The 121,896-nt window shown below is 37.5% G+C and overlaps 1 protein-coding gene across 5 annotated transcripts; it reads right to left on the reverse strand.

The window, feature by feature from the left end:
- Positions 1–25,496: 25,496 nt before the first annotated feature.
- KTN1 (kinectin 1) lies at positions 25,497–121,640 on the reverse strand. Of its 5 annotated transcripts, XM_087820269.1 has the most exons (44): positions 121,564–121,640; positions 98,892–99,444; positions 97,083–97,220; positions 95,563–95,733; positions 94,263–94,393; positions 88,819–88,935; positions 86,401–86,541; positions 82,723–82,829; positions 81,562–81,694; positions 80,110–80,197; positions 75,418–75,584; positions 74,922–74,990; positions 73,551–73,588; positions 72,784–72,874; positions 72,355–72,423; positions 71,541–71,578; positions 71,309–71,390; positions 70,442–70,510; positions 65,501–65,535; positions 64,990–65,080; positions 64,250–64,318; positions 63,587–63,624; positions 62,598–62,688; positions 62,383–62,451; positions 61,239–61,276; positions 60,513–60,603; positions 60,358–60,426; positions 59,474–59,511; positions 56,585–56,675; positions 54,751–54,819; positions 52,629–52,666; positions 50,162–50,252; positions 47,724–47,810; positions 43,937–44,026; positions 40,950–41,030; positions 39,844–39,933; positions 39,623–39,715; positions 38,269–38,340; positions 37,932–38,015; positions 37,683–37,766; positions 35,225–35,308; positions 33,586–33,678; positions 31,896–32,016; positions 25,497–25,977 (listed from the first exon to the last, which is right to left on the reverse strand). In XM_087820269.1, exons 2-44 carry the CDS (start codon positions 99,415–99,417, stop codon positions 25,973–25,975), a joined length of 4,077 nt encoding a protein of 1,358 aa, XP_087676395.1. In that variant the 5' UTR covers positions 99,418–99,444; positions 121,564–121,640; the 3' UTR covers positions 25,497–25,972. The 5 variants fall into 5 exon arrangements, with proteins under 5 accessions (XP_087676395.1, XP_087676401.1, XP_087676407.1 ...); XM_087820275.1 differs by lacking the exon at positions 47,724–47,810; XM_087820281.1 differs by lacking the exon at positions 39,844–39,933.
- Between the last annotated feature and the right edge of the window lie 256 nt (positions 121,641–121,896).

Genomic DNA, 121,896 nt, shown 5'->3' on the forward strand with positions numbered 1-121,896 from the left:
GGAGCCTGTAAGGTAGCTATGCGACCCTTCACCTCTCTGCCATCTCATGCACCTCACTCACCATCTGTAGAATAAAGCGGTTGATCACCTTGGGACTGTTTCCCAAAGTGTGTCCTTTGCGAATAGGTATTACAACCAAGAAGGTTTCCATGGCCTTATTGTAAAAAATATTGAGTTTAACAGAGTTAGTGATATTTTACTGTGAACCTTCTCAACATTTTAACGTGCCCATAATCATTGTGATCTCTATATGGTGCCTCACCCTGGAAATCCCTTCAAGGAACTGGGGACTGGTGTTCTGAGGAACACACTTTGGGAAACACTGCCTTAAGCTGAAGCCTAAAATCCTTTATTAGTCTGCATTCTGTGATTCTGTACTTGTCTTCTTACCCTTCCCTGCTTAGATCTCCTTTATCCTTAAAGAGACAGCCCAAATGCTCCCTCCTCTTTGTAAGCCTCCCCTTCTGAACCCCTCCCCCCACCCCCTCCCCCCACTCCCGCCTGCTGACCCCTATTAGCCCCACTCAACACACACACACACACACCACAGAGCAGGGACAATACCTGTCTGCCTCACTTCTGCATCTCAGCACCTAGCACTAGCCCTGGCCCACATAATGAGTTATGTCAATCAATCTATTTTTAGTGAAACAACACACACTACTGACAGAGTTATCCCATCCCCTACTTTCTCATAGCACTTTTTTGTTGTGGTATAATTATTTCTTTAATAGCTACTTTCTATTTATTTTGAGAACATCAAAGAAATAGTATTTGGTTTTCCATCCCTAATAAGTCAGTGCAGTCTCCACATACAATTTGTTCTTAATAAACAATGATAAATAACAATACTGACTGTATCAGGCACTCACATGAATTATTGTTTATTTAATCTTCAGAACAATTTCATGAAGGATGTTGGGATAAATACAGTAGATTGGTTTGCACAACTTCTCTCTGTCTCTTCCCCTATGCCCCCCTCTAAAATCAATAAATTTTTTTTAATTACCAAAAGTAAATATCATGTGAGGACTGAGCTTCCTGGAAGCCAAGGCAGAAAACGAAATACAGCATGTTCCATACCTCTCACCACTTCCTAAACAGCACTGTCAGCTCCTCAAAACAAAGCTCTCCCTGGCATTAAATTCACACACACACACACGCATGCACACACAAGCACACACACGTGTGCACGCACACAAGCATCGCACATCCAGATGCTCCTTCAGAACCATCCTTGCAGAACTAACTTTCAAAACAAAATTATTTGATAAAAATTCCCCAACAGAAATAAAAGACTCTGCCCATAAATTTAAGTCCTTTTATTGGAAGATACCCCCTTGGGGAGGAGGGTACTGGCATAGTGCAAAGGCAAAATCAGGAGGAAGATTAAAAAAAATTAGCTGAGCTTGGTCACAAATGTGAAAGTGGGCTTGATTAGTTCATACGTGATAAACACTCTCGAGTCTGAAAAATGGCTCTCCACCGAGTATTCTTCATTATTATTATTAATCAGTGTCAATGTGTGGCTTGTTTTCAATTCTTCTATATTGAAGCCAGTGAGACATGATGGTAAGGTTTCAAGACAACGTGAAATTACTGGTGCTCTTATTAGAAAGCGGCATCTTTCTTTTCAGGGTTGTGCACCACCATTTTTCTTACTCATTACTGATGCAACATCAAGCTGTGAACTTCTGCAGGGCTGAAAATAATTCATGCAACCAATCTTCTTTAACAAACTAATCATCTCTCCCCTTCAGGAAGTACAAGCTATGGAACACTGGGGATGATTATGAAAAATAACAGTATTTATATAAACCTACTGGGCTCCACAATACCTTCAGTACAGTTAAGGAAACTTGAACTGTAGTTAAAGATCTTTCCACTGAAATCCTCATGGAGACAGAAAGGGCCTGTCACATCATTTGGACAGGAGCGTCCAAACATTGTTCTCAGAATCCCTTTACACCCTTACCAAAATGATTAAGTGCCCCAAAGAGCTATAGTTTACATATAATGCAACCATCAATATTTGCTATATTGGAAAGTAAAGCTGAAAAAAGTTTTAATGAATTTGTTAATCTTATTTTTAAAAACCTATTAACATTTTTGTAGAACACAACTATATTTTCCAAAACAAAAACATCAGTGAGGAGACTGCTATTGATTCACATTTTTGCAAATCTCTTTAATGGCTGGCTTCACAGAAGACAGCTGGGTTCTCGTATCTGCTTCTGTATGCAGTCTATTCCAGTATCACACGTCATGTAGCATCTATACCCTCATGAGAGAATGACAGTGAAAAAGGAGATAACAGTTTAGTTTTATTACTAAAATAGTGTAGACCTCTTAGGAGAAGTTGCCAGCTTCTCCTAAGTGGGCCCTCCCAACAGGGACTCTCCCTAAGGGACGAGTATACTCTTACCACCCTATTGTGTTCATGTCTGGCCATCTGGTTCACTTTGGCCAATGAAATGGGAGTGGAAGTGACATGTGCTACTTCTGTGCACAAGCTTGAAGGGTCATTGCATGATTTCCTCATCTCTCATCTCCTCTCCCATGACACTCACAAGACTCACAAGGCAGCATGAAGCAGAGTAGCAGTCAATCCATGAAATCCATGTAGCAAAGTAGTTCATCCATTGAGATTCTTGGAGTCCTTTGCTACTGCAGCATCGCTTAGCCTATGGTGACTGATAAAGGTGGGATAAAATGAATACAGAGAAACTTACCTAGTAAATAAAGTATCATAGTCATTATCCCCACATACTAAAAAATATAAAGCGCCCGGCCAGGGGTGGCTCAGCGGTTGAGCGTCGACCTAGGATCCAGGCAATTGGGGTTCGATTCCTGGTCAGGGCACATGCTCGGGTCGTGGGCTTGATCAATGACTCTCTCATCATTGATGTTTCTGTCTCTCTCTCTCCCCCTCCTTTCCTCTCTCTGAAATCAATAAAGGTATATTTTTTAAAAAATAAATAAAAATTAAAAATATAAAGCCAGGGGTAATCTATGTCAGCATCCTCAATTTTTTCAGCAAATGTTTAATGAAATGTGACAAGCACTATGGAGTCAGGCCCTATGCTAGACGTTGACTATTTAGGGATGAGTAAGACATGCTCTTAGCATGGAAGGTGGTGGTAGGAAGCATGGCTCTGACATCAGACCTAGATTGGAAGCCTCATTCTGCTACTCACAACTGTATGACCTTAGCAAGTTTCTCTGAATTTTATTATTCTCATCTGTAAAATGGGATTAATAATAGCTACTTTAGATGATTGTGAGAATTAAATATGATTATTTCAAGTATATAGCAGATAGCCTAGCATAGTGTGTATTTTCACCTTCAGTCCCCCATCTCCCACCCCCCACTCCCAGATGAGGTCTTGGATTTCTAAACTTAGTTCTATCTACTGGGTTTGTCAGTTACTTTCCTAAATTCTAGTCTTTCCAAAACTAAAAAATTTTATATGTACAACATACATATACACACGCACACAAATATATTCATTTAGTCTGTCATTCAACTAATAGTTATCAAATACTATACTCATTTTATAAATGAGAAACCTTAAGCAGTGAGAGGTTGAATAACTTCCCCATGGTCATATGTCAGCATATAGATATTTACCTCATTTTTTAAATGGCTGATAATATTCAACATATTGATAGATTATAGTTTCTTTAAACATTCCCTTTTTTAAAAATATGTTTTTATTGATTTTAGAGAGAGAGGAAGGGAGAGGGAGAGAGAGAGAGAAACATCAATGCATCAACATTGATCAGCTGCCTCCTGCACGCCCCCTGCTGGGGATCAAGCTCACAAGCCAGGTGGGCATGTGCCCTGACCAGGAATTGAACAGGCGACCTCTTGGTGCATTGTTCAATGCTCAACCACTGAGCAATACCAGCCAGGCAAATATTCCCTTTTTGATGGACATTTTCAAGTTGTGTTATGTGTTTATCATCACAACAAAGGAACATCCTTATATAAACATCTTTTTGTACATATGTAACATTTGTAGGATACATTCTTAGAACTTGATCTTTAGGTCAAAGAGTATAGAAATTTAAATTCCAATAGATACCTGAAATTGCCTTTCAGAAAGTCTTTGCCAATTTATACTCCTGCTCATAGGGTAAGAATCTGCCTTTTCCCTGGAGTCTCATCAGTGCTATCCCCTTAACCTTCAGTGGCTTATGCCTCTGGATCAGTGTTTACTAAACCATGTTCCCAATACTCTCACTGGGCATTGCTTAGGAAAGGCTGCTGCACAGAGAGCACCCCTCTTTCTTGTCCTTGGTAGGGTGCTGACTTCTTTCTCTGCTTTCACCCACAATGCATTTGGGGAGTCTGGCTGCAAGTGGACTTTGTTCTGCTCTGAACTACACAAGAATAATTCATCTATCTGAAAGGTAGCTTGTATATTGATCCAGAAACATTGGAAGAGTGTGGCTTTTTCATTGATTATTTGATAATGGGTCATTTCATTCCTATCTACTTCTGACTTCTCTATCTAACTCAGATAAAAAACTAGGTAATCCTGAGCACATAATTCATCTCAGTGAAAAGCATTTTGCCTGCTCATTCACATTAGCTCAAAAAGTGACCCTGCAAACCTCCAAATCATTCAGAACAATATGAAGATGGCTCTTCCAACCTGCCTTATTCTTGTTTAATATTTGGGCAAGAAACTAAAGGAGCATTTAGTTTGAAGCAAATTACATCTCATATTTTCTTGGAACAAGGCAAAAGCAAACCTGAAATATCTTTCAATGGAGTGAGCCCACATTGACAAGAGCACTTGTAATCGCTTCCATTGTGTGCTCTTAGCCAATTTACAACTACATTCATTGAATTAATAATGATTGGCTAGGACTCATAGAAGCCTAATACCCAGGGCTCTATTCGAAGGCTGCTGCCCTGACATTTAAATATTTATTGATGATAATTGGATGACAGATAGGAATGGGCTCAGCCAGAAATAAATTCAATCTGCTGGCACAAGCAAGCATCCTAGCCAAGAGTCCTCCTCAGGCCATGTAGATTCAGTACCAAGAAAAATGGGGGTGAACAAAACTTTGAACATATGTGAAAGCTAAAAAATTGAGTCTTAAAATTGCTTTGTTTAGTTCAGTGAAAACTTCTTAAACACCATTTTTTAACCAAATTGTCAACAAAAGAGGAGAGAATTTGGAATTCAACACTTTGCTTTCCTGGATTCTGAATTTTCCCTCCTATTTTAAAAAATATTTGAGTGCTCCTGGGCATTAAAGTTTTCAATCTGTATAGAGACTAAAGGAGGCACAGGGTAAGGAATGGAAGAGGTGGATGGTAGAGCGGGGAAAAGGCAAGAGAGGGAAAAGAAATTGATCAGAAAGAAAACACTGAAAAAAATTATAATAAAAGATCCTTTACAACCCATGACATACCTTTTTAGCACTTAGAAACATTTACTAATTTTTTCCCCCAAGATGATTCAGCCTGCTGCTTTACCTGACAAACAGGAAAATCACAGAGCTAATTTAGCTAGCAGTGTTAAACACCTTACTGGAGCATTTATTAGTCAAGGTATGCCAGGTTATGCTGCAGTAATAAGGAACCCCAAAATCTAAATGACCAAAAACCTCCTTCATGCTCACACCACATGTCCATCTCAGGCAGCAAGGGCATTCTGTTCATCACAGTTACCCAAGGACTCAGGCTAACAGAACAGCCAATCACCCCCTAAGGTGAATCTTGCATCTGTAAGGAAATGTTCTGTCCTGGAAGTAAACAGCACTAACGACTACCATGGAGGCCATGTTTAAGACAGGCCTGGCTTTGAGTCCCTTCTCTGCTTCTCACTAATCATGTGAACTTGAAAATGTTACTTATATATGTGGAGGCTCAGATTCCTTATCTGAAAACCAGGAATAATACAATTGTAGAACTTAGCACATACCTGGGGCTCAATAAAGGGTAGGCTTTTGTTTTTTACCACATGAAGACTTCCAAAGAGCCCAGTGGGTTCACACAGATGTGTGCTTTTGCTCATTTGTACCACATTAAACACAAAATTCCTTAAAGTATATATTAAACCGCAATGCTTGCATGTCACAAGGCTCTCACTGCCACCTACTGTGGTTTCTAACAGTTCGACAGCTCAATTTTGTACTTGGTAAAAGGTGACCTAAAGGTGCTTGCAGAATCGAGCCAATATGTAACATCCAACTTTATATGTCCTGATTTGCACTATGATCCTCCATCTCATTGCTGTGCCTATCTTTTGTGCCCAGGGAGGGGAAGGGAAAATAATTTTCTGCACCCCAGGATAGCATCTTTGGCAGCAAACTTTCAGACAAGGATCAGATAAGTCCAAAGGTTATTGTCACTATTCATACGCAATTATTACCCTTCATAAATATATTTCCTGTAATAACTAAGAAAAATTAAAGAGACCCAAAAACGATTACTACTATAATGAAGCAGGAAAACAGATTATGGACCAGTGTGTTTTAGGGAAGTGTCATAGGATGGAGGCGGGAGAGGGAACCCATGCCTGTCTCCAGGGAGAAAGGGGAGACCTCACGGATGGAGCAGGCGCTCCATCAGGCCTGACGGGTACTGTTTCAGTGTGATGGGGCCAATACATTGGAAAGAGAATTTAGTACCTATTATTTTAATACTCACAGAATTTTTTAAAAAAATATCTTTATTGATTTCAGAGAGAGGAAGGGAGGGGGGAGAGAGAGACATCAATGATGAGAGAGTCATTGATCGGCTGCCTCCTGCACGCCCCCCACTGGGGATCGAGCCCGCAACCCGGGCATGTGCCCTGACCGGGAATCGAACCCCAGTCGCCTGGATCCTAGGCCAACGCTCAACCACTGAGCCACACCCGGCCGGGCCTCACAGAATTTTTTAAATTCCGTATCTATGAATTTTCCAGGAGGACCAAGTGGTTTATGCTCACCCTCACAAAACAAATCACTTCCCAGACAAGGACAACAACATTAAATGTAACTTTGGGCATGTTTTTAGATGAATAACCAATTAGCAATCACTCAGTCACGAACTAATGGCATTTACTAGGTGCTCCTTCCCGATTCCTCAGAAATATTAGGAAATTAACAAGATGTGATTAATCAGACTAAGCCCACAAGCTATTTCCAAATCCCTGTTCCTTTTCGCTTTCACATGAAAAAGTGGGCTGCCACTAACAATTTCTGCCATCACAGTGGATGATCACTGTGGCGAAGTGGAAGCTGCAGGGGTAACAGCAGTTGGCCAGGGCAGGTACCACATGCAAGGCCTTGTCAATCAACGACCCTCAGGTCACACATTTCCACCTGCCATCCACCTCTCCTTAGCTGTGCTTCTTGAGAAAGACTCACTCCAGTAAGTTGGTGAATGGCCATGGTATGCTCTAGCAATGGGGATCAGAGGCATATGGGTATTGAAAACCCATAGGGGAGGTAGAGAGAGGCCAATCCTAACACATAAGCCCTGAAATAATTACATAACAGTTACCAAAGTTATTAATTTGTTATCAGTAACCCTCAGGTCAAATAGAAGAGAACAGCGTCACTGTACCATCAGAGGGTCAAGGTGACCCTTTGGCTTTTTGACTCTCAATGAGCCTTATTCAGAAACTATGGAAGAAACTCTTCTGCTTGAGTCCTGAGCGGACTTGTACCTCTCAAGAGTACAAGTGTCCTCCCTCCCAGCGTTGTGTTTTTCTGGGCTAGGTCACGGTGGCCGCTTTGGAAACGGGCACTCAGCACTACCACCATACACACACCTATGTACCTCTCATAGGAATTAAGTTGTTACTTCCCTCTAAGCAGGAACTAACCATCAAATGGCCACAGCACCTGTTCCATTAATGCCCTAAAACGCTTTTGTCAAACTGATGATATACATAGTCCTTACTGGTGTCATGGCCTTGCCAATAAGTACCGAAATATATCAACTCACACTTTCTGCGAGCACAGTGGTTTTTCACTGTTCCACGGAGTGCCAGGGGCTCGTGAACTGCTGCCAAGGGAGGAAGGGGGAGCATCTATCCCACCTCCACAATCAAGGCTTCTGCTTTATCTGTTTAACACATTAGGGCTATGGTTTTTCACTTTAAGTGGAGTCTAGTTCTTTAAAAAGTTTGAAAACCAGGACGATGCCCAGATTATCAGAAAAATAAAATCAATAGTTGGTGTGCCCCATTTAGAGAAGAAGCTATGTGTATAGCAGTGTCCTGAGTTTCCAAGGGAAGGTATTTTTCTTTCTCGACAGTGAACATTAGTTACCTCTCAGCACTACAAGAAAAAACAGCAACCCTGAGTGCCTCAACAGCCTAATAGGGCTCCTACTCGATTAACCTTAAAAAAAAAGTTATGGCCTGGCCGGTGTGGCTCAGAGGTTGAGTGTCAACACAAGAACCAGGACGTCACTGTTCGATTCCCAGTCAGGGCCTGTGCCCGGGTTGTGGGCTCGATCGCCAATAGGGAGCGTGCAGGAGGCAGCCGGTCAATGACTCTCTCTCATCATTGATGTTTCCATCTCTCTCTCCCTCTCCTTTCCTCTCTCTGAAATCAATACAAACATATTTTTTTAAAAAAGATATGAAAGGAAGGAGAAGAGATATGAACAAAGCAAGGAGAAAACCAGCAGCACTATGCCACCTTGGAAACGCTATCCTGTTCCCTTGCCTCATGGGAATTTACCCGGCAGTCTTTATAGGAACAGTCAGAACCAGCTATTGAAAGTTTCACACAGACAGAAGGACATTCAGAGACAAAAGAAGCTGAGTGGAGTCTGCAGTCAGAAGACCCGAGGTGGCCTATCCACTGACAGTCTTGCTGAGTCTCTGGACAGAGGGAAACTAGACCCCAGGCTGAATCATCTGTAGTCAATTCCTGAGGCACCTCCAGACAAAACAGCAGCCAGACACTCTGGCACCAAAGATATAGCCAAGAAAACACTGGCAAAAGATCTCTTTTTACAGGTCTGTGATCCCAAAAGATCCTGTAGCAAAAATTCTTTGACTGCAAATGCATCGGACTGTTTTCATCCTGGCTGACCCTGCAACATGCACAGCCTGAAGTGAAATGAGCTGAACTGTTTTAATGTTCATCCATCAAGCAATAAATTGAATCCAAGGTGGTAGAGCAGGAAGATCTTCCTGGAAGAACCAGGACTCCAAGATCTGAAGGGTTCATGTTAATCCTAGAAGCCCCTGTGTGGGGGCCCTCCTGTCTATGAAGCCCCCTAACCTCTTCAGTCTCCTGGGGAGCAGATAAGTAGGGGGGTGTCTCACTAGCTGGTTAGAAGAATGGGAGACAGAGTTGATGGTGGATGGAGAAACAGACCTAAGGCTTAGGCAATGGGGTCTCAGAACTCTCAGCCTCCTTCCGGCTCCTGGACCACAGCAGCTTTTCCATGCACAAACTCTGATGCTTCCTCCCTCTTCGGATATCCTGGGACATCTCCCCGCCTTGCCTTTACTGAAGTTCCCTGCCTTTCATCACCCCTAATACTTTTCCTCTGATGAGCTCCTTTCAGAGCAGGCCCAGGTGACTACTGCTTCTAAGGCCACAGCCGCAGGACACCAAATGGAGCTTCTTCGAAGAGTTCAGGGAGAGTCAGTGTAAATGACTCGTCAACCAAACAGTAACTCCAGGAGAAGCTTTGGTCTCAGTTTGAGGGCTATATTTCCCACAATGCACCCCTGCCTCAGAGCTCCCATCTGAGGACTTGGAGGTGGAAAAAGACAGAGCTATGTGGCTGGTGCACAGTGTTGCTTCTCTGACACTCAAAAAACTTCCTCTATCTCATCTCCAGTCTGAGCCAACTAATCCTTTCTGTCCTTAGATAAGGTGGCTTCTTTCACCCACGTCCCCAAAGCAGTCCCTGACCATTAGCATGGAATGAGGCTCAGCAGCTTTGCTGTGGGGTAGCTGTGCTCTGGTATTTTTATCATATCTATAGAAAAATTGGGGGACATTTTATAAACCCTAAAGAGTTCAAATAGATTTTTAGAGATTCATTAGCTCATGAAATCTTAAGTTATGTCATTGTTGAACAAAAGCCAATAGAAAAGGATCAGAAATATGTGTCTCTGGTGACCACATGGTGTTTCATAGTGAGACTTCTCCACAGCCAGGGGCCGACAGATGACCAAGTGGGGGGAAAAGTTCCAGTTCTTATTTCTCTGTTTGCCAACAAGATGCTCAGCTGTCCAGAATTCATCTGGGAAAAGTCCCACAGGAATCTGGCAGTCACATCAGAGCAGATGAGTTTGTTCAGAGTGATTAGAATGGAAAGTTATAGCAGTAACTTTCTAACATCACTAATTCACAACAGAGATCTGCACTCCTTAGGGGCTTGCTAGGAAGGGACGACATAAGGCTCAGTTTGAGGAATTTGGATCATCTCAGTACAATAGGATTTGAAGGCTGAAGGCATATATATCTACCAGTGCAGAGACAAAGGAGAGAAGATGGAACCATCAAGGCAGGAGCAGGTAAACAGCAAGGCGGCTGTCATTGTCCTCTGGCTCTGAATTCCCCATCCCAATCACACTTGCCATGGAGATACTTGAAGCAGACTCCCTCTGCAGAACCACATCTCCCTCGGCCACTGATTCTTGAACAGTATGGTCCATGGACAGAGTCATCTTCCCTTAAAATTGAATGGTACAGGACAGAGGCCTAGAGGGAAAGCTCAGAGGGAACTTCACTTTGAACTCCAAAGCTCATGTTAGATTACTCTCAGCCTACATTCCTTAGGCAAGTACTAAAGGCTAATGCTATAGTTTGAAAGTGCAGAATGAAGGAGGGTGAGTCAGGGAAGGATGGGAAGGAAATGCGGGTTAATGTCTTACTGCGCTGTCCGCTGCTTCCCAGCAAGTCTTAACAAGATGCGGCCATTGCCCAATGCGTGTACCTTCTTGGCCACACAGGACATCTCTGGTCAAGCTATAAAGAGAAAAAAGCGTACTTCAGAACTGTCCATCAGAGGGAAAAAGGGAGACGGAATTTATCTATCCACCTCATCTCATTGGCCAAACTGTGGCCCATGGGCTTGGCTTCTCTGCATTTCTGAGTTGCATGAATGGCCCCTGCCCCTGAGAAAGCCGGAGCCCCTGCCTGTGGAATGATGCTCATGCACATCCAGAAATGCTGGGAGGATGCAGACTCTGGGCAGCAGAACCACCCAGGGCCTCGCCAGTCGGTCCCCACGACCACAGCTGAGATGGAATAAGCAGCTGCGTCTGGGAGGCAGGTGAGGCCGAGGGAAGGGACGCCTGAAATGTGTCAGGTAAAATGGCATGATATTTGGTTAAAGGAAATCGTTACCCCTTCCTCCTAATTTTTAACATAGCCATCGACGGTTCTGAATCCATCACTGGAACTGGCAGAAGCTGAAGGTTAGGAAGCCTCATGAGAAGCGAGGGGCTCCCTGCCTCTCTTCCCCTCTAAGTGACCTTCAGGGATGGAAGACACCCAATGTCTCGTTGCACCTGCTCCGGGACAGGCTTTCAACTCCCCTTCCGCAAACATATTTTTGACGAGGTGGAATGAGGTTTGGGCCATTGGGCACCTGTGGGACTCCTCTCTGGTTCTTGGTGTGATGATGCAGCTCGAGAAGCCCAAAAGAACTATGCATCCCCTTTGCCATAGATTGAAAGAGCACAGCATCAGGCCGAGGGGTTTCGGTGGGGCTGTGGCGTCTGGCTGCCTAATGTCACTGGGGCCACCCCTTCCCGGTTAGGTAACCCCTCTCTCTGTTCTCGCCCATGTAAAACTGGGCATAAAGTTAGAACCTCCTCAGAGCGCTGTTGTGGGGATGGAAGACATTCCCCGGCAAGTGCGGGAACAGTGCCTGGCACCTAGAAGTCATGAACTATTAGCTATTATTATTAGTGAGTAGAAATTCTCTTGCCCGTTTTATACTAAATTTGTTGTCCTAGCTGCCGGAAAGTCGGGAGGTGAATTGCGATGGCATCGTTTGCAGACTTGTTTTTTTCGCCCGATTTCCTACTTTGCCCTACTCGCATTGTCATGTGCATGTGCTCTGTAAAAAGCTGCATCTTTGCCTACTTCTCCATCAGGCTTTACTCCTTTAACCAGCCCCACCGCATCCCCAGGTTTCCAGGTAAAGAAGCTGGCAGCTGGCTTGTGTCCTGCACCTGTCACCCTTTCCAGGTTAGGTGCTTGGCTGAGCAGGACCCTTCGATGTTTTGGTCTGGAAAGGGCTTCTCTCTCGGTGAAAAGGTGAGTGCAGCCAGGCAGGATCCAGCTGTCACCATCTGGAGTGTCAGGGACAGAGGAGTGCTGAGGAGGAGGAACTGTAATAAGAGTCCTTAAAAATACACAAATTGTACATCAGACCGCTGTAGCCTCCAAAGCCCATGACCACCCCTGAGCTAGTTAGTACCAGCCAACACTCTGGGGGTGCAGGAGGCACCCACCCCATCTTGTGCTCCTCAAATGTTGCATTCTGTTTCCTTGAACAGCAAGTCTCTCAGGTAATGGACAGTTTATAATTCAAGGTTTCAAACTCAAAGTCAAACAATTGTGGTTTCCTCCAGGCTCCTAAAAGTACAGATTTCTGTGTAACTTCCTTGGGTCCCCCAAGGTCACACTCCTGCCTGATCCCTCTGTGACTATCAAAAGGCCCCCATCTTTTGGGGGGTGATTTCCCCAAGCTGGCAGTCTCCTAGCATGGCCTTTCCCACTGTGGAGAGGGATCATACAAGGTGCTGGGAGAAAAGGAGGGAGCTCGCAGCTGCAGGGGATGCCTCTTACCCTGGGTGCTGCAAGCTCCCTGAAACTGATCCCAGCTGCCTGCAAGTATGACCACAGCGTCATAAGGAGTTATGTGAGCGGCTGAAAGAAAACAGCATAGCAAGTGCTCCTGCCTTGTGGAGCAGGAGAGAACCTCCTAGGAACTGCCGATGGGCTTCTCCTGTGGGCGCCCATGTCCCCAGGCCTTTACAGTCCTCTCCATCATCTCGGCCACCAGGTGCAGACTGAGCTGGGAGGTGAGCTGGGGAAAGGTGGAGGGAGATTCACTGCAGACCACCCAGAGCCCGCTGGGTCAGGAATCCCAGATGGACCAGGAGAGCTGGGCTAAAACAAAGGCCCTGGCCTCGCAGTCCTGGGAAACCATTTATCCCAAACAAGCTAAGCCAAGAAAATTCCAATACCGCCCACTCTCAGTAACACCAGACCAAGGCCTGCTCATTTGTTCAGGCCCCAGCTAAGCCCAACAAAATAGGTACAGCATCCAAATTTTACCACCTCTGACTCAGACTGCCAGGATATAATGTTAATTTTATATAAATCAATTTAATTTCTGTTTCTGAGCCCCCATTTTGTGGATGGTAGCGAACTTAACCTTGTTGAATTTAAAAAAATGTCCATGCGCACCACATATTCCCCAGCCCCATGCTGGGCCTCTCTTGGCCCCTCCTTGCCCTTCTAGGGGGCTCAGACCTTTGGGGATTCTTTTTGTACCAAAACGGGTGCTGGGACTCCAGCAAGCTACCTCAGAGGCCCCTGATGTCATCTGTGACTTCTCCACCTCTGTGGACACCAAATATAGGGAATACAATCAGGGGCCACCCACACTTATCTGAGGTTTCTATCTACATCCCCCCAACCTGGTGCTTGGCTCTGATGGTTTGATCCTTTCTCTGAAATACTCCTGACATCAAATTTAATTTATCTCCTTTTCTAGCTCACAAAAACAAAAACAAAGACACTCTCCAAAGCCAAGAAAAAGTTTGTATTTGGCAGGAAAGACAGCTCTTGTTTAATTATTCATTCTTTCCAAATTCTATTATTTACGAAGTCAACCTTGTGCTCCTTCAGATTTTTTGACTTTGAGAACTCAAATAACAATAACAGCAATAATAACAATAATGAAGATGATGATCATTTTTAAGTAGCAACAGATTTCCTCCTCTTGGCAAAAAACTGTGGATGCTTCGGGCCCCTTATTTAGCCTGAGGAGCAGCACAACCTGCTGGCCCACTGCTGAGCCGCCCTTGCTCCAGGCCTCTGCCCTGGGTGCTGAGCTAGAAAGAGCGAAGAAAGGAAGCACTGTGTTTTTCAAGCAAGCAACCTTTTCAGACCCAGAGGGAGTACAAATGTCTTACCCCAAACCAGTGTTTTACACACACCATCCAACGAAAACAAACGGTCCCTGCTGTCCAGGGCTGTGGCTGTCCCACCACTGTCCCAAAGGGAAACACCAGCTAATCACGGTGCCCTTTAGCTGCGATCGCTTGACTATTTTCCCTCTTCTCCGTGAGATCCCACTCCTGAAAAATAAAGGAAAGGAAAGTGAGAGAGAGGATCAGAAAAGGAGCAACTCAGGATCCTAGGACTATTTACTAGCCCATAAAATTGGGCAACTTTCAGAAAAACAGAGAGATTATTTTTGTGAGACACTCATGCATACAAAATAAATGCTATTTTATTTCTAATGTCATTTTACTTTTCCCTTTATTACACAAACTATGATTTCTAATATTGATGTAATACTATTACCCTAAATATTAAAATTTCCTCAATCGTCCTCATGCTGTCCCTTAGAATCTGATTTCTCCCAATATCCAGGATCCAGTCAAGGAACACATATTGCATTTAATTGAAATGTCTTCAATCTGGGATAGTTCCCAGACATTTTGTCTTTCATGACATTGAATTTTTTGAAGAATCCAGGTGAGTTGTTTGGCAGAACATTCCCAGATTTGGATGTTTGATTGTCCCCTCTTGATTAGCTGCCGGCTCAACATTTCTGGCAAGAACCCCATGAAGGTGGTGCTATGTCCTCATGTGTCTCACCGAGGCCACTATGCAAATTTGTCCATTCTTGGTGATGTTGTCTGATCACTTAGTTAAGGTTGTGGCTGCCAGAGTTCTCCATCACCAAAGTACCTTTTCCCCTTTTTAATTTGTAAATAATCAGGGCATGATACTTTGAGACTGTATGAATATTCTCTCCCCCCAGAACCCTTCACCCAGTGGTTTCAGCATCCATTAATAATTCTTATCGGAATTAATTCTTACTATGGTGGCTGAAAAATGATGGTTTTGTATCATTCCTCTGTGTTTATTAATTGGCATTCTTCTTCAAACAACAACCAAAAAAAGCTTTTCCCCAGCTGGGTGTGGCTCAGCGGTTGAGCGTCAACTTAGGATCCAGATGATTGGGGTTCGATTCCCGGTCAGGACACATGCCCGGGGTGTGGCCTCGATCCCCAGTCGGGGGCGTGCAGGAGGCAGCCGATCAATGACTCTCTCATCATTGATGTTTCTGTCTCTCTCTCTCCCTCTCCTTTCCTCTCTTTGAAGTCAATAAAGATTTTTTTTTTTTAAAAAAAAGCTTTTTCTTCTCCCCTCCCACTTTTATTTAGTATAAATGTAGACTGGTAGATTCCTTTTTAATACAATGCGTTACTATCCATTACTGTTATTATTCATTTTGATGCTCAAGTTGTCCCAAATTTGGTGAGGGGAGCCCCTTTAAGCAAAGCCTGTGTCCTTTTTGGCATGTCCCCTTCAGTTTTGAACACATTATAATGGTCTTTAAAATGAAAGAAGGAGATGAAGAGAAATGTAGGAGGAGGAGGAACCATGAAGGACTGGACAAGAGGGTAGTCATGGTGACAATGGCAATTTTTTTTTCAACTAAAACAGAGATCTCATTTTCAGCCAGAGCTTCCCGTTGTCCACCACTGATGCTCAGGCATGTTCAGAAGCCGTACGGACAGGCCTGGCAACAGTCCGTGTGCAAGGAAAGTCTTTGGGGTAAAACTCAAGATTTGCCCCCTAATATGTTCAGAACTTTTGTTATTTAAAACAAGTTTTAAATAACCTGTTTTCAGAAGGGTGGAGAAAGGTAGACCTCATCCTAAAGGAAGGGGTGGCCAGCACAATTCACTGGGCCTTGGTAGTTAACGGAGAATGGGGTTTCTTAAGACGAAAGTGTGGGGGCTAGTATATGAATTCACTTCCAGGCAGTCCTGAACTGAGAGAGGCAGCTGAGATTATTGTAAAACTGTCATGAGTGGAAGCTCAAACAACACTGCCTTGGGACCCTTCCAGCAGGTGGTAACATAAAGGCAAGTGCGCTGCTCTTCCCTTTGGCAACAGAGTGCCCCCCCCCCGCCCCCCATGTAGCAGTGGTCTGCTCTGGCCTGGGGATCATGGGCACCTGGCGTAACAGAGCAGACGCTGCAGGTGGAGGCTTCTTCAGTGCCTGGAGACCGACACCAGAAATACTTCAGGGGTAGAGAGGATGGACTATCTGGCTAATTCTGCACGCACAGAAGAGGTGGAAGCCAGATTAATATACAAAATAGAGCTGCCTGGATAGTTAAACATGGAAATTGTAATTACCCCTGAAAACAAAGGCCCAGTGGGGTTCTGCTATGTCCCAAGGTCAACCAGCTAGTTAGTGGTATTCATAGGGCTTGACTTCCTACTCCAACATTCTTAGCAGCTAGCAGAAGGAAAATGAAGAATTCTAGAAAAATGGGAAGAGAAGAAAATAAACCACCATAGAGAAAAAAGCGGGGATGAAAATGACCTAGAAATAGCCATAGAATGATATGCATACAATAGCCAAGCAGGCCAGCTCAGGAGAACACCATGAACATTCCTGAAGGGTCAGGAACATGCCTTCCTAGCTCTGCCTCAGGTGAACAATGAACACGGTCTGAAAAGAAATGAAGTGGGAAGAATAAAGGAGAAACTGAACCTCAACAAACACAGAAATGATCCCGCAGCCAGCAGAAGGCAAGAACAACAGCGAGAGAGTCCGTGCTTGGCCCTGGGTATCTTCCGCTCATGTGTTGGGCATCATGACAGACTCGGATGCCTTCATGGAAACGCTTCAGCCAAAGCCCGGCTTCAAACCTTGCTGAGAACGGCAGCCAGTCCCTAAAACAAACCTTTGCTCTTCTATTTTAAATCCCTGAGCATCATTTAGGAAAAAAAACACAAAAACACACTTTCTTTCCAAGACCAAGTTTGCTCCCATGCATTGTCTCCTGCCTCCCCCTAGCGACTGCACATGTGATGTACACTCAGAACCCTCGGGCGGCTGGGGACCGAGGTGAATGAAAATGACGACGTCTCCTTGTCCTTGCGCGGCGTTGACACGGGCGGCCGCTGTGTCCTGCCCACAGCCCTGCGCAACGCCGACGGCACTTTGGAGCCCGTTCATCAGGAATGGAGAAAGAGGACGGCCTGGAGGTTGGAGTCAGACCTGCGTTGAAGCCTGGCGCCGCGTGCATCCCTGTGTGACTTCCAGCCGATGGCCTAACCCTGTCCCTCCTCTTCCATGGGTGTGAAATGGGGCTGAGCTGCAAGAAGAGCCCGGCGAGTCCGAGCCCCGGCTGGGCGCCCGGAGAAGCGCGAGGGACGCTGCTGCCCCCGCTCCTGCCGTCTGCGCAGCTTGGACGGGGCCCTGCGCTTCCTCGGCAGCCGCTTATGGCTTCTGGCCCTGCCGGGAGGCATTTCTTTCTCGCATCTAACTGAAAAACAGGTCGCTATCGCTCCTTCATCCTACTTCCTTCGGTTCAATTGTCCTCATCTTCCAGCTCGCTCTCCCGTTCGGCCTGGCTTGTGACCCGTTGTCCAGGCCGCTTCTAAAGCAGACAATGGCATTGCAGGAGTCCTGTCCCACTGTCCCTCAGCTTTGGCTTCAAGGCCAGGGCCATGTGCAAGCCCACAGGACGCCCTCCCTGGGGTCCCTCCGTTCTATGAAGGTCTCTGTCCACCCTGGAAACCCAGGGAGCTGAGCGGGACCAGAAGAGGGCGTTCAGGCCCGGCTTGCTCAGAAGGGATGCTCTTCCTCAGAGACGTTATCCCCTGTGGGTAAAGAGGAAGCAGCGGTTATGAGAAAGGGCAGAAAACCCACAGGGAGTTCCTTAAGACTCTAAATCAGGCCTATTATCACTCAGCAAGCTTATAAAGCACGCGAGCGTGTACGCGAGCACACACACACACAGACACAGGTTCAGAGCTATTACAGGCTCATGGCATCTGCTCGGGGGAGGTGGGAAGGAACTCCTGTAGTCAGCCACCAAAATTAGCCACAGCACCTGGACCCAGCAGATGTCAGGATGAAGAACAAGCAGTTTGTTCCTCAGCAAACACCTTCGACACAACAGGAGTCACCGGGCCGCCCTCATAACAGGCACTGGCCTCTGTTTCCACTTCATGGAGGAGTCAAGAATCAAAGACTCTTCCAGGTGCCTTTGGAGATCTTACAAGAAAACAAATGGGAGGCCCTGGCCCATGTGGCTCAGTGGCTAGAGTGTTGGCCCACATACCAAAAGGTCTCAGGTTCAGTTCAAGGCCACATACCTGGTTTGCAGGTTCATTCCCAGCCCAGGTTGGGGCATGTGCAGAAGGCAATCAATCGATTCTCTCTCATCATTGATGTTTCTATCTCTCTCTCCCTCTCCCTTCCTCTCTCTGAAATCAATAAAAACATTTAAAAAAAAAAAAAATTTAAAAAAATAACCATCACATGCAGGGTAAGGCCTTTCCTCTCTGAGCTGTAGCTCTCTCCCCCTGACTCCTCCACGTCATGCCCAAGATTTAGCCATAATAAAGGGTTTGTACTCTGCTCTTTCTGGTGGTGAGTAAACTTCCAGACGGAGTATGAGTGGAAAAGCATCCCCAGCATCTAATACTCCCCAAATAAAGTTTTCTGAGCGGCAGTGTCGTGAGATACAGCAACACAGTGAAAAGGAAACAGCCAAATCTTAGTGGCCAGACCTGGTTTGAATTCTGGTTCTGTCTCTTGGAAATGCTACTTCATCTCTTCAACACTGTTTTCGCATCCTTAAAATGGTCATAATAATACCCCACTCTTGGCATAATATCTCATCTTTAAAATGGGCATCCTATCCCACTCTTGGCATAATAATATCTCATCCTTAAAATGGGCAATATTTCATAATAAATCAAGGAGGTAAAAGTAACATGTGTGAAAGACTTGACCCTGAGAGGCATGCAGCAAATGGGGCTTCTGTCATTCCCATGTGACCTCATAAAAGGTCCCGGATGCAGCAGCCAGAATATGATTTCTGCCCTGGCATTTCACCCTGCCTGACCACGTGGCACCCTCACAGCCTCTCGGCTAATGGTCCCCACACAGTGCCTCTTTCGCTATTCTTGCTGTTGGGCTTCATTGTCTCAGAACTTGCTAAGGTACAACCCTCCTGAGACTCCTGCTGTGTCCCAGAAGAGCTTACAATCCTGCCCATTAACAAATGAGCATCCTCGAGTCTTCATTTCTTACCCCAAGCCCCCTGGGACATGTTTAAAACAATAATCAAAGCAGCATAGCCAGTGGACTGTCTTGAATAAAACAGGCTGTCCCCAATTCCTCCTGAGCTCCGAGTGAGTTTCCGTCCCCTGTAAATAAAGTCTTTCTTTCCAGGGCACGAGACCAAGAGCATGCTCAGCACCCTAAAGACACTGCCGCCTGGCTCTTCCTCCCTGTGCCTCTTTCACTCCCCTCCCGCTCCGTTCCTTCTCACCCTCTTCTCTCATCAGCCTCCCGAGTTTCTTGCTTTCCTGCACCAACATTGATACGATACGATGGTGACAAATGATAACATGCATGGGACACTAGGTATGTGCCAGGTCTTGTTATAAGCAATTTACACGTGCGAAGTTACTTACTTTCCACTCCACACCTAAGAACTTTATCCCTACTTTTCATGAGGTGACTAAGGCACCGGTGTGCCTGAGTAACTAACTCAAGAAAATAGAACTAGAGGACACCTACTGCTGCTTCTATGGCTGCTGTGGTCTCTGCTTACAAATGGAACACTCGAAATGTCCCTGTGAGGCTCAGGGACCACCGTGGGAGAGGTGAGCATGGGAGTTTGTAAGACTAGATAAGAGGAGCTCGGGGAGCACCGTGTGCAGACAAATCTGACTCCCTCTTACAGGCAGTCCTCCCTCTTGATTGAACCTGGACCCAACTGCCCTATTTCCCTCAAGGCTGAGGGATGAACAGAAAAGGGGGGACTTTGACCGAGGGAAAGGCTTCCTCTCCGATGGTCTTCAGGCTAATGGCTCCAGCTATAGACATGCTAATTAACTAGAGGAATTCTGCTTTAGGCTTGAGCAGCCACTTTGTCATGGAGGAGGTAGAGCTCGGATCAGCAGGGGTCAACCAGGAACAAAGGGGCTTAGAAATGTGCTTCACATTGGACCCTTTTTGGTACCTGGCTGTCTACAGTCCCCACTCACCCTCCCTTCCCTTGACATATAAAATGCCTGAATTTTGAGCTTTCTTAAGATGGATTTGAGAATTAGTTCTCCCACCTTCTCCAGCTAGGCCTTCCCCATCAATAAACCTTCCCTTACTCCAAAACTAATGTATTGAATAATGGCCTTTCTTTTGAAGCACGGGGCACATGAAGTTTGTACCAGTGACAATTTTAGTAATCAAAGTAATTTTAAAATTTTGTATGCATCAAATCCAGAAATGCTCTAATTTGAAAATGAAATAAAACTCAGAAGGGTATATTAAGCTATTGTTGATAAGTTAGCTTCTTTATATCTGGGAAAGTTAAAAGATAATTGTTTTGACTGTAAATAAAATACTGGCCTTAAAATAATGCTGATTTTTTAAAAAAAATTAAATTTACAGAAAAGAAGTTGGCAAAATGTAACAAAATAAATCCAAAAAAAGTAAAAAGAATAAAAATGACAAAAACATAAGCAAATTAAACATGAAGATACAACAAAAAAGTGCTGAGTTGCCCAGTATATTAAAAACTTTTGGGAAAAAACACACTAGATCAGTAGCTCTCAGATTATTGGTCTCAGAACTCCTTTCACTTTTTTTTAATTGAAGTACCATCGACATACAATATTATATTAGTTTCGGGTGTACAACATAGGATTTGACATTTATATACTTTATGAAATGATCGTCCTAAGTCTAGCACTAATCTGTCACCATTCAAAGTTATTACAGTATTAACGACTATATTCCCTATGCTGCACATTGCATCCTTGTGACTTATTTTATAACTTGAAGTTTGTACCTCTTAGTAATCTTCACCTATTTCACCCATCCTCCCACCCCCTCCCCTCTGGCAATCACCAGACTGAGTCTGTATGTTTGTCTTCTAGAATCCAAATGAGTAAAATCATACGGTATTTGTCTTTCTCTAACTTATTTTCATTAGCATAACACCATCCAGGTCCATCCATGTTGTTACAAATGGCAAGATTTCATTCTTTTTTATGGTTAATATTCTCTTGTATATCCTTTACACTTTTCTTAAACTGATTTTAGAGAGGGAGAGGGAGAGAAACATCAATGTGAGAGACATGAATCGCTTGCCTCCCATACGTCCCTGAACCGGGGATCAAACCCACAACCCAGGTATGTGTTCTGACCAGGAATCGAACCCCACTACCATTCGGTGTGTGGGATGATGCTCCAACCAACTGAGCCACACTGGCCAGGACTCCCTTATACTTTTAAAAGCTTTTGGCTTCATTATTTCTATCAATAGTCAATGTACTAGAAACTAAAACCAAGAAAAAATTTATATGTTCATTTCTTAATTTATTTTCAAATACCAACGGAATGAACGTTTTTGTGAAATATAACAGTTTTCCAAATAAATTAACCAAAAAGATATAGTGAGAAGATTGGCATTGCTTTCCATGTTTGCAAAGTTCTTTAATATCTGGCTTAATAGAAAACGGTTTCTGCATTCCATCTGTTGCGGTAAGTTGTTTTGGTTGAAGTATATGAAGAAAAGCTGGCCTTGCAGATGGGTCATTGGAAAAGAGAGGAGTAGCTATTTCAGATATTGTGGATATTCTTTGAGATTTCACCAAAACTCAACAAGTGGCAATTTCTTAAAGATAAACTGCAATGTGGAATCCGAATCCCTATCAATGAACTTTTTGCACTGTGGTACATTAAAATTCATGAGTTTACAACTTGCTCTTTGAATGGATCTTTTACCCATGCCGGATTCTATAACTGTGCGCATTGAAATACTTGTTCACGGCGTTATCCAGATCTTCCAAATGTTAACACATTTCATTATACATACCCCAAAATAACTTTCATTAATATCACTTCCGATCTAATCAGAAAAGACATGCTTAAGTGAATCTGATATTGTCTTTACTGCAAGTAAATAGTGAAAATACAATAACTACTGACAGTTTGGAACCACTGTTGTGATTATTGTTGAAGCACCAGTGATTTTATCCACATTGCTTTAGCACCATCAGGGAAAAAGGCAAATAATAGTATTGTGAGAGTAGTTTTGACATTGCTGACTCCTGTAACGGGGTCTTGGGGATGCTCAGGGCTGCAGACCATACTTTGAGAACCACTGAGGTTGACAATCCCTTGGGAAGTACAATCAGGAGAAAATGAGAAGACATGCTAACATCTGGAACCAATGAAGGTAAAGAGAACTATACAGTAATTTCTTAAATTATAAGACTACCCATATATAATTATGTGACTATATATATATATATATATATATGAGTCTTAGTAAGTGAATCGAGCCAGAAAGCTTAAATTGGAAATTGGAATCTTGGTTCCTCTTAGTAGCAGTGAAACCTTGAACAACTTAATCACCCTCCCTGTCCCTCAGTTCCCTTAGCTATAAAGTGGAGATGATGCTAAAAACACTCCAAATAAATTCTGGTGAGGATTAAATTAATGTAAGTACTTAAAAATGTCTGGCATGTGACAAGTTGTGTGATATGTTAGCTGTCTTACAGAATTCTGCCAATTCATATGAAATGGCCTGATTGAAAATGAAAACGTATGACAAAAACATGTGACAAAAGATGAGTCAAGAAGAAACAGAAACACCTATCAGCCAGCTGGTAGAACAGCCTGGACTTGGTCTCTTGTCCCCATCGTGGTCTTCAACCACACTCTGCAGCACCGCCCTTGACTTGGGTTAATATGAACCCAGCCCAGCCCAGCTTACTAACCCATCTCCCACCTCGAGTCTGCTCTTCAGCTCCTCCTTTGCCCTCTTCAGGGGAGCAGGTCAATGAAGCAGGTCAAGGGACAACTCTTTACTCAACTGAGGGCACAACTACAGCCCTTTCCTGGTGGCCACTTCTTTTCCTATACATTCCATTAAGGAAGACCCCATGAGCAGCAGGTGCCCATATGCAGTCTGTCCTGGGATGCAAGACACATGGAAAATCTGGCCCCGGCTCAAATTATGGGTAATCCAGCTGCCCACTGGTGCCCATACTACCTCCTCTTGCTGCTGGGTGACCACCTGCGGGCCGCTCCAGCCTCATGCTTTAGCCCTATCCCCGGCCTGCAGGAAGCTGACTAGCCCTGCCCCACCAAACAAGGTCATAGCCCGTTTCCTAGGCATCCCCACTCCTCCCGTTCAGCTCTCTCCAATCTGTTCTGGGGGAGCAGCTAGTCTGCCCCCAACTACACTGGCCATTCTCTCCTCCCTTTATGTTCTCCCCAATCTGAGAAATTTTCTTAGGGCTTCCTGCCTCAACTGGCTGCAATGGTGGCAAGGGGGGCCACTGGAGACCAAGGACACATGGCTCCCTCTTGGTTTTGATGCTCCCTTTCTCTCCCAGTGAACCATTTACATACACTGGAGAAAGGTGGGCAGTTGGAAATGATGAGAAGAGTAGGCTAGTGTGGCCTTTCATCATTCAGGGCAACTAAGAGGCTGGGGATACTTAATCTAGAGGGGAACGGGCTGTGCGAGGTCTTGGCATATCTGAGGAATAACCAAATGGGATCAAGATAAGCTTTTGCTATTTGATTCTGCAGTAAGGAAGTAGGACAAATAGATGCAAGTAACAGGAACAGACTTTTAATATTTAATCACCATGAACAATTATGACTGTCCCTAACTGGAACAGGCAATGTTGCGAACTTCCTACCACTTGAGAGGCAAAAAGATGAGTACGTATTTGGCTGGGATGTTGAGGAAGGGGACACAAATAAGACACTGGACTGAGTCCTCCAAGTCTCTTGCAATTATTTTATTTTTAAAAAATTCCAACATAGAGGGAGGTTGAAAAATAATACGATTATACAATTCTTCTTAGGAACAAAGCTCTGAAGGGAGAGAAGAGTAGTAAGGAAAGGTAAAATAGAAAATAGGATTTCTGTTTTGTTTGTTTTTCAGGTGGCAAAGACATAAGAATCTTTACAGGCAATGTGAAGGAAAGAGAGAGAGAAGATGCTGATACAGCATTTGGCCTTCAGATCAATTTCCCAATGGTTCACTGGAAGCAGCCAGGGCAGGCCTGGGGAAGCCCAAATCCCCAGGCAGACATCCCTGGCCATGTGCAGCCTCTTCACTTTATCTCTATATACCTTAGAAATACTATTAGATACGTATGCTGTGAGGTGAAAAGGTTGGGAGGCAGCACTCTAGATAATCCTCAAGCTATAAAAATAAATTTCACCCATTCATTTAAATATTTTAGCACAATTAAGTATTAGGCACTTTCTCAGGGCTGGAGATAAAGCAAAGAACAAAGGAGATAATTCCTGCCCTTGTGGAGTTTACTCTCTGGTGGGGGGCTGGAGAATGACCAAGTATATACTGAAAGATTATAAATATTATAGACAAAAACAGGTAGGGGGACAGGGAGGCAGGGGGATACCGGGTGACCAAGAAAGACCTGATAAGAAAGGTGACTTTAAACATCTCAAGATGGTGAGGGAGCAAGTCAAGACTAATCTCCAAGAAAAGAACGTTTTACGCAGAGAGAACAGAAGCTGGAAAGGCCTCGTGGTAAAAGCATGACTGAAACAGCAGGGAGGCCAGGCACTTTAAAGCTTCAACACTCAATGGCACAGATATTTGCCAGTGATTTTTTTAGCATCTGAAGGGCTCAGTTTTTCATCCAATTTTTTTTTAAAGAAGAAAAGTTTCAACAACAACAACAAAAGATAGTACATGGCCCTGGTCGGGTGGTTCAGCTGGTTGGAGCCTCCTCCAGTACACCGAAGGGTTTCGGGTTCAGTCCCCAGTCCGGGTGCGTTTGGGAGGCAACTGATTGATGTTTCTCTCACACATCAATGTTTCTCTCTTTCCCCCCCCCTAAAAATCAATAAAAATATATCCTCAGGTGAGGATTTAAAAAAAAAAAAAGATAACACATGTACTGTAACACAGTGCCTGGCAAGTAGGCAACTAAAAAGTTAATTTTTATTACTTAAAAAAATAGTAATAGTAAAAATAAAGTAGAGCTCCTCAACCCTAAATATTTGCCTTGTTCTTTCTGTAGCCCACAGCTCTTCTGGACAATTATGTTACACAGAACCACAGAGAAGACCCAGAGTTCCTGCAGATATTACATTATTGTGTAACAACAATACCTATCTCATCTTGTCTGAAGGTTGAAATTACAAATTGTGTTCTAAATTATGGTGGTCTGTAGTGCTAATAAAATCTGTTAAAGCTCAATGAAATTAGAACAAGTCTGAATAATAAGCATCCCTTTATTTGCTGACGCCATTACAAAAACCGATTACATTAGCAACAAAAAGTGTTTTCTTGAGTTGAAGTCAGAGGCAGTTACTCCCCAAAATGTTAAGTAAAACAGTGCACATCAGTATTAAAATGTTAAATTTTACATTGTCTTTACCACTTTTGATCTTCTGAACAATTTTATTGAGCAAAATAAGACAAAAGATTACATGTTTATTATATCTTCAGGAATGTAAAGGTCTAATTATTCAAACAGTTTTTATTATAAAACTAAACTCTGAAGGTGTCTACAGAGTTGGCTTTTTTTCTCTCTTTAAATCAGTAGTCTAATAAGGATTAGAAAAGACAAAATTCTGTTCAGTGTTTCTGACAAAGTAGAAAGGGTGAAAACATAAATAAGGCTTTAATTTGGCAAAATATAATACAACGCCTCCTGTTATCCTTGAATGAACAGTTTCCCAATTACTTCACTCTGTAAAAGATCAGAAATAAGTAAATTCATTTTAAAAACAAGAAACAAAAGGCAATCAGAAACATCTGTCAAGCACCGGAAGTACACAGTCCATTTGCTCTAGCACGGTCCTTTCAACTAGGATCAAAGCACTTAATATTAATGGTAATCCAAAACAAGGAAAAAAAATCTCAGAATTCAGAAGCTTTTGCATGGATTTTAAAATATGTGAGCCAAAACCTCAGACCAAACTGAGAATAATGTAAGGATGTTAAAATTCTATTAAAAACATTTTAAGAGAACAACACTAAGAATCCATTTTTATTAGGTCTACTCAAGAGAACTGTAAAGCTATTAAGGTGAGTGAGGAGCATGGAAGAGAGAGGCTGAAATCTACAACTCCCCACCCATGACAGAGATTTCTGAGGTCATATGAAGCTGTCCAAGTCAGATAAAATGACTAAAGATACTAAACCTCAAAAGACTTTACCATATGCAGCATGTGAATTTTGACTGGATTTTGGTTTGGGGAAAATAAAAGATATTTTGGGTATAACTGAGGGAAGTTAAATATGGGTTTAATACTGGATGCTATTACAGAACTACTGTTTTATTTCTGGGGATGTGATATTGATACTGTGGATTTGTAAAGGAATGTCTTTGTTCTTAGGAGATGCATACTGAAGTGTTTAGGGATAAAATGTCAATATACCTGAAAATTACTTTCAAATGGTTTTGAAATCAACAAAACATATACAAACACAGGGAGAGATCAAGTAGTTGAGGTGTGTAAATGTACTATTCATTCAACCCTTCTTTGTGTGAAATTTTTCAAAGTAAAATGTTGAGGGGAAAAAGCAGCAATTAGGAAGTTAAAAAGCAAAGTTATCAATGGCTATCATGTTCTCTAAAACAAGATTAACGGCTGATCAGAAAGTCTACAACAAACTATGGGATGCTATGTAAACATATTACAGAAAATGAAAACCTGATCCATACAATACTTAAGTGTAAAGTGTAGAAGTGAAAGCTAGTTTTTATCTGGAACGTTAACTCTGTACTTCAACAGCACTACGAAAGAATTTTTTCTTTCAGAACAAGAGAGATTCTTTTAGCATCATAAAAGAATCTATTTGTCAATGGGAGTAGGGAGAGTACATACATACAAAACACACACACAAGACTTCACCTCAATTTTTTCTGAGTAACACTGAGAGCCTCGCCAATTCGCTATTAATAAACCAAATACATACCAACTTTAGGCAAGAGTCAGAATTGATGAAGAAACACTAAGACGCTGGTAACAAAGGATTAGACCGAATGAGGAGAAAAAGAAGTGATAACAGGTATCTCTACAGTGCCTGAGTGAGGGAGAGCAAAAGCACTGACTGAGCGCAGGCCCTGGGCCCAGACCACCTTGATTTCAATCCCAGCTCACCCCGTTACCAGCTGTGTGACCTTCGGCAAGTTAAAGAACCAATTTTGAGTCTGTTGTAAAATGGTAATTAAGTTAACAATACTGAGCCACCTACCTACCTACTGTGCTGGGTTGTTGTGAAGATTAAATGAATGACCAAGACTGCATGTTAGTCACACTTAGAGGCATACTCATGAAGTGTCAGCTATTAAAATTATTATCCTCCCTCCACAGGATTCCACAATCTGGTTTCAAGGTAAGGGAACCTGAGTGTTACGGTCTGAGAGTTTGTGTCCATCTAAATCACAGGTTGAGATTCTAACCCCCATGTAAATGGTATTTGGAAGTGGGGCCTTTGGAAGACTCCACTGTCATGAATGGGATCAGTGCCCATGTGAACAGGACCCCAGGGACCTCCCATTCTGCCATGTGAAGACACAATGGGAAGATGGTCATCTTTAAAGCAGGAAGCAGGTTTCACCAGATACTGAATTTGCTGGCACCTAGACCTTGGACTCCCCAGCCTCCAGAACTGTGAGAAATAAATTACTATTTAAGCCACCCAATCTATGGGACTTTTGTTACAGTGGTCAAAGCAGATCAAAACACTGGGGTGATGAAGTTTTATGATATGGGCAGGTACACATAGAACACTAAGAAGGCAGGCAAATATGAAAATAAGGAAAAGTAGATATCTGGGAACAAAAAAAGTATACTATAAAATACTAGTGGTTGCCAGTCCAAAGCTACAAGCATTGATCTTAATTTTTAAAAAACGGGGATGACACCCTTCTTTTTGGGGGTGGGAAATAGGAGATGCATAGGAAGACTTCCAAAAAAAAAAAAAGGTTTTACAAATTAAGGGTATAAGATAAATACTCCTACCCCTAGAGAAATTCTAAGTACTGTGTGTTAGGATTTAGAAAACTAAATTACTGCATATCACCTCTGTCATTTTTGTCTTTTAAAAATAGCTTTTCCCTTACTGATACTGTATAGCATTATCTTAAACAATTCATATGCAAGTCTCTTGCTATCAAATATTTACTGATTAAAACTACATTCTGATGATTTAAAAATTTATATCTACAATTTAATCATCCAGTAGTCGTTTTTAAAAAGTTCACAAGCCCGGCTAGGCGTGGCTCAGCGGTTGAGCATCGACCTAGGATCCAGGAGATCGTGGTTCGATTCCTGGTCAGGGCACATGCCTGGGTTGCGGGCTTGATCCCGTCAGGGGCCATGCAGGAGGCAGCCAATCAATGGCTCTCTCATCATTGATGTTTCTATCTCTCTCCTCTCCCTCTACCTTCCTCTCTCTCTGAAATCAATGAAGATATATTTAAAAAATAATAATAATAAAAAAATAAAAGTTCACAAAAGGGATACTATATTTAGCAAATATGATGGCGGAAATTAAAAACCTGAGAGTCACACAAACATTTAATGAAGAGCTGTGAGGCTCAAGCCGGCTTGCGCAATGCTTAGAACGCTGGCCTGTGAACTGAAGGGTCCCAGGTTCGATTCCAGCCAAGGGCATATGCCTCGGTTGCAGGCTTGATCCCTGGTTAGGGCTTGTGCGGGTGACAATCAATCAATGTGTCTCTCTCACATCAATATTTCTCTTTCTCCCCCTTCTACTCTCTGAAAAGCAATGGAAAAAATATTCTCAGGTGAGGATTAAAAAAAAAAAAAAAGCTGCGGGAACCAAGGGATCCTTAAAGAGGAGTTACCTTTGTCAGTCCTGGGTAGAACGTAGGGAAGGAGGTTCTCAAGTGCCTGGTGGGCCCCCAACTTCAACTTCATAAAACCCATCCTATCCTTCATGATTACTACTCATGCTCCACCACTCTTCCACTTTCCAGATGTGGGCTTATGCTCATCAACTGACAAAAGAATGCTGAGTTATCACTCACGGGGGCTGCCTGCCAAGCAGTTCAGTTTTAGCTGTGTTGCTAGAGTATATATATTTATTTAACAAGTTACTACAATTTTATAAATCAGGATGAAAAAATTTTGAAAAATGAAAGTGTTATTACCAATGATCAGTATGTGTCAAATTTAACATGATTAAGGAAAATGTGGAAAAGGGAAAGTCAAAGATGGTTCACAAGACTTAGTAGGAGCAACCCATGTGCTTGGGAAAAAAATAAAATATAAAAGAACACCTTTGAGATGCGGGAGAGATACTACTGATGAGGTCTAAAGACAAGGGTAATAGCTAGCTGATCTCATAATTTTTTAAGCTCTCAGAAATGAGCCCTTCCCTTATAATGCAAAGGCCTATGACTGACTTCAGCATATTTAGCATATTTCATAACTATTTGCAGTATCTTACATGCAAAAGAAGGGCCTGTATTAGATCTAGCAATTAGGAAATCACTAATGACCTCAGCAAAAAAAAAAGTTTCATTGGAAAGGCAAGGAGAAGCCATTCTAAAGTAGACAAACAAGTTAGTATCAAGAAGTAGATGTTATGAGAATAGTTTCTTATTTTAAGAATCTCTGTTAAACAGTGAAGTAAAAAAAGAAAAAAAGGGGGGGCAGTAACCTAAAAGAAGTGCATGGTTAAAATAAGACATCTGAGCATGTTTTCAAGATGAACAGAAGGAGCACGTGGAGAGGAAGAGAGTGGGGGGAACCCAGGGGAAGGCTTTCCCTGTGAAGCAGGAAGCAAGGTCCTTCCTTATGTGGGGAAGGTGATGTGGCAGAAGTGTAACCCTAGGCAACTGAGAGGTCAGCTTGCTCAGGCTAAGACTTCGGTATAATTATTTTTGCTGACAGGTAAAGAGCTGGGTTTATTTGGAAAATCTTTTGTTGTTAATCCTCACCTCAGAATATCGTTTCCATTGCTTTTCGGGGGGAGGAGGGAGAGAAACATCGATGTGATCTCACATCGACTGGTTGCCTCCTGCACACCCCCCGACCAGTAATCGAACCCAGGACCCTTAGGTGTGCAGGCTGACGCTCTAACCACTCAACCACACTGGCCAGGGCTGGAAAGTCTTCCTAAAGGTAAATGACCTAAAATAGCATTTTAAAGGAGAACATATGATAAGGCAGGGCAGAGGATAATCATTCTATAAATGTGAGTCAGGCCTTGGTCGGGTGGCTCAATTGGTTGGAGCATTACCCCATACACGAAAAGAATGTGGGTTTGATTCCCGGTCAGGGCCCATGCCCAGGTTGCACGTTCGATCCCTGGTGGGGTATGTATGGGAAGGCAACCAATAGATGTTTCTGTCTCATGTTAATGTCTCTCTGTCTCTCTCTCTCTCCCTTTCCCTCTCTCTAAAAGCAATAAGCAGGTCCTTGGGTGAGTATTTTTTTTAAAAAGAGATGAGCCAGCATGCCCCTGTAATAAAAATGGTGGTCCATTCCAGCTTTTCCAGAACACCTGACTTACCCTGAGGCCCCATATAGACTTAAGAGTCTTAAGTATAGGTTCTGAAAGGGACAATTCAGTGATAAGTTGCCCCTTGGTGTTGCACAGGCCACACCACTGATCTCCAGGATACCACGATTATTTTAGAATAGCTTTGGAAGAAGAGTATCTGAAGTACTCAGTGCATACTAGAATATCCTAATTACCCAAGGCAGTATGACTTAAGCCATTCTTAAAACAGGTAAAACCCAGGAATCAACCAACCAATTAAGCTTATTCACCAGCTGAAACACAGGTCATTTTTTAAATATATATGTTTTAAATTTATCTTTAATTATAGTTGATGTACAGTATTATATTAGTTTCAGGTATACAACAGTTATTCAACCTTTATATACCTTACAAAGCAATCACCACAGTAAGTCTAACAACCATCTGTCACCACACACAGTTGTTATATGACCAACCTTATTCTCTAGGCTATACATTACATCCCTGAAAGTCATCTTTAAGTGCCAACAAACCTGAGCTTTCCAAGGTAATGTGGGTAATAAAATTTCTTAACATGGTTTGGTTAGTAATGGGTTTATTTATCTTCTATTAAGACCGTCACTTCAGAAATTTTAAAAATCAATTTGTTTAGCTATAAGCAAGTAAGCAAACAAAAAACCCAGCATCCAATTTAAAGAAATTGTGATGACCTGATTTTCAGTTCAGAATATTAACTTAGTAAAAACATTACAGTCACTTCATTTTACCAAGTCATTTTAAAAAAAAATTGCACAGATAACTTTACCAGAACTTAGATCAGGATAAACTAAAGAAGGAGTTGCAGACACTATGGCAATGAGCAAAACCTAGGTAAACAAGTTACAACACTGTCTGTTTTGTGCAGAGGTCAAAGGGTTTTTTTCCCTCCCTCCAAGCTATAAGACCAAAATATGTACAAAATGGAAATAAAACTCCAAAAAAGTTAGAGCTGTCACCTGGAGGTTCTGAAAGAGATAAAGAGGAAATACTTCCACCAGGGCAATAATAGCTCCTGTATTTATGATAAACACACACTACACATGTATTCACATAGAGACACTACGTCAATTACCCAGAGATAAACAGTAATACTTCAGTTATTCTTACCTACTACTGGGCAGTGTTCTTTCTCCTTTGTGAGCTGTTGGTTTACTGCCTGAAGCAACTGTTGTAACTGTGCTACAGTCTGAATTAGACTTACAGACACTGTCTCCTTCTCAGAAGACTCCTTAAAAAAGGACGGAAGTAGTGAAAAACTCCAAATATAAGAAAAGGGCATTTGCAACCAAAAACAAAATTTTTGCTTTAAATACAACATGGAAAAATCTGGAAAATGGCATGAAAATCAACAATAAAAACCACATAGAGAAAGTGTGTTTGCTATGTAGTGATATAAATTAGTTTACACCAAAAAAAGCTGTCATAAATGATGTCACTGGGCCACAAAGGGAAAAACCTAGAATCTATGAATATCAGATATGAATTTATTTCTCAGCTCAGAAAAAAAAAATTGCAGGGCACCAAAGAAAAGGACATTCATAACAATAAAAATAACAGTAAACATATATTAAGCTCTTCCTGAGTGCTAAGCACTGTTGTGTTACCAACTATTTTAAGTGTTTTATACAGTATCTCATTTATTCCTTTCAACAATCCTACAATATAGGTACTATTCTAAATACCTTTTACAAATGGTGCAACTAAACCACAGAGAGGCTAAGGAATTTTCCTGAAGTCTCATAACTACTAAGTAGCAGGACCAAGAATCTGACACAGACAGTCTAAGAGTCTATACTCTTAAGCAGTATACCACAATACCTCCCAACACAAACCTTAAAATTAACATAGTATCTCACTGAGCTAAAGTGAAAACAAACATTAATAAAAACATTACATTTCAGAGATAGGATATCAGTTAAGAAAGCAGCGTAACTGATGGGAGCACATTACACAAAGGCTTTTTCTTTTTATCCTCACCTGAGGATATGTGTCTTAAGTTGATTTTAGAGAGAGGAAGGGGGAGGGGAGGGGAGGGGAGGGGAGGGGAGGGGAGGGGAGGGGAGGGGAGGGGAGGGGAGGGGAGGGGAGGGGAGGGGAGGGGAGGGGAGGGGAGGGGAGGGGAGGGGAGGGGAGGAGAGGAGAGGAGAGGAGAGGAGAGGAGAGGAGAGGAGAGGAGAGGGGAGGGGAGGGGAGGGGAGGGGAGGGGAGGGGAGGGGAGGGGAGGGGAGGGGAGGGGAGGGGAGGGGAGGGGAGGGGAGGGGAGGGGAGGGGAGGGGAGGGGAGGGGAGGGGAGGGGAGGGGAGGGGAGAGGAGAGGAGAGGAGAGGAGAGGAGAGGAGAGGAGAGGAGAGGAGAGGAGAGGAGAGGAGAGGAGAGGAGAGGAGAGGAGAGGAGAGGAGAGGAGAGGAGAGGAGAGGAGAGAGGAGAGGAGAGGAGAGGGGAGGGGAGGGGAGGGGAGGGGAGGGGAGGGGAGAGGGGAGGGGAGGGGAGGGGAGAGGAGAGGAGAGGAGAGGAGAGGAGAGGAGAGGAGAGGAGAGGAGAGGAGAAGAAACTTCTATCATTTGCCTCTAGTGTATGGGCCCTGACTGGGGATGGAACCCACAACTTGGGTATGTGCCCTGACTGAGAATCAAACCTGCAACCTTTTGGTGTAAGGGAAAACGGTCTAACCAACTAAGCCACCTGGCCAGGACTACAAAAACATTTTTTAAGCCATAGATGGATCTTGTACATGTTTTATTCTTCACATAATTTATAGGCAATTAGCCAAGAGATCTAAAGTTAAAGAAAATGCATACCGTTTCTGGGGAAACATCACTATTCTCAATAACAGTAGTGTCTCCAGCAGCTTTTACTATTTTTGACTGGATAAGGTCCAGTGACTGTTGAGCCTGTAAGGAAAGCAATATGGTAGCTTCCACATACTACATCTGATAAACATATACAAGAAAAAAAATGAGTGATTTTCTCACATCTTTTGTACAAGAATAAAGCTCTTCTAAAAAAACAATGTAAAGCCAACCTATTCAGTTTTTTTCTCCAAAATGAAAACAGCTTCCTCCCCAACCAGATCATAAAAACACATGGCTCACTGTTTTAAAAGGTTCAAACAATACAGTTGATATTTAGGTTAACATTAGTCTAGGTCAGGGGTCAGCCAAGTCTGGCCAAAGCCTATTATTGTTCAGCTCACAAGCTAAGAATGGCATTCACATTTTTAAAAGGTTATATTAAACAAATAAACAAAGAACAGTATGTGAGAGAAATCATACGTGGCCCATAAATCCTAAAATAGTTTGTGGTTTTGCTGACCCTTGGGCTAGATCTCTCTTGTATCCATACAAGGGCAACTAGTAAATTGGCACACACACAAAAATTATATAAATGGTCTTTAACATACATGCTGTTTTATATTTGCTTGTTTTACTTTCTTCCTTCCAATAAATATTTATTGCATTTCCAATGAAGTGTTACACAGTCTTTCTATATAGATATGAGGCACACCACTGTCACCTACTATTGCCCTTGTAGCCATCATAAATAACATGGAATATCCAATATCTTTAAGTGCCTGTTTAATATCCTTAAAGTACATTATGAGACACTAAATTGGTAGGCTAAAACTGCAGGTATTATATATTTAATCCAAGTCAAAAATTAAAATCACGTATCAAAGTAAATTAGACTGCTGAGCCTTGAAAATGTATCATGTACCTAAGTTTTGAGCTCCAAAACATACTTAAGTTCACATACACCAAAATAATCTGAAGCAATCCTGGATTCCTAAACTTTTGCATAAGATCATACAGGATCAACAAAAACATTTCTTTCAACTTTTGAAAAAGTGATGTATTTGCTTTGATAATGACTAAATGTCCCTTGAACACAATCATAGCTCTAAAGCAGCTTTGATAATAGGCACATGTGAATTACACTTTGAAAAATATCTCAAAATTACAAATAACTTGTCAACCTAATGCAGAGAATAAAAGAAGTAATCCTAGAAGCTGCCTATTTATATGAGATTAAGAAAAATTTATTTCTACGAAAAAATAAATGAAAGGAACAAACTTCTGAAACATCAGAGGTCTATATACATCATTTAGATCCATGAAGTTAAACAACTACATAAGCTAATCTCCCCAAAAATATATGGATGTAAACAAATTTTTAAAAAATAACTTCAAATAAATTTAAAGTTCATTCTATACTTTATAAAGCAATTAATCACACAAATGTGATGAAATGATGAAGCAAATTAAGGATGGAAAAACAAGCTTAAAAGTTTAGTTTCAAAAACTGTGTAACAAATAGTTTAAATTTATAAACAAATTGATATAATAATGTAAAAAATAAATGCAGAATTAGCATTATTTTTGCTTAAGATTCACAACATTGCATGATGCTATAACATCTTCTGGACAAGCAGTGTCTTACCTTATGCAAGTCACCAGCTACCTTCTGTCTTTCATTTTGTTCAGTTTTAAGTTTTGTGCGTGTTTCATTTAACTGTGTTTTTACCTGTAAAAACAAAGGAACACCATAATTAACTTTATTTTCATCCTTCTTTGATTATGCTTAGACTTCTAGGACTGAAGAATGAATGAGAAAGAACAGTATATCTAACAGTTGTTGCGCACAATGATTAGCCAATATGCTGCACCGGATGTATAGGAAAGCTAAGCAGTGGAGGCTCCCACCTGTAAAGCTAAAAGTAAGAAAAACTATAGAAACAAACTAGAGTTTAGAGTAGAAAACTGCTTAAAACCATCAAATTCTAGTCAAGTGTGTTTAAGAAGTATTACTATTCACTATTCTTAAAGTAGTTCATTCATATTTAAATTATTCCAAATTAAAAGGCAATTAGTTGGAAATTTTACTAGTTTCTAAAGACTATTACAGTTAAGAAAAGTCAATTGTGTCATATTTTAAAGACACTGGAGAGATTACAAATCCAGTAAAATGAAAACTTCAAAACTGTAAATGCTGCTCATCCTGTAAGAGGCCACTGAAGAGGTCAGGGTAAGACCACGATGGCCTGATACCAACAAGTCAAGTCTTAAGACATACTTCTCAATAACCAACTTGTCAAAGCAGTAGTAAAGCTCTATAAAAGTCTAGTGCCAATATAGAATGCCTCCAGTCTTGATAACTGTTCTGATTAAATATGAATAAGGGAAATGGACTACACTGACAAAAAAAATAACTTTCTTATTTAAACTCACCAAGGTAACTGACTTAGCCTCCCACCCATAGGCATGACATTCCAAACAGGTCTAGAGACCCAAAAGGGGGAAATACAAGATGCTGACCTTTGAAACTGGAGGGAAAATTAGTGGGGGACACTAATTTGGAAATTTTATTTTTAGAACTCTGTTTAAATACCTAATGTCTTCAGTTTTTGCTCCTTTACTTAGCTCTGATTTAATACACCAGAGAGGTTATTCCTTTGACACAATGTATGTATAGGCAAACCAAATTATTTTAATTTATCTTAAAATGTGGCAACAGTTTTCCTGAGCAAACAAACAGAAAAACTAAAATTAAGATTACAAATTCAATGCAAAAAAACCCCATTCAAAATGGCCTCTTGAAAGAAGCTGAGGAGCAAAAAATACAAAGAAAGCATCAGACTGAATAAAGACCATAATTACGTTTGATGCCACTGTTGGAGCCAGCCACCAAGCACCAAAGTTAAAAGCAGTATCTCCAACTGGAATTTGGAGAAATTTTCTAAAAACACGTTATAGAGTAAGGTTAAAGCTGTGTCATAACACAGTCCTGATCTGTACAATGTATACTGAACATATGTATAAAACTAGTCTTATTTGCAGTGGGAACGATCCAATTAAGGTAAAATGAAGGTAAATAAAAATTTTATTTAAGAAATAAAGAGGTTATTGGGGGGGTGTGTGGGTGTGTGTGCGCGCGCGCGCGCGCGTGCGTAGGGGCTCTATGTGTACATTCCATAGAGCCCTGTTCTTAAAACTGATTCCCATAAATTACTACCATAACACAGAAGACCAACCACAAATGAATGAATTAAGAAGTTTTCTTTGGTGCATATAGCAGTACTAATAAGAAAATTCCAGGATTAACTTGAGGTAAGGAGAAAACTTTCTGTAATCTTCCTAGAGTTTATTCAGGTACTTTAAAAAAATCTAATCACATGTTACAAAATTTTTAAGTCACAGAAAGACATAACAATTGTTTTTAAAACATACTACAAGATAGTCATATTTATCTAACAACTAAGCCTGTGACAATCAGTACAAATTTCCAGAAATTTAAGAATGGAGTACTCTATGTCTTTATAGACATTTAGCTAACTTTAGTTAAATCTTTAAGTCTATGACTTTATGATTACTATGCCCTAAATGATATGTTGATAAAGAATTTCACAAGCTTTTTGTTATTTATAATCTATAGAAAGACCAGTTAAAGTAAGAAGCTGGATTGGATTATTGCCCTTGAATAAAGAACTCTGATGCATCCTCAACCTTTAAAACTCTCCCTCCAAGTTAAAAAATAAGAGGTCTAGTTAATTATGGTAACTGAAAAGAAAATCTTCACAACTCAGTCTTTATCAGCTTGTTTCATTTCTTTATTCATAATGCTGTTCAAGAAGTTAGGTTTTATAAAACACAGAAAATTTTTCTGAGAAAGAGTTGCAAGCCAAACATGCCATTGTTAGGAGCTAAGAAAAGAAGGATCATCTTAGGAATCAAGAAAAGAAAAATCATCTTAGGAGTCATCAGAATATGAAGATTATCTTAAACTTACAAAAATGCCAAGCTAAAGATGTTAGCAAGGAGAAGTTTGGATGGTTTCTCCACGTGTCAACACAAGTGTTTTCAGAGCCTACTTGATACCCAGTGGAGAACAAGCTTCTTACCAAATTTAGCTCTTCATTCTGTCTTACTGCTTCAGAATATGAATCATCAAGTTTTTTCTGCAATTCAGTCAACAGATCTTTCAGCTGCAATGAAGTTTAGAGTTTAAGATTGATCTCCTTATGGTAGCCCATGTTATGTATGCTACTTGGATGCTCTGCCACAAACAACTTATATTGAATTATTTTTATCACTGTTATAAACTTAATTTAAATTGAGAAGCAAGGTTGAAAAAATTCTACTATAAGTACCTCTCTGACTTCTGTGACATAGGTAGATCGTTCAATTTCTGCCTTCTCTAGTTCCATTTCCAAATTCTCTCGTTCTCTTCTCAGCTAGCAATGCAACAAAGAAGGAAAAGTTAACAAACACATTAAAGATTTCCTTTCATGATGCTTCCCCACAACAGAGAGTTATGGCACTTACGAATATAAAATTACTGTATTATCATCTCAAAAACTACAAAGATATTCTTAAATGCATAACTGCATCAGTGCATTAAAGAAGTCTTAAAACATAGATCTTAAGAAAACCCTTAATGCTAAAAATGAGTCTGTAGGTTACAAGTCAAACAGTGAAATATCATACATTTTCAATATCTTTATTTTCTCTTCTTAATCGCTCTAGCTCTTGTTCCAAAGATATGAATGACAACTGCATCTGAAATGAGAAACAATTATTTAGCCAAGTAAACCACCAAGGATATAGAGGTTTCTATCCTCTAGAATTTTAATCCATTAGACACTTCAGAGGTCTTGAAATGCATCTCATTTAAAGCCATACTGAATTTTAAAAGACCTTAAAAATGAGAGCATCAACCTGATTTAAACTGCAGTCAAAATCCACCCCATTTGTATGCCATTATATTAGTCCTTGCTAGAAGTGCTTAAATTTTTAAACATTTAACTGATAACTGGCGGTATTTAGTCCCCAAATGCATTAACATAGAATATCATCAGCATCCCTAAATTCTGCACAGGTTGGCTCAGGAAAACAAGCGAGCAATAGATGGCCCTCTTTACTACACCCAAGTAAAAGGAAGAAAAATTAAGACTACAAAAAACATTCAGGTTCATAAAGAAAAAAAAGACTTAACTTTTTCTTGAATACTGTATCATGAGTAACAATACATTTTAAAAGTCATTTTGAGCCCCGGTTTGGCTCAGTGGTTAGAGTGTTGGCCTGCAGACTGAAAAGTTCCAATTTCGATTCCAGCCAAAGGCATGCACCTTGGTTGCATGCTAGATCCTAGCCCCGGTTGGGGTACATGCAGGAGGCAACCAATCGACATCAATGTTTCTCCCCACCCCCCATTCTCTCTCTGAAAAGCAACGGGCCCGGCTGGGTGTGGCTCAGCGGTTGAGTGTCGACCTAGGATCCAGGCGATCAAGGTTTGATTCCCGGTCAGGGCACATGCCCAGGTTGTGGGCTCTATCCCCAGTCCGAGGCATGCAGGAGGCAGCTGATCAATGACTCTCTCATCACTGATGTTTCTCTCTCTCTCCCTCTCCTTTCTTCTCTCTGAAATCAATAAAGATATATTTTTTTTTAAAAAAGAAAGAAAAAATATAAAAGCAACAGAAAAAATATCCTCAGGTAAGGATTAAAAAAAAAAATTAAAGTCATTTTGAACTCCAAATTCTTTATCTCTTGTAATCACACAGTAGCTCTGTAACTTCCAAAACACTTTCCATTCTTTACCATTATCCTTTAGTTGTACTCTAAACCAGTGATTCTTAATCTTGGGTGGGAATCATAATCACTTGAGGGACTTTTTAAAACACAGACTGCCAGCCCCACAAAATTTCAGATGCAGTAAGTCTTGGGTGAGACCCAAGAATGCATTTGTAACAAGTTCCCAGGTGCTGCTGCTGCTGCTGCTAGTCCAGGGCCCACACTTTGAGAATCACTGCTCTAAGCGCTTCCTTTTTAAATACAATACCTGTTTAATAGTCTTTTGTGATTCATCAACCTTAACTTTCCATTTATTTTCTTCTTGCTCCACACTTCTCTGTAGCTTCTGGAGAATACCTTCCTATGGACAAAAGTACAGTTTGTTTTGAAAAATTCATGTTCTAATGTTAAAAAACTGTTTAAGCCACTAAGGAATAAGTTAATGATTTTTAAATGAAACCAAAATGTAGATTAAAAATCATTTCCTACTGTTTCTGCAAGGACGGATTTATATTTTTCACACTCTAGCTGTAACAATGTGTGCATTTCATCAGCTTCTTTCAACTTGTGCTCTAGAACCTGCAAAGAATGACATACAAAAAAATTCTCTAGTTTTACCAGAAAGCTTTGTGCTTCAAACTTGTTTCGGTACTTACTGGTATATTATGACAAATGGTTTCTGTTTTATAATGAAACACTACATTTCAACCTTCTTAAGGAGCTATAAAAAAGTGCAATCAGCCTGGCCAGGCATGGCTCAGCTGTTAGTATTGACCCAGGATCCAGGAGATGGTGGTTAGATTCCTGGTCAGGGCACATGCCCAGGTTGCAGGCTCCATCCCCAGTCGGGGGCATGCAGGAGGCAGCCAATCAATGACAACTCTCTCATCATTGATGTTTCTATCTCTCTCTTCCCCTCTCCCTTGTCTCTCTGAAATCAATAAAGATTTTTATTTTTTTTAAAGTGCAATGACATATTTGGTCATTTGGTTTTTGCTAATAAAACTCTCCGAGTCTACTTAATATAAAATATAGCACACACAATTTTATAATAAATAGACTTGACATTCTTTAGCAGGATGGAAAACCAAAGCCAAGCCAATCCACATGTAAAATCATAATACCTATGCTACATACATAGGAAAGGGGATTTTAATCATGCCGCCTTGACATACAAAGAAAAGTTAATCTCCAAATTTCAGTAGTCAAGGATAAAAACACATCTAGGTTCTAAACACTTCTAATGATGTATTCGGGGATACTTTAGCAAACCAGTCAGTTTCTACCTACCTACCCCAACTGAGCTTTACTTTTTAAACTCAGACTAGAAAGAGTAAGAGGAAAATATTCAGTTTTAGAAATGAATTGTACAGAGTTAAAGAAATGGAAAACATTAACTTTGTATACAAATTAAATGAAAGGAAGACATGCAGCATTTTCACCAAAATTTACACAAAATGAAATTACCTTATGCTTTCTCAAAAAATCATCAGTCTACACATAATACATCTATTATCTTTCCCAAGCTCATAAAGACAAATTCTGATTTACTTCTTTTTTGGTTAAAATATAGATATGTCACTTCTTAAACTAACCTTAACCTCCTCTGAACCAGAAGTTCCAGTCACACATTCTTTTGCCTTCTTTTCAAATCCATGCAACCATTCACTATAACTCTGTGGAGCAGAAAAGTAAAAATAACAATTTCCAAAAAATCTAAATAAATAGGTAAAAATTTTTAAATAACTAAATTAGATGGTTATAAATGAAAACTACAGAGACAAACACCAACCCTCTGGAAATTTCGAAGAAGAATATAATGCATAAGTTGTATATAACCGCCCTGGCCAGGTGGCTCAGTTAATTGGAGCATCACTGAGTACACCAAAACGTTGCGGGTTCGCTTCCTGGTAGGGCCGCATAATCAATCAATGTTTCTCTCTCACATTGATGTTTCTCTCCTCCCCCTTCCTCTCTCTCTAAAAATATAAAAAAATATATCCTTGAGGATTAAAAAAAAATTGTACATAACCAAGCTTTGAAAATAAACACTAAAAATATACCTATGGGCGCGTGCTCTCCCTTCCAGGGAGCATGCCCACATCTTTCCCTTCCTCCTTCCCTGACAGGCATGCATCACTGAAACTCTAAGGGACCCCACAAGGCTTGCAACCAGAGAGCAATGGACAGCAGCAGCTCATCCCAGGCTAAGGCCCCTGGCCCTGTCAAAGCCCCCTTTTCTCTGACTTCTCAGTGAGTCAAAGAAGCCCAGCCTGGGCTCATTTCCCTGCCTAGTCTCCCTCCTGTTGCTTCTTCTATCCTAAGCCCTTCTTTGTTTTACTGTCAACAGCTCTAAAAAATGTTCTCTAAAAAAATTATATATATACACGCACACATATATACATACACACACACACCCCTATGTACTGCCATCAAAATTAGATCTTATCTACCCAGACCAAGGATATCTGCAACTGTATTATGGACTTATAGGTAGAAGATCTGGGCTCACATCCAGCCTTTTTTAATTACTAGTGCCAGAACTAACAGATTCAATCTTTAAAACACAGACTATCTAGAATGAGTAACTTTTCAAAACATTTTTTTCAAGTAAACCATTTTTCAAAAACTACATATTCTGAGTTCATAAACTGAAAGTTTAACTGAAGACACTCTATTCAGAGGATTATAAGTTCTCTGAAAGTGCTCCTAGGATTCTGAAAATATTTCAAAATAAGTATGTATTATATGAAGGGCTTTTAAAATCATAATAAGAATACATAAACATTTACTTGTTTAAACCAACAAAAACTATTTGTGCTGATGTGAACATAAGCATATATTATAGTTTTAGTCATTATTCTAAATTGTAGAACAAATTATTCTACTTTTATGCTTCTTTTCTAAATTTTATACTTTGATAAAGTATTTATTTGTTAGATACTTTAAATCAACTTTCCTCGCAGTCCTCTAACTCTTAATTTTATCTAAGAAAAAAAGAACACAAATGAAATTTCTATTAACTGCTGTAATTTAAAGCTTCATGTACATGACTGAATTAGGATTCTCTATACTCTATCAAATGAGAATAAAAAATGGGGGGAAAAATTGGATGCTGAGATTACCCTATAGTACAATGAAATAGTACAATACCACCACTGCACCTTAGTCAAAAAAGCCTCTCCTTTTAAAAAAAAAAAATTACATTCTCACATAATAAATTTGAAACAAGACTAAATGGATACTATTTAAATCCTACTTAGCTTCAAATACTGGGATTCAATATAAATAAAAATCAGCTGAAAAACTAACTTAGTTGTTTCAAGTTTGCAATCCTCCCTCTAGGTCATCACATGTTGACCCTTATTTGGGTCCCGACTAAAACGAACTACAATAAGTAGTTATTATTTCATTAAAATAGACAATTGATATGACAACTAGAGAAATGTATTGCCTAGATATATAAAACTAAGGTTTTTTTTTAAAATGTAATAGTTTTAACTTAAGGAATCCTTATCTTTTAGACATATGTATACTGAAGTATTTATGAGATGCTCTGATGTTCGATTTCCTTCAAAATAATCTAGGAAGTGCAGGGTAGGAGGTAAAACAAGATGGTATGTATTGCTGATTCGTGCCATGTATTAATAATTGTTGAAGCGCAATACTGGGTATATCAGGTTCCTTATGCTATTCTCTCTACTTTGAAGTAGGCATACAATTTCTACATTAAAATAAATAAAAAGACCTACACTAACATTTTAGGAAACTACATGCATTCACTGGCTTTCTCTGCCCTCAAATGTCCATCGAATTCTCTGAATCAAAGCAACTTTCCTCTCCCACTTAAAACACATACAACCTCAAGTAAAGAAAGCTGTACTATATTATCTTCAAGACCTTAACAGATGACCAAAATCTTGAGTTTTGAAATGAAAAGAACTTGGTTCATAGTATTAAATAAATTTAATTTAAAAATAAAATGTTGCCCCAGCCAGCATGGCTCAGTGGCAGTGCTGAGAGTCAACCTATGAATCAGGAGGTCATGGTTCAATTCCCAGCTGGGACACATGCCTGCGTTTCGGGCTCCATCCCCAGTAGGGGGGCATGCAGGAGACAGCAATCAATGACTCTCTCGTTATTAATGTTTCTATTTCTCTCCCTCCCCCTTCCTCTCTCTCTGAAATTAATAAAAACATATTTTTTAAATGATAAAGTGTTCCTAAAACTAAGAAGCAATCACTTAAAATTAAGTTCTATTTTGAATAAAGCCATTAAGAACATTATTGGCTGATTAACCATTAAGAAATCATTCCCAGATATGATGTTTATGATCTTCTAAATAATAAATCTATTTAAATTTTATAGGATACAACAAAAGTATAGCTAAATAAACAGAAATGAGTTTTGAATCAAGTAATTAATTGATCTTCACTACTCAAAAGCACTCTAGATGAGAAATAGAGAATATGGAATTGGTGCCCTATTGAAACCAAGTGCAGAATGCAAATGCTGCTTATTCACAACTTTGTTGAATAGTGATAAAGACATCATGTTTTAAAAAATAATAAATTGATCTTACCAAATCAGAAGGAACAGACACCTTTGGAAATAATTTTCTGAGAACTTCTTTAGCTTCTAACTCAACAGCTTCCACATGTTGTTGTCTTTCCTAAAGCAGAAGTTCAAATCAAACTTACAAAGTTTATAGAATTAAAAATTTTTTAAAGCTATGGTCTTTTAAGCTCTAAAAGAGAAAAAAGTCAAAGTATTTTTAAAAATTCATCAAGACGGACAAATGTCAAAATTTTCCCATTTTAAAATGTCAAAATACTTCATAAAAAACTGCAAAATCTCTAAAGCATCCTAAATAACAAATAATGTCTTATATTAATCTAGGCAATATCTGACAATATGGACATTTTCCTTGCCATTAGAAATCAAGTGATTTGCCCCTCCAGGAGCACTTCCAAAAACAAGCAAGTAAAACCCAAAAAACAAAATATACTTCCTGCAGCTAAAACTGCATATATAAAAAACAAAAAAAACCCCTTTCCATAGCTGAAACAAACTGCATGCAAAAAGTATGCATCTGGGCGACATTGAGGCTTACTGGCTAGCAAATGTCTACAAAAATGCATCACCGATGGACTATAATGCCAGGGGATTAAAATGCCAAATTCATATTTCCAGCTTCAAGATCAGGTGAAAATATTTATTCTAAACAAAGCAAAAAAAAAAAAAAAAAAATCAAAATTTGATGGGTGGTACATATGGGAAAAAGAGAAGGAGAAAAAACTGATGTCATATTACTTCACCAATGCAAGCATCAAGAAGACTAATTCTGACACTTGTGTATGGGCTCTGTCAACTATAAATTTAAAGTTAAGTGTTACAAATGCATGTCTAAATTTGGTGAATTTAAATCCAAGTCTAATGTATATCAATTAACTCAAAAGCATGGTTTGTCAAAATTAGGGTAATGGCTTCATCACATACCAAATAAGAACCTAATAATAAAACTATCTCTACAAGATAAAAAAATGAGAGCTATAAAATGCACATCTAAGCCAAGCCAAGAAAATCATCTCAAAACACTTGTGAAGTTCAGCGGGTGACAGGGATACAAGCAAGTTAGCAATATCTCAATTCTATTTCCCCCATCACCACTTAAATGTGATCTTACGAATCTATTACAGATTTAAGATGCACACACTTCAATTTAAGAAAATCTAGCCCAACCGGGTGTGGCTCAGTGGTTGAGCGTCTACCTAGAATCCAGGTGATCGGAGTTCGATTCCTGGTCAGGGCACATGCCCGGGTTGCAGGCTCGATCTCCCCAGTCAGGGGCGTGCAGGAGGCAGCCGATCAATGACTCTCTCATCATTGATGTTTCTATCTCTCTCTCTTCTCTCCCTCTCCTTTCCTCTCTCTGAAATCAATAAAGATATATTTAAAAAAAGAAAATCTAATAACATAAAAATCTAAAGTCACACAATAAGAAGTTTAGAGATTAATCATATTCTCCATACACAAAAAGCTATTTATTTTATTTAGGATTAATGGCAGGATTTTAAAAATCAATGTTTTAATGGAGTATTTTAAATAATTCAATAAAATTGATTATTTTTCAGGAATACATGCATCTAACTGCATAAAATAAGTTATATGCATTCAAGGAAAATGTTTACCAATTCAGAGACAATTAAGAGGTCATTTTTACCATCTGGCCACAGAAATGGCAGAGCAATCTCTAAAGAAAATCACTTAGGAAAAGATACACTGTGGAACAGAACCTGTTTTGAAAACTTCTCAAGGAAAAAAGGATCTAAAGAAAATAAGGGTCTAACTTTTAACCAAGAGACACAAAGATGAGAAGTTACTTTTAGTCTATACTGACAATTTTAGCTAAAAAGTTTTCACTGGACAAAGTAGTTTGGTTGTGGATACAATTTCCACTCCTCTGTAATACCTGGAAAATATCCAATAATTGAAAATTGCATCATTATAATTTCCTTACTATGTTTATCTAAGTGTAATATTTATAAAGTATCTTTCATGTGAACCTAACATTTATAATAGCTCCTCAAGAATATATACTCCTTACAGCACAACTTGTAGTCCCGGGTCAATCAGTATCACTTTACACCTATGCTATTTGAGGACTACATTCTATTAAAATACAGAAAGATTGTAAATTCTATTCTCTATGGATTATTAGCTATGCAAGGAGCCATGCACTTGGTAGTGAGTTTGGAAATGTGGATAAATTCTTATACTCATCACTAAGCACATGATGAAACATGGACAAACTCTGTCTTTTGGAATCATAACATGCCAGAATATCTATGACAGGTAGCATATAACTTACTGCAGGATTATTAAGAGATTAGTACTTTGGAGATACCCAGTCTCATTACCAAAACAAAAGCTAAAAGGTAGCTCTTGACAGTGAAAAATGAAGTTATAAAAACAACCAGAAACTATGCCAGCACCCCCACTGATGACAAAACTGGCTGCAACCACTCACAATGAAACACTGTCCTACCTGGCCTAGATTTTTCTATTCCCTGTCCTAGATTTCTCTGGTCCCAATATCTGCCAGCAGTCTCAAGTTTAGGTTTTAGTGAAAATTAGGGCGAGGTGGGTAAGTATACAAGTAAATTTCCATTACAGTAAAGGAACTATAACTACAAACACACACGTGATTTAAAAATCTGTAAAAACTCTACGAAAAAAAGTTCTTCAAATGTCGTTAAGACTTACATTTAAAATTCAAGATTATCTTGGCATACAAAATACTTATATAATGCTGAACTGAATCATATAATTAATGAGCTTTATTAACCCATCTGTAAAATTCAATATTCCTGTTCCACATTTATTCTTGGTAGGAATTTTCAAAATGCCTGACTGAACTGGGACACCCATTTCTCTCAATCTTTAAAAACAACTTCTTATTTATAATTCACTAGAAATCTTCAAACCCATGGAACAACTTGAACTCAGGAAGAATATCCTTTATCACATTGAAAACAGGGAAAGAGATATAGGGTGTACCCAAAAGTGTATACACACACTTTGAATAATTATAAAGGCAGTGTTTATTAAAATAATTCCATTTTCAAAATTGAGCTATCAGCTGTTAAAATGTGTACACATCTTGGGGGGACACCCTGTATGTTTCAGGAGTACTGTACATCCTCTACACTCTGGAGCATGTACAGTACTCCTGAGTACTATACATTTCTCTGAGCAAGAGAATTATCCCTTACATTAATATTCCATACTAAACATAACACATGTATCCTTACTGTCCAGCCACTTCAAAACCTAAAGTTTAATTTTAATTCCACCTTTTGTAAGGAACCATCCCCAATAATATACCAATAAGTGATCCTTTCCCTGCACTTAAGACTTTAATTATTTTTCACCTTGTCTTAGTTATCTTGGTGTGCTCAAAGAACCTACTGTGCATTGTAGGTACATCCTAGGTATTCAAATGTGTTTGTTAATTCAGTTAGATTTTTTTGACTCAGTTTTCATCGAAGTTTTCTTAACCAACCCAAGACGTGCACACTGTCTGTCTCACAAGAGCTTACATGGGAGGCATAGGTCTCCTGAGACTCTTCAGCTTAAAGCAATAATCACCAAAGCTCAAACAATCAGGTAATCACAACAAACCAGCAAGCCCAAAATTAAAGCTTTAAGGAGATGAAAAATGTAGAGATGGCAGAGATGATAAATGTGGATGGATAAGGAGATTATATATTTAAATTGCAGTATAATTAAATGCTTTAGTCTGATTTTAAGACAAGCTGCAGATTTTCTCTGTTCAGTGGATTGTTTCTAGGAGTTAGCATTACAACCTTGGAAGTCTTGTTCACTTTGTCCTGCAGCATTTTTTCAGTTGATGCCAATGCTTCCATTGCTTCCCAGTTTTTCTCCCGAAGGTCCTAATCATTTTTAGAAAGAATGATTTCAGTTTATCCATTATTGAAAGATTTTTGCTTTTTACTTCATCAGTATTTTGCACTGCATTTAAATGCTGGTTACTGCAAAATTATTTCAATGGAAAAATATGTATATTAGCAACAAAATAAAAAGCAATGTTTAGAAATTTGAATGGGAAAATAAAGATGCCCACTTCGCATGTTTTAGTATACACGCCAAATATGCCAGCCTTAAAGTAATTACTGTGCACATGTGACAAAGAAAAAAACCAATCAAAAGTAAACACACATACCAAGATTACAAATATGATTTCAGGTACACCGAATCTTAAAGGGTTAAGGACAGAGCAAACACACAAGAATTGCAAAAAGCTTTACAGGTGATTTTTAAACAAGACCCAGATCAATTGTGGGAATTTCCACTGCAGCATAACATTTTTTTTCTCTAAATATGTTTTATTGATTTACCACATTTCAAGTCTACCTAGGAATGACATAGTAACTCACTGTGCTTCTGTATCTTTCTTGACATGGTCAAATGTATATGCCATAAAGCAACCTGACATGAACTGTATGAGCTACTTGATCCAGGCAAACCAGGAGGCAGGAAGGCTATAAAACACATTCTCTTGGAAGAGAAACAGAGGTCATTGGAAACTGAACTCTGAAAGATCTATTTAACAGCATTTCATTAACAAATACAAAAAAGTACAATCTCTTATATTTCAGTCTTTGTTCAGATTTCGAAATCCAAACAGATTAAAAACAAATAATAAAAAGCCAATAATCACCATTTATTGAAAGCTTACTTATGTGCTCCACACTGCACTTGGTGCTTCACATAAGTTCTCATTAACCCTCACAACAACCCTAAGAGGTATTTATTCTCATGGTACAGATGGGGATCCACAGCTCAGGTAAGGTAAGGAATGTGGTCAAGGGAACACAGCAGATGCAGTGGCAAAACTACCCATCTGCTTGCCTCCCATGTCCTCGCTCTTTTCACACACATTAATGCCTCCAGCGCTGTGCTGCTGCATTAGGGTGGCATTTACTATGCCCTCCTCATCTCAGAATCCCGAAAATAAGACACAGTTAGCATGTTAGCAGTATACTGGCAAATTCAACTCAGGTTCTGTGGCCAAGCGATGCTGTTAGTAATGTTACATAAACACATGAGGGCAATTCACATACCTAATTTTGACAAACTCGGGTACAGGAACATTTTAACTTGTTAAATTCACAAATTAATGCAAACTTTGAAAATTTTTGCTTTCATTAGAAAACACGTATCAATTTACTGTCAACATCCCTAGATTTCAGTAACATTTTTAACCTTGCTTAAGTCTTAGCAATCATACTTTTGTGTGCAAAAATTCCTTCTCTACCAAAAATGTTTGTATTCTCACAGGTGTTACCTTCTGGTCAGAGAGAATTTAAGAAATTCACCTTTGTCTATTTAGTAAGAGTATCAAGATTTATATTTTTTAGGGCATTATTCCTTCCCGTTTTAGCATAAAAGTGCTCAGGTCCTGAGAGACCTCTAACACGCTTAATTCTCAAAACATGAACCACTTCAGTTAAAAAAGGGAGGTTCCAGAAGGTTTTGAAAGACATTTCATTATTGAAAATACTTGGTTTGAATACTGGCATTACTTTTAGTTTACAAGGAGGCTAGCCCAATCAAAATAAGAAGAAATATCTTTGATTTTAAAATGTTGGACTTGAAAAAAAAATTTTCCCAAATAAAAGCTCAACAGAAAGTCAACTGCATTTTAATTAAAAGAAAAATTTTTTTAATCTGAAGCTGTAGATTCCAAGATGGTGGCAGATTAAGTGGAAATTATACTGACACTCTCACAGGACCAAAGTGGAATTACAACTAAAATATAGAAACACCATCCTGAATAAACAACTGAAGACTAACTGGAGAGCACCCTCATAACCAAGGACAAAAAACTGAGACCTCATAGAGACTGGCAGGAACTGCAGGGGTGTGAGAGGGCTGGCTGGGCTCCCAGAGGCAGCAGCTAAAGGTCTGGAGAGATATCTCAGCTGTGGGGGGTTCCCACTGAGAACTCTGGGTCTAAATCTGAAGCTGTAGTAATTATGGCTTCAACATTTTAAATAATATCCAGAAGTGTACAAATTGGTCTTTTCATTTATTTTTAAAAATCTGTTCTCCAATAAAATTATCCCAGTAATTCTTCCCCCAAAAAACTATACACAAAATAGCACTTTAAAAGATTAAGAAAAAAATCTAAAGTAAAAGCAGGTTTTAAAAAAATTCTGAACCATGGTATTTCAGTGAACTAATAAAAAGAAAAGCTTTATTCTGATAAAGACTTGCTTACATTGTTTTTCTTCCTCTGGTGTTCAACTGCATCCTTCAAAGAATCTAACTCGTTCCGGAGACCAGTTATTTCTTTCTCTCTTTCTGAAATTCTAAACCAGAACATGAATACACACAGCAAAATTTTAGGTAAACAGTGACTGTAATATTTGTTACTACAAAATAAAAACAGCAAGTAAATGATGCTTTAAAAAAATGCATTCACTTAATAGGTAAACTCTTTAAGCTCAGCTACTGTTACTGTAGAAAGCCCATCTATGAATTTGGGAAAGGGGTGTCCATCAAAGCCTAATGTCCATTATATATAATAAAGTAGGTTTTCCGAATGCATGTTAAAAAATTGACAAATTCGTTAGTTTACCTGTTTTACTTAAGTAGATACATTTGTGTAATTAAAATTAAGTATGTATAAAAAGTTCAATTTCACAGGAAAGTTTTCTATATATATATTACTATAATTTTAAACTTATACTAAATAGGTCTAGTAAATGCATGCATTCACCAGTCACCAAAAGTAAACAAATGCACACGACTGGGCCTTGGCTTAGTGCATATGGGAACATCGGACAGCATTAAAACTGCTGCAGAAAGTCACACCATGTGACAATAGAACCCATTACCGCGTGCAATGAGGTGCAATCAGGTGCTAATCATTTACCAAACATTGTTTACAAGCAGTGATTCTTGGATTTAAATATGTAGACTATAGTTGTAGATATGTTATTTATGTCGGCGAAATTACTAGTGTTTTTACCAACATATAGCCTATTGCTAAAATTTGTTAAAAATAACAGTGCATTAATAACAAAAAAAAATAACCTGTTAATTTAATTATAAGCAAATCTTGGTTAAATGTGTTTTAAAATTAGCAGGGTATTAATTTTCATGTAAAATCAAGGGTTTACTGTATTTTCAGAAGAATGAAATTTGCCCTGGCCAGTATGACTCTGGGTAGAGCGTTGGCCCACGCACCAATGGGTCAAGGATTTGATTCCCGGGCAAGGACAAATATCTGGGATGCAGGTTCGCTCCCTGCCCCTGGTTGGGGCATGTGCAGAAGGCAACTAATCGATGTGTCTCTCTCACACTGTTGTTTCTCTCTCTTTTTCTCTCTCTCTCCTTCTCCCCCTGCCTTCCATTCCACTCTCTCTGAAAAACAATGGAAAAATATCCAGGTGAAGAGTAACTAAAAAAGAAGAAGAAGAAGAAGAAGGGAGGAGGAGAAGAGAGGAGAAGGAGGGAGAAGAAGGGAGGAGGAGAAGAAGGGGGGGAAAAAGGGGAGGGGAGGAGAGTGAAACTGATGCAGAAGCACTCTCTTAAATACAGTACTTTTCTCCAGAAGGTAATAAAATCAGTTGTGAGTTTATCTTAAAGTGGCTAACCCACAATAAAAGTATGCTATTAATGTAAGGGAGGTGTTTCCTTATAATTTTCATAACAGTCTCGAGGTTCCTGCTCTACTGGTTCTGTCTGATGAGTTAGTTATTTCCCAGAAATGTAGAAAGCAATGGCAAAGACTCACAATTCCATTCTGTTATAGTGGAGGGAAGAGCAAGTAGGAAGTTAAATTACAAATAGCTCTTCCCTGAGACTAAAGCTGTACATACAGGGTTGGCAACCTAGGGCTCAGGGCCTGACCCCTCATCTGTTTTTGTGTGGTCCTCAAGCCAAGAGCTGATTTTACCTTTTTAAAGAATTGTTTAAAAAAATAAAAATAAAAATAAAAAATAAAAAAAAATATATATATATATATATAAAGACCCATGTAGCCCACGGAGCCTAAAATATTCACCTATTCATCAGGCTATTTATAGAAGTTTGTCTATCCTTGCTCTATATGGTCAAACTCAAAACTCAATTTAACAGTAAATAATTCTAAACTAGTAAACCATTGACTCTGTAAACAAGTCATGATGGAATATATATCTCCTAATAATCAATGTGGTTGACATTTAACATGTTGAAATATACCAACTTATCTAAAATGACCTTATGTGTAACCTCTTAAGAGAAAAATACAGGCCAACAATTTTTAAAAGTTTCAGTTAAAAAAAGAAGCCTCCTTAAAAGAGAGCCACCAAAAAGATTATATAAGACTTTTTTTTAAATGCATAAGCTAAACCAAAATTTTCATCATTCAATCCCACAATGATAGAAGAAGTGAGATAATTTGAGTTAAATAAAGCCTTCAAAGTATAGTTTATTTTCTTAGATGTTTTCTGAATTCCTAAAAAATATAAAATAAAAATCTCCCTCAATAGAATGTTCAAAGAAATCCAAATATCATAAAAAGGTACACTAGCTCAGCCAAAGGCACAACTAAGCTCTACTGATCTGCAGTTCAAATAATCCAAATTGAACTATAAAAATGTGGTAACCATTTGCAGTTACATTAAATTGTTTGTTTTAGAACTATTTAGCATATAAAGTTACCACTTCTCAAATTATGACTCAAAATTATTACTTACACTTTTAATAGTTCTTCATGCGGGGAAAAAGAAGATGCCTATTAAAAAAAGAGTTAAATGTTATTTCAAAACAAAACTTTCCAGAAGACTTTAAAATAATTAACTCTTCTCAGACATAAATTAAGACAACACCAAAGGTAAACATACCACACATTCTATATGTCACCAAGTAATTTTAATAAAAACATATACAAATTTGTAAAATGTACTGAGTACTAAATAGAATCTTCACTGTTACTACATACTTAAACTCTTCATTTAACAAGAATTTATCAATTGCCTACTAGGTGCAGACCATTAAGTTAATAATACCTTAAAATTTTCTTACTGTGTATTTCCTATTTGACTGCACTAAGCTTCCAAAAGTAAAAAAAATACCATAAGTGAAGCCAAAAGAAAAATTAGGAAGAATTAACGTGCATGTAACAAAAAGTTGATTTTACATAATATATAAAGGTATATAGCCCTTCACATATATTTATTCCTTGATGACTAAAATACCTCAAATTAAACTACTATAAGCTTCTTGTCAACAGGAACTAATTTGTTTGCCCCTGAAATTATTATCTAGCTTATTCATATATGTGATGACACTGAAATAACTTGGTTTTTTTTTTAAATATATATGTACTCACTGCTTCCCTAGGGAGAAAGCAGAGCTTTTTTTTAATAATTTTTTTTTTAAAATATATCTTTATTGATTTCAGAGAGAGGAAAGGAAAGGGAGAGAGGGATAGAAACATCAATAATGAGAGAGTCATTGATCAGCTGCCTCCTGCATGCCCCCGACTGGGGATCGAGCCTACAACCCCGGCATGTGCCCTGACCCGAAATTGAACCCCGATCACCTGGATCCTAGGTCGAAGCTCAACCGCTGAGCCATGCCCGGCCGGGCACTTGGTTATTATTTAACAGGAAAGGAAGAAAGGGGAGACTAGATAATACAGGCATGCCATTTATACAGCTTTGCCAAAATGCTGCATTTAACATTGTCCAAGTGTGTTCCCCACTCATTGATGGGAGAAAGGACTGGGAAAAGGCAGTTAAGATGCATGCCCAGTAAGATCTGAGTGATGTGGGAAGGTCGTTTCCCATCAATCACACCTGGGAACAAATTAGTGGCCAGGATGGGTGTGGCCACTGCAAGCACGAAAAAACCTGAATATATAAGCATCTAGACAAAGCAGCTCACTCTCTTGGTTTTTGCTGTCTTGGCTCCAGGGCACAGGGCTCCTGGGACTCCGTTTGCAGGAGGCTGTGCTCCCCTATGCCCATGTGGCTCACTGTCCTGTGGGACTCCACAATGGAGTACAGGACTTTAATTGGACTTGAATGATGAACCACACCCAGCTGCACCATGGAGTGGACATTCTGGACATTGGCCCTACTTTTGGCTCTACTGGAACCCCAGGTGCACCTCTTCCTGGACTGGCTTAAGGGGCAGGGGACTTTGGAACCCAAGAAATGTGCCTTCATGCAAATAAAGCCTTTTTCCACATCTCATTCTCCTGTATGAATCTTAGAAAACTCATTTTCTTAAAGATATCACAAGAACCTCGCTCCCACGAGCAATGGAGAAGTTTGATTCTCCAGTAACACATGTTCATAAATCAATTTTAAGGATATTTTGTTAACATCTTTTAAAATTTTTTTATTTTTTATTTTAACCAAGCAGAATTATACCTCAAGAAAGTATCTGAAATAGTGGTAAACTATTACTTATAATATTACACATTTCTTAGTTTTTAATTATTGATGTTTCGTTTGGGGTAAGGTATGGTAGGGTATACACAAAAGTTAAAACTGACCTCATAGGACTTCAACTGACTTGCTAAAAAAAGGTATGCTAGATCTGAAAACACACACAGAGATACATAACAGACCTGGAATACAGATCAATATTATTTGTGTATACTTTATAAATTAAATTGTAGATTTTATATTGGATATGGCATAGCAAACTGCTTTGTTTTTCAGGAACTTTGATAAACACTTGTAAATAAAAACAACACATACTTTATTCTCAATGAAAAGGTAAAATGGTAAGAATGCTTACACACCATCATGGGTTATATAATGTTTCACCACATAAATAAATGGCAAGCCATCTAATAGTACCTACCTGTTGGTAGTTCTGTTGCTTAAGCTGTTCAATTTGGGATTTAAACAATTTGTTTTCATCTTGTACCTCCTATTTAAACAAAAATTAAACATCAATACCTGGACAGAGATTTTGATTTTCCATATCAATTTTTGACACATATCATACAAGACAGGAAAATTCTAAAATAGTAATAATTTTAAAGGGATATAATAAGCCCTAATTATAAAATTAGAATAATTAAATTACTTAGTACTAGCATAGAAGTGGATATGTCTCAATGGAAGAAAATGGGACCCAGAAACAGACCCAAATACCTGTAAGAATTCAGTATAGGGTGACATTTCAAACCAGTGAGATAAATTCCAGTGATATTTTGGGCTATTATGTTGTCATGGGGGACTATCCCACATACTGTATGATGTTTAGCAGTATCCATGGTCTCCATCCACTAGGTGCAGGAGCAGGCCTCCACTAGCTATGGCAACCAAAAATGTCCCCAGATATTGCTAAACATCTGGGGGTGTGGGGGGGCAGAACTACTTCGGTAAAATAATCATGGATTATTTAATAATATGGTTAGCCTTCTTTTTTTTCAGTTGAAATGTTATTCTCATAACTTACTCAAAGTATGCATGAATAAACTAAACAAAAAATAAATCATAAATGTATTAGAAGAAACATGTAAATATATTTTTATGATCATAGCATGAGGGATACCTTTCATCTCAAGACTTAAAACTCAAAAAATTACTTATATTGGAGTATATAAAAGTTTTAAATTTCCATAAGGGGGGAAAACACAAAAGAAGTCAAAATAAAAACTTAAAGAGAACAAATGACCTCACATATGACAAGACTAATTTCCCTTATACATTAAAAGGGATCTTATAAATTAGTAAGTTAACCTGGAGAAAAAATGTGGGAAAAATTAAAGGCCAATTCATATACAAAGGGAAAGTACTTAACTTCTCTCACAATCAAATGCAAACTGAAACAATCTGACCATCTACCAAGCACAAGACCAAATGTCTTCATCTTTGTCAGTGTTGGAGAAGGTAAAAAGAAAATGGCCCTCAGTTGGTGAAAATGTAAATCAGTAAAAATACTTTTGGAAGATGATTTAGCATTATCTAACAAACTTAAAATTAATATACTTGGGAGGGAGAGGGAACTTGACAGAACCAACAACTGGAGAAAAAAATAAGAACAAGAGTAGTCAGAGACAATGCAGGAATCTAAAATTTGCTATCACTTCAAATGAATGTTCTGTAAGTACTTTTATATTAACTATCCATGGTGAGGATATACTTATTTTCTATTTTAACTATCTCTTTCAAAAAGGAAAGAAAAATAACTCTGCGTAAACCTTTGACCACCCAATTTCACATCTAGAAATTTTAGGTACAGATATACTAGCGTAAGTACTGAAAATGTGTGTGCAAGAATATCCACTATAGAACTGCTGTAACAAGAAACAAAACTGTAAATAATCCAGGTATCATAAACTACGATGATACAACAGTACAACAAAATACTATGAAGCCATTAAAAATGAAAGATAGAAATGTGCTTATGTGAAAAGATCTCAAAAATATTATTAAATGGAGGAAGGGAGCAAAATACAAAAGTATGTATGATTAAATATAAAAAACAATTAAGTATATACACACATGCATGGGCACATTCTCAAAAGATATACAAATGAATGACAGTAAGCTATCTTTGAGGAATAGGTAGCTGGGTGAGAGGGAGAGTTATTCTGTATTGCTTTCTTTTGTAGCAATTAAAATTGTTTTTGAAAACATGCAGACAATAATTCACACAATAATTAATTTTAAGGAAACATATTCACCTGTATCAGCTTTGTTTTGCTAGAAAGATCACTCTCCCTCTCTTTTAGCATACTTTCCACTCTCTTCATTTCATTTTCCTTTTCTTTCAACCTAGAAGTTTTACAAATACCTTATATTTAGTTATATACATAAAAAAGGACAGACTCCAATACAGCTGTAAGATAAAAAAAGATGGCAGAAACAGTGCCTAACAGCTTTCTTCCCATATTACACCAATTTATACATTTGTTTTAAAAGACAATTATTTCCAGAATTATTCAACTCAAAGTCAGGTACATCCTAACACTGCTACAATTTACTTCATATTTAACAGTTCTTAGGCAAGTATGGCTTTATCTAGCAGGAAAATCTAAAACAAAAGTCATATTTAGTTGTTGACCCTAAAACTTTACTCCCAACCCTTTGTACTGAAGAGAGGCTACATATAATTTAATCTGGTTCTCCCTAATCCAACAAAGATACGGTTTACTGTGGCAGAATAGTAAGAAGCTAGGAAAATCCCTGGGCAAGTGGAATGGGGAAACTGAGAAAAGAAAATTAAACAAGGCCAAACAGTTTGGGCAGCTTGCTGCCAGCCTGTGAATCGCAAGACCTTATCCTCCGCAACCAAGGGCACTTGAGAGCAAATGGTTTCTACTTCTCCTCCCCAACCAGAGAATGCATGGCTTAAATCACCCTGGCCTGAGAGAACAGAGAACAAAGACCCAAATAGTGCCACTTGTGCCAGCTGAACCCAAGAACAAATATCACTTGGGGGATATCAGGGTAGGAAAGGGGGGGAAGGGGACAAGAAGGGGGGTTAGAATCTCAAACATTCTGAGATAAGTTACATCAGTGTAGAAGGGGACTTAGAAACCTAGTCTGCTACCCAAGATATCCAGCAGGGGAACTTTGAAACCTATAGGGGAAAGGGTATAAAACCACTTGAACCCGCACGGGCGCGTCCTGAGACTAGCTGAGTTGCCCGCTTGTGCTTTATGTCAAATGTATTCTTAGTAAATTCGCTTGCTTTGTTTCAACACTGCTGACTGTCCTAAAATCCTTCTTTCGAGATTGACAAGAGCCAAGGAGTAGAGAGGTCTTCCCCCAGACTCAGGGGGGCTGTCCTGGTAACATTACTATATATATAGCCCAAGTGAATTCCAACTGCTTTTGTCATACTAAACACAGACCTCTCTAGCACAACATTTAACGCTATTAAATGATCTGTTCAACTATGTATTTCCTCAGGGCAGGAACCCATTTTAACAATTTCAGTATTCCCAGTGCTAGAGGGCACATAATAGGCTCTCAAATATTTGCTGAGTTGAATGTTATTTTTATCCCACCTTAATCTAGAATTTCAACATGTTTATAGGTCTACCTGAAGAATAACCAAAAAAGCATACTCGAAGAGTGAGATTAAAAACTGAAAAGGAACAACAAATCTTAAGTACATATTACTAAGTGAAAGAAGCCACTCTGAAAAGGATATATACTGATGGATTCAAATTATATGGCATTTCTAGAAAAGGTGAAATTATGGAGGCAGTAAAAAGCTCAGTGGTTTCTAAGGATTGGGGAGTGGGGAGGAGATGAGGAGGAAGGGAGGTATAGTTGGAACACAGGAGATTTTTAGGACGGCTAAACTATTTCTTAATGGCACTATAATGATGGATACACGTTATTATACATTCTTCAAAACTCATAGAGTGTACAAGACAAAGAATGAACCCTAATGGGAACTATGAACTTTAGTTAATAACAATATATCAATAATGGTTCATCAATTGTAACAAATGTACTTCACACTAATACAAGATGTAAATAATTAGGGATATGGAAGGGAGTATATTGGAAGTCTCTACTTTTCTTTCAATTTTTTATGTAAACCTAAAACTGCTCCACTTAAAAAATATTCTACTAATAATAAAAAAAAGTGTGAGGCAGAAATAAATCTAAAATCACATACTTTAATGATCTGTATACCCACTTCAAATAGGCCACAAATGTGTCTCTAATCTTCCTATTAGCAAATGTGACAAAAGCACCTGGACAGTTACACAATGCCTCCAAGATAAACAATTAGTTGTACAAATGAGCAATCTTAGTGCCAAGAAGAAAGACATCCCCTTTGTCTTACTAAAGACAATGACTTCAATAAAGATCCTCTATATCCTACTTTTAAAGACACAGATTATTAGGCCACTTCTTAAACATCAATGAAGACTGATGTCATCTCAAAGCAAAATCCCCTCTAGAATTCCTTTTCTATAGGGGACCAAAAAGGTAAAGTCCAGATACCCTTCTCACCAGTGTAAACTGATTTAGTTTAAGAGAACAGACTTTATAGGATAAAAAACTTCCTGAGATAAACAGCTCCAAAGACTGGTACTTCCTAATCAGATTCAATATTTTTACTACTGTGCACAGCATAACTGATATGACAACAGATACCATTTTCCCCAGTAAGCAAGTTACTTTTATAGACAGTCAATATTCATTATCAAGATTATGGTCAAAATTATCATCTGGTTAATTAAAATATATTGTTCTTTCAAATACTAAAATAATTTTAATTTGAAATAATTCTTACTTCTCTTTACAATAATAATTGCATACTTTGTTTAAAAACAAACAAATACTTAAAACCAGTCTACACTAAGCAGAAAGAGTAGTTCAGAAAACGGGTTTAAGGGGTCTGGAAAGAATAAAGTCTCCAGCTATCTGAAAATAAAGGGCCCATGTTTTATTATACCAAGCAGAGAATTCACTTATTTGTCTCTGGACTAAAATTCCTACTTACCCAGAAAGTTAATGACTTAGAAGAAACTTATTACAATATTCAAGCACATTCTGGAAAATAATGAGAACTTTCTCTTTAAAATACTGGCTGAAAGTATACTTACACAGTCTCAAGTTCTTCAAGTCGTGACGCAGAACATGCCTAAGAAACAGATTCACATTTTTAATTCTATCAATCAAAAAGATTAGGTACTATAACATACATATATATAGAATACCTCATCAATAAAATAAAAACATAATTATATGTAGTAAATTTAAAATTGAGCCATTTATAAAACAAAGACAGAATGAATTTTCTTAAACTTAATTTTCCTCATAGATTTTGCTTTTTTATTTTTTTAATTGACATGTTTTAGAGTAACATTTACAGAAGAATTAATTAAAAATTACGAAGTTCTAACATAATTTTTAATATCCATTTCTTTAAAGGATTACAGATTAATAAACCAATTAAACATAAACACTTAAGGATGAGCATAAGAGTCCACCTGAAAATGTAAATACAGAAATTCCTTTAGGCTTAGGTTGACAAATCAAGCAGTAACAGACCTGACAGGGATAAAAGTTAACTTATTTTATCAACAACAAAACTATGGTACAACAATAATTTTTGTTTAAGGGTTAAAAACACATCTTTATTAATCAATATTGAATTATTTCAGATTCCACATCAGTAATGTCATAAAGCCTATCAATTTTTTAAAAATTAAATTTAGTGGGGTGACATTAGTTAATAAGGTCATATAGGTTTTGAGTGTACAATTCTATGACATGTCATCTGTATACTGCGTTATGTGCCCACCACCCAAAGTCAAATCTTCTTCCCTCTGGGAACTACTATACTATTGTCTATGTCTACAAGTTTTACAACAATAATTTTTAAAGCAAAGAAACTCAGAGACAATAATAACTTCTTTGCTTTCTATTACAGTAAAATAAAAATTTCTCATTTATATGTAATAGCTGATAATCTGTTATACTATACCTCTTTCAAGTTATGTTGTGCTACCTCTTGAACATGAGCCTTTAAAGATTCATTTTCTTCTTGAAGATCCTGAAAAAGAATAGGTGTGAAGTGAAGTGAAGTGAAGTGAATGTCAAGTATAAAAAGAGGCGTTTACTTTGTCTTTATCTTCTCACCTGTAACCGTTTCCCTCTATTGGCTAGATCTTTCTCCTTCTCTTCTAAAACAGTCTTCATGGTATTCATCTGTTCCTCCTTTCCTTTTAATCTGACAGTAAGTTAAGAAGAATTATCAATGAAAACGTTACATTACTACACAAAGCAAAAATAATGGAGACTAGAAATGTATAGTTTAGGTCGTGTTTATAGCCCAAACTAATTTACATAAATTTAAAAGTAAACATTTTAAGTATAAAAGTATACAAGACATTGGAGATATCAAATTAAAAAGCAGCGGATGATTAAGTCCATCAACCACTGAAGAGCCAGATATTCAATAAATTAGGGCATCTATTAGTCCCACCCCATATCATGCTGTTTAAGTCAATACCAGCAAATTTAGACAGCTTACTACAACTAGTTTGAGTATGAAATATATGACCAGTTTCACAGTGGCTATGAAAATGAGCAAAGATCATCATCTCAATTTAAGGTCATATTCAGATTATAAATCATGAAAAATAAAACGTCCCACTCTATTCCCATTACTATATAAAAAAAAAACACCACCTTATATGTTAAATCCTAATGAAACCATAAGAGCTTAAGGCCTTTTGAAGTATAATTTGATATCCCCTAAAATATTACTTGAAATCAAATAGAAAGAAGCTATGATTTTTGTTATAATTGTATTTAACTTGTTGAAAAGAAATATTAAAGGCAAATGAAAGAAATGGTCCTTACAAGTTCTGAAGCTCCTGAACTTGAGAAGTGATAGATAACTGAAATACAAAGAAAAAAACAGAGAAAAAGCATTCATAATCCTCTCAACTTACCTTATTAAAGCTTTATGATAAACTTGAAAATAGATCCATTCCAAATTATAAAGATCCTAGCTGAATTATTCATGCCAAAATGACATGCATTTTGATTCTGTCATCTCGATTCCAATGACACAGTATGAGTAACAAATTAAAAATACAAGGTAGGAGGGCAGGTAGTGGCAAGGAATATAGGTATGAATAATAAGGAAGTCTAAATAATGGCATACTTCTGTAATTGTGAAAACAGAACATTAAACTGCCCACTTACCTCCCTACCACATAAGAGCTCTTCTTTCCCAGTCTTCAAGGCCAACAACTGAACAGCATTCTATAGAATCCCTCTTTAATCTCATTTTCTTATCATACACAGTTCTATAGTACCTTTTATCCCCTAGAGTCCCTTCAGATCTTGGCTTAGATATTAACTCCTCCAGAAGAAACTTTCCTGATCTCTCAATCCATCTTTAGAGGAGTTTTGCCTTTTCATCCTACCCCATTTCATTCAACACATTACCTTCAATCACTAACATATTGCTTTGACAAGGAGGAGGAACTCAAAAAATATTGTTGAATGAATCTATTAGATGAATGAGTGAATCATCTCTTCCATGCAATCTCACCATTTTTTCAATGAAGCCTTATCAGATTAAATTCACCCAAACTCATCTATTTTCAGTAACGATTTTTACCTCTGAAATATGAAATCTGTACTTTGTTCTAAAGTCAAAGGTTGACCAACACATATTCTATAACCAAACATTACAGTCCATGCAGTTAAGAAAAAAGTTAAAAAAAGATTTACCAGTGTTTTGTGTTGGCAAACTAAAATGAAACATTAATACAGAAAACTTTCTAAAAATATATCTTTAACAGTTCAAAGATACATTGATTAAAGTATCAAGAACCCTTTCTCAAATCAGGCAAAAAAATTAAAAAACACATAACCCAATATACTTACATCACACTACTAAGAGGTTTTTTTCCAAGTAACAAGAAAAAAACAAATAGCTCATAAATACAAATACACTAACAAATCTGTCATGCTATGGCTCTGGGATTTTTACCTGTTGAGCCTTTTCAAGCTGGACATTTCCTATTTCTTCTTTTAGAGCCTCTATTTCCTGTTTCAAATCCTTGACAATGACAAAACAGACAAGATTGGACAATGGAAACACAGAAATTGACATAAAATGCAAGGTACAGACGAACACATGAAATTAAATGGTATTCACTGAAGTTGATAAACAAAAAAAACACACAGTTTTCCCTCTCCCAATACCTGAATCGTTTTCTCCTTATTAGCAACTTTGAGAAGTTCAGCTTCCAGAAGCTCTTCCACAGACTTGATCTTTCCATCTTTTTCATGGATTCTTAAAGAAATGTAGTATTAAACTTGAATAGAAATCACCACCAAGAATGGCACCAAATCATGAATAAGCTCACGAAATGAATTCTCCTCAATTAAATAAATTAGCAATATATCAGACAGAAGGTGGAAATAATACTTCAAGTTCTTTCTAAGTGAGAAATAATCAGTAACTACCAGATGACTGAAGCCTATGCACATAAGGAGAAGCTGGTGACATACTTCAAAAGTACTCAGAGGCCTGGCCGGTGTTGCTCAGTGGTTGAGCATCACCCCATGAACAGAGAGGTCACTGGTTCAATTCCCGGTGAGGACACATGCCGAGGTTTCAGACTCCATCCCCAGTAGGGGGCGTGCAGGAGGCTGCCCATCAATTTTTCTATCTCACTAATCCTTCTCCCTTCCTCTCTCTCTAAAATCAATAGAAATATTAATTTATTTTTTTTAAGTACACAGAGAATATAAGAATTGTACCCAGAAGAAGAGCAGAGAGAATCAAGTTCCTCTCCACAATACCGGCTTCTAGGGCTGCAAAAGCTGTGACAGAACTTATACGCAATCATGGCTCAAACGTGCTAGACATCTCAGAAACAGGATACAAGCAAGGAACATATCTTCCCATCCCATAAAACCTATTCTCTGATAGTTTCTACCACAGAAACAGAAAATTAACAATTCAATGCTGTAAGTTAAGAAAATAAATGGAATCAATCATGGAAATAAATTTTTTTAACAATCACGTTGTACTGGGGAAATCACAGCTTATTTGATCAATAAAAAATTCTAGAGTGAAAGTTAAACTAACATACATCATTATCTCAATTGCACAATAAAATAAGATTTATCAGCACTAAGCAAAAAGGCCAAAAGAGGAAGACCAATTAAATAATGTTACTACTTACACTTTCTTAAGTTCTTCAACTAGAGATGCAAAAGAAACCTGGAAATAGGAAGGCATCCTAGTTAGTAATTTACGCAAAATATGAATGGGTCAGAAACAGAAAAGTATGTTATCCTTAAATTTTCCACTACACCAAAATCCAACTGGGAAAAGTAAACTCAGGAATTAATTTTTACTAGATTTCAATGTCATAATTATGAAAAGGAAAAGCATTTTGAAAGTAAGCTGCTTTAAGGCTACTTATGGAAAGTGTAGGCCAAAAGAAAAATCAACACATAAATGTTAAAATTACTGAATAATTCTAACTAGATAAAAAGAAAATATAACTAAAAAAATTACCTAATTTTAAGTAGCCCCTTTCAACTATTATTTAGAGTCTCACTTTCTGTTTATATACTCAAACCTTTTATCACTGTCATAAAAAGCAATGACCTCCTACCTAGACTACTCTACCTAGTACTTGGAACATAGATAGCATCCAATAAATTGCTGTTTCTGTTAATGACAATTAAATCACTAATCATTCACAGATTAAAACTATAATTGACAAATTCCACTTTGGAGAAGGGACGAACAGACACACAACAGACTTGTTATGTTTGAATGTAACAGGTCTGTCCATTGTTTAAAAGAAAATGGTTGCAAGATCTACTGAATACATTACCTGATCATTTTGCTTAGCCTTTAAGTCTTGAACTTCTTTTGTCAAAGATGAATTTTCTGTTCTTATTGCCTTTTTCAAAGACACATAAGCAGATCATAGTTTTATTTTCTGAAAAAAAATAGCTTCAAAATAAACTAACTTCTTATTTTTCTTTAGCTGCTCCTTTTTCTCTCTGGAAGGCCCAGAAATCCCACTTCTTCCATATGTCTACAATTCTATAACTTCCAGCGCTAGCCAAATACATTTTTAATTCAATCCCCACAAGTATTTCTATTTATGTTTCCACAACCACACAACCACATAGCATATCACAGGTCACCCTAAACTCAAATACATCTTTTAAGTTATTTCTTCCAGCAACCCTATCTATTCTACTCAAGTTAGTTATGATAATCATAAAATAGAACTACAATCTCTCCTTTCTCTGGTCTCCAATACTATTTGATGAACTTATGAAGTCTGCTAGTTTTTGTTGGTTATAATTTGAGCATGAGTGGAGGTGGGGAAGCATATTTTACAAACCATAACAATAGTGTCTACTTCACTAAGGCAGTGAATGCTATAATCAACTATGCATTTTTGTATTTCTAATAAAATCTTAAATTTCATGAAAAAAATCATGTCATAAAATGTGGGTAACTCCCATGCAGTTTAAAAGCTATGGGGAAAATCTTAAATGAGTTACAGTGAAACCCCTTCACCAAATAACCACAAGGAAAACAAATCTAAAAGCGCTTTACATTCAGTTCCTCTTCTTTAGTGGCCACCTGAATAAGGCCAGTTTCAAGTAATTCTTCCACGGTCTTCAACTTCTCATCTTTTTCTTGAATGCTGAAATTATAAATTTAAAACATATGTATGAACTATTTTTCAAGGTAAATGAATTATATCATTCATAAATATTTTACATGGATTAACTCCTGTGTCCATTGTTCCTTATAAAATTTAATTCTAGAAACATTTCTGAGGATCTCTGATTATGGTCTAAGGGTCCTACTTCTTAACCAATACGTAAAATGTGTTCAAGTAATGCATGTTTACATACTAGCCTAAACAAGTAAATCACTGCCACACACGACACCCACAAGCCTAATGTAATCCCAAATCAAGTCAATCAATAGCATATCACTCTCTTCCATTGTGAAATACAAAAAGAATTTTGAGAATCTAAATTAATATAGTTAAAATTCTGATATCTCAAATTTGGTAGAACTGAGTCATTAAAATATGAAAATAAAATTTTAAACTCACCATTTTTCCATTTGTTCCACAACATCTTTATTAGGCTAAAATTAAAACCACCAAAAAGAGTTTAATTTACCAAGTCTGCATGAGGTAAAATTAGTTTAGAAATAGAATTCTATGAAAATGATTTAGTTTTAATTAAATCCAAAATTAAGGAAGATGACCCATATTTGAAAAATGCTAATTAAAGAATTAATTTACCAAACACAAGACAGAAGAGAAGCAGCTACACAAGATAGAAAATATGAAATATAAAATGGGCTAGTGAAGTTAGTATGTTATAATTCTTTAATTACTACATAAGAAAATCTTAAGGATAAGAAGGGAATGTGCCTTAGTTCCATTACATTAATTAATTCAATTCTTCATATATATAAAAAAAAAAAAATCAAAGGTTCTAAGGCCTCGAAGGCCAAGAAAGGAGGCTTTGTTCTTTCTTTCTATAAATGTAATTTTTTTAACTTTTAAAACTAAGGTATAACATTTATATAGGCAAGTTAAAAAAATCCTATGTACAACTAAAGGAATTTTTAGCACATAGATGGTTATATAACTACTATTCAGACCGATATTTAGAATTTATTATAAATTGCAGAAGCAATATATTATCACATACTTCTTATAAAGCATTAAAATATGACATGTAGCCCTGGCTGGTGGGGCTCAGTTGGTTGAGCGTAAACCCATGCACCAAAAGGTCGGGACTTCAATTCCCAGTCAGGGCACGTACTCAGGTTGCGGGTTCGGTCCCAGTCGGGGTACATGCGGGGGGCAATCAATCCAATGTTTCTCTCACATTGCTGTTTCTCTCTCCCTCTCTCTCTCTCTCTAAAATCCTTTTATTGAAAAAACAAAACAAAAAAAAAACACATATTTGAGAAAGAAAAAAACACCCACCATTACATGTAAGTTGACCCCTGCCACTGGCCTCCCTCCTGCCATCCTCCCACACACAAAAAATTCCCCACGGTCATCATTTATTGTGTCCAGAAGCAGGGCTTCGGCTCAGCATCCCCAGGCCTACAGGCAGCTAGGCACCATGAAAAAACAGGTTTAGGGACTTTTTTTCTTTAACATTGTCTTCCACCCATCCCCACCTGCTCTCTCCTAATTTCTCTAGTTTCTTAATTTTTTCCCAATGTTATTACAACCATTTTTCATGAACACTATTAATTTTCCATGCCAAATCCAAATCCCAAGGTTCTACTTCTTACATATTTCTAAAATTAACCCTTTTTCTTCTATGCCCTAGGCGAGGCTCTCAGCTTTACTGTTCTCAACTATCACAATACCCTAATCTTCCTCCCTGCCTCTAGTCCATAAGGATTATTTTGAGGTGTACAGAAAGAACTTCCAAATGGGAAAATTGTCCTACCAACACAAAGGAGATAAGAGCTGTCAAAAGTATATTAAATCAGGTTTATAAACTGTGAAAAATAAATTATGCAGTAAGTTTACAAATTTTTCATTAAGATGGTTTTTGTCCATCTTTATTTCTAATGAATACCATCTCACATAAAGACTTAACACAAAGTTTGTAACTATGCATGGTGACAGATGCTAACCACACTTATAGTGGTGATCATTTAACAATATACACAAATATCAAATCATTATGTTGTATATAACATTAGTGTCAATTAAAGCTCAATTAAAAAAGAAAAAGACAACCCTGGCAGGTGTGGCTCAGTTGGTCAGAACATCATCCCGTGCACCAACTAAAGGGTCACGGGTTCGATTCCTGGTCAGGGCATGTACCTGGGTTGCAGGTTCAATCCCTGTAGGGTCATATACAGGAGGCAACTGATAGATGTTTCTCTCTCACATCAGTATCTCTCTCCCTCTCCCTTCCTCTCTCTCTAGAGCCAATGAAAAGCATGTCCCTGGATGAGGACTGAAAGAAAAGACACCACTATTAAATCCAACTTAACTGCACCTTAACCACTCAGTTGTATTTTACTTCTCCCCTAAATAAATTCAAACACCTCACTGTCACCAGTGTGATCTATCTAAAATGCTAGACAAAACGCTTATTCTTGCAGCACCCTTCAAACGCATACCTACATGCTAAATCAAGTTCAGGTCCTTACACAGCATACAAAGTTCCCCATGATAAGGCCCTACTGACTCTCTCCTCCTTACACCTCATACTTTGCACTTCTATAATATGCTCTAAATATACCAATTTTACCATATACTGCCATGACATTTAACACTGAATCCCCTCGGCCTGGATTGCTCCTTAACTGTTTGGCAAATTCATGGCCATTTTTCAAAATCAGGTTTAGCTGCCCCCTCTTCTCTGTGCATCTTCACCCTCTCCTTCCAATAGAATTCATTATCTCTTCCTCCTAACCTGTACACACAGTTCAAGAATTTTATTCATCGCACTTTTCTGTGTTATATACCTATCTCCACACTAAACCATATTCTTGAGGACAGGAGCTAAGTCTCATTCATCTCTGTAGCCTTAGCATGTAACATAGTTCCTAGTATGTACTCCATTAGTAAATATTTAATAAGTTGAAATTTCCTTAAAGGAGGTCACAGTTTAATAAGTACTCTTGGTCAATTGCTCATTCAATATTCAATTGTACAAAACTGACGCAGCTTAGCATCTATCCAACATTTTTACTTTATACATTATTGGTGTAATCTAATCCAGTTTTTTTCCTTTCTAGATGATTTTTGAAACTACATCTTAAATAATAATGAATACTTCTGCAATAAAATACAATCACACATCTGTAATACTCTCAACAATAAATTTTTTTTAAAAAAGAAACAACTGAAAACAGGAAAAAGAAAAAAAATGACCAGGCAGCAAGGGAAAGAGAAAAAAACTTCCTACTCCCATATAGTTTTTACTTAATAATCTTGATAACTGAATCTTAAAAACCTACTAGAATAAAATAAAAAGTTGTGCTACTCCCTTGCTAAAAAGTCAATATGCTCAAAAAAAGGGACAGCTAAGAACCCTCACCACCCCCCAAAGTTTTATTTTATTCTGACTAAATGAGATTTTGTAACTGATTTATTTGCATCATCTTTCCACAGGCTGACATCCAAATGGAGCTTTCATTTCTTTAGTGTATAAACAGGTTACCTTACCTGGTACCTGTTGTCTTTCTGCTTCCTACACCTTAAAAAACAACAACCTGGCACCATTGTTGGTTTCTGCTTAAATAAGCTCAATCTTTTCCTTCAGGATAAAAGTTCATGGGGCAAAAGCACTAAGTTATTTTTTTAAATAACTGAACTGTTCATCTCTCAACTGTCACTTGGAATTCGGAATGCTGGGCAGGAAGGGGTTAAAGAAAGGTGAAAATGAAAACAAGAATTATACTAATCTTTATCTCTTCTTCTATTAGCAACAGAAAAGAAATGACCAGAGAAAAAGTCAAAGAGATGGTTCTTTGGTCCACCAAGATGAGACAGGTAAGTCAGAACTACAACCAAAAATGTAACACTGGTCATATGCTTTCTATAATATTTTAAAGTAAAAAACAGAGAGAGCTTTCTGAACAAGAGAAAAATTCTAAGAATTATCAAAGAGCAAGTCTTAAGCTAGTGCCATAAAATGAGTTTCCACTCTTATCAAATAATTCTTTTAAATAAATTTTAAAAGTGTGACTATGAAATTTTGTTCTGTGGACTATTTAAAAACTTTATAAAACTATTATTCATTAAAATAATCCATCTTGTGCTAAAAGTTGTTATTTCAATAATATTTTACAACCGTTGTCCCATATTTTAGGTTTATAGAGGAATAAAGTCATATTCCTGCACTAAATATCATATGTTCAGAATTTTCTCTTCTATTAACTTTAGTTTTCAGGGATAAAGAATATACAAAGTAATAAAGATTAAGCAAAGTACTTAATATCATATTGAAAGGAGAAAATTAAGTGGATTATCTCTTGCCGAATATACAGATATTAACAAAATACTTCCAAAATACTTCTACAGTATTTGGCACAGCTACTTACACCAATTCAATACCTGTATAAATGTGAATTTTAAAATAAAAAAGCAAGCATGTACCTGCTGAAGGCAGTGCTATCATTTGCAATAACTTACATTTCAGTTTCTAATAAAAGTGGGTTCTAAAAATTAGAAACACATGCAAAGCTTCTATTTTAATGTGTCACCTAATACCAAGAGTTTCTAGAATATTTTTTAAAACTGAAATCTGAAGAGTTGTGTAGGAGTATGAAGGCAACTCTCAGGAGCAGGCATAAGATGGATGTTGCCTAGGGCTTTAGTTTATGGAGCCAAGCTTATTCAGGCTACTATACTTTTGATGGCTTGCTATAAATTATAGAAAAACATATGATGGCAGTAGGGGATGGAAATGAGATGGAAAAAATAAATATTCTAAGGTAAAGATATTAAGGTTTAAGATGCCTGCTATATACTAAGCATTAGGCTAAGCACTATACATAAACTTCATCATTTAAATCTACCAAGTTTATGATGTAAATAAAATGTGAAAGACTTGGAATGAGATGTGTCAGAACGGTTAAACAATTTGACAAACATCATTCTGCTTTAAGTGCTGGTATTAGGTTTCAAACCCATTCTCTTTTTACGAAATCATGCTGCCTTAGAGAAAGTGAGGCTCCAAGTCTAAGGACTTTTATCTTGAGAGCCAAATATATCAAAATTACTTAAAAAGTTATTTTTATGGATCCTATTACACTTTTCTTTCTTTTCGGGATAGGGGTACTTATAAACATGTTAGTATTAACTTCCTTTCGGCAAGAAAAATTGTATTTTCCTTAGCTTAGATATTTGATAAGCACAAGAAGAACAGAAATGCAATTAAAAGACATATCTATAGTCAAGCAGAATTTTTCAAAATAAGTGAATTGGTTACTATTTAAGAAGCAGCAGATCTTGTTCTATATTGGATATTTCTACCTTGTAACTCATGAAAAGCCTTACCTGTTCAGAAACAAGAGTCTGTAGCTTCTGAACTTCTAATTGTAATGCTTTGTTTTGGTCACTTAAAATCTGTAAGAAAGAATCTCAGTTTACTGTTTTATTAAGAAAAGGTAACAAAGCAATAATTTGAATGGGTTTTTGAAAAAAAAGAAAATCAAACCCATATTATTGCTTTAAGTACTAATAAAGTGACAGGTGAATTATATACTAATGTCTGTAAGAATGCAAATTTCACATGGCTCCAGTTTCCAGCTTCAGTGAATACATTCCAGAGTACAGGAATACAGTCCTAGTATAAAGTATATGTACAATAATCTCTAATAATCTCTAAAACCAATTCTACTGAGCCCCCCATTTCAGTCATGTGGTTTATCCAAAACAGTGTTAACACTGTGCTTGGAACTGCTTTCAAGGGTATTTCAAAGAGTTGAACAGTTTGTGCCAATGGAATCTGGGAAACCCTGCTTTCATGAGTACTAGAAAATAAAAGTCCAAATAAAGCAAATCATACAACACAGAGATGCACCCTGGCAATCAGAATGCTTTACAGCACTCAAGCTGGCTGGCGATGACCAAAAATTAGCACCAACCACAGAGACAGATAAAACCATCACAAACTGACAACTGAAAACTATAGAGAAAAAGCTGGGGCAAAACAAATTTCCAAAGTCTGTTCTAAAAAGAGATAATAAAATAATCTAGGCAAAAAGTCTATGATAAAATTCATTGTTTATATAAGTCCCCAAATAAACTATAAAAACACTGTTTCAGAGTCATTACACAAAGTAGTATTTCTAGATTCACTTTAACTAAAAACTATTACAAGGTTGTTCAAAAAAAGCTGGGATAACAAACTTAATCACACACCTTAAATTCTTCCATTTTGTTTGAAATTTCACACTGTAGCTGCTCTTCAAGCAGTCTTATTTTATCATCCTTAACATGAATACTATGAGAAAAAAAATCAATTAAAACACTTCATATATTCAAAGAGTTTACATAAATGATGTGTACAACTGTCAGTTATAAGCAGCAATATTCTCTGTAATTATACTTAGACATAAATGTATGAATGGCTCCATGTAGAACAATACATTACCTTTTTTGCATTTTCTCCAGTTCATGTGCAGCAGCAACCTGTGTTTAGAATGAGATGAGAATTATATCATTTCTCAGGAAGTACTCTAAACTATTCTTTTACTTATTTGTACATGTTAAAAAGTTACATTCAGCCTGGCAGGTGTGGCTCAGTGGTTGAGCACTGACCTATGATCCAAGAGATCTTGGATTCCAGTCAGGGCACATGCCTGGGTTGCAGGCTCGATCCCCAGTGGGGGGCATTCAGGAGGCAGCCGATCAGTGACTCTCATCACTGACGTTTCTCTCTCTCTCTCTCTCTCTCTCTCTCTCTCTCCCTCTCCCTTCCTCTCTCTGAAATTAATATATTTTTTAAATAATTTTTTTTAAAAAGCTATATTCATATATTTGGAGTAAATAAAATTAAAGCAATATCATACATTTCTATAACACATTTTGCTATCCAATATTTTGTACTTCTTACTGATCACCTTTATCCTAATAAAAAGATATATCCTTTTTTAACTAAATGACAGAAGGCTAAACAAATCAACACATTAAGAGTGTTTTAACTGTTCCTCTGATATCTCAAAAGTGGTCAATTCTCGGGATGGAACATTAATTTCAACGTGGAAATAGTTAACATCTAGGTGGGTTCTGAGAGTCATAGTCAAATAGAAGAGATGTTCAACAATACACCATGCAGCAAAGACACGAGTAACTGTAATATTTATTTACTATCTCGATGAGTAAAATGAGGGCTTGCAATACCAATAAAAATAAGTTCAGACAAACTGAAATTCTGAGGTAAATGCTCTAAAGCAATAAAGATCTACCTGTTCATTTGCCAAGGCCTGTAATTTTTGCACTTCAGCTTTTAATAAGAAATTCATATTCTGTATATCCTAGAAGGAAAAATAGAATTAGAAATTTTTAATATAATTGACTTTGAAATTTATCACTCTTCTACTTAAGCAAAGGTCTGAAAGCAAAAGTCTCAAATGATGATTTCTTAAATAAGAGAAACCATCAATTCCTGTTGTTTAGCATATTTCCCAAATTATTGTCAATTGTATCATGTGAGAAAAACCCTTTAAACTTCTCTTCTTAGAGGGCTAAAAAGGATTTTGTAGTTTAGAAAAGAGCCACTTTTCAAACAAATTCTAGGGTATTTTCCATTCTTCACAGACACATACAATGATTACTAGATCAGGGTAACTCAAATGCCTGTGAAATACTTCAGCCATTTACAATAATTACTGTACCTTAAGTTCCTCCTCTTTACTTGTTAAATGATCATGTTCATTTGCTAAAGAATCTTCAGTCTGTTTTATCTGCTTATCCTTTTCTGCAATCCTTTAACGGGAAATACATTTGTACATTCAATAAACATTTAGAAGTCAAAGCACAAATCAAATAGTTTCTCACATAACTGTACCTTCCGCTCTTACAGCCCCTTGCAGTTTAGGAATAACTGTCATATGCGTTACTATAGCTCCTTAAAATACCTACCCTTATTTTAAAACTTGAGGTCAAATAAGTAATTTTTTAAATTATTGGAAACACACAAACATCCTTTCCTATATGAAATAAGTAAGCTCACAGCCTGGCAATGTCAAAACCAGATTTTAGGGCTTCTTAACTCAATTACATAATACACACACAAAAAAACAGAACTTTGTTTTGGCCACCACCACATAGTTAGACACAGAGTACCTGCAACTACTTATTAGGTACAAAAACTAATCAACTTCCACTGACCTGAAATCATAATTATCTCTCCCACATAAATGCTCAAGCACAAATGAAAAAAATTTCCCCAACTCTTTTTATGAAGACAAAAACACAGAACGTGTAACCTCTTTCAGGGACCAAATCACTGAGAGGGTGGGAGCAAAAGTTGCTCCAAATTTAATTGAGAGTATTTCCTGAACAAGTTAGAATATAAATTTAATCATAAGTGTTAAATCTAACAGGTATCAGTTAATGGTGACTAAGCAATTATAAGAGAAATGTAGAAAGGCAGGCTTACACTTTATGTAATTCTTCTGCTAGAACTGAAGCAGAGGTCTAAGAAAGAACAACAGTGTCAACATAAAAGCATTTAAGACAAAGTTTAAAAGTTTTACAATCATCATTACAACAGAGCTTTAAAAATTAAAGGAAATTAAAGTATATAAAATTGTTAAGGCTGCATCTGGCCCATGATTAGTGTTCAATAAATAGTAGCTAATATTTTGAAGGCAAATTTGATCACCAACAACCAGCAAAGCAACAAAACATAGAAAAAACAGTCACAAACTCCATTTTTCATCCTTTACTTCTTTTTCTAAGTAACAGTTACCAATAATGAAATGATACAGTTCATGATTAAGGTAAGAATTAAGCTTTTTGATAATACCTATGCTCATCTTTACTTTTTAATAGGTACTTATAGCATCCTCTAAGCATTTAATTCCTGATAAATTTTCTAGAGCTACCTTTCAGCTAATAACTTGGATTTCAATTCACCTTGACTTGATAACTTACATATACATACACATCCATAAAACACACAAACATCCTTTCCTACAGTATATAATTCTTCCCATTTTAGACTACAGTTTCTAAAAGAAAGCAATTGAAAAAAATGTTTGCTATCTCAAAGTTTTAGGACTTTAAATCTGCCTTAACCTTAAAAACAAGTTTTTTATGTTAAAACTACTTTTTATACAGAAAGGTAACTTCTATTCTAAGCTAATACTTTCTCTTCAAGCAATTTTTAGAATTTTAAAGTTGAAGAATTAAAACTCACAGTATGTATATTCTGGAAACAAGTGCTCAGAAGTTTTTACTCTCTTTCCTTATTGTTGTATCACTTATATTCTAAAGACTGTATCCACCTATCTACACAACATAAAAATGAGGCTAAAGAAAAACAGGTCTTGTAATAACACTTGCAAAACTTTGGAAGGTTTCCTCCCTCACTACACTGAAATATAAATCTTACAAGGATCTTTTGCATATATAATCTGAGAGTTATGGTTAGAATACTGCTACCACCTGAGGGCATATAAAATTTTGGCTAGTCAGTATCAGAGTACACTTCTAATACACAAATTACTATTCTTGACACCATTTGGCCAATTCCTCCTGTTTTGTGACAGAATTGTGGACATTTTTTCCTCCAATGGTAAAAACTCTCTAACCTACCTCTCAATTAGCTAGATTTGGATTTCTTATTGCTTTCCCACAGCACTATATATAATTATCAGAGTATTTCGTGCTCAGGATCATCAATGTTGATTCAATGACTAGTCTCCCAACTACTAATCCAGTACTCAGCATGCAACAAGCACTCAGATGATTAGTTACACAGCTAGGAAGCTATTAGTAATGATAAGCAATAAGAAAGCACCATTACCTGGGCTGCTATCTGGGAGTGGAATTGTTGAATTTGAGCTTTCAAAGCCTCATTCTGCTCCAAAATATCCTTTCATAAATAGCAACCAAAAAGGAGAGGGGGGAAAAGTGTGCTGTTAACAAATATACCAATGCATATGAACAAAAATGACTTATAGGTACATGTGTTTATCTTTAAAAGGGCCTTCTTAGATTCCAAAAGACATCATTTTAAAGCAACAATGATGAGGCATTCTTTTGGAGAGTTAATTTATAAGGTAGATATTAAGAATATGTTGTGTTATTTCTAATCTAATAGAAAAAGCCTAAGACCGTGGGTGAGGAAATCTTCAAGTACATATTCAAACACACCATACTGTGACAAATGCGCAAAGATTAAGTTTTAATTATTCATCACCACTCCAGAATTAGGACAAGGCAGACTATCTTCTCTCTTCTACACAGATACGTCCAAGGACTTCCCACCTTTATTTTTTAAAAGAGAGAAAACTAGATACCTGAAGTTGCATTTGCAGAGACTCTTCTTTGTTCACCCTTTTTTGCTCCAATTCCATTAACTGCATTAGTCTTTGTTCCAACTGCTGTTTTGATACCAATGTATCTGTAAGCTTACTATGCAGACTCTGTACTTCATTTTCTTTGGCCACAAATTTACTCTGTAAATCTGTAACACAGCATTGCATTTTTTCCTGGTTACTGATACTCATCTTTAGTGTAGACATTGTCTCCTCTAGAAAACTCTCCTTGAATCTCTCCTCTGCTCTCTCCTTCCTGCCTGCATATGGCTCCCCTGAACAATTTATGCTTACTTTTAATCACAGTAACTGCCACACGGTACTAATTTGTCTTCTCTCCCAGCTTTTTGAAATCACATATTACCTTTTCTGAATCAGAGCTGTGACCAAGGCTTGGTACACAGTTAATAAATGTGTTAACTGAATAGTAAATGATGTTTAAAACTGTTATACCCTTTTTTTTTCTATTTTATTGATTTTATTTTTTTTTTAGAGAGAGAGGGAGAGGCACATGGATGTGAAAGCAAAACATCGATAGGCTGTCTCCTGCATGCCCCCCTCTGGGGACTGAACACGCAACCCTGGCATGTGCCCTGACCTGACTGGCAATTGAACCAGTAACCTTTCTAGTGCATGGGATGATGCCCAAACAAGCCACACTGGCATTCTTGAAAGCATTCTTGAAAGCATTCTTTATTTCCCAAAGACACTGTAGTAAGTACTTTAGTAAGTTATTTAGTGAATTTCTTGTAAATTCCCTGTACTCTCCTACCTGGAAAGCAGAGAAAGAAGCTGAAAGCTGGCAAATGCCCTGGTATAAGATTAAGTAAAAAGTTTCTGTCTGCTTCTCTTCTAATAACTCCAAAACAGCAAAAGAAAAAAGAGAAACAAACACAAACTATACTTGATGCAATCAGAAGTAAATGTAACTCCAAATCACAAGAAATTAAGACAAAATGAATGAGAGATGATCGCTAACTTGGCAGAGACAAGAAAAGGGCAAGTGTTCCAGAAACCTAGAAAGGTTCAGGAATACTCGATACTGGCATTATGAGAGCTGCCTCCTGGCCCTGTAACACAACTCCAAAACAGAGAAGAGGGATGACAGGGGCAGAACACAGACCACTACCACCAAAGATAGGGAGGCAAATACAGAGAAGAAGAAATGTGTATATGTGTGTGTATTAGATATGTTTTAAGAAAAGTAAGATGTTTCTTCCATAAGGAGACACTAATATCAGAATGGAACACAATTCATAAAAGAGCTCCTAAATATTAAACATATAATGGTAATGTCCAGGTTTAGAACTCAAAAGAGCATAAGATTCCTTACCAGCAACAGTGTAAGTTAAATCTGTGGAAAAATTATTTTCAACCCAGAACTCTACATCTAGTCAAACTGCAAATCAAGCAAAAGCAGAAAGAATAAAATATTTTCAGATATACAAACAAATGTTTGTGAAGCCACTAAAACATCTGCTATTAAATGAGGGAGAAAAGCAAGAAAGATGGTGATGACACAGAACCCAGAAAACAGAATAGAGACAAAAGGGAGTCTCAGGAAGATAGCTATGGAGCAAACCTAAAAACTATTGAATACTCAAACAGGAAGACTGAGGACTCGAAAGGGACATCCCCAGGAAAAACTAATAGGGTCTCCATTATGTAGCATGTTGAGAGGCTAGGGGAGGCGGAGCATGTTAAAGGGAGTTTAACCATGGGTAAAAATTTAAAAGGTATAACAAAGATCAAGCAACTTAAAAACACATAAAGCAGCAATTAGCTCCAGAAAATTAAAACATTGTTCAAGAAAAGAATTGCAGTTTTATTATTTATCTTGGCTCAGCACTGAGTACACAGTGTCATAATGATATAAACAATGAATACTGACATGATCAAAAAGTATATATAACCATATCATAAGGACGAGGGGAAGGTGGGAGAAATGGTGTGACAGTATTAAACCCTCATTTCCTATAATAGAAAGTTAACTGATGCCTACACCAAGAGATAGCAATATAAATATAAATAATGTGCTTATTTAGAAATATAATACAATTGCAACCAAAATAAAATACCTAGGAATAAACTTAACAAAGGATGTGAAGGACCTATATACTGAAAACTACAAAGCATTATTAAAAGAGATTGAAAAACACACAATGAAATGGAAAGACATTCCGTGTTCATGAGTTGGAAGAATCAACATAGTGAAAATGGCCATATTACCAAAAGCAATCTACAGATCTAATGCAATCCCCATCAAAATCCTCATGTCATTTTTTAAAGAAAGCCTCTTCAATAAATGGTGCTGGGAAAATTGGAAAACCACATGCAAAAGAATGAAACTAGATTAATTTGTCCCCAGGTGCATAAATTAATTCAAAATGGATCAAAGACCTAAATATAAGATCTGAAACAATAACTTACATAGAAAAAAACATAGGTACTAAACTTATAGACTTTGGTCATAGAGAACATTTTATGAATTTGACCTCAAAGGCAAGGGAAGTAAAGACAAAAATAAATAGGACTGTATCAAACTAAAAAGCTTCTGCATAGCAAAAGAAACTGACTACAAAACAAAAAGGCAACCAACTGAATGGCAGATGTTATTTGCAAAACAGCTCAGACAAGGGGTTAATATCCAAAATATATAAAGAACTCATACAACTCAATATCAAACAAACAAACAATCCAATTTAAAAGTGAGCAGAAGACCTGAACAGATACCTCTCCGAAGAAAACATATAAACAGCCATCAGGTATATGAAAAGATGTTCAACTTCATTAGTTATCAGGGAAATACAAATCAAAACTACAATGAGCTATCACCCTCAAACCTGTTAGAATGGCTACTATTAACAAGACAGGTAATAACAAGTGCTGGAGAGGTTATGGAGAAAAAGGAACCTTCATCCACTGCTGGTAGGAATATAAACTGGTACAACCACTATGGAAAACAGTATGGAGGTTCCTCAAAGAATTAAGAATAGAGACACCATATGACCAAGCAATCCCTCTTCTGGGTATCTACCCAAACAACTCAAAAACTTTTATTTGCAAAGATATATGCACCCCTATGTTCATTGCAGCATTACTCATGGTGGCCAAGACATGGAGACAACCAAAGTGTCCTTCAATAGAGCACTAGAGAAAGAAGATACGGTACATATTTATTCTAAGGACTACTACTCAGCCATAAGAAAAGATGAAATGCTGCCATTTGCAACAGCATGGATGGACATTGAGAATACTATGCTAAGTGAACTAAGTCAGTCAAAAAAGCTAAGAACCATATTCCACTCACATGCGGTATATAAAACTGAAACTCAGAGAGACAGACAGACAACAGTATGGTGGTTACCAGAGGGAAGGAGGTGGGGAGGTAGTAAAGGGTAAAGGGGGCCAAGTATATGGTGGTGTAAGATGATCTGACTTTGGGTGGTGGGCACACATGCAATATATAGATCATGTATCATAGTAATGTACACTTAAAACCTATATGACCCTATTAACCAAGGTTATCCCAATAAATGTAATTTTTTAAAAAGCACTTTTCATTAAAAAATAATTTGTATTAACATAAAAAAGATATGACAGAAAATACTAAAAGCAAAAGTAACTGCTTCTGGTCAGAGTGAGGTTTTACAGTTTATAATTATATAGTTTGGAGTTATATATAGCTTATAGTTACAATTCTTTTGGCAAAATTCTTGTATGCTTTGTTGATTAAATATAAAATATTAATTTTAAAAATAAGCTAATGTATCTTAACATAAATATAAACTTTACATATAAAGAAAAAGGTCTTTAATATCTTGGGTATATTTAAATATTGAACCAAAGAAAAATACTGGGGAGAAGAAAAAAAATCAGAGGAAACCAAAGGTCTAAAGAGCCAAACTCTGCATGATCTACCTTATTGTTTAAAATTATATTTTATTAGCTCATCACCTCTTTCGTGGGACAAAGGGAGTAGTGAAGCTATAAATAACACACACAAGCTCCATGATCTCCAGATGTATTCATCAAATTAAGAATAAGTGGTGAAAGTATTTAAGTAGTAGGTAGTTTAAGTCAACTACTTGGAATTGCAATGCTCTTGTTTTTCTCTTCACAACATAGGAAGTGAGTCCTTCCTTAGAAATAAAAAATCAAATGAAGAGGTGATCAAGGAACCAAAAGGAATAAGTAACTACAGAAAAGAAACACATACAGCTAGGCTCCCATTACCCTATTATGGACTATAATTTTTCTGCAACTTAATGATTCAGACAAAGCTATTAAGAGTGTTGTTGTTTTTAAATCTTCACCTGAGGACATGCTAACTGATTTTAGAGAGGGGGAAAAGGGAAGAGAGAGAAACATCAATGTGAGAGAGAGAGACATCAATCAGTTGCCTTCCTGCACATGCCCTGACAAAATCGAATCCACAGCCTTTCAGTGTACAGGAAGACGCTCTAACCAGCTGAGCCACACCGGCCGGGCTAGAGTGCTTATTTTTAAAACCCTAAGAAATGTTAAAGAAATAAAGGTACTCTAAAAGTGTAAAAGCTATTTTTATTGAGCTATAACCAAAATGCCAAATTATAAGTTCTCCACATATGGAAAGGGGAGGCAATTTTACCCAGAATTATATACTATATTTACATGACTACCTCATCGCCTTACCTTGCTGTGCTGCTTCATGCTCCGCTGTTCTCTTCCTGATATAACTTTGGACTTCTTCCCGCCTTCTCTCAGCTTCTTGTAGTTGAACCTAGAGAATGGATAAATCAGCATAAACATAGGATTGCAATTTTTTTTTTTAATTATCCTCTACCTTTACTGTTGTACCATAAAACCGCTTATTCCAACAACTAATCTTCTACATTTTAATAAGATAGGCAGATATGCCTAGCCTGGTAATATGCATGGATATTACCAGCCATAGCCATTCTACTCCCAATATACAGAATTTACAGATTGGAAATTATTTCAAAACAATATTTGTGCTGGTGGATCAATATAGCTACTACTATGTATATATCTGATCCACTTAGCTATAATCTTTTTTCCATTAATCTTCCTTGAGCTGATAGGCTTTCAAAAGACAGGATGGTATCTTTATTGCTAAATTTCAGTAGGTACCTATAATTTATAATTTGAGGTATAGCACAACACTTTAATCTCTAGTGTCATTATCTACTTATCCATGTCTACAGAGAACAAACTTCCATATTTATAAATGCCAGCAGTAAATATATCAGCAAGACAAATATTAACTAAAAGAAAGAACAATTATATCAATCTCCCACAGGGATCCATCAAGAAAACAAAAATTACCCTATTTTCTACATTCAGTTTTCCCAAAGCCCTTTTAATCCCTGCTACTCTGAAACTAGTATCAAGGTATGATTGTATCAAATACCTAGGTAGGAAACTAATACAGTTAACTTACACAAATTCAACTACACACTCAACAAATACTCTCCCCAGTAAAAGGAAGAAAATACAATCCTACCCATCAGTCTACTCAACGTGCATATGCTATAAAGTGCAAGAGAAACAAATCTACTAATCTCTCAGACAGCCTCAGCAAACCCATGCATCTCTTCTCAGTATAAGCATTTCAACTTACCAAGTATCTAAAGAAAAATTCTGGTATCTAAGGAAACAGTGTATAATTTTTGTGTACTATGGCTCAAGTAAAAGCTACTGGAGCATTACTTGGTCTTGTGCTGATACAGGGGAAAATAATCTATTCTAATGCTGGAAGAAAAATAGGCTTTGCTGAACTTACTAAGAATTCAAGTTATGGATAAGTGATGTTGAAGGTAATTTTAACTACATGATTTTTGCCTTACACAGGTAGACCCTAACCTCCATATATAAGATGAAATTCAACTGGTTATACTTGTCAATCGGCTAATTTCATTTTTCATTATCTTCAAACAGTCTTTAACTTCAAACTTAAGCCTATATTCAAGTCTTACATTAGTACACACACGTCTATATAGGCAGAGCACTACAGGTCCCATTAAGCCTCAAACTACACATCTCAAACCTTTATATACATTTAAGTCATTGAATTGAATGTGTACATTAATTATGAAATGATAAATAAAGGTGGAAATATATCACCTTCAGCTGAGTAACTGCTTGCTCAGCATTCTTCTTTTGGACTTCCTCTTGTTGAAGCTTTCCTGTTTTCTCAGTCAGCTCATTCACCAATCTAGCATAATCCTGGCGCAGTTTATTTAGTTCAGCAGACTGCCTGAAAACAGTAACTCGATTAGGAACTTTCCATTATTATAAACCCATATAAAGAATAACAAAACATTTTATTTTTTTTCACCCTCACCCGAGGATACTTTTTCCATTGCTTTTCAGGGGGGACATCGATGTGAGAGAGATGCATCGACTAGTTGCCTCCTGCATGCAGGGATCGAGCCTGCAACTGAGGTATGTGCCCTTGGCCAGAACTGAACCCGGGACCCTTCAGTCCGCAGGCAGATGCTCTAACAACTGAGCCAAACTAGCTAGGGCCAAAATATATTTTATATTAGTGTTGCTGAGTCAGTAATTCCACTTACAGCCAACTGAAAAGGAAGGCTGTAAGTGACTACTAATAATAAAGTTGGTTGAGTGTAACCTGTGAATCATTCTGATGACAATTACACAAATTCTAAAATCACTACAATATAATCAAGAAAATGAATGACCACACTCATAAGCAGAATCAACAGTGTCGCCCTCAAACTAATGTTCTGAAAATCTATTAAAATCAGCCAGTTAGTGTTTAGTCTCTGTAAGCATGCTGCTAGTCTTCTCTAGTGCACTGTTTCTCAAAGTATAGCCCAGAGCCAACTATATAACTATCACAGGAATGTGTCTTAATATGTACATTCCTGGACTCCACCTCGGAACCACTGAATCATAAACTTTTAGGGATAGGACTCAAGGCTATGCTTCTTTAACTAACATGCCGAATGCTCTTCAGAATAATGAAATTTGAGAACTACTGATAAAGGGGATACATGGTTTAAAACTTATAAATTCAGTCTCATAAATTTTTAGACTATTCCACTGGTGGCACAGTATTTGTCTTGTAGCTCAGCTGAAGAAGTTCTTCACACAACAAGAGAATTGTTTTTGAAAATTAACTGATTTTATAAACAAATGTAAAAATCAAAAGTCTAACCTATCACAACCAAATATAATTTTGATGATTCAAGAAAATACTCTGCCATTCAATGAAAATACTCTGCCATTCAATTTTTAAAAAAGCATTTGGAAACATACTTGTTTTCTAGTTGGTTTGTAGTGTTGCTGACAGCATCTCTCAGTATGCCATTTTCCTGCTTCAAGTGAGCTATCTCTGCTTCCATCTGCTCACGAACTTGCTGGAACTAAAATTATTTTACAAACATAAGACTTAGAAAACAATGACTGCCAAAGGTAACTTTTAAAAGACACTTTATTATGATGAGAATGTAAGAAGCATCAAGAATGAAGTTTGCACCATCCTTAAATATAAACAAATTTAAAAGATGAATTACATTTTGATAGTGATGAATGCAAAGCAAATACCAGCTGTCACAGAAATTCAAGAATGCAAGTAGATGCTAGCTGTTATCATATCTGAAATGCAAAATAAATGCAGAGATGCTGTTTCAGAACTAAAAATGATTCAGTACCTTTTTCCTACCCAATAGACTTATATAGAATTAAGGCTCTCTTGATCCTGTCAAGTTTATGTACACAATATTTTTAAAAGATTTTAGTAATCAAGTTTTAAAGTTGAAAATATGTTCAATACATTTATATTAAATTACAAACTGAGTCATAACCAAATAGATGGCAAATTCATTACACAAAAATCTACTTGCTAAAATATTCTGGCCTCTAATTTTTTACTTCAGAATTATAGAATCAAAAGACAAAGAACAATGAATCTTCTATCTCCTCCATAAGGATTATAACTTACTTTAACATGTGAAATAATCTTAATAATTTTTCATAAACCTATTCAATTAAGAGAAATTAAAGTGTATGTTTCTACTTTTCAAAGAACTTATCATCATATGGAATCTAAATATCATGGCCTCTAAAGCAGTCAAGTAAAAAAAAAAAAGATGAATCACTTCAACACCTTTCACCCTCAATAAAATGATGCTACAAGTACCTAGCTAATTTTCAAATGAACAGTAAGTAGAAATTAAGAAGAAAATATCACTTGAGGCTGGAAAAATCAGTTCTTCCATAATCTGATTTATGGAAAACAAAATTTCAAAGGGTTGGGGGCTGGGAAGATGAAGGATTGGACCAAATGAAAGCACAGAGGCAGCAGTGGATGGGGGGAAAATCTGACAACAGTCATTCACTTCTTTCATACCATTAGTGCAATTCCATGAAAAACATCTGAACTTTGAAGAATAATTTAAAATTTTTCAGCAAACTAGCAATGTGATCAAAATAGTATTTTACAAACACAAATCTGGTACAAATCATATGTTAGCATGGAAATGAGAGACCTATTAAGAAGGTGCTATATGTTAGTACCATTAGTGTAGGTAACTAGTTATTAATAAAAGGAGCGAAAGGAGTCAGACACTGAGAAGCCTAATCTACCAGGGAGCTAAGTCAGACAATAAACCTGCTTCACTAGGAAGTTGCAGCATTCACAGGCTCCCCAGGGGATCGCAGCTTTGCCCGCCAAAGAGATTAACACACCCTCCTTGCCCCGGGTGGGGAGAAAGGACAGGCTTTCTAATCTCCCCAGGGTACAATCAGTCCACTCTCCCAGACTAAGGGGGGAAGGAATAAAACAAGAAAAAAGAAATTCCTATGTTGGGCACATGCCCAGTAGAAGCCAAGATGGTGCAATGGAAGGTCCTTCCACTTTCAGGCATGCACAGGAACCAAGATGGAGACCATAAAGGGAAGGAGCTGCCTAACCTGGGAAAAGGATCAGATTGGATAAGAGACACAGAACCCTGCAAGAACTGAAAAATGGATCTGTTAGGGGGAGGATCCAGCACCAACCAGGGAAGGACTGGGAAAATGGTTAGTTTGAAAGAGCACCTGGTCCTTCCCAAATGCGAGATAATATAATCCAAGCTTAAAGGCAATCTCTCACATCCCATAACATGCAGTCAATCATGTGCTCGTGCATTCTCTCTCCACAGCAGCCATGCAGGCCTAGCAGCCACCTGTAGGCAACCTGCCGACACAGACTCCCAAATGCAGCTCCAAGCGGGAGCTAGGTAAATCAACACAGCGCGAGACAGAGCGCAACCATGAATAGAGGCTGTGCTAGCTGGACTAAATTCTGACATGGACTAAACCAATGGCAGAGAATTTCTGGACATTGGCTATTTTCCTGGGTTTGATGAAGACAAAAGGGTGAATTTTTTCCACAGGGGGACGGATAGAGATGAGACACCAGGAATCTGGGGCAGCCTTCTACTTCTATCCCAACAAACCTTACCACTACATCTCATCCTCCCATGCATGGGTCTCCTGAAATGCTTTTCTTGTGACTCTGTGAAAGGACCCCATTTGCACAGGCAACAGTATGAAATAACAAACCAAGGTAATGTCTAAGAATTAAATACAAGAGTAACAAGAAATAAAGTATCTTTAAGATTTCAGAATAAATTATAGACTTGGCAAGGGAGAGAAAAAGTCAAAGGGTTGAAGAGTAATAATAATAATGCCTCAAAATATTGGAAAGTAAAAATAACCTGATCAAAAGCAAGAGTATGATTTTAGACATATGTTAAATTTGACATGACGGTAAGAGCTTCCAAACTGAAGTATCATCCAGCAATGGAAATAATTTCAAAACATTACTGGTTCAGAAAGTTCAATTGGGGGAGTATCATAAGTCCACTTGACAAGCAGACCCCAACCATGTTCTCCAAAAGCCTATTTATTAGTAATAAAGATGGTATTTAAATCTCGAAAGAAAGAAAACAAACAAAAATCAGTGAGCCAGATCTAACTGGAATAATGAAAATGGATGATACAGAGAAAAGACAGACAATAAGAACTGAACCTTCTTAAATGCTAGAAGACAAGTGAAAGTAAAAACATGAGACAGAACCAAAACTGTAGGAGTTATCATTTCTTCTTCTCTCCTCCACTCTCCAACCAAACTCCATCTACTAATTCTTTCTGAGTCACTCAAACTCATCATCTCATTGTCAACATCTGATTTAAGGCCTTTGTTCTTTTGGATTCCTGCAAAAGTTTTCCAAAGGGTCTATCATCTGTTCCATCCTCCACAATGCTGCCAGAGTAATAATTTAAAATACTAATATAACCACACTGCTGGGTTGCTTAAATTTCACTGGCTCCCCAGTCTTCAGTTATACAAAGGCCCTTTAAGACAGGACCTCTATTTACTTCTCTAGATCTTCTCTTACATTCCAGCCCTGACTCCCAAATACCATAAGTCTTACATTTTTACAAATTGTTCTCTCTAGACAATCTGTATCAGAAACACTTTGAGTACACTAATTAAAAAGCTCAATCGTAGGCCCCAAAATAGACCCAATGAACCATCATCTCTAGGGATGTGACTAAGGAATCACTCCAAATAAAAACATCTTATACCCAGTGCCCATTCCTTCACTCTTACCTGACCATGCCTAATTGTTTCAAAAGATTCAGCATAGTCTGCATATCATTTCTAACAAGTCTTCCTTATCGTTCCCTCTCTTCCCCACCCCCTATCTCCATTGTTCGAAAGCACCCAAAGCTTACACTGCTATTGTAATGGAGTATTTACTTGTCAGCTTCCAGCCCCCCACCTCATCCCCACCTAGAAAAGTTGTTCACCTAAAGAGGCAGCCAGTTTAACTAGCCATTTTACCATGGCCCAGCACAGGGCCTTGCACATATTTAGGCACTTAAAAGTTTGCTAATTAAACGAATGCAAATATTTCATTTTGTTTTCAAAGAATGAAGACATACCTTCATCTGCATCTGTTGAGTCTCCTGATAACTGACATGCATTTTATTTTGAAATACATTATGTTCCTTTTCTAATGTTCCAATCCGATCTTTCATCCTTGCTATGACCACATTACTTCTTTCTTTCTCTGTCATCATTTCCTAGGAGATAAACCAGAAAAAAAAATTATGAAGAACATATTATTTAAAAAATATAAAAGGCTATAATAAGAAAACATTTTTAAGATCAGCAAAAATGATGTCAGTAAAATAATCATGAATTCTGACATAAGTACTTAAAAAGCAAGGTAAAAGGTTTAAAAAAATATATTGTCTTCTGCATCTTCTCTTTACACCAATTCCCTTCATAAACACTGCTGTTCCGTTTACTCTTATTTCAAATGCACTTTATGGTCTAAGAGTTGAACCTGGAATAAATCCTACCTTCTGAATAAGAACATTTTAAAAGTCAAACAGTTGCCTTGGCCAGGTAGCTCAGCTGGTCAGAGCATCGTCCTGATACACCAAGGTTGTGGGTTCAATCCCCGGTCAGGGCACACACAAGGAGAACCAATGAATGTATAAATGGGTAAAACAACAAATATTTCTCTCACCTTTACTCTCTCTCAAATCAATGAATAAGTTTTTAAAAAAAATTTTAAAAAGCAAACCAGTTCATTCTCTGTAATTTGTAGGTACTAGCTCTCTTTTAGGGTTAAAAAAAAAAAAAAGCCTGAAGAAAATAGCATAGAATGGAAGTCTGGAATAAGGGAAAAGTAAAAATCAGAAAGCAAAGGTTTATAATCTTCCCAAGTCAAATCTTAAAAGGGTGACTTCATTTTGTGTTGCAAATATTATTAACTTCTAGAACAAATATTAATTATCAAAGTAAAAGAAAGCCAAGCAACTTTAAAGTTATCTGCAGGTATAATCAGCCCATGCCTCTGCTATAAGAAACTGAACAAAATTTAAGATTTTTATGTAATTTACGGTTGCCCATTAAGAGTTAATTCATTTACATTAGGAAATTGTTATGTACTGCACTTAGGAAAAAGTATATACATCTTAAGTGTACAGCTCACTGAATTACCAAAAAGTAGTTACCTTTAAAAAATTTTTAAATACAGTCACAAAAATATAACATAAAACTATACTTAAATTTCTAGTCTTAAGGAAATGTTTATTTTAGTAACAACTTTGATTAATCTTAATCTGACAAAGTTTCCCAATGACTTATGTTTATTTACTTCAAATTAATATAAAGAATTTTATATTCAAGTGAGGTCAATCTCATAATGTGATGAAGTAGCTACGTGAGTGATGCAGAAATAAACCTCATTTATTCTACTGTATTTAATTCCTAAAAGGAGAAACAGTATTTCAGGAGGAATGAGACTACATTTTCTATAAATTTTCAATTATGTTCAGTCTACACAAGTTTTTTTGAGATTTAATTGACATAGAACATTATATTAGTTTCAGGTATACAACACAGTGATTTGTTACTTATATCTATTGAAAAATAATCACCACAATAAGTCTAGTTAACATCAATACCACACAGTTAGAAATTTTTTTTCTTGTGATGAGAACTTTTAAGATTTACTTTCCCAGAATCTTTCAAACACACAATACAGTATTATTAACTATAGTCACCATGCTGTACCTTACATCTGGAAGTTTGTATCGTTTGACACGATTTTTACATGATTTTGTAAAGGTCTTTCTTTATCTCTCAGTAAAATTTCCAGGGCTTGAAGAACTTCAATGATTAAAAGTCATACATATTTATCACAAAACCCTTCATAAATTACCTATGTAATAATTTTAATTTACCCTATAAACTGGATTTAAACAAAATCAAACTGAGTTTTGTGCTTCTATAGAGAATAATTCTATGTCAGAGCCAACTGAACAATGTTCCAAATGCTTCTGTTATTCTGAAATTTGTATAAGTACTGTTATTTTAAATTCATAATTCAACTAAAGGCTATAAATAACACAAAAGAGTAAGACCCCACACAAACTCTAAAAGAAAATGACTTTTACTGGGTATCACTTTTTTACACAAATAATTAACTCAGGAATTGTGGACAATTTCTAAAATCCTTCATTGCTTCTGATTCAAAAAGTATATCTTTTAGCCCTGGCTGGTGTGGCTCAGTTGGTTGAGACGTGATCCCATACACTAAAACGTGGTGGGTTCAATTTCCAGTCAGGGCACATACCCGGGTTACAGGTTTGAATCTGGTCACCTGAAGAAACCTCTCTGTGCAAGAGGCAACTGATTGATGTTTCTCACATTGATCACTGATGTTTCTCTCTCTCTCTCTCTCTCACTCTCCCTTTCTCTAAAATAAAAGAAATAAAAAATAAAAATAGCCTTTGCTTTAAAAAAAAAAAAAAAAGTATATCCTTTAAATAAAAGAATGTCTTCACCTGTGTTAACTGCTTACACCGATCCTTCATAGCAGCAGCATCTTCCTTCACAGCAGCAAGTAATTTGTCTTTTTCTTGAAGCTGATGTACAAGTACAGTCAATTCTCCTTTACTTGACTGCAATTGAGAAATCAACACAGTATTAGTAATAGTTAATACAGGCTAATGAAAATTATGAAAACCAAGTATCTACTTTCAAGTATTCTTAGACCAATGCAGAGTTCACTGAGACATATAAAGGAGAGTGACTGTCAGTAAAACATCATTCAGAAAAGTCATTGTACATTATATATTCCGATGCATATAACAGGATACATATTAATCAAAAAACAGATTTTACAAAGAATTATAGTTCTTCCACTTTTAAACCCTGAGTCAAGATAGCCATCTCCCCCTTATCCTCCTAAAATATCAAAACAACAGTATGAAACCAAAATGCAAAATGAACCAAAATGAAAGTCATCTGTAATGTCAAAGCACTATGTCAGGAAAGACTGCCAAAAGTAGTGGAAATCAAACACAAATGTTCAACAACCCTGTCAGAATATACCCAAAACTACAGAGGTGCCATGGGTGCTTAGTTCTCTGAAGTTAACAGGCATATCCTGAGAAGTAAAACCAACAACCCCCACTTGACATCAGGAACAAGGCAAAGATAGGAAATAGGAATTTTCTTGGAAGGTCTCAAGAAGCAGAATAAATAAAAAATGAAGAAGAAATCATACAGATAAACTTTACTCAGAGAGAGCAGCTACAGTGAGGTAGAGTCGAGGGAGATTCTCTAGTGAAATTCTTTATAGTGAAACTTTTATCTGGGAAGAAGGAAAGGCTAAAAGAACTCAATTACACACACAGCCAAATGAGAACACCAGTTAGCCTTGGTTGCCACTCCCTGGTGGTCTAGTGGTTAGGAGTCAGAGCTCTCACCAGTTAGCCTTGGTCTTTCATTATCAATCTCCAGGCACAGAGATGATCCAAGAGTGTTCGAACACCCCTCAATGGTAGAGGAGTATTGATCAAAAAGAAATAAAACAGGGTCTATACAAGATACAAGAAAAAAGGAAAGGAAAATAATAGAAAAAAACAAATGGCAAGTGAAGAAAAATCACCAGAAAAAGATTGTCAAAGAGTAGACAAAAATTGCAATTAAAAAATATCACCATGATTTTTATTTTTTTTTAATTTTTATTTTTTTTAACATATCTTTATTGATTTCAGATAGAGGAAAGGAGAGGGAGAGAGATAGAAACACCAATGATGAGAGAGTCATTGATCGAGCCCACAAATCAGGCATGTGCCCTGACCGGGAATCGAACCCCGATCGCCTAGATCCTAGGTCAACGCTCAACTGCTGAGCCACGCCCGGCCGGGCTCACCATGATTTTTAAAAATCTACTACAATGGTCATTTCTGGGAAAACAAGAGCAAAGAACAGAGCTCAAAGAAAGAGCTCAGAGAAAGACATAAATGAGATAAAATATGAATGAGATAAAATATGAGATGGCAAAACTCAAAGCAGAAGTAAAAGTAACACCATCTCAGAAATATCATCCAAATAGAAGCAACAAACAGAAAAAGACACACTGCTAAAAATACAGTAAGAGACATAGAGTACAGGGTGAAGTAAATCAAAAGCAGCAGAAATAAACCAAAAGGTTTATTTTTTTAGGACTGAAATATGAAAGATAAAGATGCAGACAAAGAAGATCCAACATATGCTTAATTGATACCCATTGTTTCAATTACTTAAGGGACTAAATCTCATTGTTGAAAAATGTCCAGATATGTTATAGTAAAATTATTGCTAGACTTCAAAGGAGCTGAATCCCTAGATGTTTGTACAGTAGGGTGGACACTGGAAAGGTCTAATAAATAATAAACACTTGGTTGATTGACCAAAGGATGTTTTTATTCTGAGTGTAGTTTGATAGAAATACAGGAAAATGATGCAAAATTCAGGCTGGTCTGAGACATCTATCCAGCAATATGAATGTAGAGAATAGTAACGGAAATATGAACATTTCTCAAGGAAAGAAAGTGACATCCAGAAACATTATACCCCACCAAATTTTCATTCAAGTATAAAGATGACAAAGAAGCATTTAACTTGCCAGAATTTGGGAAATATAGTTTCCATGAGCCCTTCTTGAAGAAATTCCAGGAAAAACAACTTCAGCCAACCAAGAGATGAATACAGAAGCTATGGCAAAAGAACTGGTATCAAGCTTTGAACCCACCATTAAACTGTAGAATTAAGACTAAAACAAACATGAAAATTATAGTCACAAAACAAACATTAAATATTAAAAGTATCTGAAAAACAAATGCTATAATTAACAAAAGCTAAAAAAGGAGAAGGTAGGAAAAAAAAAACTTAAGCAGACTTCCTTTTATTATATAGCATGGTGCCAAAACAGTTAATTATTTAAAGCTGAAAAATAACATAATTGAGGCAAGTGTATTTAAAGGCCAACACTAACAAATTAATAATCTATCAACGAAAATGATCAAATAAATCTTTAAAACTTTCTTATGGTACATTAACAATTAACATTTTTTGAGCAATTACTGTATGCTAGGAACTCTAAGTGCCTACTACATATTATCTCATTTAATTCTCAAAATCTCATTATCATTCCCATTTCAGAGATGGGAAAACTGAGGCACTAAGGTTAAGTAACTTATCTAAGGCCACAAAGCTTAATGTGGCAGAGCCCAGACTTGAGTGCAGGAAATGTGACTCCAGAGCCCAGGATTTTAACCTCCACTCTAAATATAAAGCACAAGTACCTTGCAACTTAAACACAAGTCATGTGCGCCCACATACACAACATAACACCTTCTCTCTTACTATGCAACCCTCTAGCGTTTACTCTATTTCCCCCTTCCCAACTAAGCTTATTACTGTCATCTCTCATTCATCAATTATACTCTAGTACTCCAAAGAAACTGTTTCCAATAAGGATATCAAATCTAATTTTTCCATCCTTATCCTCCTTGATCTCCCTAAAGCATGTCACTGTTGACTTTCCTCCCCAAACCCCTGAACTTTCAACCCTCCCTAAGCATCTGTGATTCCAGTCTCCTGGTATTTCTCCTTCTGCCTTGTAGCGTCTTTCCTTGACCTTTAAATGTTAATGTTTCTCAGGGTTCATTCTTTAACTTTCTTTTATCACTCTTTGTGTCCTCTCTGGTCTAATATACATCCACCATATGATTGGTGACAGTAGATTACTTGCCTAAATCACTCCCATGGCAATCTCTTTTTAACTCCAGAGAAATACACATGTATTCAATTGTGAAATGATTATATCCATTTAAATGATCCAAAGGATACCTAAAACAACTTCCTAAAATTTTTCATATCTACTCTCTCTTCCTCTGCAAGTGTTCACAAACACTATTGTCACCACAATCTATCCAGTTACTCAAAGCAAAACAAGCATTCATTCTAGACTCTTCTTTAGCTACCATATGTAATTAGTCAGTCCTCTAACTTCTCTATCTATATCCTATGCCTAGGCAGGTGCTTCTGTACTTATCTTCCCCCTTTCTTTCAAGTGGTCTTTCTTAGATTAGGGATTCATTTACATCTGGAACCTTGAAATCTATTAAAAGGTCTGACCAAGACTCAGTTTCTCTGACAGAAAAAGGGAGGGATTAAACGTACGTAGTCTTTCCCAGATACAGTGGACCTATAGGCACTGAGTCCCTTCCGATCACAATAGAACCACTCCATGAGAAACCCAGACCAAGAAGATTTTAGTCTCAAACTCAACATTCCAAGGACAGGGGGAAAATGTAGTTTTTAAAATACTTTACTGCAAAACGCTATCTTTAGCAGTCCCCATATACTCCTTGGCATGCCTAAAATACCTATCAAAGGGAGTCTGATTTCCCACCTACTTACTAGAGTTCATTTTTATTGTCTAAATGACTATTTTTTTTATATACTTACCCAATTAAAGTACATCAAATGACAAATTCTTCAATTAAGAATGTCAAGAGTATTCTTTGCAACAGAATAATCTGATTTTGTGTCCAAAGTCGCACAGACTTATCACACTTACTCTGATTACCCTCAGACATCTTGTTTACTCTAGGCCACTGCTGGTACCACATGAAGACAGCCAACAAGCATACTACATTGTAAAATGCCATAGATTTATAAAACACGTTGTCAATAGATACTTAAAATAAGAACAGACCTATAATGCTAAGATAAATGTTATGACAAAAAGTCCAGATAGTTATGAGAAACAGGAGCAGGGAGAACTATTCAGACTGGAAATTCCAATTACCTTTACATGAGAAAAGAATATTTAAGTGGAGACTTGGAAGAGGAATTAGCCCAGAGGAGAAATTGGGGGGTTGGGGAAGTGGGATGCTGCGACAGTCCAAAGAGAAAAAAAGGCTTGGTATGCTCTAGAGGAACCGGAAAAGACCCAGAATGGGTAAAAAGTGGTGAGAGGATGGGGGAAATGCCATGAAATAAGGTTATACAGAGAGCTAGGCAAAGACCTGCTAAGGAATTTGGATTATATTCTAAGTGCAAAGAGAAAGGCACCAAAGAGTTTTTTAAGCAATAATTTAACCTGATTGACCTCTTAAAGGTCACCTTGCAGTTGTATGGAAAAAATATATTAGAGATTAGAAGGCTAACAGGGAAAGCAGAAACATCACCTAGGAGACTACTGAAGGTAATCAGGTAATGGCCTGGAAGCAGCAGGGAGGGGGCAGAAGGTTGCTGGGGGGGGGGGAGGGGGGTTAGAAGAACAATTAAAGCCACCAACTAATAATGACTACCAGACAGCATGTCATCTTACGTTACACAAGTAACACTTGAAAACTTGTCACCTTTCTCAGTATGACATAGTACACAAAATATAGTGAGCAAGACCCATGAGAAATTAAATATTAACTCCGCAGATTTTGTTTTTGTGTTTTTACAAATTTTAGTTATAGGAATGATTCTACTATCCAAATCATTTATTTTACAGGGGTAATATTATACACAAACACAGAGAACAACAACAGATTCCCAGGTTCTTTGAATGGTGCCACCTTCAGTCACAAAAATATTCCATATACGCTGTCCAGAAATCACCGAATCTTGCTCTCAATACTTCCAATTAGAGAATAGTGAGGTACAACTTAGGCAAGAGCCAAAAGACTAAAGCAAGATAAATCATCTTACTTATGAGCAATCTGCTTTTGTCAAAACATCAAATGACTCAGACACCTGACTAAACTAGTTAAGTGTATTGATTAGTATAGGTATATGAAATAACTTCTAAGGGCATTCTAGAACTTTTAAATGTGACCATAAGCTTTGGGGTATGAACAATGGAAGCCGATGATAATTTACTGCTCTAGCAGAAGTCTTGCTTGGTGAACTTTTAATCACTGCTTCCATATATGCCCATAACCAAAAATATGCTTACCTTCTTTAAAGCATCCTGTATCACACCAGACTTCTCCTTTAGCATGTCTACAACACAAAGGGCTTCATCTTCAGAAAATACCATAGTTTTCAAGGACAGAAGAAAATCTTTAAATTTCATTTCAGCATTTTCTAAAAATCAAAAACAAAACATAACAAACTTGGCATTTAAAAGACACAATAACTTGAACAAAGTAAGCATCAAGAATTCTTAACCCAGAAAATCAATAACCAAGACAAAACAGACTTACACTGCAGGTCAAACAAAAATAAATACTCCAGTTAAGAGAGAGAAAAGACGTTTATTATCTTTAATGTAATATGAAATAATTACATTAACTGAAAATTTGCTCAAAATGTCCAATACTAAAGTGCCAATACGCCCTCACTTTAAAAACAAAAAATCATTCAAGTCTCTAGTATGTGATAGTATCTATACTAGATATGTTCACAAATATTCTCACTTAACCTTAATACTTGTGACATATAAACCAAATTTTACAGATGAGAAAATAAGCTCAAAGATATTAAAAAGGAAATCTGATTTTTCAAAGATCAAATACATAAAAGCAATGACGATATTTTTAAAAATCCACGCATCAGACATCTGACTCACCCACCGCAATTCTTCGAGTGCTCTCACATTAGGCATCAACTTACTCTTCCTAAAAGCATTTGCCACCCATTAGACCCAAAAAAGCCCAGGGCTTTTAATATTTCAGCTACATTATAAGTTTAAAAAGGCATTGTGTACTTGTGTGGGAATAATGGGTATGTGAGAACTCTCTGTATTTTTCCACTCAAGTTTGCTGTGAACCTAAAACTGCTCTAAAAAAATTAGTCTATTAAGAGATTAACCAAAGAACTTATATACATATACACATAACCCATGGACACATACAATAATGAGATGAAGGCCTGGGGGGGGGAAGGGAAGGGGGGAAGGGGAACAATTGTAATACTATCAACAATAAAGATAAATTTAAAATAATAATAATAATAATAATAATAATGATTAAAAAAAGGCAATTGTGAATGAGCATAGAAATCTTGCAGAAGACAATCATAGAAGGGAAAAGATCACCAGACACCAAAATAGCTGTGAGACCTTGTCAGTGTTCAGCTCGACAAAACTGAGAAGGCTTGACTACAAAACTACCAATAAATCCTTTACTACAGTATTCTATTAGTTTTTGCAATTCACTGTTTCTATGAGAAAATGTGCTCAACTCCATAAGAAATCAAAAAAAATTTTTTTTTTTTTTTTTCACTAAAATAGATTGCCACATTCTGTATGTTACCTTTGTCAGTTTCCATCCTCAGTTTTTTAGCCCCCATTTTCTGGATTCCTTCTACTTGGTCAGGTTTAATCAGATCAATAACCTCTCTCTTATCCACCATAGAACTTGAGTCCGCATTATCCATCAAAGGAATATAAGTAGTTGCATGAATAAGGGGTTCATCTACCAAGACTGCAATTTAAATTGTACAAAACTATTACTCAGTATTTTTTATAACAGTAATTAAATAACACACAAGCACTTTTAAGTTTAATGATACAGTTATTTTCAAATATCTAATACTATCTAAATTTGGCTTTAAATTCCTATTTTATCATTGAAGGAGTCAAAACACAGTACCAGTTCAGTATTATTTCATAGTACAGCGAGCATTTAATCATCTAAAAATTTTCAGCATAACTCTCCTTGCTAATAGTATCTGAAATTTTCTTCTTATACTTCCTTTACATTTTAGTTAGTTCTCGTTTTTCTCCTGTTTTAAGTAAAAATCCATTCACATTTAATTACTACTCAAGAAAAACTTAATTTTTCTTTATGTTGGTCCTTTACTGAATGCAACTGATAATTTTTAATTGAGTTCCTTCACTTGCTACGTGCAAAAATCAGTCATTGTTCCTTGCAGATATCTTCTCACTTCTAATAGTTATGCCTCTAATTTCTGTGGCACATCTTACTACACTGGTTAAAACGTCCAGAACAACACTAAAAGTGGAAGAAGGAAGCCTCCTTATTTTGTATCTAATTTTAATGGGAAGAACTGTAAGAGTATGAGCATTAAAGTCTATGTAGAAATCTCTCTATATTCCTACCTTTTTGAAAAAACTTCTGGGCATGCATAGTTGTTTTATTTAAAACATATTATTTAGTGTTATCAAATATTTTTGTGTAATATTTTTCTATACCTGATTGCCTGATATGCTGTAATTCTAATGCAAATAATAAAATTTCATTTTTTCCTTTTCCAATTTTACTATTTTGTAGCACTACTTGATAACAGCCCATTAATATTTGAAAATCACTGTTTAAACTACATAAATTTCATACTGAAGTTTCTCCTGGATAATTCTGAATGTATAAAAATTGCACCACCACTTTTAATTGGATGCTTCCCATATAAACATGCAAATTACATTCAGGAAATAATTGGGAATGTAAAGTAATGACAGATCAAGCTAATATCCTCAAGCATAATCCTTAAGTGATATTAAAAAGTGTAACTATTTCAGGAATACATTTCTTCTATAGAGTTTGTATGCTACTTACATTATTTTCAAAACTTAGTTAAGGAGATTTATATTTAAATTTCAAATACTTCATCATCACAAACTTATAACCTGCCCATCTGTCAAAGTACTACAAAGCCACAAGGCTAAAGAGAAATCTGGACTTGCATTAGTATTAAAGCTATTGATAGCATACATTCAGCTGGAAATTATAAAGTATATGAGGTCTCTAGGGTCCTTATCATAGTGTACTTCTCTAAAATTAGCATTCATAAAATACATATCTACACATTTCACCATTTTCTGTCTTCTGCTTCTTTGAAGAAACTTTCTTCTTCCCTGATCCACTTTCTTGTTTAGTCTCTTGGTGGAAGGGTAATGATTCTTGCTTTTTTGAAGGTGCCATAAGAGTTTCCACCTTTTTATCCTGATCATCTTTATTAAAAATAAATGAAAATAATGGCATCAGAAAAGATAACAATTATTAATAAAGAATTCCCAGAATGCTTTACCACCCAAATTTTAAGCTCTGATATATAACTTTCACTAGTAACTTGTCATTGTAGCTTTCTGACTCTGCTACACCTGTTCTTTAACTTCATCAAGAATTCTAGTACTTGCTCCTTCTTTTATATCCCATTTTTCAGCCATTCCTAATCTACCATTTCTTCTGTGACTACTATAGCTCAGTCCCTCAACTTAACTTTGGAATGATAACCTCTTAACCAGTCTGTCTGTCAAATACTGCCCCATGTAATGTGTACTCCCAAGTTCTGCCACAGATATCATTCTAAAAGATAAATCTGACCATGCAAACTAACCTGCTTGAAAATCTTCAACAATGGCTAAACTATAGCATCACATCTCCTTAGCACTATATAGAAAAGCCATCATGATCTAACCACTGCGTATCTTTTTAGCTTTGTTTCCTACCACTCTCTACACATCATATTTCATGGTTCAACAATACACTGCACTTTTTTTTTTGTTTTGTTAATTCTCACCCAAGGATATTTTTTCCACTGATTTTAGACAGAGTGGACAGGGGGGAGCATCAATGTGAGAGAGACACATCAACTGGCTGCTTCCCCACACACCCTGACCGGGGCTGGGGAATCAAACCTGCAACCCAGGTATGTACCCTCGACAGCAAATTGAACCTGTGACCCTTCCGTGCCCAGGTGGATGCTCTAAGCACTGAGTCACACCTGCCAGGGCAATACGCTGTATTCTTATATCTTTGTGCCTTTACACGTGATATTCTGCCAATATGGGATGAGACTCCACTATTTTCTTGGTGACATGATTCACTGTGAAAGACCCAGCTTAGGTACTCCCTCCTCTGTAAAGATTTTTGCCCCTTGTCCCCAATAAGTAGTAGTTGTTTAGGCCTCTGTACTTCTATACTTTACACATCTCTTACTGGCTTACGTGTCCTTCTCCCCTCTTCTTGTAATACCCTATTCCCATCCCTTCCCAGACACCCAAATAAACTAGCTAGTATTTACTCAACCTTTTAATTTGTCATTATACGAGCTAATTGGCCAATTTAGAAGTCCTACACTGGTTTAGATATACATAGATTATACAAAACTTTTTCTTTTATAATATTTATGTTTGTGTCTACAGCTAGCATGTGAATACCTTGAAAATGCACTATTCATCTCTGTATAATTCCTACCATAAAACAGATGTCTACTAAATGTTTGTAAAATCAATCAAGAGTGATTATCTTTTCATCTTTAATTCTTATCACACTAATTAGAAAGTACTGTTTGAAATAAATGTAAAAGTTTCTAATTGCTGGTACTTAGAGGTCCCTACTGGTGTTAGTAAAACAGTTTGACTTTATATATTCCTATTAAAAGTCTTTCCAATATTTGTAAAATTAAGTTTAATTTTAAATGCTGTTTTATGATCAATACTAGTTATTTCTATCAGCAATTAATGTTAATGAAAGCAAACACATAGTAAAAAGGATAATGATTTTTGTTTCAGACTCAGCATTTAACATTTGTGTACACATCTAATAAGTATCTCAATTTCAAGCTCTAAAATTATTAAAATAAATACAATCATCCAATAAAGTTAAATAGATTATAATACCGCTTCCATTTTTAGACTTCTTCTGCCCTGGTTTCTTCTTTGAGGCAGTTGCTTCAGAAGGGGGGGTGGGCTGTTTAGTAACTGGGACAGGTTCTACTTTTTTGCTTGGAATCTTTGATACATCACTTTCTTTGGTGACCTGCTCTTCTAGTGCAGGTTTGTGTTTCTTCTCCTTCTTTTTTCTTTCTCTAACACTACTAGAAGTTTCAACCACATTCAGTGGAACAGGTACTAGTTGCTCATCTTCTACAGCCAAGGCATCAGATAATTTAAAGTCCTGGGGTACATTCTCAGAATCGGATTCATGGAGGTTCCCATTCTGGATTTCTTTCTTTTTATTCTTTTTCTTTTCTGCCTTCTTTTTATCTGTTTTAGTAGGAATAAGCTTTTGTTCTCTTTTCTGTTTTGCAAGAACTTCATCATATAATGTTTCTTTCATGAAAAGCCAGAAGAAGAGAAAAATTGCTGTAATAACTACTGAAGGAATAAGAACAATAAAATACGTTGACTCATAAAACTCCATCATGCTTTTGTTAATGTGACCCTATAAAACCTAAATGGGAAAGAAAAAAAATTTAGTCAGTCTTATAAAAATTAAACATACAAAACCTCTGTTCTTTCAAGTGTTATTTCAGATCTAACGTGATCTATAAATCTAACCAAGTTAATTGTTTAAATCATGTACTTGGTTACTTTGCCAACTATAATTCAAATACACTATGAAAGAAAAATGTGTGGTAATTAGAAAGAGTGTTACACATCCTTCCATTTTTCAATCATATGAAAAGATCCTAATAGAAGGAAAAAAACTTAAAACATCCATTTTTCCCCTAAATATCCACTTCTGAGACTTTATTAATATTTAACTTTTCTTTTATTGTACAATGTTCATGAATACTACTATATGTGGAAATAAAGCGGCATTAACTATTACCAACACACTAGATATTCACTAAAAGTACCACACTGTTAATGACAAAAGAGAGGTGGTTCATTCCTTCATTTAGAGAGTTGAGGCCATTCATAAACTGCTAGCACCTTTATTCCAGTGACTAACAGCCTCATGATATGGTGGGATACATCAAAGATATGGAAATATAATAAAGTCAAAATCAAAATGTTAGGATGTATTATTTAGCATTAAAATAATTACAAATTAGATGCTTTGCTTATCTTGATTTTTTCAAGGTACCCTTTACTGCAAACAAGTTACACTGCAAACAAGTTATACTGCAAAAACAGAACTGGCCGTCACTATTCTTCCCACCTGCTAAAGGAGACTTTGCCTCCTCAACAGAATATCAGCCCTAGTTTTAGATTAACCCAATAGCTACAGAAAATAAGTGTTATCTGACTACCCAGTCTGCCTTGAATTATATCCCTCATCTGAAGGGTAGTTTCAGCTAAAATTAAACCTCAAATTAAGAATGATATTTAGATTCTAGATGCTGATACTCCTATAAACATGCATAAGCCACATAAAAGTGGCTTATATTCTTATAACTCATCTCAAATTTGTTGTGGAAGAAGGCAAAGTAAATAATGCAGATGAAATTAAACTCCAAGTCATGCTTAAGATAAAGTAATTCAAGTCAACTTTTGCAATTTTAATGTACAAATAAATCTGAGAATTTTAAAAGTTTTTAAATTTTCAGTCTGAAGTCTTAAAAACAGGTAATGATTGAAGAAACCAAATTCTACCTAAACAGAAGAATCATTATTCTAAGAATTAGAATTATTTATTTATTATCTCCTTTAAAGTTAGATAACTTTTTGTTTGTTTTAACATTACCATCCATAGGTTACACAGCCTGTTCAACTTGGATATATCCTGAGCAAAAATAAACTTTAAGACTGATCAATAGCAATTTAATGAAGCACTAAAATGAAGTTGAATCTTGACTTTTAATGCACATTTTGCCTTGGCTCCAAGGACCTCTCCTTACATGACTTTAAGGTCTAAACTACTTGCATGATCTTGGAAATGCTAAGCCAAAAAACATAAGGGGTCCCAAGCTGATGGTGCCCATAGTGCATGTGGCAAAAGCAAATGCACATTCTCTTTGGTGGAATGCTCCTTAAAGCCTAGCTCCTCAAGATTTCCAAAGACTGTCATGCAGATAAGATCCCATAACCCAAAATGAAAGAATATGATAAGCCACCATGAGCAAGAGGCAACAGAAACAAAGGAATTAGAACCCTAAAGATTTAAGATACTGAAATTAATATACACACCAAGAGATAAGAGAGAACTGGAAAAATGAGTCAAGAACAAACTATCAAAAGTGGGTAGATGTGAATCAACTAGGACTTCTACAAATAAATATAATCAAAATTTAAAATCCAATGAATAGGTTAATAAATGCAAGGAGACCTATTAAAATGACTGTTTCAATAGGCCAAATCTGATGAGAGTGAATGAAATCAATGCAGAAAGATACCTGGGTGGAATAGAACAAGGCAACTATTAGAGCATAGCGAAAATGAGGGAGGAGTCTGAGACAACTACATTTCTAACTTGGAAGAGTCCTTATATGATGAAACCAAGATCAAGAATATAGGAATAGGTTCATGTCAGAGTTTCAGATGTGACTTTGAAGAATGTAAGTACAAGCAACTAGATATCAGCAGTCAACTGAGTAGACAAAATCAGCAGTAAAAAGCTACTATAGGTTATATATCAGGGAAGCAAAGGAGCCACTTTCTGAAAAGTCCAATTTTGCCTCCACCCTACTATCAAATCTAAAAAACGCTGCCTTGTCCTTTGCATTTAATCTTCACTTATCCTTCAAAACCCAGCTCAAATCATCTCTCTGAAAATATCAACTACTGTCTTCTACAACAGTCTATTATTCACTTATTCATAGTTATTTAGCACCAACTGTATGTCAGCACTGTTTTCTAGGGTGTCCTAAAGAAACAGCAGTAAGAAGGGCCGAAATTCCTGCTCTTATGGGCTAACATTCCACTGAAGGGAAGACAGGCCAGCAATCAATATACAGTATATGAGACAGGAACGTATATGGCATTATCTGAGCAAGAACCATAAGGACAATGTGGTTCAAGTATAATGAACAAGACAAAAAGTAGAAGATGAGGTTAAAGAGATGATTTGATGGGGGCAGGGAGCATTGAACAAATCATATAGTTCCTTACAAGCAAGTGGAAGGACTGTGGCTTGTACCCTAAGTAATATGAGAAACCAGTAGAGGGTTCTGAGCAGAAGAGGGTATAGGGAGGTGAAAGCAGAGAAAATCGTTAGGAGACAACTAAAATACCCTGGGAAAGAGATGATTAAAGTGAGTTGGTAACAAGGATCGTAGTAAGTAGTAGTCAAATTCTGGATACATTATGAAGGTAGAGGAGACAAGATGATTTGCTGAGGACTAGAATGTGGGAGTAAGAGAATAAGCAAAGACAAGACAACTCCAAAGCTTTTAGTCTAAGCCAAAAACAAAAAATTGCCCTTTACTGAAATGGAAGAAATGTGGAAAAGACATGGTTGGGGTTGAAGACCAGGAGTTAGGTTTTAGACAAGTGGAGATGTTCAGTAGACAGCTAAACAAGACAGTGCTTAGACACACGTAGGCTGGAGATATAAATTTAGGAGCATTCAGCACATTAATTCTACTTAAAGCCATAAGCTTGAATACAATAATCAACAGAATGGGTATAAATAGAGCCCAGGTCTCAAGACTGAGCCCCTGGGCAATTCAACAGAAAGATAAAGAGGAACTTAAAAAAGAGACTGAGAAGGAGAGGGAGAAAGAAAATAAGGAGCATGTTGCCCTGGTTGCTAAATGAATAAAGTGTATCAAGGAGAGATTGATCAATTTTGTCAAATGGTGTTGGTAAATAAAGTACAGTTAAAAAAAACTAGGCACTGACTGTTGGATTTAGCAACGTAGACACTACTGGTGACCTTGACCAAGGTGGTGGTGATAAAATCCTGATTGAAACGAATTTAAAAACAAGCTGTCCAGCAGGTATGGACAACTCTTTGGAGGAAGATTTCCTGTGAAGGCATGAGAAATTAAATGGAAGCTGGGGGGAAATATGAGATTGAGAGTTTGACTTTTAAAGATGGGAGAAAATTCTTGTCTCTGAAGAAAAACATCACCCCCTTTCAGCAGGAAGTAATTATAGAAGAGACTCTGCGTGTGCCCCTTTTCTCAGAATTCAGAGCCAAGATCCTCAAAGGAGGATGTGATAGGCAGTTAGACAGACCTGAGCAGACAAGGACAATGGGCCAAGTACAGAAGGTTACTAGGATGGAAAGCCCTGGATGCAAAACAAAGGATAATTGTAGGTGGGACCTCGCCCCCAGGGTCGCCTTTCCTCCTCTAGCATATCACTGGTCCTGTGGTTTGGAGCCCCTGACTTTTCCTCCCTAGAGATAACATCTAGGCCACAGTTGTGTTTCAGCTCCAGGCCCAGAAGAGCAACAAAACAACTCACAGCAGACATCAAGACCAGCTGCATTGAATGAGGGTGCCAATCAATCACTGGAGACCACAACCCTGAAATGACACAGCTGGAAAGCTGCTGAGTATTACAATATCTTTCCCAGAGACCTCCTCTATAATCTCCTCCCTTAAAATCATAAGCACAGATGACCCAGTGCGCTCTTCCTTCCCTTTCCCTTCCCCCACCAGGCACATTACCATTAGCTTCCTCAGTCCCAAGCTCCTAGGGCCCTTTCTTTGCCTTTATAACTTGTTTCCTAAGCCCATTTCTTCCAGGAATTACTTCTCCCACCTCTGTAATTTTACCAAATAAATGTTCTCTTGAAATAATTAATTAATTAATGATGGGAGAAATTACAACATGTTAATATGCTGACGAATGTGGTCCATAATAGAAAGGTAGAGTGGTGATGCAGGAGCATGAGAAACAATGTTTTCAAATGGCAAGAGGGAACAGAATTTGTTATACAAGTAGAGACTGGCCTTAGATGGAAGCAGACATTAAGGAAGAAAGAAGGCAGAGGCCCAAGCAAGGAGGTAGATATGGTGTAGAAGTTTGTAAAATTCTCTTCCTAATGCTACTATTTTCTTAATGAAATGGGAAACAAAGTATTAATTGTCAGTAGCATGAAAAAGGTGGTGTTGGAGGTCATATAAAACACATAATTATTATATTCTTTATAAATTGTGTTCATTTTGAATCTCCACTTAAATTTAAAATTTTGAATGGAAAATGCAAGATACCTAGTAGTGTTCCACAAATAGATTTGTTACTGTGGTAATTAGCTAACTAATATTAAAATAGGAAGAGAGCAAACAGGAGGCCAGACATTGTAAGCAAGCATGGTAATCTGGGCAGCTTCATCAGGAAGCTGCAACTTTACACTCCCTAAGGAACCACAGGTCCATTCCTTGCAAATCACTGGGGGAAGGGACCAGACAAAGGGGAAGATGGGTGCATGCACAGTGAAGTCAGGGTGATGTAGAGAAGGTGCTTGCCTGTCAGTCTAACCTGGAACAAAGATAACTGGGTAGGGGGTGGAGCCACTGCAAACCTGCTAAAATTTGGGAATATATTATCTGTAAAGGAATTCTCTCTCCCTTGTTTTGTTTTTGGTTTTTTTTGTATTTTCTATTGATTACAGAGAGAGGAAGGGAGGGAGAGATAGAGAGAAAGATAAAAACATCAATGATGAGAGAAGAGTCATTGATTGGCTGCCTCCTGCACGTGCCCTGCTGGGAATCGAGCCCACAACCCAGGCATGTGCCCTGACTGGGAATAGAACCACTATCTCCTGGATCACAGGTCAATGCTCAACCATTGAGCCATGCTGGCTGGGCCTCTCCCGTGTTCTTCTTGCTTCACCCCTGCTTCCTTGCACTTGCCCATGCTCCCTCCACAGACATGTGGCCCTAGAAGTTGAATGGGACTCCACACTCAATGGACTGCAGCTGGGAACACAAGCTAATCTAGCCAGATGCTAGGCTGGACTGTGCAAATATGGAGCAGAAACTCTGGGCACTGGCTTTAATCCTAGCTCTGCTGAAGACAAAATGGGACCTTTTCCATGGGAGGACGGAGGGAGATGGGACCTTGGAAACTCGGGTTTAATTCCACAGAAATAAAGCTTTCCATGACACCTGGCCTCAGGAAACTCTTATTCCTGCAGCACCTCAAGAAGCCCACTTCTGCCCTAGCCGGTTTCGCTCAGTGGTTAGAGTGTCAGCCAGCGGACTGAAGGGACCTGGGTTTGATTCCGGCCAAGAGCACATGCCTTGGTTGCTGACTCCGCTCCAGTCGGGGCACAAGCAGGAGGCAACCAATCGATGTGTCTCTCTCACATTGATGTGTCTGTCTGTCTGTCTCTCTCTCTTCCACTCTCTCTGAAAAGCAATGGAAAAAATATCCTCAGGTGAGGATTAAAAAAAGAAAAAAAAGGAAAAAAAGCAGCCCACTTCCACCAGCAACAGGTTGGGACATGGAAAGCTCCCCATAGATAACAGATTCACTTACGATCTAGTTGAGGAGGCAAGGACATAGTATCTATAAACCAGAAGAAAAAAAACCCAACCTGAGCCTCAAGTACCATCTCTATAGCTAGTCCTCCTTCTTCTACGATTATAAAGCACTTATTCTCTCTGTACACATTCATAGAATTCTCTGAGATAGGAGACAGTCTGTCAATTATTGAGAGGTACCAATATACTGCAGTGTAATAAAGATAAAAGAACAGACAACAATGGCACTCAAAATCTAAAATGGATCCAAATAGATTTTTAAAATTTAGTTAATTGTAAGTTACTTCAAATAAGCAGAGGAAAGGCTGAATCATTCAGATCAAAGAAAAGCATCCATATAGATTAAAGTTTTAAACATAAAAAACATATAAAGTACTTGCAGAAAACAAGAAAATAAGTAGAATCTCCTTATTTTGTACAGTTATATATGTTTAAAAGCTTATTAGCATATTACATCTGCAATTAAGAATTTTTAAAAATTTGATTCTTCAAATCAATAAGAAAAAGATGCCAGAAAAAAACAAAGCATTAATCATTTCCTGAAACAGCCATGAAAATATAAAAACTCATCTAAATTTCCATTCTCTAGTCAGTCACTACACCAAAAGTATAATGGCCCCTGAGTGCACAATACAATTATAAAATTATCTTTTAAAATAAGAAAAGACTCAAAATAATAAAAAAAAGCTAATCTAGTAAATCTAGTTAATGAGTTGCCTGACATGGAAACTCCATTCGCAACAGCTTTTCTAAAATTAACTTTAGAAAGACTACATTGAAATCTCAAAGCTGTGGTACAATTTCTCCTTTTAAACTGTAACACATAGTTATTTCTATGACTCACATCTTATTACCACATTCCTTAAGATATTTCAGCAATAGCCATTCTAAAGTACTACTATCCCAATCTGAAACAAATACAACTAATGCCAGAGATGATCAAAGAAATTTGATTTCTCCATCGGGTTTCAGGTCACAATACATGAAACTTTACTTTTTTTAACCAAATTTATTTATCCTTTAAATACAATAGATAAATTGGCATGAACAGGTTCTCCAAAGAATTGAAAAGGTGTTGCTGAAAGTTACACCAGTATCTTTCACGATTCTGCTACCCATTCATCAAGCCTAAACAAGTCCTTTTTCTCAGGAAAAGGCGTTACTCATTTAAAAACACCTCCACAGTAATCTTTTTTTTTTTTTTTGAGAGACAGAGAGAGAGAGAGAGAAGAAGTGAGAGGTAGAAACATAAATGAGAGAGAACACTGATTGGCTGCCTCCTGCCTGCAACCCAGGCACACGCCCTAACAGGGAATCGAACTGATAACCTCTTGGTGCATAGGTCGACACTCAACCACTGAGACACACCAGCTGGGCCAGAGTAATCTTATTAACAAATGTCACCCCAATAAATTTAACTTTTTTTAAAAAAAACTCCATGAGCCCGGCCGGGCATGGCTTAGCAGTTGGGCATGGACATAGGATCCAGGTGATCAAGGTTTGATTCCCAGTCAGGGCACATGCCTGGGTTGCGGGCTCAATCCCCAGTCAAGGGCGTGCAGGAGGCGGCCGATCAATGACTCTCTCACCATTGATGTTTCTATCTCTCCCTCTCCCTTCCTCTCTCTGAAATCAATAAAGATATATTTAAAAAAAAAAAAAAAAAAGCCCGGCCAGGCGTGGCTCAGCGGTTAAGCGTCGACCTAGGATCCAGGCGATCAGGGTTCTATTTCCCAGTCAGGGCACATGCCCCAGTTGTGGGCTCAATCAATGACTCTCTCATCATTGATGTTTCTCTCTCTCTCTCCCTCTCCTTTCCTCTCTCTGAAATCAATAAAGATATACTTTAAAAAAAACACAAAAAAAAAAACTTCCATGGGAGATAATCTGGTTAAAAATTTATTCTGTGAAGAAATCAAACTGATAACTTCATTAGACAAATTAAGTTTTAATACCACAAACTTAACACATTTTAAATACTCAGTATTTCAAGTCAATGCATAAAACCAGTTTCCAAAGATAAGAATATAAATCATTAAAATTATTCAAAAATTAAAATCAGAACATGAAACCCACACAAATAATGCATAATTGTAAAACAGCTACACCATATACAGAAAACTTTCTCCCCCTAAAATTTACAGTCTTGACCGACCTTTACTTTTTCACAATATTACTAGGTTAAAAGAAGCCATCTAATCCTACTAGACACACAAAGACTGGACCCAAGATGAATGGCCAGTGAGACTATGCATGAAAACCAGGGATGTGCATGCTTCTATAAACCCCTTTTTATATCTTCAGAAAGATGTCAGAACATTCTAGATTTGACCTAAAATCTTATCTCCCTGTAACTTCTCCCTGAGATCTCTTCTAACCTCACCAAGTATGTCCAGTCCCACTACCACAATGTAGTCCTAATAACTAATGTCTGGTATCTGTTAACCAGCAAACAGAAAATCTACTTCAAAATGTGTCATCCCTTAGGAAAGTGTTGCTAGGGTGTTAAAGTTGAACATAACAGGCTGATAAATTAAGTCTTAGATGCGTCACCTTAGGTCACTCATCAATGAAAATACTAAAATGATAAAATGTTAGATTTATTCCTCCTATTCCCAGAAAACACATCATACTTAAAAACATCATTTCACATACTAAACATGAAATGGAAATGACAAGACAAGAATGTCAAATACTATTCAAAAGACTCTAAGGGAACTAATGAAAAAGCTCCACTTGTGAAACAAGCATTTTAAAACCCCGCCCAAGAACAGTCAAACAAACACAAATAGAAATAGCCCCAAATACATAAAACTTTAGTATATAATCAACAGGCCATTGCAAATCAATCAGCAGAAATAACAGATTACTTAAGAACTAGTATTGGCACAAACTATAGCTATTTGGGGCTGAGGATGTGGGGGTGAGGGGGAATTAAGTCCCTACCTCAATTATATAAGGATCAAAGCTTTATTTTAGGCAAAAAAATAAGTGACTAACCTAAAAAAATTACAAAGGTAATTGCTTTACTTAAAAATATCACTTAAAATGTGAGAAAAAGATGAACCCAAGAGGAAAATGGTTAAAGGACAAGTTTAAAAGGTTCCCAGAGGGGGGAAAAAGATATCCTAGAGAGAGAGAGAGAGAGAGAGAGAGAGAGAGAGAGAGAGAGAGACAGAGAGACAGAGAGAGAGAGAGAGAGAGAGAGAGAGAGAGAGAGAGAGTGTGTGTGTGTGTGTGTGTCGCATTAAAGAAATGCAAATTTCAACAATATGTTACCTCCTTCCACTTAGTCGGGCAGGGCAGAAAGAAGTGGGAATGAGATTACAAGGGGAAGGAGATTTTGGAGATGATATACATGTTCACCATCTTGATCGTGGTGATGGTTTCACCAATGTACACATGTCAAAATTTATCATACTGTACACTTTAAATATGTGCAGTTTATTATATATCAACTATACCTCAATAAAGCTGTCTAAAAAAAATAGGCATGGGACAGACAGTATAAAAACCAGTATTCTCATTTAGTGTTAGTTTGATTATAACTTCTAAAATCTACTTAAGAAATTTGGAAAAAATCTTAAAAGTATAAAAAATAGTGCACACTCTTTTGACAAGAGAAAATTCCTTTTCTGGTAGTTTATTCTACAGATACAACCACACAAATACAAAGATATGACCAAAAAAAATGTCCACTTTTAGCAATGTAACTTTATAAAACTGGAAAGAACCATGTCCAGCATTGGGGAAATGACTAAGCTTGCAGTAGAACTCCACATGTTATACGGGAAACATTCAAAAAATGCTGTCAATAGACCAAAATACATAAAAAGCAAGTTGCAGAGTGGTATAGAGAGAAAGTTTTGTTTTATATGACATAGTCATGCTCATATATACTTAGAAAACTCCTGGAAGGACACAGCAGAAACCATTAACTCTGTGGTGACTTCTAGGTACTTTTCCTGGTAACTTTTCACCTTATATCCTTCAGAATGTTTACATTTTCCCACCATGTCCACGTATTCCTTTTATAGTTTACATTTAATCTATTAAATTTTAAAATTATAAATTAAATCATGACTTTTAAAAACTGATTTCAGAAATCCATTTCTAGCAATATGAACAAAAATTCTTCCAATTAAATGTAACAAAAATTGTTTTCTTTAAAATAGGCAAGTTTTCTGGAAATTAAGGGAAATTCTGGGGGAGGAAGATCAAATGGTACCTGAAAGTGTTAATGGCCATTCGGGAAGTAGAAATGAGACAGGTCATAAAACTGAGACTTTTCAAGTGATCCACAGTTAGAAAAGGGTAAACTAAGGGAAAAGAAATCCCCATATTAAAACAAAGAAAAGCAAACACTTGTCTGCTTTTCTTACCACCCAAAAGCTACACAAAAAAATTTTCATTAAAATTTTATAACCACAGGTTCTAAGACTGGCAGCTATAGTCTCTGCCAGTCCAGAACACCCCAACCCCTTCTATTAAAAATAATAACACAAAAACAGCTCCAAGGTCATAAAAGTTTCTGAAGAAAAATTCCTTCTACCTAGTCCAGCCTGCACAGTACAGTATTTGCAGATACACTCCTGCTGAAGGTGAACTTACAATAAAAAATGAAAAAAAAAAACAAGTAGATACAAACAGGGACTATATCCCCTAGAATTACAAATAGAATGTAAGAGACTATAAAAATAATTTTTCAGCTATTAGAAGCATAAAAAGAAATCACACATATAAAAGACCAGAGCGACTAAGAGTTGAAGAAACTAAATTGGCTGTGAGCATCCACACACATATGTGCATACACAAACACAAAGACATTAAAAACCAAATAGAATGATTATCATACACAGCTGAAGATTTATCAAACAGAAAGATCTGATTAAAAACTGGCACTGCAGCACAAAAGAATACATTAGGGAAAACATGAAAGAAAAAGTAACAGATATGAAGGAGAGAATGAGAAATTCCAAGAAGTCAAAATGAAATTTGAGGAGAGAAAAAGAACCAAGAAAGTTAATATTTGATGAGATAATGGCTAAGAATTTTCGAAAACTGTTGAGAGATACAAATCTTCCATTTCCAGAAGGGCAACAAAATCCTGACAGAAAAAATGAAAAGAAACATATCTAAACATATGTGTAGTAAAACTGTACAACTCAAAAGATGCAAAGTTCTTAAAAGCAACAGAAAAAACTACCTATAAAGGAATGAAATCAGACTTACATATTTCTCAGCAACAGAAGCCAAAGGATAATGGAATAAAATCTCCATAGAAACAATGACCATTAACATAGAACTCCAAATCTAGTGAAACACTGGAATATGCACTTTTCAGAAGCAATAAAGTCTGTCAGCTATGTGTAACAGAACTAATTGTTAATGTTAGCAAACAAAAACAAAAACAAAATACTTTATCTGACCTTTAATAATCCAGAACATAGCTTTTGTAAATGAGCAATACTTCTCCCAATCAGAATATGATTGACCATATATTATAAAACTCTTTCACTGGCGATTAGAGCTGACCTTTTTCCTAATAAATTTTTCAGGAAGCCTGAGGAAAAAATGCTAGCAAAGAATTTTCCTTCTGGCCCCTCAATTACAGTGTTCAGAGCTTCCAAACACAAAGCCATATAAAATTAGGACAAAACTGCACAGCACTTTATAGTTAAGTATACCAATTAAATAGTAAAAGCCAGATTACTTTTTCTAAGACTGTGCAATCTATTCTGCTGACTACATTACAATTTCTACACTTCTACAGTCTACATTTCAAGCTTTATTTTAATGTCATTCCATAATCAAATTCTTATTTCTACTATTTAAGACAGAGAGAGAAAAAATACAAAGTCCACACAAACAGTAAAATTGTGAATAAATAGCAAAATCCTACACATATTCAAACTGCAAGTACATACAAGTGAAAGAATTAAAATAGAGCAAAGTACAAAATGGTAGTTACAAAACAGTCACAGGGATAGGAGGTGCAGCATAGGAAATATAGTCAATAGTGTTGTAGTGGCTATGTGTGGTGCAAAGTGGGTTCTTGAGGTATCAGGGGAACACTTTGTAAGATGTATTATTGTCTAGCCACTTGATGTACACCTGAAACTAACACAAAATAATACTGATTGTAAACTGTAAGTGAAAAATAAAATAAGGCAAAGAAACTACTTATATATTTTCATTTTCATCTTTTTCTGGAACATTACTTCTGTTAATAAATTGATTATTAACCCACAGTGAAGTTAAAGAATATTTAAAAACTAAGAAATTTTCCTATTCCCATTTACTGAAATTAAGTAGCATTTGCTTTTATATTCACAATCTTATATGGATACCTTTCTCTGAAACTGTACTTTGAGAACTATGGTTTAAAAAACATTCACTAAAGATTTTTACCTCTTATACAATCTACTTTATACTAGATTGGTGGTTGCAGGAGGAAGGAGTGGGGGGGGGGGATTGGTAAAGGTAGTAAAAGAGTACAAACTTCCAGTTATAAGATTAATAAGTTCTAAGGATCTAATATACAGCATGGTGACTATAGTTAACAATATTGTATTATATACTTGAAATTTGTTAGCAGAGTAATCTTAAAATTCTTACCACAAAAAGACAGTAACTACATGAGGTGATAAATGTTAACTAACCTTATTGTGGTAATCACTTTGCAATATACATACATTTATCAAATCATCACATTGTACACCTTAAACTTACACAATGTTACATATCAATCATATCTCAATAAAGCTGGAAAAAAATAAAATAAAATATAGCCACAAGTAGAGGTCCCTATCTATGGCCATACTACTTTGGAAACTGCTTAGAAACCCTGTTTACACAATCTCAAGAGCCATGCAAAGAAAGATCCTGCCTTCAACAGACAGCACCCAGCTGCCATGATCCTACATTTCAAGATCCATGAAAGGCCTCTGCTTTCCCCACTATTAAAAGATGCCTAAAGAGCTTAAACAAACCAAAAAAAAAAAAAAGCCGTCATGTACTAAAAATAGCAGAAAATAATCAAATCAAAATTGGTGAATTCATTGTGTGTAAATCCAGACAATGTCACTAACTAAAAACCTTAGGAGCATCAAAAGTCATTTACTATACACAAATCATTCCAATGCCACTCTTTTTTGTTTTATTTTTAATAAAGGGCTTACTAAGTCAAGAAAACCCAATACACATTTTAGAATGTCTGATTTGGGCAGAACACTTGATAAAGCAGACAAGCTATTCTTGCAGACAGGACAAGTAAGTACTAAACATGGCTGAATAGTAGTAGAAATCGGGGAATATTTGTAAGATTAAATGATCACATCCTAAAGTTGCCAATTAATGGTTTAGAAAGTATCTTAATCAATAATCAAAGGACTCTGCTCTTCACCTGTCCTTACTAACATTTTAATCAATTACCTGGAGAATGATCAGACAAGGTAATTGCATGGCTTATACTTAATTTCAAGCTCAGAAATACTTCCTTCAAATTAAACTATTTTAGAAGCCCTGTCACAAAAAAATAGGGAGCAAAATAAATAAGCCACTTTTAAAAAGGATCCAATTTAAACTTAAAATTAAATTAACATCTAAGTCAAAGTGGAAGCCATTTAAGAAATTATTCCCATTCATCAGCAATAGTGTACCAACTACAAAGACAAATATACCACCAATACCTGAAAATGTATCCAGAAATGAGAGTGCAAAATGATATGACAAGCTTGAGAAATCAATTCACAGAAATCATGATATTCGGCCAACCTCTGACATCCAGATTATGAAAACTATGTAAAATGATTATGGAGAACATTTCAAATAACATGACTTCCCAATAAACTAAGCAAGTACAGGTCATAAGCACATAAATGAATTCAACCTGTGTGTGCATATTAACAATGGAAAGAAACATCCTAAATGTTAAGCAACATAGCATTCAGGACACTGGGGAGCTTGCAATGTAAATCTTGGCTTGTTCAAATTTATTTCAAAGATAACTAGATCTAAACACATGCAATCACTCAGAACACTTACATTACTGATCAACAAGATTAACTGGTACTAAGCACAGAAGTATTTTTGCTGAAATTCATGTATTAAATTTTGTTTCCATTCCACTTTCAAGAGGAAACCTGAAACACTTATTCTTTTTTTTGCTTCTGCTAATCTTCACCAGAGGATAGTTTTTCACTGATTTTTTAAAGACAGTGGAAAGGAAGGAGGGGAGGGAGGGAGGGAGGGAGGGAGGGAGGGAGGGGACATTGATCAATGTGAGAGAGAGACATGGACTGGCTGGCTCCCGCATGCACCCCAATCAGGGCAGGGGAATCAAACCTGCAACCCAGGTATGTGCCCTTAACTGGTAATCGAATCCACGACCTTTCAGTGTGAGGGCTGAGGCTCTAACCACTGAGCAACACCCGACAGGGTTGAAACACTTATTCTTGAAATCTCGCTTTATGTGTCATTCCATATAAAACAACTAGACATGCTCATGGAGGAGGAGGGCACAAATAAGTAAAGCGGAAGGCTCAACGAGTCCCATTTTCAAATATCAGGCAATGTATTCACTCATCAAATTCAGCACTAAGTGCCAGAATTACAGTTCACAGGGGTGAACAAAATTCCTGCCTTATAGTGCTTACATTCTTATAGGTGAGACAGATACCAAGCATACTAATAAATAGGCATATATTATAATAATGTTAGGTAGTGATTCACAGTGCAGTGAAGAAAGATAAAGCTAGGACTAAGAATAGAGAGAATATGCATTTTAGGTAGGGTGATCTGGTTGGCCTTTCTGAGTTAACCATTGAGCAATGCCTATAAGATCACAAGACAGTAACTAATAATACATATACATGAGAATAGAGACTGAAAAAAATTCTTGGAAACTAAAAGCATCATAGCCGCCCAGTCAGGCGTGGCTCAGCGGCTGAGCATCAACCTAGGATCCAGGCGATGGCAGTTTGATTCCTGGTGAGGGCACATGCCCAGGTTGTGGGCTCGATGCCCAGTCGGGGACAAGCAGGAGGCAGCCCATCATGACAATTCTCTCATCATTGATGTTTCTCTCTCTTTCCCTCTCCTTCTCCCTTCCTCTCTCTGAAATCAATCAAGATATATTTTAAAAATAAAAAAAATAAAAGCATCATAGTCTACTTATTGCTTTCTATATAAAATATTTTATTACATTTGGTTTTAAGCAGCTTTTACTATTTTGTCCATTTGGAAAATTTCAAGTCTTCAAATTTAAGTCACTAACTTTAAAAATGAATCCTCTAACTCTGGGGGGAAAATGTTTATAGCCTTAATGTAGCTTTCTAGCCCCTAACATCAGATAATTGCACATGGACAATACCTTCTCTTATTTTTTTTCAGAAAACATTCTTACAGAATAGCTCAGTAGGTGAGAATGAGCTTTAGAGACAGTATCTCAGTTCAAATTCAGGTTCTTTCTCTTATTTATTCTAGGCCCTTGAACAAATTATTTAACCTGCCTCCCTAGTTTCTATCAAATAGTACCTATATCATACGGTTGAGAGAAATAAATATGATACAATACATAAAGTATTTACAGAGTCTTATAGCAAATATACACGCTAATGTTAGCCATCACTTATGTAGCAACTACTAAGATAATATAAGCAAGGCAAATGAGCCTCAGGCCCGTTAAGTAAGAAAGGTAAGTTCACTCATACATTAAATGGTAATAACTAGCAAAGCCCAATTCAAACCCAAGCAGACTCCTTAGCACCTATGCTCTTTACACTGTATCTTTTCATTCTATAATTAAAGAACTGAGCATTAAAAAACTTGCATAAAAATCTTAAAGTTAGCCTGGCTGGTGTTGCTCAGTAGTTGAACATCAACCCATGAACCAAGAGGTCACTGGTTCGATTCCCGGTCAGGGCACATGCACCAGTTTTTAGCTTGATCCCCAGTAGGAGGCGCACAGGAGATAGCCGATCAAAGTTTCTCTCTCATCTCATCGACGTTTGTCTCTCTCTATCCCTTTCCCTTCCTCTGTCTCTAAAATCAATAAAAACATATTAAAAAAAAAATCTTAGTAGCATTAATAAGGTTTAAGACCTTAGGTCTCCTAACTAATGACTTCCAGCTTATTATACCAAATCAGACTGTTTCCTTGACAACTTAAATGACTCGTGTGCAAGAATAAATAATAACTGTCCCACATTTTCCAGTGAGCATGTAGCAGAACATCAGGTCTCTTGATAGACAATGTATATGAAAATCATTAAGTTCTGATAACTAACTGTAGATGTTACTCAGAGTAAAAATAAAGAAACACAGATAAATAACACTCTCCTCTAGTAACGACAGGCAGCTAGGATCTTATAGCCCCTTATAAAGCCTATGCAATGTGGAAGCCACTTTAAAGGAGCTCTCCTGAATTAGACGACATTTCTCCCCTTGGTAAAAATACAAGGACTGGTGTTTACAGAAAGCTAAAGATTCTGGATAGCAGTCTACTCTCCTGTGTACTCATTTATTTCTATAAATCCATTAAATATGAGACTATAAAGACAAAAGCTGCTATTGCTATGAAAACCAAGTTAAATCCATTGGTAGGCCTTGATAAAGGAGTGGGAAAATCTAGAATGACTTCGAACTTGGAAAGTTTCTAGTGCCTCCATTTTCATTCCCCTTTAAAGAAACCAATAGTAGAAATCATCAACAATGCTTTTAGGGTATGATTTATAGAAAAAATATCAGAAGAACCTTCTACTCAAAGACAAGAGATTGATCCAAATAACAAGACAGGCAAATAAAAGTAAATGTTTTAAGTTAAAATAAAACAAAGCATACAGATACTTTCAGTTCTTGCTTTAACCAATTTTTTGAATTATCTAACCAATGGTCCTAATCACATGGGGCTGGTAAAAAGGTTTCCATCACACTCTAACATCACTCCATCCACCAATGGGTCCCTAAAAGCTCCAGCGCCACTTTTCTCCTGCTCTCTGTTTCTAGGAAAGGAGCAAATGAAAACTACATGTGTCCAAGAATGGGGTATCCATCAACATAAGGAACTGCAGGATAAAGATTTCATTTGTCATTAATAAATCTTTTATTTTTTATTTTTAAAGATATCTTTATTGATTTCAGAGAGAGGAAAGGAGGGGGAGAGAGAGAGAGAGAAACATCAATGATGAGAGAGTCATTGATCGGCTGCCTAGCCTGCAACCCGGGCATGTGCCCTGACTGGCAATCGAACCCCAATCTCCTGGATCCTAGGTTGATGCTTAACCACTGAGCCACGCCTGGCCGGGCAGTCATTAATAAATCTTTACTGAGCACATGCTATGTGCCAAGCACTGCCCTAAATCCTCACTAAACAAAACAGACAAAAAGTCCAGCCCTCACAGAGGTTACATTATGTATTGGTGTGTGCTTGGGGGCAGAAAGAAGAAACAATAAACACAATCAAATAGAATATAGTTTGTTGGAAGGTGACAAGTACTATGAAGAAAATAGAGCAAGACAGAGATCACACGTAGGGGAATGCAGCTTTAAATAAAATAGTAAAGTAAGATAGACCTTTTGAAAAAACATTTGTAAAGCAAAGATTTGAAGGAGACATGAGAGTCAGCCATGCAAATATCTTAGGGAAAAAGTAGTCCAAGGAGGGGCAGCAGCCAGTGTAAAGGCCCTAAGATAACCAGTGGGGCTGGAGGGAAATAAGCAGGGGGCAGAGTAGCAGCTAAATTAAAGAGAGGAAAGGGGTGATGGGGAAAGTAGTAGTGCCCAACTTCTGGGAAGCCTTGCAGGCCATAAGGACTTCAGCTTTTACTCTGCATATAGAAAGTCCCTGCAGGGTTTTGAAGAGAGAAGTGATATGATCTGGTTACTGTGTTGAAAAAGACTGTAGCGAGCTAGGGTAGGTAGAAGCAGAGAGACCAGTTAGGAGACCAACTGCAGAAATCTAGGCAAGAGATAAGAATGCCTTGGACCAGACTAGTGAGCCATGGAGAAGGTAAGAAGTGATTTAATTTGAATATATTTTCAAGATGAGACAGAGACAAGAATGCCAAGTGTGAAAGAGATAAGTCAGGGATAGCTCCAACAGGTTTTTTGCCTGAATGTTGGCTGGAGCAGCCATCAAATGAGATAAATCAGACTGCACCTGAGGCAGGTTTAAAAAGGAAAATGGAAGTTTAGTTGTTGAGTTGACTATAGCAAAACCTCGATATAACGGACTAATTCAGGCGAGGAGGTGTCAGTTAAAGCGGAAAGTCCGTTATATAATAAAGTAGGTTTTCCGAAATCGTACGCTAAAAAATTGACAAATTAGTTTAGTTTACCTGTTTTTACTTATGAGACACGCTTGTGTAATTAAAATTAAGTATACATGAAAGTTTAATTTCACAGAAAAGTTTTCTGTATGTATTACTGAATTTTAAATTTATACTGAATAGGTCTAGTAAATGGGTGCATTCACCAGTCACCAAGAGTAAACAAATGCACAAGTCTGGGGAGCGGCTTAGCACATTTTGGAACTTCAGTAGGCAAGCATTAAAATTGCTGCAGAAAGTCACACCAGGCTACAACGGAACCAATTAGCGCACTAGAGGTATGTTGTGATCACATGCTAATCATTCTCCAAACATTGTTTACAAGCAGTAACTCTGGATTTAAATATGTGGACTATAGTTGTAGATCTGGCCTAATTCGCTAAAATTTGTTTAAAATAACAGTGAATTAAAAACAACAACAAAAAGTTAATTATGAGCAAATCTTGGTTGAAAGCATTTTTAAATTAACATGGTATTAATTTTCACAATGTACGGGCAAGAAATTTTGTCCATTAAATCCAAAGTCCATTACATTGAGGTCCATAAAACCAAGGGTTTAGTGTACTTAATATCCAAGTGGAAATGAAATGTGGAATAGGTTGTCTGGAATGCAGAGGGAATTTTGGACTGGAGATATAAATACAACCACCATCAGCATATAGGTATTTAAAGCCATGACATTGGATGTGATCACCAGGGAAGTATAAAAAAAAGTGAACCAAGGACTAAACATTTCAACCTCAAGAACAGAGGACGAATCATAAAGGCAGTGTGAGCAACGCAATTAGTAAGACGAGAAACCCAAAGAGCAATGCCCTGAAAAGAAGGGAGTGTACAAATCACTTTGCTGAGACCAGATTTAAGTTAAGGTTAAAAGTTCCTAATCAGCCCATAGTAGTTATGGTGACATGTAAAATACTAAATTATATCCTTAAAAAAAGAGTTGAACATTTCTTACACATCTCCTAGGAATACTATATTTCCTGTTGGAGTCTCTACTAAAAGTATTCTTAGTACTAAAAGTATATTTTGCCTATCTTATCTTTTTAACATAAAACCAATTAAAAGGCTATACCATTTTTAAAAAAACAACTAAATGGTTCACACTATCATCTCTCTCAAAGATCAAAAAAACATTTAAATACCAATTCAAAACCCTTCCCAGTGCCCCCTCCAACGCAAACAGTTATAAATTGTCATTACTTTTCTTTTTCTAGAGCTCAGATACAGAAAACTAATTAAACTCCTTAGTTCACTGCACTTAAGGTTCTTCAAGAATCCCTTTGTTTAATTTTCTGTTTACAGAAAAAAAACAGCTTATATTCTTATCTAACCCAACATTATCATGTGAATTTCACATAAACTACATTTTTAGGATCAGAACACCCTAAGTCATGTTCACAAAACTAAAAAGATGCAATGAAGCTCAACTCTATTTATGCAAAAGGATGATCATCAATGTCATTTCTAAAGAAACAGTTACTTGCTCCTAGCCTCTACATATAACTTTTGAAGGATTTACTTTCAAAATAACTAAAAACAAACAGTTCACAGAACAAGCAGTTTATAAAATGTTATCTTCAAATAATTTCAATGTTCTAGTAAAGCATGGTCTTGCTACATTACCTTGTAATGTATTAGGTCAGATTCCTAGGAAACCCAAGCCTTCCTGAAGCCATCAAGTTTAATTTTTATTAAAATTTAAATTTTTTACAAAGCATTGTGAAATCTTTTAGATTAAAACTTTCTTTGCTATAAAAAAATTATAATACGCATGCAATTAAAAATACGTCTTCGATATATTTCAAGTAAAATTCAAGTTAAGAACTTAATGATAGTAACAATCCTAAAACACAGATCCTTTAGAAGCCTCAAAAAAAAAAAAAAAAAACACCCTTCACTTAAGTCCTTTAGAAAAGCCACAGACTGCTATTTACCATTGAATTATGAAAATGTTCTCCCTACTAAAAGCAGATTAAAGCCTATAAACTAGAAGGAAGTTTGGGGTGAAAGACCCAACTTGAAAACACACCAAGCAAAAGAGACTACTGATATTAAAGGAGAATATAGAAAAAATTAAATTGGAACCAAAATCATGTATTAATGGTTCTTCATAATGCTGACCCTGAGTCATCAAGGTTAAATAATATTCAATATCCTTTATAATTTCAAAGTGCTTCATAAACATTTAAGAAAAATTTTCATTAGGCTTTGTTATAGTTTAAGCTTCAGAATGAGTCTCAGAAAGGTAAAGTAAATAGAACACCTCATTCTCTAAGCTCTCACCTGATAAGAGTACTGTTATAACTGTGGATGCTGCAAAATTAGAGACATTTCTAATTTAACGTTGAGGGAGGGGGTAATGAATTTTTCTTAGAATTTGCAAACAATAAGCCCAGCTATTCCCTGCTAAATCCTTTAACTAAAGAGGGTAAGGGGAGCCTTTTTTGTCAGAGAACACAATATGAAAATCTATAGCAAGGCTTGTACACCCAAAATACAGATAAACTGAAGAGTGCTCCAGTGTCATTCTTGAGAGGATCATTCCAGTCACATCAGCAACTGCTTTAGGCAAACTGGAGACAGTGTTGCCAAGTGCCCGCTAGGTGAGGTATGGAGAACAAGTGCAATCTAATTAGCAAGAACTCAAACTCTCTAAGTCGATTCCTACGCAATTCAGAGTGTTTAGTTCATCCCAGAGTGGGTATCTTTAGCAGACTACGAGTGTGCACATTTTTCAAAGCATCTTTTAAAAAAAACCCACAGCTTTAAAGAGTTAACGTCAACTGTAGCTTTTAAAGCAGGACTTATTCAGATACCTGCTAAGGAATCCTTTACTGGAAGAGGCCCAACTACGAATTTAGACTCCTTCCTCCCAGAAGGAATGGCTAAGATTAAACAGCCCAGTCTTTAACCTAATCAAAGTGCCGCCGGACGAGGTTAGGATGCCGCTCCCCGCGTCTGGGGCTGACGGTCTCTGGCGCACACATGCTCCTTCACGACCGACGTGCGGGGCTGCAGAGCCCACACCAGGTATCTGATTACCGAAAGACTTTTCTAGGCTGCCAGCTTGGTTTTCCGCCGAGGTCTCCAAAGCCAAAAATCTCATTGTTGGAAACTGAAGGGGGAGGGGGAATCAGTAAGGAAGACACACCCCTCCGGGAGAGGAAGGGATAACTTCCCCCGTCTCGAGGGCGGTCCACAGATTTTTCCAAACTCTGCCCTCACCTAGCTTTCCCATCTCCAACCGCCCCCCACCAGGACCCGGGGACACGCACAGGGCGGTGGGAGGGGGCACTGAGAAGGGGCGAGGGCCAGTTCGCTAAGTATCCGGAGGGAGCGGCGAGGACTGAAATTCCAGCATGGCGTAAGCGTGGCCCAGCTCCGGCCCAGGGACGCCGCGGGAGACGCGCTCCGTCCGTCCACCGGCCCTGGAGGCGGTAATCCGCCTTCCCTCCCGGGGGCCCTCAGGCCCAGCTAAAAATAGGCGCCTCGGTCACCCCAGGGCCCTCTCCCGCCGACCTCGCCCTCGAGAGACGTCCCCGCGGGAGTCCTCCGCCGCGCTCGGAGGCGCCGCGACAGAGCTGGGATCGGGCCCTGAGCTGTCCCGTGAGGCCGAGCGACCCTTGGAGCCCGCCCGCCGCGAAGTCCCGGCCCGGACAGGAGCCCGGCGTCGGGGACCGGGTGCCCGAGGCCTACCCGGCGGGCGGCTGCAGCGGGCGAGGTTCGGGCCCCGCGGCCGCGCCCCCCAACCGGTGCGGCCCTCCCGCACGCCCTGGGGCCCCGCGGCCGGCGCCGCCCTCGCCCCGCGATTCCAGGGGCCAGCGCCCGGACTGGACGCGGCCTGCTCGCCCTTACCCTGCTCGGCGGGGGAAAGGAGACGGGGAAGACGCGCCGGCACCGGCACTACAGCCCCAGCCGCCCGCTCCGAGGCGCCGCCGCCGCCGCAGTTGCTCAGGTGCCGTCGCGCCGCCCGGCACGGGGCGGGGCGGCCCCGGCACGTCCGGGCGTCTGGGACGGCGCTGCCCGGAGACCGGCCCCTTAAAGGGACAGGCGCCCGCCGCGTCGGCCCCCGCGCGCTCTCGTAAACCCCCCGTCCTGCTGACGGGATTCCCGGGCTTTCCTCCCGAGATAACGTTCCGCAGCTGGGAGGAGGGTGGGAGCTCAGGAGTTGGAGGCTCAGCGGAACTT

This window comes from Miniopterus natalensis, chromosome 1 (genome assembly GCF_054644295.1).
Source record: "Miniopterus natalensis isolate mMinNat1 chromosome 1, mMinNat1.hap1, whole genome shotgun sequence".
In the NCBI taxonomy this organism is placed as follows: domain Eukaryota; kingdom Metazoa; phylum Chordata; class Mammalia; order Chiroptera; family Miniopteridae; genus Miniopterus; species Miniopterus natalensis.

What these genes read in the sequence shown, in the direction of transcription:
- KTN1 (XM_087820269.1), bottom strand. Translation starts at nt 99,417, where the DNA reads ATGATGGAGTTTTATGAGTCAACGTATTTTATTGTTCTTATTCCTTCA. An exon ending in GCAGAAGAATTACATAAAGT is followed by an intron (nt 72,875 to 73,550) that starts GTAAGCCTGCCT and finishes TTCCCGTTAAAG; the next exon opens with GATTGCAGAAAAGGATAAGC. An exon ending in GTAAAGAGGAGGAACTTAAG is followed by an intron (nt 72,424 to 72,783) that starts GTACAGTAATTA and finishes TTTTCCTTCTAG; the next exon opens with GATATACAGAATATGAATTT.